The sequence below is a fragment of the Diospyros lotus genome, chromosome 13 (genome assembly GCF_014633365.1).
Source record: "Diospyros lotus cultivar Yz01 chromosome 13, ASM1463336v1, whole genome shotgun sequence".
Lineage (NCBI taxonomy): Eukaryota > Viridiplantae > Streptophyta > Magnoliopsida > Ericales > Ebenaceae > Diospyros > Diospyros lotus.
In genome coordinates this window covers 7,171,765-7,315,943 of record NC_068350.1, presented here as the reverse complement: position 1 = coordinate 7,315,943, position 144,179 = coordinate 7,171,765, and the positions used below count along the sequence as shown (strand labels likewise).

Genomic DNA, 144,179 nt, shown 5'->3' with positions numbered 1-144,179 from the left:
AGACAATTTTTAAAATTGTTGGTCTCACATATTCTTGCGAACAATATATCTTCCTCAATTTTTGAATCTTCCATGGAAACTCCATTTTTGTCTCTCTAAATTATTTGTACCTCACAAATGGATGATCTCTTCAAATATTTTTTCAATGCTTTCCAACAATGCTTTAGACTCCAATCACAACGATCAATGAGTCTATTTCGTACCCTATCAATACTTATTGTCGCTCATTTGAATTCATTTCTATTTTCACCAACTCGATCCATTGATTAATCAACCATTCAAAATTGTAAAAATAATAAGTTGGCGGGTTGAAGTAGAGATCTTTTTTTTTTAAAGTTTAATTTAGATGCAAATAGAGTTTTGTAGACTATAAGGTCAATAATGAGTTGAGAGCTTAGGGACAACTTTCACGATTGATTATTATTTATGTTGAAAAAAACAAGGGTAGAGGTGGGGTGGGAAGAGAAAGGGATAGGGTGGTAAAATATTTTACACGTGACGTAATTGGTATTGAACACTTCTCTATTTTACTTATTTGATTCTTTTTAGACATTGAATATTTTATTGTCAATAACCATCATTGATATTTTAAAATTATCTAAAATCTCGTTTGCTAACACACCTCTCTCCATCCTTTTCCTTTGGCAATTGAATTAATTTTTCTGGACATTAGTAATTGGATATGGGAGGATCTTTTCATTTTGCTTTAGTCGAGGCAGTTATAAAGTTGTTCGAATTGGGTTATCATGGGTTGCATGAATTGAAAAGTACTTCTTTCTTGTCGCAATTCTGTAAACATTCACAATCTTCATGTTTGTGCATTGGGAAAATCACCCAGATATTCATTCATGCTATCCATATGTCTGCAGTCAGTTTACCTCTGTAGGTTAAGTTGACGTACCTTTTACTTTCTGGACAAGAATTTTGCTTGGGCTAGGGAGATCAGTTTTTTGCTCTTTGTTTTTTTGTGAGAGATCAAGGTCAACATTGGTATGCTGCTTCTGTTGCCGTTGCCGTTGCCGCTGCCGCTGCCATTGCCTTCGCCTGTTGGCGGTCTTATCTTACCTCGGGGGCAGATAATGATGGATTGGATATCTGCCAAGTGGCTTTGCTGATTTCAGCTGCGAACGACTTCAAAACCCAAATGAACGCGATGAGGACTTTTGACTGTGAGCGAATTGACTGGGGCTCGCATTTGAACCGAATATTTTTAATTTTAAAATAAGACATGCGGTTCCCTGCTTAAATGTGTGCTGTTGCTTAAATGTGTGCTGTTGTCAAGGTTGAAGCTAACTTTGACGGCGTTGCAGTAGTTGCAGCTCTCTTAATGGGGTCCTAGTTTAAGACCAACTTATAAAAATAAATTAAAAATAATTATAATATTAAAAAAAAACTATTTTGTATTCAAAAATTTTATGATTATAATTTAATATTTATAATTAGTAGATCTAAGATATAAATTTTTAAGTTTTTGAATCTCAAGTTTATGAAAATTATAAAATGATATATATAATATATAAATTGTTAAACGGATTACGCGTGTCGTGTCGTATAACAGTTTAATAAGTATGTCCGTGTTAGGGTTGAGGGTTTTGATACAATTAGTTAATTGTGTCGTGTTCGTGTTTGTCATAATCGTGTTATACGTGTGTCTTGACGCAATACGATTAAAGGTGTGCAATCGGTTATAACCGAATCGAACCGACCAAAAAATACTAACCGAATCGAACCGAATCGCATGTAATAACCGAACTGAACCGAACCGACCGATTAATTCTAACTAATCGAACTAACCGAAATCTAAACTAAATTAACCGAACCGATAACCGAGTGTACAAAATCAGTATAGAAACAAACCGATTTGCAAAAATGAAATACAAACCTCATTGAAAATTAAATCAATTTGTGTAAAATCAGTATAGAACAACATCCATTGATACAAAAAAATGCAAAATTATTTAGAGATTGAGATATCACGAATCAATTTGTGCAAAAGAAGGAAATACAAACGAAAAACCCATAATGCAAACGAAGAAATATCAAGAAACAAACCTCATTGAAAGTCAAAACAATTGAAAAATTAAAACCCTAACCTAACGTTAATACTAACCTCTATCTGATGGCTGATCATGTTAGTATGGGTTGATCATCCAAGCACAAGAAAAGGAAGAAACAAGGAGACGAAGGAGATAGCGATCGGCGAAGGGAAAGGCGTTGGTCTGGGTTCGACGAAGGGGACGACGATTGGCAAAGGGAAAGGCTGGGGCCGGCTGACTGCTGACGGCAAAAGGAAAGGTATCGAAGGTGGAGGCGACAAAGAAGGGTCTCTCTCTCTATCGGTCTTGGTCTCTCTTGGAGTCTCGCATCCATCTCGGTCCAGCCTTCTAGTTCCCAGGTGAGCGAGTCTCTACCTCGGGTGTTGCGGCGTCGACCTCGGCATCGGAGGGGGCGATGGTCCGGCCGTGCCAAAGCAACGAAGAAGATGGAAGGGAGAGAGCAGAGTGAATGGAAGGGTCAGTTCTTCCGCCTTCTAATCGGGTCTTCTCTCATCTCCTCTGAGTCTCTGTGTGTCACTTGGGGTTGGGGATATTTTCATTTGCTTTTATTGTAAACCCAAAATTGTGTCGTTTTTGGAAGTTCGGTTCGGTTCTGATTATTTCAAATAAAAAATCGAACCGAACACCGAAAATCGAACTTTTCAAAAAATTTAACCGAACCGAAATTTTGAAAAAAAATAACCGAACCAAACTGACCGAACTTGTCGGTTCGGTTCGGTTATTTCGGTTTAACCGAAGTTGTGCTCACCTCTAAACACGATTATGACCTGCCAACCCATTTTGCCACCCCTAGTTATAGCAGTGTATTTTGAGGGTCATTAAAGATTTTAGATAGAAGTTATAACTCAAACTGTAATTAGTGATAAGTTTGGGGTTTAAACTGTAAATATTTTAAAATTGTCATTGGGGTATCCGCCCACTATTATAAATAGAGGGTAATGAGGTAGATTCTCTCATTTTATTGTACCAAGCGGACATTCATTTAGAGAGAGAGGATGGTATTCAAGACAACTTTATAATCTTAGAGAATGAGTGTTGGTTGTATTTGGGAATAAGAGAAATTACTCAAGCTGTGTACTGATCATTCTTGGAAATAAAGAAGATTGCTTTTGGTGGGTGTTTGAAGGTTGGATGTAGGTTTGCCAAAGGCATTCTGAACCAGGATATTTCTTGCGCCTACTGTTTGGTTTGTGGCTTGATCATTTCTGTTTCTGTTGTCCATTTTTTATGTTCTTATATTTACACTGCATCCGAGAGTTTTGGAGAAGGTTTATGAAATGGTTTTCTCACCTAAGGGTATAATCTAAGAGTCCTAAGATTAATAATTTGGTATCAGAGCCTCCCCTAGGATAAGGACTGCTTTCTTGCAAGGTTTCTTTATATTTCTTGTTGATTTAATCTACTTACTGTTTACGGTCATGGCTGCAACAAGATATGATGTAGAAAAATTCACTGGCTATAATGATTTTGGCCTTTAGAGGATTAAAATGAAAGCTTTACTAGGGAACTTAGGATTGAAATCAACCTTAGAAGAGGAAGAAAGATTACCTTACCTGAAACCCTCTCGGCAGAACAGAAACAAGAAAAGTTAAAACAGAGGGGAGTAAATAGATGAGAATGCCTATAATACGTTGATTCTTAGCCTTGGTGATAAGGTTTTAAGAGAAGTATCCAAGATGACCACCGCCTTATCCCTATGGAATAGGTTAGAGACTCTATACCTAACCAAGACCCTTTCTACTCGGTTGTTCTTGAAAACCCGCTTCTTCTCATTTAGAATGGGAGAAGGTCAAAAATTGCATGGCCATATTGATAATTTTATAAAGTTGTGTTTGGACTTAGAGAACATAAATATTAAGTATGATGATGAGGCAAGGCCCTTGTCCTCTTACACTCTTTGCCTAAGACTTATGAGACCTTTGTTGACATACTAAAGCATGGTAGGGAAAATCTTTCATTAGATGATGTAATTGGAGCTTTAAACTCCAAGGAATTGCAACAAAAGGTAGAGGTCAAGAGTTCTCTAGGAGATGCCCTAGAAGCTGGATCTAGGCCGAAAAAGGGGGATCAAAGAAATAGGGGTAGGGGAAGATCTAAGTCTAGAAATAGTAGGAGATCTATTAGGTGTTTCTTGTGTCATGAAAATGGTCATAGTAAGAGAGAATTTCCCAAACAAGAAAAAGGAATTTCAAGAAAAATCTAGCCCCGAATGTTCTAACACCATGAGTGAATTCAGCTATGATAGCTCAGGAGTTCTATAGTTTTTTCTTTCTAGGCATGCAATAAAAGTAACACAGGGCCTAGGTTTAGAATGTTCCTATCATAGGTAATATGTATTTTCATATAGAGTCATGGTAGAGGGGTGGAATAGGTTTTGTCTAGGCAACAATTAAGGTCAAGGGAATTGGAGATGGGAGAAAATGATGCATGGTAGATGATTAGTGGTTAATTTTGTAAAAATTTTGTTATAATTATACCCTTCTTTTGATCTTAAATATGGTTTAAATTAGATATTAATATATATTTTATGGTTATATGTAAATTTAAATTGAAAGATGAATGAAATGAAGTTCTAAAGTAAATAATAATAATATATAAAATTATATATAATACATATATATCATTATATGCATGCATGTAATATATATATAATATAATCTAATATATATATGTGCCATGTGTAATACATATATATAATATATAATTTATTAATAACATTAAATTATTTTTATTTTTTTTAGGCATGAAGAATTCAAGCCCATGAAGACTTAAAGTCCATGAAGAATTCAAGTCCATGAAGAAATCAAAGCCATGGAGAAATCAAGTCTATGAAGAAATCAAACCCATGAAAAATTAAAGTCCATGAAGAATTCAAGCCCATGAAGAATTAAGGCCCAATTTGAGCAACCCATGGAAAATATTATTTGGAGAAGGCCCAAGGATTATTTTTAATCCTAATGAAGATTAAAAACCAATTTATAGAAATCTATTTTTATTTTTTATGTGAGAGCTTTATTAGGTGTGTTTTTTAGCTAAAATCCATTTAACTATTAGGTGGATATTATAGCTAAAATCCATTTAACTTTATGAGTGCTTTATTAGGTATGTATTTTAGCTAAAATCTATTTAATATTAGGTGTGTATTATAGCTAAAATCCATTTAACTTTAAGTGTGTGAGTGCCCATTAGATATAATTATGTCTAATTGAATAATTGAAATTGTGTGGTTTGTATTGCATCTTGTGGCCTATAAATAGCTCACTTGATTGCATTTGTAAGTGTGATTATTATTCTTGAATAAAAGTTTAGTTGTTTCCTTATAATTCTCTCTTTGAGAATTGTTCTTGTTCTTTCTCATTTTCTTTAGTACTTTCTCTTATAATGTTACTTTTTTTTCTTTTTTCTTTTAAATTCTTATGTCATTTATTATTACTTTATTATTCACCGCCTAAATGGCCGGTTAGTTTGTGCCTTTAAATTTCTGTAATTTTAATTCTTGTCATTTAATTATTCACCGCCTAAATGGCCGGTTAGTTTATGCCTTTAAATTTCTGTAATTTTAATTCTTGTCATTTAATTATCTACCGCCTAAATGGCCGGTTAGTTTATGCTTTTAAATTTCTTGTCATTTAAATTCTGTTATTTAAATTACGTCATTTAAATTTCTGTCAATTAACTTTCAAATAAAAATGAGTAGTTAAATCTAATCTTGGGTTAAGGCAAGGACAGTGTCCAATGCCAATGATTCCCAAAGAAAGCTGCGCTTTAAGTAAGTAACATTAATTTAAATTTCAGTATGAGTGTGTATTAATTATTAAAAAATCACTAGGTTTGGATTGGAGCGTAAGCCTAACTTAGAGCTTTCATGCCATGTATGAGAGTTACTAGAACTGGAAACACTATCATACCCAAACCCGGATGATTAATTTAGTTGTTTTGTATATTAATTGTAATTGGATTTATGGTAGTTGCTTAAATTAGAATCCCGCATATCATGTATGGGGATTGCTTAACCTAGAACTATCATCATCTCTAATTGCATTTAATAACAAACCCTCATATCTGAAATTAAATTAATGTTGCTAATCTTATATGCTAAAATTTGGGAATCAACGGGTTGGTACTGAAATTGTCTTAACTCAAGCACTATCCAAATTCATATTTTTACGTTTAATGTTTATTTCAATTTTTGCCTTACTTTATTTTCTAGTATCTGTTGTCTAAAAACAAAACCATAAAAAATCTTGTTGTCAATTTGTCCAAATGCGTGTGTGTGTGTGTGACATTCTTTTTCTTTTGCCATAAATAAATCTCTCAGTGGACGACCTGGATTCATCCAGAAAATATAAATTTAAATTTGGACTACAACTGCACTCGTACACTGGCGAGTATAAACCTCTCACTAAAATAAAAAAAATATAAAAGTTTTATTATGATTTGTTTTTATTGTGTTTTAATTGCAGGGTGAGAGTGCAGTCAGTAGAGCTATTCCAGATTATTAGAAGTTGTAAATTATGTCCCTGTTTTAATAGAAAGTCTAATGCCCTTAGGAATAATTAGATAGTGAGAATTGGAGTCCTGAGAGTTGCTAGGATCTCGTAGAGAGATGGAAGCAACCCTCAAGAATAGAGATTATGTAGTGCATGCTTGCAGGTTCTGTGGATAAGCTGCAGCTACTAAGGATAGCCCATGATAAGTTAGGTTAGCATTTCTTGAGAATGACTCACAATGGTGAGTAAGGACTAGGAAAGGTATCTAAGGCTAGGGATATTAGGGGAGGGAAAAATGTGCAGGTGTATAGGAATAATGGCCATGTAGTTTTGACTAGGTCTCCAAATGTAGAAGTCTCCAAAATCAATAAATCCCATTAGAAATTAGTTTCTCGAATGTTTTGGGAACCTATCTAGGCCTTGTCTTATGGTGAAGCTAGGTAAGGTGAACTTAGTGGAGATGGTGTGTCTCTAAGAAATTCCCAAACATATATGAGCTTGCTGGAATTGAATTTAAGATTGCTAGAAATTGCTTCTAGTGTGAAAGGTTAAGTGTTGTGGAGTTTTGTAATAGGTATGCCTAGGTCTTACGAAAGTTAGGGTTCTTACCTATGAGGTAAAACTTTAATAAGAGGACATGGAATTAGTTGATTCCAATGCCCAAGGAAGGAATTTGGAATGCTGGCCAGCAAGGAGAATCCTTTGGGATGTTTGAAACTAACTTATGAACTAAGGTATAACAATAAGGAAATCTGGATTTTTTTTTTTTTTTTGGGATCATATTAATTATGTAAGCTTGGGCTGGATTGTGAGAGGGAGGAAGCTAGTGTTTAAGATAGTTTTGGCTCTTGCAATAAGGGTCCATGTGAACAGTAAGGGGAAATGATGTGTGCAAGTGTGTCCTTATATGGTGTAACCATTATTGATCAAAAGTCCAGATTAAGCAAGGAAAGAGAAAGAGAATTATTTTGTAGGAAATGAGCAAGGGAATAGAAGGTTTAGAGTTCGGATCAAATAGGTGTCTCGAACAGTTAATTATTCATAAGGGATCTAAGGGAAAAGTGATCTTATAGAGTAGCCCAAGGGAATATAGGCAAAAGGATTTCCTAGGTAAGATATAAGATTGTGATAGTCTAAGGGGTAAATTGAGTGCATGAGGTAGCTGTGTTAATTTCAATGGTATGTTTAGGAAATGTAAGGCAACTTCATTGATAGTTATCCAATGGGAATCTCAAGGTGTAGCTAAGGTGATAGTTCAGTGTTTGAGATTGTTGGAAGGAGGAAAAGCTGGAAAGATAAGGCATAGAGGTTGGAATAGGAATAAAACAGCTCATGGCAACCTAAGAGTACCCAAATCTTAAGCATACCTTTGTTAAGTTGGAAATAAAAGAGAGTTAAGAAAAAAGGTCGAGCAGTCCTTTGGGTTTTGAAACAAACATAAGAAGGGAAGATAGTGATAAAGCCTAAAAGACCGATTTTGCGAAGTTAGGAATACAGTCTAACAATGTTAAGGCCAATCTGGGTATGGTGAACTATTGATGTAATGCTGTGTAAAAGTTTGGACACTTTGCGATTAATGAGTAATAAATATCATGTATGGATTTGGTTTATGGTGGAGTTTGCCTAGCTAGAAATTATGTATTTAGGGTGTATATGTTGCATTTTGTATGCAACAGGAACCCTAAAATACAGTCTAGGTAGGAGGAGTTGAAACAACTAATAGGCAGTCCATTTGGCTTAGTCTTTAGTCCCACCATGGAGTATTATCAATCATATTGATGTTAGGAAAATTTATTTATTAGGAAATCCCTTGAGGAGGATAATATTTAATGAGAGTTGCAAGTATAGTTATTGCAGCTAAAATTTATCCAAAATGTGGTCTATTGTTATGTTTTCAATATTAATTTGATATTCTTAATATTTGTTTTGTGTTTGAGTAATTAGGTGCAGTAGAAAGATCCTATGAGAAGAGGTCAAGTTCATATATTGGAAGGCCAAGGTTTTGATAGATGAAGGTCAAGTTCTTATGAGATTTGTTAAAATGTTGTCTAGAGTATAGGTTAATAAGATCAGTTATAGCAGTGTATTTTGAGAATCATTGAAGATTTTAGATAAAAGTTGTAACACAAACTATAATTAGTGATAAGTTGGGAGTTTAAACTATAAATATTTTAAAATCTTAATTGGAGTATCCATTCACTATTATAAATATGGGTCATGCTATTTGTACAGAACAAATCTTACAGAAAAATTTACAGGGCAACCAAAATATCTATTTTGCCCTTGTAATTAATAACCCAAATGACCCAAATGCAGCATCTCTCTCTCCCTCTGTCTCTCTCTGGCTCTCCTTCTCACACCGTCGGCTCCAGCGGCAGAGGGAGCGACGAGGCGAGGTGAGGCGGCAGCGGCGAGGCGGCCGAGGCGACGCGATGAGGCGGCAGAGGCGACGGGGCGAGGCGGCGGAGGTTGCAGCGGCGAGGCGAGGCAAGGCGCTGGTGAGGCGAGGCGGCGGCGAGACCAGGCGGAGGCGAAGAACGGCCGCATGTGAGGTTGCAGTGGCGAGGGAAAGAGGGAGAGAGATAGGAGAGAGGGAGGAGGGGATGAACTCAAAATATCGCGATATTTTGATGTCAAAATATTGCGATATTTCACGATATATCATCCCTGTACATTTTCTGTAACCAAGTTTTTGTACAAATAGCATTTTCCTATAAATATAGGGCAATGGGGTAGATTCTCTCATTCTATTGTATCGAGCGAACATTTATTTAGAGAGAGAGGCTGGTGTTCAAGACAACTTTATAATATTGGAGAATGAGTGTTGGTTGTACTTGGGAATAGGAGAAATTACTCAAGCTGTGTACTGATCATTCTTGGTAATAAAAAAGATTGCTCTTAGTGAATGTTTGAAGGCTGGATATAGTTTTGCCAAAGGCATTCCGAAGCAAAATATATCTTGCGCTTATTATTTGATTCGTGACTAGATCATTTCTGTTTCTGTTGTTTATTTTTTGTATTTTTATATTTACACTCTATCTAAGAGTGTTAAAGAGGTTTTATAAGAAGATTTTCTCGTCTAAGAATATAATCTAAGAGTCCTTGGGTTAATAAAGAGGACCACTAGGCTGGGGAAAATGGGGAAAATAGGAGACTGTATTGAAGCCGGCAAGGAAGAATACCGGGCGGTGTGGTGCTCCTTTTTATCTAGTCGTCTAGACAAATACAATCATGGTGCACCACCGAAGAGACGTAAACTACGAGTTCATATTAAAATAACACAAATTCACCACCCTTGCTTTGCTTTTAATCCTCGCCAGCCCAACAATTCGTTCTCCTTTGTCATCCTCCGAGTCAGTTGGGCAGATTGCAGTGGATCTTATCCCAACTCCCATGGGGGTAGCTCTGGAATAAGGCAGCCATTGCCCATTGGCCTTTATACTCTTTATTCATTCATTCATTTATTTATCTATCTATTTTCTGATCATTTCCCAACTAAAAAAAGTAGCGGCTGGATTGCAGCTTTTCGAATCTGGGTCTTTGACATTTTGGTTTCTATAAATAATTTTTGCTATTTTTTGAAATAATTTTGAAGTCGTCTTGTAATAGTTTAATTTTTTCTTTTTATAAATTATAGCACTTTTCAAAACAATAAATAAGAATCTTTAAGCTGTTTAAGCAAGCCTCAAGCTTGGCTCTAAAATTTAAGAAAAAAGATTATACTATTTGTACACACAGGACTATAATAAGAATTACACACACGCTAAAATAACGAAAGTATCGATATTTTCTTTGCAAATTTACTTTGCTCACCCAACAACCCATGGTTGCGTCCTCTTTTTTCTCTCCCCTCGTCCGATTGTTGGCTCCAACAAATGCCCCTCGTTGCCTTGCTCTTGGTGCTAATCGTCATTGAGGATGCAACGACGATCGCACACGAGAAGAGAGGCGAAGGCGGTGACAAACGTTTGTTGAAGGCGGCTATGGAAAGGGAATGAGAGAGTAGAGAGGAGGCGGTCATGTGATAGCTGGGATAAAGGAGAGAAGAGGCAACTATGGGATTGCTGGGTGAAGAGAGAGAGAAAAACAAGGAAGGGGCTTTTGTAAATTAAGCGAGGATATTTTTGTCAATTGAGCTATTTTCTGTAGTCTAAGATATAGCCCATTGAGTACAAATAACATTTTCGCAAGAAAAACGCTACTTGTACATAGAGGGTTACAACTTTGGCTACACACGCGCACAAATAACCAAAATATCTCTTGTCAAATTAATTATAAATTTACTTCTCTTCCCCTCGGCCATCTCCTCTCTCTTCCCTTTCCATGGTTGTTTCTAAAAACTGTCTATCGTCGCAAGGCGGCGAGGTTGCAGCAGTGAGAGGTGGCAAGGTGATAGCGATGAGATTGCAGAGATGAGAAGATGCGAGGAGATTGAGATGAAGAACGATGATGGGTGGTCAGTTACACTGACGAGGGAAGGGGGGGGAAAGGCGGTGAACAAAAATTGCAATTTATCATAATATTTTAATATCAAAATATAGCCATATATCACATGTACATTCAACGGTCAAACTTTCTCCTCTACAAATGGAATGTCCCCTTAAACATTGTCCTACACTACTGCATCACTCCATTCCATCCCTCGCATCCCCAGCTCTGTTTTTTCACTTTGATTGCCCAACTCTTCATTTCCACTTGTTAACACAAGAACACACACATACCGCTTAATTTGATTCCACCAAATTTAGCCAAAAAGTTCAGTTTCTAGGATTGAATTCCAAAACCTTCCAGAGCGAAAATGGTTGCTTCTTCATCTTCGAAAACAGATGCAGCAAACTACGACCGAGCAAGTGAACTGAAGGCTTTCGACGACACCAGAGCCGGCGTTAAAGGCCTTGTTGACGCCGGAGTCGCCGCTGTCCCTCCGATATTCATTCAGCCACCAGATGATCATCATGACAAAACCCCATCAAAACCCACCGAAAGCCCGTTCATTTTTCCAGTCGTCGACCTTCATGGAGGCGACGGAGATCCAGTCAAGCGCAGGGAGGTGGTGGAGCAAATCCGGGAAGCGTCCGAAACATGGGGCTTCTTCCAACTGATCAACCATGGCGTCCCTGAGGCTGTGTTGGAGGAGATGATGAATGGAGTCCACAGATTCTATGAGCAAGACACCGAGGTGAAGAAGCAGTGGTACACAAGGGATTTAACAAAACCTTTTGTGTATAACACCAACTTTGATTTGTATAGCGCGCCGACGGCTAACTGGAGGGACACTTTCTACTGTCCCATGGCTCCCCAGTGTCCAGATCCAAAGGACCTGCCTGATATCTGCAGGTTTGTTATAGAGAGTTTCTTGATCCTTAATCTACTTGTTATATTCATTGGATAATAATTATTGATCAGCGAATGATAGCTTAAGTGACATGAGAGTTCATATGCTGGAGAAAAAATCTTAAGTTTTAAGTCCAGTGATCAGACTCGTGATCCGCCTCACGACCCTTTTGCTTGATTAGTTGCCTACAATGAGGTTTATCTCAGTTTGGCTTCGTGATAAGCATAAACTAATAGGTGGACTGAGGGACTGGGGCTGCTCATTTTGCACACACGCGTGCTGTGAAATCTAGACTCACCCTTGATTACTAAAAGGGAAAATAATATTTGCACAGAACCTTTAGGTGCTATATATAATAGAGAAATGCTGTTTGTACAGAATAAAGGAAAATTCTATCGCGAACTCGAAAAATTACTCTTCATAACCCACGTCCCATCAAAATCTCTAATAATTTTAAAATACCTATTTTATCCCCCCCACAACCACAGCCAACCCTCTTCTCCGATCACCTCTCATCGCCGACTATCATCTCGCATCTCTCTTTCCCTTCTACATCATATACACACAAACACACACATATATATATATATACACACACACAGCAACCCAGCACACACACACACACACATATATATATATACACACACTCATACACACTTATATATATATATACACACTCACACACACAAAAGCATGGCCGCGGCCATGGCAGTTGCGGCCATGAAAACCTCCGCACCTCGCGGTGCGGAGGTTTTTAGCAACTCCCGCACCGCGAGGTGCGAGGATTTCAGTAATCTCCGCACCTCGCGGTGCGGGAGTTTTAGCAACCCCCGCACCTCGAGGTGCAGGGATTTCAGAAATTCCCGCATCTCGCGGTGCGGGAGTTTCAACAACCCCCGCACCGCGAGGTGCGGGGATTGTTGAAATCCCTGACTGCCAGCAGTTGGGAAAGCCAAGTTTCCCCGACTGCCAGCAGTCGGGAAGACTTTTTATATTTTTATAATTTTATTTTAATTAAAAATTTTATTATAATAAAATAATACAAATAAATAATTTTTAAATTTCTGGATTTTAAGTAATTATAATTTAACTAATTTTAAATTTTAAATCATGGTGTTGAATTTTTAATACTTAAAAGAATTTAAAATTAATTAATTTATCTTATTAAATTACTTAAAGATACACATATCTAAAAATTTTATCATCATTTAAAATATATTTTTTTTATAATTACATATATTTAAAAAGAATATATTTTAAATGATGATAGGATTTTTAAATTTATCTTATTGAATTAGGTAAAGATATATATATTTAAAAAAAATTATTTTAAATGATGATAGGATTTTTAGATATGCATATTTTTAAGTAATTCAATAAAATAAATTTTAAATTTTTTTAAGTATTAAAAATTCAACACTTAATTACAATGATTTAAAATTTAAAATTAGTTAATTTATAATTACTTAAAATACAGATATTTAGAATTTATTTATTTATATTATTTTTTATTTTATTTTATTATAATAAAATAAATTTAATTAAAATAAAATAAAACAAATTTAATTAAAATAAAACAAATTTAATCAAGCCTTCCCAGCAGTCGGGGAAGGCTTGATTCCCTGCACCGCCAGGTGCGGAGATTTTAGAAATCTCCGCACCTCACGGTGTGGGGGTTGCTGAAACCCCCGCATCGCGAGGTGCGGGGATTTCAAAAACTTCCGCACCTCGCGGTGCGGGGATTATAGAAACCCCTGCACCACGAGGTGCGGGGGTTTCCATGGCCGCGGCTACCATGGTCGCGGCCATGGAACTTGTATATATATATATATAAGTGTGTGTATATATATTTATATAGGTGTGTGAGTGTATTGGTGTGTGAGTGTATATGTGTGTGTGCGCTGGGTTGCATGGTCGCGGCTGCCATGGCCGCGGCCATGCTATGTGTATATATATATGTATAAGTATGCGTGAGTGCGTATTTATATATTTAGGTGATGGCTGAGGATGAGAGGTGATCGGAGAAGAGAGTTTGTTGTGGGTTGTGGGGGTAAAAGAGGTATATTAAAATTATTGAAAATTTTGATGGGACGTGGGTTTTGAAGAGCAAATTTTCGGGTTCTGAATAAAATTTCCCCAGAATAAATTGTACAGAAACTTTACAGAATGAGGCGAAATGACCAATTTGGCCCTCTAATTAATGACCCAATGAACACTGTTGGCCTTTGTCTCTCTCACTCTTCTTCTCCCTCTTGCAGACGAGTGTCGGCTCCATCCGCCCGCCCAACTGTACAGCTCTCTCTGTCTCTCTTTCACTCTCCCTCTCGCAGACGGTGTCGGACCCAGCCACCGCCATCTCTCTTTCAGTGTCGCGCTCACGACCGCCGGCCCACCCACCAGAGACGACTGGTGACGCAATCGACTCTCTCTCTTCCTCTCACAGACACCATCGCTCTTCTCTCACAACCGTCGGCCCCACCATCTACTGAAAAATATAACTTGGCCTCTTACCAGTAAGAAGGGAGATAACAGTGCTCTTCAGCACAATTTCCAGCACCTAAAGACAGTCAGCATCCAGAACAAAAATAACTGTAAATCCAATTGCCTACAGAGAACTAAAGAACTCAACAGAACTAAAAATTGTAAATGATTCCCTGTCATGCCTCAGGTCTACCTTCTTATCAAGACAGGCAACATAAAAAATTAAATGGTTCATGAGGTGATGTAACGGTAATAACAGCCAGATGAAGAGATCATCTTCTGGAGCTTTGCCACTTATCAAAGCACCAGACCTTTTCCTTAATATGATTTTAGCATTGTAGGAAGCTCGATATCAACAATATACCAGAAGACACAAAATAAATCCAAGCTCCAGTCAATCGCTTTCTGTGTTGCCAATGGAGAATGGTGGCTTTGCCGATGGTCGGTTGATTTGGGTGGTTTGGGAAGAAGGGTTTCGCCAGTGTTCCCTCTCTCTTCTCCCTCTTTTCATTTAATTCAATTTATCAGCAATTTATCGCGATAAATTGTTTCAATTTATATCTTACGTACTGTCAAAATATCATGATATATTAGTTCTGTACAACTCCCTGTAAAACTTCTTCTGTACGAATAGCAGGACTCATATATAATATCCTAGTTTACGTACGTTGCAGAGAAATTCTGAAGGAGTACCCGGAGCAAGTAATGAAGCTAGGGAGATATTTGTTCAAGCTATTATCAGAGGCTCTTGGGCTCAAGCCAGACAAATTGATAGACATGGGGTGTGCTGAGGGGCTTAGTGTTTTATGCCACTACTACCCAGCTTGCCCGCAGCCAGAGCTAACCCTAGGCACCAGCAAGCATGCTGACAATGACTTCCTCACAGTGCTTCTGCAGGATCACATTGGAGGCCTCCAAGTTCTTCATCAGAACCAGTGGATTGATGTTCCTCCCACCCCTGGAGCTCTTGTGGTCAATATAGGAGATCTTCTGCAGGCAAGTTTTTGATTTACGTACTCTCTTTAATTTGCTTCAGGCAGAGTCATGGTCACTGACCAAGTAAATATATATGCTCTTGTCGCAAGACAATCATCCAAAGTACAGGGAATCCACTGTCAAAGAGTACACGCTTCACTTATTTGCCGGAGGCCTTCACGGCACCTTTGTCCTCACTCACTTAAAGCTCTGAACTTCGGGGCTTCTCCTGAGGCAGCCATTAGAACCCTGCATTATATTAGAAGCTAAATTCAAATAGTGGATTCAGTCTCTGCACCAAAAACTGATCATTCAAATGGAATAGAAGTTTTGTCTTGCGAGTTACATTCATATTTCATAGAATGACATTAACTGGGTTTTGTGTTGGGGCTTTCAGCTGATATCAAATGACAAGTTTATAAGCGTTGAGCACAGAGTATTGGCAAACAAAGTTGGTCCACGAGTTTCAGTGGCATGCTTCTTCAGCACAGACTTTCTGCCATACACGAAGCTTTATGGGCCCATCAAAGAGCTGCTATCAGAAGACAATCCTCCAAAGTACAAGGAAACTACTGTGAGAGATTACGTACTTAACTTCTGTGCCAAAGGCCTTGATGGGACCTCTGCCCTCTCTCATTTAAGGCTCTGAACCACTTGCCATCTGATGATCGAAACCTCCAATTGCCCTTAAACTAAAACAAGTAACGCATTTGATCGTGGATTAACTAATTGCTCTTAATCAATTGCGTGGGCGATTGATGATGACTACATATAAAGATGGTATCTGATACACGTTACATCCTATGTAAACATGAATAAAGACTCAATTCCCTTCACCTATATGTAGCACTTGCTTCAATAGACTAAATAAAGAGTACCTCTCAAAAGTTTAGCTTGGCAGTTATTGGTGGTTTAGTTTTTGGGGAAGATATACTTTTAAATTAAAAAAATATATTTTAATGATACAAATATGTTCTAATTATTATGCTGTATATGGTATTCATTTGAATTTGATCATGAATATGCACCTCGAACCCAAATCATCTGGGGCTGAGAGAAAAAAAAATATGTGAGGGTGTTTTGGTTATTTTTAATAATTAAGTAAGGTTAACTAATGGTAAGAGAAAATTGTAACATAATATTAAATTTTAGGAGTACTTAATATATTTTTCCAAATATCAAAAGTAGTTCTTGTCATTATCCTAAACATTAAGGTAACGTTTGTTAAAATGAGCAAAATAAGGGAATATCAAGATGAGTTTTGAATATTTTTTAAATTAAGATATAAAATGGTCAAAATAAGGTTGTTAAATATTTTAAAATTTATATGTTAAGAATTCATTGAATATTATAATTTTTTTCATATGTTTGTTAAATGCATATGATAAGTACCAAAATAAGGAATTTTTATTAAAATATCTCTATTACTAAATTCATTTAAAGTTGTATGATAACATTAATAACAATTTTATGATTAAAATAGTGTTTTATGATTAATGTGAATTGTCAAAAAATAAAATTAAAAATAATATTTTATTTTCTAAATCCATATTCAAAAATAGATTCTAAAAGGACTCACCAAGTAGAAATGATTATTGGTGGAATAACAATAATTCCACATAGATAATTAAAAAGTATCAAAATATATTTTTATAATAGATAATAAAATATAAAAATGAATAAAATAATTTAAAAATCTGTGAAAGAAATTTGTATTAGATAATAAAATTTTAGATAAATTTGTATTAGATAAATTTAGATTTTAAAAATCAATGAAAGTAATAATTTCATTTAAATTTAAAAAATTGTCAAAACATATGATAATTTAAAAATATATTAAATGACATTAATTATAAGACTTAAATAAATAAGTTATTTTAAAACTAACTTTATTGTAAAAATAAGACTTAATAAATTTAAATCTTAAAAATATATTGAATGACATTAATTATCCTATGAGAGGTATATAGGTAATTTAGCCTTATATGTAAAATATCAAATAAATTTATCTAGAGAGGGGTCGGATAAATTTATTTGTAAAAAGTAAGTAAGAAGTCACGTAAGGGTATTTTTGAAAAATGTTAGATAAATTTAATATACACGTTGAAAATAACAAACACCTGAAATATTTCTTATATCTGAAATTTTTTACCTCATATCTTAATTAACAAATACTACCTAAGGGTATTGTGTGTAATTTTCCCTTAATCTAAATTGAATAGAGATTTGGGATAATTTAAACTTAAATTAATTTAATTAAAGTTGTTTCTAGGTATGGGTTGTAATTTTAAAAAAAGCTCATGGACTAATTTTGTGAAAAATAAAGTTCAAGAAGTGTTTGAGCTAAGACCCCAAATTTAAGAGGATGTGCAGTTAATTTATTCAACACTATAAGTAACAAAGGGGATGTCGTCCCTAATTCAAAAAAAAATAAAAAAAAACATATTTAGTAAAATATAAATTAAAAAAAAATCTCCAAACAAAAATTACAAAATTTAAGAAATATACAACGAATATATCCTAAAACAAGGCCCATCACCTTTCGACCTATGATATACAAAAACGTCTTAAGGGCATTGTTTCAAAATTTTCAAAATGTTTCTATTTTTGAAACGTCAAACGTTTTCAAACCGTTTCTATAATTTTAAAAATGTTTTAAGGGCATTTTGTAATATTAGAAATTTTTCAAATTTTATTTAAATGCATTATAGAATTTATGTTTATTTTTAAATTAAATAATTAGTTTTTAAAAAAAATTATATTAAAATTTATATTTCTTAAAAATGCCCCTATATTTTTTATTTTTGCATTTTTTTTTATATTTTCGTTTCTCACTTTTTTTTAAAAAATATCATTTCTCTACTCTCATTTCATTTTGTATCTATTTTTTTTTTTAGTTTCCATACAAGCTAGTTCTTTTAGTGTTGGCCTTTTCGCGTAACTGATTGGAGGTTAGGTATAAATGCAAAAGCCCAAAAAGAAAATGGGGAAAGAAAAAGAAAATGGGATGAGAATTGGGCCAAGAAATAAACTTTTGGGCCCGAGCTTTGTGTTGCCATAGTCCAATATGTAATAAAGCGTCCCGCCCATGCCATGATAACTAGGCCTGATTAATTAATTAAGCACTAATTATTTTAATTTAACAAAATAAAAATGAAAATAATGTACATGATGTACCATGGTATATTATTTCTATTATTTTACATTTATTTTATTCATATGTTTTGTTCAAGAAAATGAACTTATGTTTGAGGATAAGTTTCAAGTCCAAAAAAAGGATCTCATAGTCCATTGAAAGATTTAGGTAAAAGACGTAAATGATAGATTAAAACGGTAAACTCACGAGGGTTTTCAATTCGTGAGAGACTCATAAGGAACTTTAGTCTACAAATGACTTCATCTTGAGAGATTTACGAGAGATTCATGGGGGACTTTTAACTCGTGAGTGATCTCATGCCAAGAGGCTAATGTTGTGATTGAGTGATCTCACTAAGAAGTCTCTCTTGGTGCCTTCGAGAGATCTTATCGAGAATTTATGAGTCACTCAGCAACTGCCATTCGAAACTCTCTGATATTTTGAGGCCAAAATGCCCGTCAAATGATGCAATCCTTTAATTATTCTTTTTTCTATAAATAAGAGAGCCACATTCTTTATTTAGGTATGCTCACAAATATGTTGAAAGTATAATTTTACTTCATGCACGAAAGTGATTTATGTATCGAAGACTCTGTAGGTTATTTCACCCGTGCCTCAATTGATTTTTTTCTTTACAGTTTTTTCATAGACTCTAAGAGATATATTCTCATACAAAATAATTTATTATTGTATATTGACAATAACAATATATAATGTACTTAATATAATATACACTTTAGTAATTAATATATAACATACGTTGCCTTATATATTTTATTATATATCATCTGTCTGTATAACTTGGGTCATATTATAAAATCATTATGAAAATTTGTAATGAAATCATAAATTATAATCAAAACATAAAAATGGTGAAAATCGTTTTAAAAATTATTTTAATAATCTAAAAATCATACAAAAATTGTAAAATATTTTAATTCATGGATCACTCATACAAAAAACTTTAAGATAATTATTAATTAAATATCATAATTAATATATTAGACCTAATGTATGACGTACTTAAAGTTTGATGTAACGCGAATTATCTTTTGTAGAGATAAAAAATGGTGACGTCAGGGGAAGTGTTTGAATGATGAAAGTGAGTTCAATAAATTTTATTTTTTATATTTTAAATAGATATATAAAATCAAGGATAATGCTACACGAACGGAATAGTAAACAGAAAGTTAGACAACTCTAACAAAATTACATATCTACCCCTTAAGGCAAAAGACAAGTTCACCCTGACCTCTGACTCTCACTTTCACTCTCTCCCTCTATCAAAACCGCCATCTCTCAAACCAATCCAGTCTTATCTCTCCCCCACTCTCTCTCTATCAAAGCCCACTCTTATCTCTCCCTCTCAAACCCGGTTGCAGCGTCCGCCCCCCACACAGTCGCTCGCACCGCCGTCACCGTCACCCCTGCCACCGCTGCTCGCACTGCCGTCGCCCGCCATCTCCCCCACCAAAACCGCTCGTCGTCGGCCCCCCACTCGCATAGCCGTCTCCTTCGCCAACACCGCGAACACCTCCCACCGTCGTCATTACCTCTATCACCGGCCACTGATCACTGTCGTCCCCCACACACCGTCGCTCCGACAGCCATCGCCGGCCCTCCGCCCCTACACAGTCGCCTGCCCCACCCCCTCCGTCGCCCACAGAAACCCTCCACCCCCACCCACCGCCCCCTTTGCATACATTTATATATTTTTTATATATTTATATCTTTTTATTTTTCTGCTTTAATTTTTCTATTTTTATATGTGTTGGTGAAAATTTGGTTGTGAATGTGGAAAATTAAGAAGAGATGATGATTTTAGTTTTTGTAATTCTGAAAATGAAAAATTTGTTATTTGAGTGTAATTTTTTTAAAATTTATGTAATTAATTTAATATTAGGAAATTTATGTAATATAACTAATTTTATTTTATGAAATATATTTAAAAAAATTAGATTTGTCATATTTCAATCCCGAACTAGATTGAATCCTCACAATCAATTAGGTTTAAAAAACTGCTACAATGATTGTGCAAATGATCCCTTAAATATAGTCAGCTCATACATGGCACTGAGAGTCAATTTGTTGAAGCCTCCAAGTGACCAACACAAGAGCTTTCATCTAAAAACCAAATTACAGGTGAAATTACGAGTAAGCGAGATCAAGAACTCAAGTTGAAGCCTCCTGAATTTCAATTTTTCTTTTTATTAAGTTTTGATATATAATTTTCATTATAGTGATTTTGATTAAATATTGTTAAATCTAACCTTAAACTGTTACGCTTAAACTTTTAATCAAATTTTGATAATTTTTTTAAATATATTACATAATATAAAATTAATTATTTTACATAAATTTTATAATATAAAATTAATTACATAAATTTTAATTTTTAGAAAACTAAATTTACAAACAAATAATAAATTTTTAATTTTCAGAATTATAAAAAATAAAATAATTACAAACAAAATAATATTTAACATTTTCATCTTGCTCGTCAAAGTCTTCAATCATATTCTTGTTCCGACTACCACATTCGCTACCAGATAAATTTCATTTTTTGACAATATCATATAAATTTAATATTCTGTAAACCCAAACCAGAAACTCCTAACACAATCCAAAAATCAACCAAGTAAAAAGAAAAAAAAAATACAAATCTATGTAAATGTATATGCGTCCCGCCAGGGGGCGACCCGGTGAGGGCGAACAGCAGCAGCGGGTGGCCATCCGAGCAGCGATGAGGGGCCGGCAGTGTGATAGGTGCAGGCGGTTGCTCGCGGCGGAGGGAGGGGCGATGACGGGTGGGGGCGCGGCGGTCCGAGCGGCGCTGTGGGGGGGGGGGATGGCAGTTCGAGTGGCGCTGTGGGGGGGATGGCGGTCCGAGCGACGCTGTAGGGGGGGCGACGGCGGTCTGCGGCCGGTGGTGGGGGTGACCTGGTGAGGGCGAGGCGCTGCGACCGGCAAAGGCAGGGGCAACAGCGGACGGTGCTCGCGGCCGGGGGGGGGGGCTAAGGCGGATGCTGCAACCCGCGAGGGTGGGTTTGAAAGAAAGAATGGGGGAAAGATACAGCGATTTTGAGAGAGAGAGAGGGGGGGTTGAGAAAGGGTGGTTTTGAGAGAAAGAGTGAGAGATTTGAGAGAGGGTGGTTTTATTCTTCGGTGGGTTTGAAAATGGGCGGGCCAAAAATTAATTCAAAAATATTTGGGTGGGTATTTTAAAACATGTCAATCTCTCGCAATATTTTTGTGTTAAAATATCGCGAGAAGTTAGAGTTGTCTAACTTTCTGTTTACTATTCCGTTCGTGTAGCATTATCCTAAAATCAATTATACAGTCCACGGTATGAAAGTGAGTTCAATAAATTTTATTTTTTATATTTTAAATAGATATATAAAATCAATTATACAGTCCATATAGAACTGTTATTTTATCGGTGTGTATCTCTACCAATGATAACATTATTTCGAAGTTTGTCATATCTTTGGACTGGTAGATGATAGTATCTGTCTCTCATCAGCGAGAAGACAATGGTGGCCACAAGCAACGGCCAAGAAGCAGTTCAGCCAAAAACTGGTAGGAGAAGCGGGCTCAAGGCTTTCGAGGATTCGAGAACCGGCGTGAAGGGCCTCGTCGACGCCGGAATCACAAAAATCCCGCGTATATTTCTCCACGACATTGCCCTTCTTCCTCACAAATCCGCCTCTGGCGAATCCCGCTTCACTGTTCCGATCATTGACTTCGAACCCATTAACTCAGGAAAAGAACGGCGCCGTGAAATTGTGGAGAAAGTGAGAGACGCCTGCGAAAACTGGGGATTCTTCCAGGTGATTAACCATGGGCATACTGCATACATTTGACCGTATGAAATAGGTCTGAAAAAGGTGAAGATGACTAACCTCGTTGTCACCGCTTTGCTTTGTTGGGAGTCTCTCTCGTTGGACAACAGAACAGAGTCTGACAACTGCTTGAATATCTGAAGGGGAACATCGATAATCGATTCCCAGATGACCATTTGCATCATCTACCATCGTAAATGGCTTCACTGTTCGCTCGAATCTCCTGCACGCTGATCATCGATTCCTCAGTGTTTCAAATAAGGGCAAAAATAAAAAATCACCCCGCGGTTTTAAAGAAATTGCAAGGGACACTCTTGCACAATTAAAAATTATGTTTTTACTATTGAAAATTTAGTATGGAGGTTCTTGTTATTAAAAGGGGAAATTCTATTGACAGCCATATTTTTACTCTTCACAGCCAGCGGCGCATCAAATTTTACACTAATTTTAAAATTTATATTTTACCCCTTCCACATCCCACAGTCACTTTCTTCTTCGACCGTCAGTCTTCGTCTCGTCTTTTTCTCTCTCCCACACGCACACAGACACATACATATATAATTTTATACACACATATTATTGGATACACAAACACACACACACATATATATATATATACACACAAACAGATGTTGCTGGGTCGAAATTGTTTTTAATTTTTTTAATTTCTAAAAAATTTAAAAAAAATTAATGTTTTTAATAAAAAATTTAGCCTCTCTAATTTTATTTTTTTAAATCATCATATTGAATTTTTAATACTTAAAAAATTTTTAAATTAATTAATTTATCTTATTAAATTACTTAAAGATATATATATCTAAAAATTCTACCATCATTTAAAATTATTTTTTTTAAATATATGTATCTTTATCTAATTCAATAAGATAAATTAATTAATTTTAATTTTTTTAAGTATAAAAAATTCAACACCTAAGACGAATTTTAGAGAGGTTAAATTTTTTATACTTAAAAAAATTTAATTAATTTATCTTATTGAATTAGGTAAAGATACATATATTTTAAATGATGATAAGATTTTTAGATATGTATATCTAAGTAATTCAATAAGATAAATGACCTAATTTTAAATCTTTTTAAGTATTAAAAATTCAACACTTAATTACAATAATTTAAAATTAGTTAAATTATAATTATTTAAAATACAGATATTTAAAATTTATTTATTTATATTATTTTTTAATTTTATTTTATTATAATAAAAAATTTAATAAAAATAAAAAATAAAAAAGGCCCTCGATTCCTGCCATGGCTGCGGCCATGACAGCCGCGACTATGGTTTTCGTGTGTGTGGGGGGGGGGAGAGAGAGTGTGTGTGTATATGGGGGTGGGGGTCGACCGCCATGGCCGACCTAGTAGCTGGGTTGGCCATGGTGGCCGCATGTGTGTGTGTATATATATATGTATGTGTTTGTGTGTGTGTGTGAGAGAGAGTGCGTGTGTGGGGGATGGGGGGTCGGCCTCCATGATCGACCTAGCAACATGTGTGTGTATATATATATATATATGTGTGTGTGTGTTTGTGTACCCATCAACATGTGTGTGTATAAAATTATATATCTATGTGTTTGTGGGGGGGGGGGGGGAGAGAGAGGGGGGCGAGGCGGAGGTTGGCGGTCGGAGAAGAAAGTGACTATAGGAGGGGTAAAATAGAAATTTTTAAATTGGTGTAGAATTTGATGCGCTGCGGGCTGTGAAGAGTAAAAATACGGATTGCCAATAGAATTTCCCTATTAAAAATTTGTCTGTTTTGAAATTGACAATCGAATGTACCAAAATACCCTTATAGGATTTACATGAATAACTAAAACAAACAAATAATTAGAACAAACAAAAGTAATGAAATAAAAAAAGAAAAATTGAATAATAAATTTTTACCTGCTTGAAAATGTTACCGTGAATTTTTTTCATTCTGAATTTGCATATGTACCAATATTTGAATGTTATGTATATATTTTTTTTGAATTTTTATGTATACTTATGCAAGCTAATATGGGGTTTATTATAATTGAAAGTGATTTTTTTAGGTAAATTATATGATATATCTCTGATAAATTCTGAATGTATTAATTTGATTGTGTTAATTAAATATGTAAAGAACCTGGCTCTTGATGATTATTAGATCGGGTTGATATGTATAAAGTATTTGCCAAATTGTCTTAAAAAGATGATAAAGTAGTGGTTGTGACATATATGTAATTTTTGAGAATTTTTAATGAGCATGGAAAATGTGATTTCAAAATTGTGAAAGTTGACATAGAATGGATACTTATTTAAGTTGAAAAACTCGTTTGTCAACTAGATACTATTTTTTTTTCTAATTTTTGCAAGTATATATATGAGTTTACAAAATTGTGACGTCGGAATGTTGATTTTGCATAAGATGTCTATATATGTGATTGCTATGGATACGGGAAAAAATAAGATATGTTGGTTCGATTTTTTAATTGTTTCAAAAATTAGTTACCAAAGATTTCACTCAGAGTGTGTATGTATGTTGATTTTAGTGTTGACAATTTTCAACTATATAAAAGTAGAGTTTTTATTTTAGGTCTAAATACTTGTATTTCTTCATAAAATATTTGCTTTACTACATTTGTTATTAATATATGATTGCATGTAAATCTATTTCTTCCTAACCTGATTTTACATGTATACTAAATTTAATTCCCCTTTATCAAAATGTTTTTATACAATTAAAAAGTTGCTAACTTGATTTCTTTTTTGTTTCTGGTTTTTTCATTCTAAATTTGCATATGTACTTGATTTCTTAATTCCTCTTTACTGTTCATATACACATGATCAGATATTTTCAGAAAAAGATAATTTTGCCATCACGTTATTACACTTACAATCTGTTTGATTGGACATATTTTTCATGAAAATTTTTTATTTTTCATCCAAATTCCATATTTTGAGGTGTTTGATTGACCAACATTTCTATGAAATTTTTCAAGTTGTGGTCACGTGATGCTCTCTATTCACATTTTTGCTGAACAAGAATTTCCCAGGTGGAGAGAGAGTTCATTTTCTAGACAATTATATTCTCACTCTTGACCGCCCTTTCATCTTCAAGATTTGGAAGCAGATCTGCAGCGAGAAAATGGCAGTGAGAGTGGATGAGAGACAACCACGGACTGAGCGAGAGAGAGGACGAGAGAACGAGAGGCAGCGATGGAGTGAACGAGAGAAAAAGTGACGATGAGTGACTAAGGAGTGAACAACGATGGCAACGACGACTCCTTCATCCTCTTTATTTGATTTATTTTTTAAATATGTGTATATTCGATTATTTTATGTAATTAATTATTGATTTGTGTATTTATTGATTATTTACATGTGTGTATGTGATTATTTTCATGAAAAATAATGACAATCAAATATCGAAAGTTGAAAAAATATAATAATTTCTAGATAGAAAATTAAGTCGATCAAATATTTTCAATTGACAATTTTCTTAAAATTTAATTCCAGACAATTTAATTGCTCAAAAATTATTTTCTTTCTATGTAAATTCTATGTTTACATTTAAACGCTAACAATCTTTTGATAAGGTGAAAAATATAAATTTTTTATAATGTAAGGGTGTCCTTGCAATTTCTTAAAACTCAGGAATGATTTTTTATTTTTGCCCTTTTACTAATGAAGTGGGACGGAGGGAGAAATCGAATCATATTCTTCCTATCTGGGAATGGGATGCCTTTTAATTTTAAAAGGAGAGGCGTCCGACGGTTGCTTGCGACTTAGAAGATGTTTTCTAAATTAAATAATTAATTTATTTCTTTAATTTTTAGATTATAATTAAATTATCATATATTATGGTATTTTTGTTGTTTCAAAAGTTTTACTTCAAATCATTAAACAAAAATCTCTGAACTTGTTATTTACTTTACAAACAATTAAAATTAATACTTTATGATTAAATAAAAAATTTAAATCATACCAAATTTAATTTTATTTAAAATTTGGACAGACGGTTGGTTTAACAATTTATTAAGAGTTAAAATCCAAATTAAACCATTTTAGACAATTTTAAACCACTTTAGACAATTTTTAAAATTGTCGGTTTCACCTATTCTTGCAAACAATATATCTTCCTCAGTTTTTGAATCTTCTATGGAAACTCCATTTTGTCTCTCTAAATTATTTGTACCTCACAAATGGATGATCTCAACAATGCTTTAGACTCCAACCACAATGATGACCAATGAGTCTATTTCATACCCTATATCAGTACTTATTGTTGCTCATTTGAATTCATTTCTCTTTTCACCAACTCCATTGATCAATCCATCATTCAAAATTGCAAAAATAAGAAGTTGAAGTTGGGTTGAAGTAGAGATCTTTTTTAAGTTTAATTTAGATGCAAATAGAGTTTTGTAGACTATGAGGTCAATAATGAGTTGAGAGTTTTATTGAAAATATATTCATATATAATTTAAGAAAGTATATTTTTATATATTTTGGTCCTAACTTAAAAGTTGAATTGGACCGGATTGAAAAAACTCAGTTCGGTATTTGGTTCGAAAAAATTAAAGAATCGAACTTAGATCTAGTTTTGATTTTGGATCGAAAATCAAATAAATTATTATATATATATTAATAATATATAAATGTAAATACATGTTTTAAATACAACAATTTATATTTCAAGTTTGGTACGTCACAATCTAGGGCCGGTCCAAATCCGTTTGTCTATGGTTAGACTAAATTTAATTTACATCAAATAATAAAATAATAATAACCATTTAAGTATCATTTTTAAATTAAATAAGATAAGATTGTATTAAAATGAGGTTAAAATATTTTTCAGAATAAAATATGAATGATCAAAATAAATTTAAAAAATATTTAAATTTTTTTATCAAATTATTTATTAAATTTTATATAATATACTAGAAAACATATACGTTATTTTTTTATTTATAAGGTTCAAGAGATAATTATTTAGAAGAAAACAAGATAAGCATATATTAAAAATATCATATAAGAAATCATGTGAATTCCTAAACTCAAGTCAAGTCTCGTCGCTGGTAGTGCCAGATGATCTCCTTTAGCAGCAGTAAGTCTTGGGAGATCTAATTTTTCTGTTTTATTTTAATGCTTTTGTTGTCTAGGGGGGGGGAGATCCTAAACTCAAGTCAAGTCTCGTCGCTGGTAGTGCCAGATGATCTCCTTTAGCAGCAGCAGTAAGTCTTGGGAGATCTAATTTTTCTGTTTTATTTTAATGCTTTTGTTGTCTAGCAAACTGTGTGCTTTCATTGTCTCGACTACTGCAAGGCAAGTGTTTGATGGAATGCGTGAAAGAATCTTCCGACCGTATACTGTTCTTTCTTTTCAAGAACAAAAGAAAAAAGACCCCATTTCATTTGGTTAAAATTGGACATTAGTAAATTGGAAATAGAAGGATCTTTTCATTTTGCTTTAGTCGAGGCAGTTATAAAATTGTTGGAATTGGGTTATCATGGGTTGCATGGCTTGAAAAGTACTTCTTTCTTGTCGCAATTCTGTAAACATTCACAATCTTCATGTTTGTGCATTGGGAAAATGACCCAGATATATGTCTGAAGTCAATTTACTTTTGTAGTTTAAGTTGACGTACCTTTTACTTTCTGGACAAGAATTTTACTTGGCTTAGGGAGATAGTGGTTTAATTTTAGTTCAGTTCAAGTTTAATTTTGTTCTTACCTAAGTTTTTTGCTTTTTATTTTTTTTGTGAGAGATCAAGGTCAACATTGGTATGCCGTTGCCGTTGTTGGCGGTCTTATCTTACCTCGGGGGCAGATAATGATGGATTGGATATCTGCCAAGTGGCTTTGCTGATTTCAATTGCTAAACTGGGACGTCTTGAAAACCCAAATGAACAGGATAAGGACTTTTGACTGTGAGCCAATTGATTTGGGCTCGCATTTGAACCGAATATTTTTAATTTTAAAATAAGATATGCGGTTCCCTGCTTAAATGTGTGTTGTTGTCAAGGTTGAAGCAAACTTTGACGGCCATGCAGTAGCTGTAGCTCTCTTAATGGGGTCCTAGTTTAAGTACCTCTTTGGAGAGGGAGAATTGCTTAATGGGGTCCTAATTTAAGTACCTCTTTGGAGAGGGAGAATTGCTTGCTAGACCCCATGCGAGGACCACTAAAATAACAAAACAACAGTTTTTATCCAATTATATGAGGTGGGTTATATGAATTTTAGATTTTTATATATTTTTATTTTTTTTCATATTTTTATTTAAACTCATATATTTTATATCAAATTTTAATATTTTTTCTAAAATCTTCTTGCGTCTGTCTCTACTTTTTTTTTTGACTAATTATTCTATTTCATCAACTCTTCTCACAAGAGCATCTCTTGGTCTCCTTCTCATATAGCTAAATTATCTTAGTCTAGTCTCTCTCATATTCTCATCGATTGACACTAATCATAGTTTATTACAAATAACCTCATTTTTAATTTTATCTTTTCTTATAAGGCCGCACATTCATTTTGGCATCCTCATTTCCACTGCACTCGTCTTTTGCTCATTCTGATATTTGACTGCCCAACATTCTGAGCCATACAACAAAACTGATTTTTTAACTATCCTATAGAATTTTTCTTTCAGTTTTAATGGAATTTTACCATTACATAACACCCTTAATGTATTTCTCCATTTTAGCCAACATGCCTTAATTCTATCCGTGACATTCTCGTGAATTTCTCCATCTTTTTGAATCACTGATCTCAAATATAGAAAATGGTATTTTCTTTGTAAGATTTGATCTTCCAATTTTATTATAACATCCTCGATTTTTGCATTCTTACTAAATTTACATTCCATATATTTTGTTTTCCTTTTACTTAATTTAAAACCCTTAAATTCTAAATTATTTTTCCACAACTCAAGCTTAGTGTTCACTCTTTCTTTTGTTTCATCCACCAACACTATGTCATCTGCAAATAACATATACCATGACACATCTGTTTGAATGTGTTTAGTGAGTTCATCAATTACTAAACCAAATAAGTATGGACTTAGTGCAAAACCTTGATGTAATCCCATTGTAATTTTAAATGATTCAGTATCCACTCCGCATGTTCTGACCTTTGTCTCTGCACCGTGATACATGTCCTTAAGGGCTTGCATATAGGCTATTTGGACTCATTTCTTCACTAAAATATTCCATAATACTTTTCTAAATCTATAAATACCATATGCAGATCCTTCTGATGATCCCGATACTTTTCTATTAGGGGCCTCAGTAGGTATATAGCTTTCATTGTTGACCTACCAAACATGAAACCAAACTGATTTTCGAGACATCTGTTTCTTTTCTGAGACTCTGTTTTATTACTCTCTCCCAAACTTTCATGGTATGACTCATTAACTTAATTCTTGTGTAATTTTCATAGTTTTGAACATCTATTTTATTCTTGTGTATAAAGACCAAAGTACTATTGCTCTATTCATCTAGTATCTTTTTTTATTTAAGGATAGCGTTAAATAATTTTGTTAACTAGGAGATACCATCTTTTCTCATGCATTTTCATATTTCTATTGGTATATTATCTGGTCTCACCGCCTTATGATTTTTCATCTTTTTTAATGCTTGCCTGATTTCATTTAAATTTATCCGTCGATAAAATGAATAGCTCACGTTCCCTTCGGAGTTACTAAGATGTCTCAATCTAACTCTTGTGTCCCCATCATCATTGAATAATTTTGTGAAATATTCCTTCTATCTCTTCTTAATTGCTCCCTCATTCACTAATACATTTTGATTTTCATCTTTTATGCATTTCACTTGGTTTAATCTCTTGTTTTTCTTTCTCTTGCTTTACCTAATTTATATATATATATATATATATATATTTTGTAGCATCCCAAAAATTTGGAGACAAGTAAAAATAATTAATTTGGGTGTTTGAGGATATTTTAGAATATTTGGAGATTTTTAAGAAAATATTTATTTATGATATTTTGAAGAAATAGGAAATTAAGGTGATTAATTAAATTAATTGGAAGTATTTATGAAATAATAAAATAAAATATAGTAAAAATAATAATAATAATAATAATAATAATAATAATAATAATAATAATGATAATAAAAATAATAAAAGAGTTAATCAAATGAAATGAAATTAATTAATTAACATATATATATATATATATTTGTATGTGTATGCGTATGCGTGATTGCTTCCAAAGCCATTCTTTTTTGTGGCTTTTAGGTCACTCAATTTTTCTCTAATAATTGGAGTCTTGGGTAGCAAGTTTAAGCCGTTAAAAGGCTCATAAATTAAGGCAATCTGGGAGAAAAGCACGAAGAAAGAAATTGGAGAGAAGAATTGGGGAGAAAGAGGAGGCGCGCGCGGCAACCAGAAATGGAAAGAAAAATGAGAAAAATTAGAAATTTTTTTGGGATATTCAGCATTTAAAGTGATCAGGTAAGTGGGTAACATTAGTATAAATATTATATGTTTAAATTATGTATTTTTCACGATTAAATTATGTGTATTATGTCGTAGATTTAATTAATTTGAGCCGTAATATTGTTATCTCCTATAAAACATTTTACTTCGTATCGGGAGCACAAAAGAGGCAAGAATCGACCAAATAAAGACAAGCTCTTAACCCTCTCCTCGCGTTATTTATTTCCTGTGAAAGTCTTCGAGATTTTTTGTACTCTAAACCCTCCATCACCTTGACTCGGTTCCACGCATTAATAACTTAAATCTGCGTGGCCATTACCTTATGTCTTATATGTTAATAATGGGTTTATTAGTGATTAAATAAGCTACATAAATGATTATTTGCTATCATTTCTTATGTTCGTTACGGAGTTTCGTATCGCTCCGCTTTCCTTGGGAATGATGGCGAACTCGTTGGGGTTAGGTTCTTAGAGAAATTGATTATGGTCAGAATTAGGAGAATGTGTTAAAGAGTCTATTATGTATGTTGAGATGGTCTTCTGTGAATGAGAAGGAGTGAGAATGGTATCATGATATTATGTGGTTATGCACATGAAGAGTTATGGAGAAATATTGTGTAATGTTAAGTTTATAAGATATAAAGTTAATTGTGTCAGTAAGTGTGTCTAAGGGTATGGGTACAAAATCACTGACTGTCAACCGTGGGTCGCAGCAGTTGATAGCTGGATGTATAGGCGTCAATCATCGATTGTTACGATAAGCGCTAGACAGCCAGAAGAGCTAGTACTCCGAATTCCCGCCTTGGTTTGTGCATGTCATGTTGTGTATGCTACATGGGGTTGGGTTGCATTCACTTGGGGACATGCTTTGTGTGTGATGGGATGTGTGAGCATTTGCATGACCCGGTTGGTTTAAGAGCCAACTTGGGTACCCTAAATAAGCATATGCATTTAGAGCATGCCGCATGTGTGTATTCCTATGTGGGCGTAGCAGGGCCTGATGCTTGGTTTATGGGGGTCTTATCATCACGTTCATACTACAAAAGTCGTTGCATTTCTTATTTGTTACACTGCATGGTGAGAATATGCGATTTTAAATGTTGAGTATGAGTGGTGGATGTGGCCATGGTAAGACCGGGGGTTAGAGTCCCATGGCGGCGTGGTCCACAACAAGAGCGGGGGTTAGACTCCCACGGCAACAACAAGATCGGGGGTTAGAGTCCCACGGCAACAAAAGGATAAGACGATAATGACAGGGAAATTGACGTGAAAGGGAAATGGAATAGTAGCCTATGGAAGGCTACCAACAGGTATGTATGTGGGACTTGGGTGCCAATGTGTGTCCCAAGGACCGTTTATGTGAAGTTTATTATATGTTTATGCATATGAAGATAAGGAAGATATTGGGCATGGCATGAAGTGACGTTGCATTAGCATGAATTGCATGGGGTGTCATGGGAAGAGTCAAATCTTAAACCTATAGCCTTCATTTCATGAGCTTGCTGAGTCTCGTGACTCATTTTTGCTTTACATCATTCCAGGTAAGAGAAACGCCTGAAAGATCAGGTATGTTCAGCGGGGTTTGGGTCCATGCCGTCATGTCATGGTAGCAAGTGCAGAGCTCTCTCGAAACTAGATCTTGAGTGTCGTTCTACTGCTGTTAAGGTTAATGTTTACGTTTTTTTTTTAGATTGTCGTATGTTATGTAAGCCCAGGTGGGCTCAAGAGATGAATGATTTTGTAAAGATGTTTATGAGATGTTATAATAAAAAGAGATTATGATTTTAATAAGGGTTGTGTGTGAGTTATAGATGCGTCATTGTTTGATATCATTTAAATAATGACCCTCTCACGGATCCTCTATCTACGGAAGAGGCTCCGGGAGGCGGGCCATTACATATTTTTCCTTTTTTTATATCAAGTCGTTTATATAGATTCTCATGTACTTTTAACTTTACTTCACTAACAGCTCTTTTTGCTGTCTTTTTCTCTTCTTTATAATTTTTTAGGTTTTCTGCATTGTTGCACTGATATACAACCTTATAGCAAGTTTTCTTATTTCTAATTTTCAATTGTACCTTTTTATTCCACCACCAAGACTTCTTAAGATTTGGGGCTCTACCATTTGTCTCTCCAAGGACTACATTTGTCGTGCTTATAAGGACAGTAGTCATTTCCCTCTACATTTGGTTTGCATGTGCTTCTCCATTCCATTCCCTTCTAACTCTTTAATTTTTCTTTGAAGATTAGTTGTTTTTCCCCTTTTAAATCCCACCACCTAATTCTTGGATTTTGTTTTATGTGATTTTTTATCTTCCAATTTCTTATTTGGACGTTAAGTATCAAAAATCTATGCTGAGTAGTCAAACACTCCTCCGGTATCACCTTACAATCCTTACAACATAACCGATCCTCTTATCTCATGAGAAAGTAATCTATTTGGGTGCTTGATGTGACATTTATATGTGATTAAGTGTTCGTCCCCTTTTTTTAACCTAGTATTAGTTATGATGAGCCCATATGTCATACCAAAATCTATAATAGACTTACTTTTATTATTAATTTCTCTGAATCCATACCCTTAATATACCTCTTTATAGCTGTTTCTGTCTGTACCCACGCTACCATTTAAGTCACCTCCTATAATCACTTTCTCTCCTCTTGGTATCATTTATATGAGTCCCTTTATATCCTTCTAGAATTTTGTTTTTATCCTCTCACCTAACCCCGCTTGTGGTGTATATGTACTAAAGATATTCATAATCATTATTCCTAAATCAACTTTTACCGTAATAATCCTATCACCTATTCTCTTTACATCTATTAAGCTTTTATCCATAATAATCATCATTTCATTTTTCACTCAATCATTTCTTATGTACCATATTTTATATCCAGTTTTTGATAAAATTTTTATTTTTTTCCTACCCATCTCATCTCTTGGAAGCACATAATATTAATCTTTCTTTCAATTATCATATCTACCACTTCCATAGTTTTGTCTGTTAATGTTTCTATATTTCATAACCTAATAGCTTTGCATCGACGTTCAAATGTAGTGATAAATGAGCGAGAGTCCTCATATTTGCTTGGACGAATATGAGTAAAAAAACTAGTCTAAAATAAAAAATAAAATTAAAACAAAAAATAAAATCAAATTGAAAGTGAAAGCGAAATCCAAAATCAATCATGGTGGACCACATAAGAGATGTAAACTATGAGTTCATTAAATAACACAAATTCACCACCCCTGCTTAATTTGCTTGTAATCCTGGCCAGCCAAACAATGATCATTCTCCTTTGTCGTCCTCTGAGTCAAGTTGCGCAGATTGCAGTGGATCTTATCCCAACTCCCATGGTGGTAGCTCTGGAATGTGGCAGCCATTGCCCATTGGCCTTTATACTCTTTATTCATTTATTTATTTACCTATATATCTATTTTCTGATCATTTCCCAACTAAAAAAAGTAGCGGCTGGATTGCAGCTTTTGGAATGTGGGTCTTTGACATTTTGGTTTCTATAAATAATTTTTGCTATTTCTTAAAATAATTTTGGAGTAGTCTTGTAATATAGTTTAATTTTTTCTTTTTATAAATTATAGTACTTTTCAAAATAATAAATAAATAAACAAATAAGAATCTTTAAGTTGTTTAAGCAAGCCTCAAGGTTGGCTCTAAAATTTAAGAAAAAAAAATTATGCTATTTATACATAAGATTATAGAAAGGGATACGCTCACGTTAAAATAACAAAAATACCTCTCTTTTCTCTACAAATTTATTTCCATTCACCCAACAACCCATGACTGCCTCATCTCCGTTATCTTCCCTCTTCCGATTGTTGGCTCCAGCAAATGTCCCTCGTTGCCTCGTCTCTTGCGCGCTAATTGTCATTGAGGATGTAGCGACGATCACACATGAGAGGAGAGGCGAATGCGACGACAGATGTTTGCTGGAGACGGCCATAGGATAGCTGAGATAGAAAAGAGAGGAGAGAGAAAATAGAAGAAGAACAAGGTAGGGGCTTTTATAAATTGAGCGGAGGTATTTTTGTCATTTGAGCTATTTTCTATAGTTCAAAATATAGTCCAAGAAGTATAAATAACATTTTCTCAAGAAAAATGTTACTTGTACATAGAGGGCTACAACTTCGACTACATACACACACGCACAAATAACCAAAATATCCCTCGCCAAATTGCAAAGTTACTCTTCTCCTTGATCGCCTCCTCCCTCCTCTCTTTCCATGGTCGCCTCTAACAATTGCATGTCGCCATCAAGCAGCGAGGTTGTAGCAATGAGAGGTGACAAGGCAACAGCGACGAGGCTGCAGTGGCGAGAGAAGCTAGGTGGTTGAGACGAAGAACAACGACGAGTGATTGGTTGCAGTGGTAAGGAAAGAGGGAGAGAGAAAGAAGAAAGTGAGAAGGGGGTGAATAAAAATTACAATATATCATGATATTTTAATATTAAAATATTACGATATATCACTGCATTCACATGTCAAACTCTCCCCTCTACAAATAGCATGTCCCTTAAACATTGTCCTACACTACTGCATCATTCCATTCCATCCCTCGTATCCCCAGCTCTGGTTTTTCACTTTGATTGCCCAACTCTTCATTTCCACTTGTTAACACAAGAACATACACATACCGCTTTGTTTCCACAAAAATTTAGCCAAAAAATTCAGTTTCTAGGATTGAATTCCAAAACCTTCCAGAGCGAAAATGGTTGCTTCTTCATCTTCGAAAACAGATGCGGCAAACTACGACCGAGCAAGTGAACTGAAGGCTTTCGACGACACCAGAGCCGGCGTTAAAGGCCTTGTTGACGCCGGAGTCGCCGCCGTCCCTCGGATATTCATTCAGCCACCAGATGATCATCATGACAAAACCCCATCAAAACCCACCGAAAGCCCGTTCATTTTTCCAGTCGTCGACCTTCATGGAGGCGACGGAGATCCAGTCAAGCGCAGGGAGGTGGTGGAGCAAATCCGGGAAGCGTCCGAAACATGGGGCTTCTTCCAATTGATCAAACATGGCGTCCCTGAGGCTGTGTTGGACGAGATGATGAATGGAGTCCGCAGATTCTATGAGCAAGACAGCGAGGCGAAGAAGCAGTGGTACACAAGGGATTTAACAAACCCTTTTGTGTATAACACCAACTTTGATCTGTATAACGCGCCGACGGCTAACTGGAGGGACACTTTCTACTGTCCCATGGCTCCCCAGTGTCCAGATCCAAAGGACCTGCCTGATGTCTGCAGGTTTGTTATTGAGAGTTTCTTGATCCTTACTCTACTTGTTATATTCATTGGATAATAATTATTGATCAGCGAATGATAGCTTAAGTGACATGAGAGTTCATATGCTGGAGAAAAAATCTTAAGTTTTAAGTCCAGTGATCAGACTCTCGTGATCCGCCTCACAACCCTTGTGCTTGATTAGTTGCCGACGATGAAGTTTATCTCAGTTTGGCTTCGTGATAAGCATAAACTAATAGGTGGACTGAGGGACTGGGGATGCTCATTTTGCACACACGTGTGCTGTGAAATCTAGACTCACCCTTGATTACTAAAAGGGAAAATAATATTTACACAGTATCTTTAGGTGCTATATATAATATCCTAGTTTACGTACGTTGCAGAGAAATTCTAATGGAGTACTCGGAGCAAGTAATGAAGCTAGGGAGATATTTGTTCAAGCTATTATCAGAGGCTCTTGGGCTCAAGCCAGACCAACTGATAGACATGGGGTGTGCTGAGGGGCTTAGTGTTTTATGCCACTACTACCCAGCTTGCCCACAGCCAGAGCTAACCCTAGGCACCAGCAAGCACGCTGACAATGACTTCCTCACAGTGCTTCTGCAGGATCACATTGGAGGCCTCCAAGTTCTTCATCAGAACCAGTGGATTGATGTTCCTCCCACTCCTGGAGCTCTTGTGGTCAATATAGGAGATCTTCTGCAGGCAAGTCTTTGATTTACGTACTCTCTTTAATTTGCTTCAGTCAGAGTCATGGTCACTGACCAAGTAAATATGCTCTTGTCGCAAGACAATCATCCAAAGTACAGGGAAACCACTGTCAAAGAGTACAGGCTTCACTTATTTGCCAGAGGCCTTGACGGCACCTTTGTCCTCACTCACTTAAAGCTCTGAACTTCAGGGCTTCTCCTGAGGCAGCCATTAGAAGCCTGCATTATATTAGAAGCTAAATTCAAATAGTGGATTCAGTCTCTGCACCAAAAACTGATCATTCAAATGGAATAGAAGTTTTGTCTTGCGAGTTACATTCATATTTCATAGAATGACATTAACTGGGTTTTATGTTGGGGCTTTCAGCTGATATCAAATGACAAGTTTATAAGCGTTGAGCACAGAGTATTGGCAAACAAAGTTGGTCCAAGAGTTTCAGTGGCATGCTTCTTCAGCACAGCCTCGCTGTCATACACGAAGCTTTATGGGCCCATCAAAGAGCTGCTATCAGAAGACAATCCTCCAAAGTACAAGGAAACTACTGTGAGAGATTACATACTTAACTTCCGTTCCAAAGGCCTTGATGGGACCTCTGCCCTCTCTCATTTAAGGCTCTGAACCACTTGCCATCTGATGATCAAAACCTCCAATTGCTCTTAAACTGAAACAAGTAAAGGCATTTGATCGTGGATTAACTAATTGCTCTTAATCAATTGCGTGGGCGATTGATGATGACTACATATAAAGATGGTATCTGATACACGTTACATCCTATGTAAACATGAATAAAGACTCAATTCCCTTCACCTATATGTAGCACTTGCTTCAATAGACTAAATAAAGAGTACCTTTCAAAAGTTTAGCTTGGCAGTAATTAGTGGTTTAGTTTTTGTGGAAGATATATTTTTAAATTAAAAAATATATTTTAATGATACAAATAAATTCTAATTATTATGCTGTATGATTTGTGTGTATATACGATATTCATTTGAATTTAATCATGAACCAAACGCACTTTGAACCGAAATCATCTTGGGATAGCGAGAAAAAAAAAATGTAAGGGCGTTTTGGTTATTTTTAATATTTAAGTAAGGTTAACTAATGGTAAAAGAAAATCGTAACAAAGTATTAAATTTTAGGAGTACTTAATATATTTTTCTAAATGTCAAAAGTAGTTCTTGTCATTATCCTAAACATTAATTAAGGTAACTTTTGTTAAAATGAGCAAGATAATGGAATATCAAAATGAGTTTTGAATGATTTTTAGACCAAGATATGAAATAGTCAAGATAAGATTGTGAAACATTTTAGAATTTATATGTTCAATTTTTTGGAATCCATTGAGAATTATATATATTTTTTCATACATTTGTTGAATGCATATGATAAGCACCAAGATAATAGATTTTTACTAAAATATCTCTATTACCAAATTTATTCAAAATTATATGATAATATCAACAACAAATTTATGATTAAAATAATATTTTATGATTAATGTGAATTGTCAAAAAATAAAATAAAAAATAGTGTTTTATTTTTTAAATTCATATTCAAAAATAAATTTTAAAAGACTCAACAAGTAGAAATAATTATTAGTGGAATAAAAATAATTCCACATAGATAATTAAAAATTATCAAAATATATTTTTATAATAGATAATAAAATTGAATAAAATAATTTAAAAAATTGGTGAAAGAAATTTGTATTATATAATAAAATATATATATATATATAAAGAGAGAAATTTAGATTTTAAAAATCAATGAAATGAATAATTTCATTTAAATTTAAAAAATTGTCAAAACATATGATAATTTAAAAATATATTAAATGACATTAATTATAAGACTTAAATAAATAATTTATTTTAAAACTAAATTTATTGTAAAAATAAAACTTAATAAATTTAAAATTTTAAAAATGTATTAAATAACATTAATTATCCTACAAGGGATATATGAGTAATTTAGCCTTATATGTTAAATATCAGATAAATTTATCTAGAAATTGTTCAAATAAATTTATCTGTAAAAAGTAAAATAAGATAAATTTAACAAACGCGTTGAAAATAACAAATATCTGAAATGTTTCTCATATTTGATATTTTTCACCTCATATCTTAATTAACAAATACTACTTAAGGATATTGTGTGTAATTTTTCCTTAATCTAAATTTAATAGAGATTTGGGATAATTTAAACTTAATTAATTTATTTAAAGTCGTTTTTAGGTATGGGTTGTCTTGGTAATTTAAAAAAAGTTCATGAACTAATTTTGTGAAAAATAAACTTCAAGAAGTGTTTGAGCTAAGACTTCAAATTTCAAAGGATGTGCAATTATTTTATTTAACACTACAAGTAACAAAGGGGATGTCGTCCCTAATTAAAAAAAAAATTAGAAAACATATTTAGTAAAATATAAAGTAAAAAAAAAAATCTCCAAACCAAAAATGCAAAATTTAAGAAATATACAATGAATATATCCTAAAACAAAAAGCCCATTATCTTTTGGCCTATGATGCACAAAAACATCTCGAAAGCATTGTTTCAAAAATTTCAAAATGTTTATATTTCTGAAACGCCAAACATTCCCAAGTCATTTCTGTAATTTTGAAAATATTTCAAGGGCATTTTGTAATATTAGAAATTTTTATTTTTTTTCAAATTTATTTAAATACATTATAAAATTTATGTTTATTTTTAAATTAAATAATTAGTTTTTATAATTTTTTATATTAAAAATTATATTTTTAAAAATACCCCTATATTTTTTATTTACGCATTTTTTCCATATTTTTGTTTCACTTTTTAAAAAAATATCATTTCTCTACTCTCATTTCATTTTGTATCTATTTTTTTTTTTTAGTTTCCATACAAGCTAGTTCTTTTAGTGTTGGCCTTTTCGCGTAACTGATTGGAGGTTAGGTATAAATGCAAAAGCCCATAAAGTAAATAGGGAAAGAAAAAGAAAATGGGATAAGAATTGGGCCAAGAAATAAACTTTTGGGCCCGGGCTTTGTGTTGCCATAGTCCCATATGTAATAAAGCGTCCCGCCCATGCCATGATAACTAGGCCTGATTAAGTTAATTAAGCAACAAAATGAAAATGAAAATAATGTACACGATATATCATGGTATATTATTCCTATTATTTTACATTTATTTTATTCATGTGTTCTATTAAAAAAAAATAAGCCTATGCTCGAGGAGAAGTCTTTAAGTCTAAGGAAAGGATCTCATAGTCCATCGAAAAATCTACGTGAAAGATCTAAATGACAGACTAAAGCGGTAAACTTGCGACGATTTTCAATCACAAGGAACTTTACTCTACAAAATTTATGAGAGATTCACGGGGGACTTTTAACTCGTGAGTAATCTCATCCCAAGAGACTGATGTTGTGATTGAGTGATCTCATTAAGAAGCCTCTCTTGGTGTCTTTGAAAGACCTTACGAGAATTCATGAGTCACTTGACAATTGCCATTAGAAACTCTTCAATATTTTTGCCTATAAATCTAAAAGAGAGGCCAAAATGCCTGTCAAATGATGCAGTCCTTCAATTATTCTATTTTTTATAAATAAGAGTCACCCTCTTTATTTAGATATGCTCACAAATCTGCTGAAAATATAATTTCACTTCATGCATAAAAGTGAACAGACTAAAGCGGTAAAGTCGCGAGGGTTTTCAATCAAATGAACTTTACTCTACAAAATTTATGAGAGATTCGTGGGGGCTTTTAACTCGTGAGTGATCTCATCCCAAGAGACTGATGTTGTGATTGAGTGATCTTATTAAGAAGTATCTCTTAGTGCCTTCGAAAGACCTTATCGGGAATTCATGAGTCACATGACAATTGTCATTAGAAACTCTCCAATATTTTTGCTTATAAATCTAAAAAAGAGGTCAAAATGCCCGTCAAATGATGTAGTCCTTCAATTACTCTCTTCTCTATAAATAAGAGTCACCCTCTTTATTTAGATATACTCACAAATCTGCTAAAACTATAATTTTATTTTATACACAAAAGTGATTTAAGTATCAGAGAGTCCATAAGTTACTTCACCAGTGCCTCAATTGATTTCTTTCTTTATAGCTCTTCCATAGGCTCTAAGAGATATTTTTTCATATAAAATAATTTATTATTATATATTTACAATAACAATATATAATGTACTTAATATAATATATATACACTTCAGTAATTAATATATAACATACGTTGCCTTATATATTTTATTATATATCATCTGTCTGTATAACTTGGGTCATATTATAAAATCATTATGAAAATTTGTAATGAAATCATAAATTATAATAAAAACATAAAAATGGTGAAAATTGTTTTAAAAATTATTTTAATAATCTAAAAATTATAAAAAATTGTAAAATATTTTAATTAATGGATCAACCATATAAAAAAATTTAAGATAATTATTAATTAAATATCATAATTAATATATTAGACCTAATGTTTGACTTACTTAAAGTTTGAAGTAATGCTATATATCTTTAGTAAAGATAAACAATGGTGATATGGAAGGAAGTGTTTGTCTCCGAACGAGTTTAATAAATTTTATTTTTTATATTTTAAATAAATATATAATATCAATTATACAATATTATGTTAGGAAAATTCTATTCACAACCACGTTTTTATTCTTCGCAGTCATAATTAAAATAAATTTAATAATTACTCTTCACAGCATCTATTATTACTTTTTGCAGCCATTTACATTCCAAAATTACCCTTCATACATCGCATGTGTCCCCTTCTCTACAGCCACTCACCGCCGTCCCCTTCTCTATAGCCGTCGCTTCTCTACTTTGCGTCTGGTCTGCAACATCTCACCAAGTAGTTTACAGGTAATTTTTACATTACATTTTGCTATTGGAAGGTTTTAACTTAGAGGCCGAAAGCGGAGAGTGCACCTCCAACAAGGGGGTTCGAAGGGCAAAGACGGTGGCCGCCTGGGTTCGAAGACGGTGGCAGTGGCCCAGAGACAACATCTCCTCTGAACCCAAGGTTCGATGGCACTGGTTTTGGAAGTGGCCCGCGCCTCCGAAACCTGGAGTTCGGAGGCGCAGGCCGTTTTCGAAACCCAAGTTTCGAAAGCAGCCTGCGCCTCCGAACTCCAGGTTTCGGAGGCGCTAGAAGGAATGGTATGTCTGAGATACTGAAATTTTATTCTATGTTTGCAAATGAAAAATTAAACAAAAGAAGCAAAACATAAAAATAAAAAAGAAAGATGGCTGCATGTAAATTTAAGCTCTAGACCCAGTTTAAAAGGTACAAGTATACTACTGGTTAAGATGTATAAATATATATATTTTATTCTTAAACAAATATTTTATTCCGAAACCCAGGTTTCGGAAGTGGCCTGCACCTCCGAACTCCAGATTTCAGAGACGCCGGAAGGAATGCCATGTCTATAATAAATATAGAGGATACTGAAATTTTATTCTACGTTTGCAAATGAAAAATTAAACAAAAGAAGCAAAACATAAAAATAAAAAAGAAAGATGGCTACATGTAAATACAATATTTAAGCTCCAAACCCAGCTTAAAAGGTAGAAGTATACTACTGGTTAAGATGTATAATTATATTTTATTCTTAAACAAATATTTTTGTCTTCAAATACTTTTATTAGTTATTGATAAATACATTATGTTTAAAAATATTTTATCATCTAATAAAATTATTTTAAATTTAAAAATAAGATACAGTAAAATGACATTATTTAAAAATAATACACTTACTACATTTGTATGTTATTTGGACATGGAATTTTTACACTCCATTTGTATTCTGAGTTTTAATGTTTTGCACATTAAAACTATTATAATCTTGATTCAATAAATATATAATATATTAAAATGGAACGTACAAACTCCATGTAGAAGTGCCATTTTCATAAATACATTTATCTAAGTAAAGGTAATGCTAGTAATTGTTTTAAGAGTAATGGTTAAGAGCACAAATATATTTATTTTCATATAGTGTGAATTTATTATATCACGTGTTTAGTCTTAAACATATTTTATTTGTTAATTTTATTATAATATTGTCATGACCCAAATTTCAATAAGTTTGTGACTACCATTAATTTCAAGTTATATAATAATCAAAAAACATTCACGACAAAGAGATGTGTAACAAAAATCAAATAAGTATAATTTCCATATCATATGATTGGTAAAGCGTCCCAAATCCGAGAATTCGAGAAAAATGATGATTCCCAAATGCCAGGGTTCGAGAATAATCATTTTTTCCGAATCTAAGAATTCAAGAAGCACCACCTTTCCCGAACCTCAGCATTCAAGAAAGATGGCCTTTCCCGAATCCCACGATTCGGGAAATGCCACATTTTCCGAATCTTTGGATTTGGGAATGCGGGTGTTTCCATAATGCCAAACTTTGAGGTAAGAAAAACTTCTCCAAGTATGAGATTCGGGAAGCCCAGAGATATTCTCTCAATCCCACCACACTAATAATACGTACACTAATAATATTTTTAGATTTACTTATGCTTATTTTTTTATATAGTTGTTATGTTCTTCATCAAACTCTTCGGGGTTTGTAGTCAACATTTGAGTGTAGTAATTCATCACTAACTTCGATCATAAAATGGTTGAGTCGCTAATATTTTTTTAGAGAAAATGGATAAGTATGAGTGTAAGTGTGAAATAAGAGGAATGAGAGATGTTAGGAAAAAATAGTTTCTCGAATAAGTAATTGTAAAGGTGGATGAAAAGAAATTACAGACTTTTGCAGACGAAAAATAGTGGGATGTCAGGTGGGTGATTGAGTATTAAAGATGTATGGTGAAATTGAATTTTTATTTAAGAATATTTGAGATATATTAAAAAGTGGCTGCAAGAGTAAAGTCGTGCCTTCGAATAGAATTTGTCATTATGTCACGGCTGTGTATCTTTACCAGAGATAATAATAACATTATTTCAAAGTCTGTCATATCTTTGGACTTGTTAGATGATAGTATCTTCCTGTCCTCAGCGAGAAGACAATGGTGGCCACAAGCAACGGCCAAGAAGCAGTTCAGCCAAAAACTGATAGGAGAAGCGGGCTCAAGGCTTTCGACGATTCGAGAACCGGCGTGAAGGGCCTCGTCGACGCCGGAATCACAAAAATCCCGCGTATATTTCTCCACGACAATGCCCTTCTTCCTCACAAATCCGCCTCTGGCGAATCCCGCTTCACTGTTCCGATCATTGACTTCGAACCCATTAACTCAGGAAAAGAACGGCGCCGTGAAATTGTGGAGAAAGTGAGAGACGCCTGCGAAAACTGGGGATTCTTCCAGGTAATTAACCATGGAGTTCCGGCGAGCGTTTTGGGGGAGATGATTGAAGGGGACCGTAGATTCCACGAGCAGGACGCTGAGGTGAATAAGCAATTCTATTCGCGTGATGTTACAAGGAGGTTTATATACAATAGCAACTTTGATCTGTTCCAAGCGCCGGCGGCTAACTGGAGGGATACCGTTTATTGTGTTATGGCTCCTCAGCCTCCTCACCCGGAAGAGCTTCCTGCGGTTTGCAGGTAAATGATCGGTTTTTAGCAAGATTCTGTTTTTTGATAATTACTAGACGATCGATGCTATTACTTACAAGATCCGTCTCTGGTCTCTGGGCTTCTTGCAGAATTTTTACAAAAAATTGTAAAAATTCAAGCATCATGCACAATTTTAGTTAGCTGCAGCATTTCCTGCCCCACCCCAATAAAAAGTTGACCTTTCACAGATACGGCGATCTCCACCATTTCTGACCATTTATCATTGTGCATTCATTTGGTTAAGCAAACAATTGAATTTTCCTAATTGGAGATCAATCCCATTTGCCCCACAAAAATGGCCTGTGTTCTGGACTTTGTGGGTCAACAAATACGCTTCAGATAAGGCCAAAATTTCCATATACGGAAGTGTTTTTGAAGCTGCATTTGTAATTGGTTTTCGTCAAATGTTCAACACTTGCAGAGACATACTGAAAGAGTACTCGGATTACATTTGGAAATTTGGGCTCACTCTGTTAGAGCTGCTTTCGGAGGCCCTGGGGCTCAACTCTAATCACCTCAAGGACATGGACTGTGGTGAGGGGATGTTTGTTGTTGGCCATTACTACCCAGCTTGCCCAGAACCAGACCTGACTCTTGGCACCAGCAACCACACAGACCCTGGCTTCTTCACTGTGCTTTTGCAAGACCAGATGGGTGGCCTCCAAATCCTTCATCAGGATCAATGGGTTGATGTTCCCCCTTTGCCTGGCGCTCTTGTCGTTAACGTTGCAGATTTACTTCAGGCAAGCCTACTTCATCTCCATCTTAGTATTTCTATCAATTATAATGAAGTACAGTCTAATGGTGCCCTTAGGCACAAAACTCTCCATAAAACTAGGTCAGCAGGGTAAGGGAGGGTCAGGTCACGCTCAGCCTGTTACCATGATTTACTTTATGGGAAGAAAGCTTTTCTCTTAATCCTGAACATTCTATTGCATGAACATCATCTTTTAGTTATATTTACTCGTTTATGTTGATAACTTCTTTGTTTCTCATGCAGTTAATCACAAATGACAAGTTCAAGAGTGTCAACCACAGAGTTCTAGCCAAAAATGCAGGTCCAAGAATGTCAGTAGCAAGCTCTTTCAGAACACATTTCCGAGAAGGGGTTACCCCAAGAGTTTATGGGCCAATCAAAGAGCTGCTTTCAGAAGATAATCCTCCAATTTACAGAGAAACCAGCATTAAGGAATACCTCTCGCATTATTACAAGAAAGGGCTCGATGGAACCTCCTCTCTCTCACCTTTCATGCTCTGCAACCAGAATTAGGTTTAGTTTGGCTAGGCATTTTTTTAAGAGCCGAAAAGTTGGGTAATGTTTAAGTTGTAGTAGTGTTTAAGCTGGATAGTGTTTAAACTGATAATATATTTGGATAAATATGTTTTTAAACTATTATTGTAAAGTTATATGTTTGTTTTGTAAAAGTTGATAAGCTCTTAAAATTTGATAAAAAGATTAAAATAGACATAATATTAAATAATGTAAATAAAATTTAGAAAATAGAATGTTTTTTAAAAAAAATTAAACTGATGCCCAAGTGTTAAAATACTTACAATTATATTTAATAAATTATAAAAAAAATTAAAAATATATAATTTTTAAACTTTATGTATAAATTTATATTTAATTTATAAAAAACTTCAATATATATGAAAGTAGGAGACGGCGATGGCAACTTGCGGCGTTGGAGGCGATGGCGGCGATGGCAACTTGTGGCGTTGGAGGCGATGGCGGCTTTGGGCGACAATGGTGACGTTTGGCAACAATGGCAGCGTTGGGCAGTGATGTGAGTCGCAGTGCAGCAATGAAGGGTTTTTTGGGCGACGAAGGCAACGATAGGCGGTGATTGGCGACAACGACGATTGTGGGAGGAAATTCAGCGATGGCAATAATGAAGGAGGCACAGATGCTGCAAGAGAAGAGGGTTTCGTTGAAGAAGAAGAGAAAGGTAAAATTGTCATTTCATTGGTCAACTCTAAAATCTGTTAGAAGCTTTTTCGCAAAAGCTATTGCCCAGAGCTTTCCTTAAACGCTAATACATTAGTGTTTAAGCTATGCAGCTTTGAAGTTGTTAGTAAATCCAACATGCAAGAAAATAGGCCTGCTAGCTTAAACGCTATATTAATAACTTATGAGCTGTAAAACCGCATTGCCAAACAGAGCCTTAATTTGCTTCCTGTTTGACTAATGCAAAGTCCTTGTGGCTACTACCATTGAAGTGTTGTGATTGAACATATAATTTGCTCGAACATGTCATTAATCTTTTCCAGGACAGGATTATTCTGTTACTTCTAATATCCTACAAAACTGAGTAGCTACATGAAACTTGGTTTTCGAAATATTCTTTTTATTTATGTTAACTGATTTAATCACTTGTAATAATTTTAAATATTGGGTTGATGGGAAGGTTTGAATTCAATATTTTATCTGCTATGTTGAATCTTTAATTATCATCTAATATAAAACTTTAAATTGTTAGGTTGAGAGTTAATTTTATTTTTACTGTCATGTGATCAAAGAGATGGTTGAACGAGAAAGATGTTAAATCAGGAACAAAACCGAGCGACACTCCACAATTCAATTAATAAAAGACTCTCTCTTTCTCTCAGTAAAGGTGCCCGTGATGGCCTTCACCATCGGACCTACGCCGGACTACGACCGATTCAAAGGCCTAAAAGCCTTCGACAAAACAAAGGCCGGCGTCAAAGGCCTCGTGGACGCCGGCATTGAGAAGATCCCGATAATATTCGTCCGACCCGCCGACAAACTCGCCCGCGATTACCCAATTTCCGACGCCCACCTCATGATTCCGGTCATAGACCTTGGGTTGCCCACTCCTCGGCGATCCACAGTCGTCCAGGCTGTCCGGCGGGCTTCGGAGACGCTGGGATTCTTCCAGGCGGTGAACCACGGCATGCCCACCAGCGTGCTGGTGAAGATGCTCATGGCAGCTCGTGGTAGCCACAAGGAATACCTCTCGCATTATGTTTGTAAGGTTCGTTTGGCCATGCGGTTTGATCGATTATAAGTTATCCATTTAACTTATAAATTATCAAATTTATTTTATTATGTATTTGGATGATTTAAAGAGTCTAAAAACTAAATAACTTAAAAGCTCTAATATTAGCTTTTGAAGAAAGCTATCCAGCTCTAGCTTCTTAAAAACACTATCTTAACTTATTTGAGTTAATCAAGTAAATAATGATTTTACCCTCATAACTTTAAATTATTTCCAACCAAACCTGTAATATCCCGAGAGTCCAATGTCAGGTTTAAGAATAGACTTTTAGAAAACCTAATAAATATATCGAGGATAATAAGGAAGTAAACAATATCAACTGGATATCTTTTGGACTGAATGTGAATAAAGAACTCTTGAATTAAGGGTGCTTAAACTAGAGTAGCTCAAGAATTAGTGACCCCTCAAAAGTTTGCGTAGGCTAATCAGGATAAGTTGATCTAGTTTTTTCTATCGCTCGATGCAAAATGTTACAGGTGGAATCAGAGCTGACTCTTAGAGAAAGCGATCTGATCAAGGTAGGAAGTGGCGCCAGGGTGCGAGGGCTTGAACAAGGAGCTGCTCCTGGCAAGCTTCTAAGATGGTAGCCCCCAAATGAGAGAAGATATGAGACCAGTTGTAAGATTACATGACGAGGACGTCATGTGCTCAAAATAGTAGAATGTAATATCCCAAGAGTCCAAGGTCAGGTCCAAGAATGAACTCTAGAGAAGCTAGTATATATATTGAGGATAATAAGGAAGGAAACTACACTAACTTGATACCTTTTGGACTGAATATGAATAAAGACTTCCCAGATTAAGCATGCTTGAGCTAAGGTAGCTCAAGAATGGGTGACCCTTAGGAAGTTCGCGTAAATCAATTAGGGTAAGTTGATTTGATCTTTCTTATCGCTTGATGCAGAATGTTACAAAATCACATCTTCATTCTTTGCATCAACTCATCTCCAATCGCAAAACCCTCTCTGACCGTCCCCATTACCCCATCCCATCACCTTCGATGTCGCCCCAGCCATCGCACCATCCCGTCACCGTTGGCATCTCCCCAACCCGTTACCATCGGCGTTGCCCCAGCCATTGCCCCAACCAGTCATTGTCGATGTTCGGATCTCACCATTATTCCAGCCTCAGTCATTTACATCTCGTCGTCACTATCACCTTAGCCCCTCATCATCACCATTTCTGTATTGTGTATATATATATATATATTAATTTGTAAAACATTTGAAGAAAAAAATAAAAGATATAATATATATTATATTATATTAATATATTTTTTAATAATTATGTATAATTTATTAATATCTAATAATAAAATTTTATATTATTTAACAATCAATAACAATTCTATTTTTTTTTTTTTATTATATTCTGATAACTTATCAATTATTTCAAATTAAATACATAACTATTAACTATTAATTTACATATTTTGTCAAATATATTATCAGGCTATTCAACTTAAAAATTAAAAAAAAAAAAAAAAAAAAAAAAAAAAAAAACTAGCCAAACTAAAGAGATTCCCGTTTTCCAATACTCAAAAGAGAATCGTATTTGTACGCAAAAGGATATGCAAGAGGCTGTTTTCATGATTCGAACCAGTGAAGCTAGAAAATGCCTTAGTTTATTGAACTACTGTGGGCTTGATGTATTACAGTGTGTCATTGAAACGCAGAGATGTAACAATGGAGTATTCAAAGCAAATAAAGAGATTAGTGTCAAGTTTGTTTGAATTACTATCTGAAGCACTTGGGCTCAGAGCTGACTGCCTTACCAGCTTGGATTGTGCAAAGGGCCATGCAATCCTGTCTCACTATTACCCAGCATGCCCAGAACCTGAACTCGCCATGGGCACAAGCAAACACTGCGATCCTGATTTTCTGACCATCTTACTTCAAGATGACATTGGTGGACTCCAAATCCTCCATGAAAACCGGTGGACCAGTGTTCCTCCTGTTCCCGGCGGTTTGGTTGTAAACATCGGGGATCTCTTACAGGTAATTTGATTTGCTCTATGGTGCTATTTCTGATGCTATTTTGATGCCTTTTTCATCTCGTATTTGCAGCTTATGTCTAATGACAAGTTCATGAGCGTTGAGCACAGGGTACCGGCAAACCATGTAGGACCGAGAGTTTCTGTGGCATGTTTCTTCACCCCACATCTTTACCCATCGACAAGGATGTATGGCCCCATCAAGGACTTGTTGTCCGAAGATAATCCGTCCATATATAGGGAAACATCGGTGAAGGATTTCATTTCATATTATGATTCAAAAGGGCTTGATGGGAACTCTGCTCTGACCTATTTCAAGTTGTCAAGGTCAGATTAAAATTACTATGGTTTCAAGTCTAGTTTAGGCCTTCAAGTAACGTTGTGTAAATGCAATGTATATTGTGTATCAGTCGAGAATGTACACTTCAATCCTATTATTATTTGGATTAACAAGTGGACCGTTTCAGTTCAATTCAGATTTGTGCAGATTCTGTAGTTATTTGTTCTTATAGTCTTGAATTAAGTCACAAATGGAAGGTTTCGTTTGCTCACAGAGAGGAACTTGGCATTAAACAGAGATCATAATTGTTTCAGGATTAACATGCAAGGCAAAGCATTGAGTGCAAAGAAATGAAGACACTCACTCTCACAGCTTGAGATGTTCGCGTGATGAGGTTCCAAGCTCTTCGGCATAGTAGCGAGTCAGGAAATCTTTGATGGTGGTTCCTCCTCTGTAGATTGGGGGATTGTCTTTCGATAGCAATTCTTTGATTGGTCGTAAATTCTTGCCCCATCGCTCCGGCGCTTAAAGACCATACATTATATCCCTCCAGCTAGCAGCCTTGGATGAATACATGTCATGGTTGCTGTTGGAGAAGAACCTCTTCCCCATATCCCGGGAAAAGAACCGCTTCTTCACCCCGACATCTTGCTCGTGAAACCGGCGAGCCCCGTCAATCATTCCGTCCAGAACTCTCACCAGAATTCCGTGATTTACCACCTGGAAGAATCCTGAGCTCTCGCAAGCGTCTCTGATCTTACCGACGATCTCGTCGCGCTCGGCTTTGCCTTGGTTGATGGTTTCCATGTCTATCGTTGGAACGCCGATGTCGGTACTGGCTTTGTGAGGGGAATAGTCACTGCTGGATCTTCAAGTTCGCTCTTGTCAAAGATGAAAATGCCGAGGACTCTGGTGATTCCGATGTCGACAAGCCCCTTCACACCGGCAATTGAGTCGTTGAACGCTTTCTGAGCAGTTCTCCGATCGTAGCCATTGTCGCTGGCTTCCACTTTCTCCCACAGCTCACTCATATATAAATCTTATGAAAGTATATAAATATAGAGAATAGCTGTTAAAACGGCAACGTTTTGACTATCATCTTCTCTTCCTCCAGCCATCCATTCCAACCACAACCCTCTTCCTCTCTTCTCTTCTTTGTTTGTTCGTTCTAGCCAAAGCCCGTTTCCTTTTCTCTTTGCTGGCTTCCGCCTTCAATGGCCTTTGACGTTCTGCCCTTCGACCTTTGTTACCCACCTCCGTCGAGCTCCGTCGAGCTGGTTCGAGCTTGTTTGTTTAGAATTTTATTAAATTTAGGCTCAAACTTGTTTACTTAAAATTTTGTTGAGCTTAATCTCAGACTTGAACTGAACTAGTTTATATTAAATGATCTTTAAGTGAACTTCAAATGAGCATTTCACCAACTTTAAATTTAAAGCTCATTCACCATTTTAAACTTTAAAACGAGAGTATCCTTTTCTGGCTTTGCTAATCAATGGAATGAGGTAACTTTTTTGTTACTGTTGTTTAGAGAACACATGAAGAGGAGGGAGGTCTAGTAGTTGACAATGTAAGGTTTGTCTTCTAGAGATCAAGATGTATAATATGTTCAAAAGATTTATTAGATAACAAGTAATATGCTTTTCCCTCAATTTCTGATGGGGGCCAAATGCTCAAAATGCAGGCATTTCTTTTTTCATTGCAAACATTCTTCAAAGGAATCAATCACTCCTCCATTCTAAGTCCTTACTTTATCTAACTTCACCTGAAAATGCTTATTTCTAACTGCTCCCAAGCCCAAATAGAGGAGAGTTGCTTTAGTTTGCCATTATTAGCGTAAAACTCGTTGGATCAAACAACATGAAACCTGTTGGTTTGATGAAATGAAGAAGCTTGCAGCCTCCCTGTTGTTGGAGAGGAGAGTGAAATATATAGGATTTTCCAATTGAAGATATAAGATGGAAAAGAGGATCTTAGCTTAGTTTAATTAAGATTGTATACCCTGTGCTAGACTTGTTTAGGAACCTTATTATAATACATAGTGTGAGAAAAATGGGATGATATCTTATCGCTTTTGTTATTAAGAGGTTGGGAGAAAAAATATGCACTAGTGGAGATCTGAAGTCAAACAACAAGCACTGGAGAACTAAAGTTGCACTTTGGCTTCTCACTTTCATCTTCCACAACGTCAAGTTCCAAATTGAATACAGATAGACCATTATGCTTTCAGGTTTTGTCAATTTTGAATGATGTGATTTGCCCTATGTCAAAATGTGTATATACAAGTGAAGGGCCATCAGTTAGCACTGCTGGCTAAACACGCTATCACCTTTCCAGTTCATTGGACGGTAGAGCTGTGGGGGAATGCCCCTAACTTATCTTAGATGTTATGCTGATCTTGTATCTCGTCTCGAGTCATAAGAACTTTGTTAGGTGGGCTTCATCTATTTGCGGTTGTATTATATTATTTGAACTCCCTAAAGTTTTTTTTTTGAATTTTGAATTTTACAACTGAAATACTTTCTTAAGTATGATTATCATAAATCCCCTTCTGATTTGTTTTAAAAATTATTATAACCCTTGTTTTATTTTCTTTCTTAGCTAATGCGGCTACTTGTAATGATCAAGTAAATAAGACATAGCGTCCTCAGGGTAGAGCTCGGTTGGTAAAGGACAAATAAGTGATATGTCAGTATCATTTCAGTGAGTCATAAGTTTGAACTCTGGCCTTTTTGAAGTATATCTCGTGATTTACCTCTTTCATCGAAAAATCAATAATATGAGTACTGGGACCTCACAAGGAAGAGCAATCTCAAGTAAATAAGACATAGCAAGTGAACTAATCACAGAACAATAATGCAGAGAGTGGCCCGCATGGGCAGCTCAGCTGGTCACAGTTGGGGTACAAAGTGCCTCCAAAGTAAAGTTTGGGATAAGGATCAAGGATCAAGGATCGAGTCTCGCCAGCGACAGTGTGTGAGCAATCTCTCAAAATGAAGAGAGCTCCTTATCCGCAGTGAACACTGATCTAACCATTGTTGAGCTGGGTGTGGGGATGCCTGAGTGAGCCATTCACCTTTTGGGACAATAATGCATAGAGTGGTTGAGAGCCTCTCGCACCTACATTCGCTCTACAAGATCCAATCGATCTTGCGTTCCACTATGCAATGCCAGATTAGTTGACTGATGGGCAAAATGCATCTCCTGTTACTACATCCAGTCGTCGACTGATGGTCGGCTGTTGGACACCAATGTTCTCTGATCCTTTGACTGTTCTGACTGACCGTCAACTGGTGAGTACAGACTTGTCCCAACCCATTTCTACTCATTTTATACTTCATGAAATACATGGACTTACCTTTTTTAACATGTTTGTCGTTTATCAAAACTGTTCTTAGGAGTATGCAAGCACAACGCATGTAAGTCGTCTCAACAATTGGTACATAAGCATTTGAGCATTGGATACTTGAGAACAATTGACTGTAATAGTCAAATAATTGGTGAACGAATACTTGGGGATTTTGTGGGGAATGCATGTCTGCCTTTGTGTGAGGCCATGGATTTTAGTGATGACCTAATGTGGTAGTACCAAACCAAGCATCCCAGGAAGATTAGCATCCTGAAAAAAATTAAACATTAAACACTTGTGGATTTCAATTTCCCCTCCTCTTTCTTATTAGGTTGATGCGGTTTATCTTCTAAAGATCAAGTAATATAATGGGTTCAAATAGTTTATTAGATCACAAGTACCATACTTTTCCTTCTTTCCCCCAGATTTTGTGGGGAGCCCAATGCTCAAGAGCAGACATTTTATTTGTTTTCTTCTTGATCTATCTATTTATTTTCTATCCTCGAAAACATTCCAAAGGATCAATGACTCTTTCATTCTAAATCCTTCATTTTATTTAACTTGACTTGTGTGGATGGATTTTCATCTCCAATTCGTCTCCCAGCTCACTTACAAGAGAGTTAAGTTAGGTAACTGATAGCTAACATAAAACTCATCAGATCAAACAACATAAAATCTTTTCATTTAATAAAAGAAAGAGACATGAAGATGCAGCCTCCCTATTGTGGGAGACAAGGAGAATCAGATAAGACTTTTCAATTGAAGATATAGGATAAAAGAGGAGCTTATCTTTGTTTAATTAAGATTGTATACCTTATCCCTGTCCTAAACTTGTTCAGTGAACCTTATATTGTAATACAAGTGTTATAAAAATGGGGTGATATCACCTTAGTTTTTAAAGGGTTGTGAGAAAAAACATGGACTAGTGGAGATCTGAAGTCACCTTATAAGCACTAGAGAAACTAAAGTTGCACTTCCTCTTCTCACTTTCATCTTCCACAACATCAGGTTCCAAATTAAATACACAGATAGACCATTATGCTTTCAGGTTTTGTTAATGGTCTATGCTTCAGCCTATTAATGGGCTATTAAACTAAGCTTTAGCTTTTGTTAACTACTTGTTAATGAGATTATATCTACAACTTGGCCTTTGTTTAGTTCTGACGCTTATTTTGTCAAATTAGTTATGTTTGTTAATTATAGCGTGAGCAAGTTGGCCTAGGTTCTTTGATTACCATGGTTGATGACAACAATGTTAATGTATTTGGCTTTGTTAAAGTGCATGGAAGTTGTTTGTTTGTGACTAGAAGTTTAGGAATTTAAGTTATGAATGTTGGGTGTGTAAACTAAAGTCTCATTGTCGGGTATACATGTGGAGGATCAAGAACATATAAGTGTGGATAATATCTCTATTGGTATGAGATCTTTTGAGTAAAATCTAAAAACAAATTTATGAGAGTTTAGGTTCAAAGTGGACAATACCATATTAATGTGGAGATTTGAGAGATTCATTGTCTTAACAATAAAAACATGTTATTTGAATACAAAACAATTCTCGAGTAATCCATGTAAAGTGGGGAGTTTATTGCGTTAGAAATGACCTTAAGTTAAGTTAGTTATTATGCATTTCTAAGTTGAAACTTTTATTATTTGTCTCTTTTAAATTTGTGTTAAATGTTAAGGTAAATTACATGAAATCTACGTAAAAATAATCCACATCGAGTGGTGTTTAAATGAGATTTATCTTAAGTTACATTTAAATGGAGGTGTTATTTAGATAATATCATTTGAAGTAACATTATTTGAAATTTAAATGCTTGAATAATCATTACATATGAGAATTTTAAATTCAATCATTCTAGTAATTGTAAAAACAAAATATGAAAGAAATAAAAATAAAATTATATAGTGCGTGCTTAAATATTTTTCACACACATAGACCTATACACATATATATAAATATGCAAACCTACATATATGTGTACATGCAAACTATAAATATTGCGTTTGTATAGCATGTTAGATAAATTTTTTATAGAATTCATAAAACTCACGTATAAATCCGGCGATTAAGAAAAAATAATATCTCTCAAATTCATAATTGTTGATAAAAACTTGATCGAACAATAAGCACACTTGCACAAGCCACAAGTCAAAAAGCTTCCTTTTCTTCTCTTCTATCATGCCAAAATCACTTCTCAATGAATAGAAAGCTATGTGATAGATTGAATTGAGAGAGAATCAAACCTAACCTTCCATTTATAATGTCAATAGAATTTTACTCATTATAGAACTCTATTGGACCTAGATTTATTTCACAAATCAAGACAAGATGGTTTGTATCCATAAAGGTGCACCAATCCCAATATATTAATTATGATCACATATAATTTATTGGGTCTCCAAGCAATATTAAGTTAAAATTTAATTAATTTTTTTAAAATAAAATCCAATTAATATTACGCACATTATAAAAATTCTAACATAGCACCGGTACACCTATACTTTATATGCGTATATGCACATGTATGAATGGGTATGTGTAAGTATTAAAATTTGGTATTTTGAAATTACAAAATCCTAACTCCATTTTTTTTTTTGTTTGTCTAGAATTTCCAGGATGCGTTTGGCCGTCAACTTTAGGTAATGTAATTCGTCACATGTCAAGTATGCTCTACACTTTCCAGTTCATTGGACGGCTGAGCTGTGGGGGGAATGTTTTTGCTCTTTAATTCAACAGTATGTAATATTATAATTTAATCACATGTTATCGTTTATTTAAGTTACAAAACTAACTACACCACCACCTCCGTGATTAAAGATAAACTCTATTTTAATTTATCAAAAATCAGTGATCGTACAGCAGGGGAAGGGTCCAAACTCCAAGGCCTTGGCCCTTGGGCAATAAAGACAAAAGGCAAGGAGGAAGCAAGTCATCGGAAAGTACATGGGACAGCCATTTGTTCCCCCATTTTGGACCACGTGTCTCTTTGTTTTTCTTCTTTTTCTTCGTCGCAGTGATAGATTATTAGTGGCGTGGCGTGGCGTGGCGTGGTATCATCGGAACTGGCGTTGTCCGCATCCTCCTCGACCTCGTAGTCGTGCGTGGAAAGGATTTCCATTTGATTAATCACAATCAATCTTAGTATTAATCTTTCAGAAACGTCGTTAGCCGCAGGTATTGCCGCCCAATGGGACAAGTGCCCAGCCCACGCAAAGTGTCCAAATTTTTCTGCTTCTCACTGACTAATTCCTTGCCCTTTTCTTTTGTTTTGTCTTGTGTCTACCTTGCTGCCTAGATGCTTCCAACATGTAATGTATCTCGTAGATAGAACCCATCTTGGCTGAGTGCTTTGTTGTAGGGTACTACGTTAATTTTGGGGTTTTAAATGGAAAGGGTCCAAACTCACCTAAGCTACTTGTTAAGAAAGGAGAATACTATTGGTACATAGAGGGGGTTACACTTTAAGTTACATACATGTATAAATAACTAAAATATCATTTATTCAATTATAAATTTACTCTCTCTCCTTTTAGTCGCCTCTTTTCTCTTCTCTCACCCCTTTTCATGGTCGCCTCCAACAACTGTCTGTTGCCGCCTTCGACTCATCACCTCGTCTTTCATGCGCTGACCGCCAAGCATCCTTCTCGCCATGGAAAGAGATGATACAGTGACAGTCGACGCGCAAGAGATGAGACAGCGAGAGAAATGAGGTGATAGGCAATTAAGACAACCATGAAAAATGGAGAAAGAAGAGAGAATAAGTGGCCAAGAGAAGGGAGAGTAAATTTACAATGAATAAAGAGTATTTTAATCATTTACACGTGTATGTAGCCATCTACGTACAAGTAACATGGTCTAATAACAAAAAAAGATCATCATATCTAAATTAAAATTAGATCAGATTTCACTCGACCAATTAAGTGAGGTGACATTTCTCTTTTATCTATCATCTTTTTGTTAAAAAAGTTATTATTCATGAGAACGTACGGGAGAGAATGAAAGTTTTTTAAAAATACTATAATTCGTCTTGATATATTCAATCAATCTCATACTCTACTACAATCTAGTTGAGAGCCATTTCTGTATAAACTCATAAATCACATATTTATATAATATGTGAGTACTCATACGTTAGTAAAGTTAATAATCAATTCGATAGTTCCTCGACTTTAAACTTTTAAAGTCTTGTCTTTTTTATTTAATCCTTTGAAGAGTACAAGCAAGGCTATTTTAAATTATTCTATGTATAAAACTTTAGCTAAATATAAAAAAATATCAAATAAATCGAGAATCAATCAAGTTTATTGGTGAGATTTGGACGGTTGAGATGTAATAAATCGAGAATCAATCAAGTTTTTTGTCTGTCATTAATTAGTTATAAGTTATCAATTAGTCTAGATGTGTTATATATTTGTTTTTATAGTAAATTATTTTATATAAAATTATTTACCAAAAAAGATAATTTTGATAAATTTAAATTAAATAACTTCATAAGAGTAAGTAATAACCCCACAATGTGGTAGCTAGCTAAAATGGTGTCTTCGATGCTTCAAATAATTTTCTCCTCAGCTCTGGCATTGTGCAACAAGAAGTTGGTGGTAAAAACTGTTGGGCTGGGGAGAGAGAGAATCAATCTATTTGGCTATGCCACGGGAACAGCGTTAACAAATGGTAAAAAAACAGTGGCCGCGCACGGGAGTTAAGAGGGCGTGAAGGGCAAGCGGAGTGACAGGTATCAGCTGCGGCAGCTCATTGGGGGAGGGTCCCGGTCTCTATAAGGCGCATGAGCTGTCTAGTCACCCTCAAACTCAATGGCGACCCCCACCTCTCATACTCTCCCTCCATCGTCCACGGTATAAAAGGGTCCTTTTCCACTCCCCCCGCCACTCTCCCACGCGCCCCCACCACAACACATCGTATTATTCTGTAATTTAATTTAACAATTTTTAATTTTTAAATTAACAAATTATATAACTAAGATCTTCAGACCTCAATTTTTTTTATATAATTGAGGTTCTATCTTCACCCGGATAACCTTGAGAATGGATAGAATTTTTCCAATTTGCCCGCCAGGTAAATATGAATACGATCACAAGTTATACACACATAAAACATGACATTCAATTCACACTTTCATAAAGAACAAATGTCATCACAAGAATTTGATCTCTGATATTTTTTATAAAACTTCACATATTTATTGCTAAATTATGCCCGTGGAGACTTGAGATCTCAAATTTTGATTCGAGATATAAACACAGATGTACAAATGATCGGTACTAAAATATGTTAGTCGATTAAATTGAACTGAGTAAAACTAAATTGAATCAATTGATTAATCTGAAAAATTGAGATAATTAATAATTGAAAAAATTAAGTTCAAATCGTATAAATTGAACCGATTAAATTAAAAAAATATAAAAAAATTTTTTTTTGAAAAGAATCAAAATAATCAATAAAAAAATATATAAAATTGAGAAAAATAATATCATTTAATAAACATTAAAATAATATTATTTTAAAATTTAATTAATTCAATTATTTTAATCAAAAAAATTAAATAAAAAATAAAAAATTAAAAAATCAAATTCAACCGATTCAATCCAATTACTTGAGATAAAGTGAAGATTTGCTTTTCACTGCGTGCAGATACCAGATTTGATGTTAAACTTGGTGGTGGTGGTGGTGTTGTTATAACAGTGGAAGAAATGGCACTTCAAGTTGGGGGGGGGGGAGGAGTATGAGTAGGAATCGCATGTGGAGGAGGTGAGGCTCCGTCGCTTAGGCGGCTCTGTCCACCACCCGACAATTTGTTCATTTCAAACTAGTGCTTGTCCATTATTGTACCTTTACACAACCTCAATAAAACTATCTTTAAAGTTGTACCAACCAAACAAATTCTCATTTATAATAATAATAATACTATATAACATAATTTTGTCATTTCACGTTTCTAAACAATATATATATATAGACATATATAATAAATTCTTAAATTTTAGTATGTGATGATATTAGGTAATATTATAATAAAACATGCACGCGACATGTAATAATATCACGAGATCATTAGTTCAATTTGAGTTTCATTTATATATCATCAATCTTAGTAATAATAAGAATTCCTTAAATTGGAGAGAGTTAATAAGTTTTTAAAACTTATACGGTCAAATAATTATTATTAAAATATAATATTTTTTTGCCAAAGCAATTTAATAGTTTATTAATAAATAAACTCTCAAAATTTATAAACCTTGGAAGAGTTATGATTCAAACCAAGCCAAATGAGTTCTTAGATGATAGGTTGGATTTTCCACCCTTTAATATTTGGATGATCTTGTAATACATGGTCTATGATCTCAAATAAAAGAAATTAACGATACCACTAATAAAGATTTAATAAATTATGCGAGGTAGGAGAGAATAAGAGTTCGATTTTTTTTTGTTTTTTTCACATCAGGTTAGTTCGGTTAACTTTTTTCAAAAATTCAATTTTTTGTTTTAAGTTTGATTTTTTTTATTAGAAGAATCGATCTAACCAAATCAAACGAATTTTAAAATGATATTATTTTGATATTTATAAAACGATATTATTTTCTTTGGTTTTGTGTGTTTTTTATTAGTCATTTTAGTTTTTTTTTTTATTTTTTAATATTTTTTGATTTAGTCAATTCAATTCGATTTATAAGTATTGAGTTTGATGTTTTCAATTATTGCTTAATTCGATTTTTTGAATGAATCGATTAATAAATTTTTTAATTTAAATCTTACTCTTTGAACCAATAATTAAATCGACTATTTATATAGGTCTAATGCTAGGCCTGATAAAAGATAATATTTTTTGTATTTTTATGGTCTCTAGTTAATAAAAAAAACCCTTGAGGCAAGGCTTTTGGGGGGGGGGGGGAGGGGGGCAGAAATAAGAGACTTCAAAATAATATAATAATTTTAGAAGAAGGGAAGAGGAGGAGGGGAACGAGAAGGGAGAAGAAGAAGTGGAAGCCGAAATTGGTTCATTCTATTGTATTATATTATTATTATTATTATTATTATTATTATTATTATTATACGGCCCCTACCTTTTTGTCGTCATCTCCAGTCTCCATCACTACTAAAGCACACACGCCTCTCTCTTTGTTTCCTCCGGCGTTGCACAACAAACACTCCAATTTCATTCTCTCTCTCAACCGTTTCCTGTTTCTCTCTCTCTCTCTCTGTATGTATCCACGCCTCGGAAAACGACAGCCGGCCATGATTCGCCTTTCGTCGGCATCTCCATCCACCGGCGCCGATAAAATGCAGCTCGTAATTCTACTCTGAGCTCTCTCTCTCTCTCTCTCTCTCTCTCTCTGTATATGTATATGTATATATGTTTATACACATTGATGTTTCTCCTCCTTGTGTCTCTATGGCGGTTTAACGAAATCAAGGCTTCGATTCTTTCTCTATAGTTTCGCGCTACTGATTTTTCTTCTTCTTCATTTACTGTTGTCTGTGGTTCTCGTGTTTTGATTGTAGGTTAAGTTTTAAAGCTCTGGAGAGTTCATTTTCGGATATATAGATATATTTTAGGCGAACGACTGTGACGAATTTGAGTACCGATAACGATGTTGGACCTCAATCTCTGTGCCGTTCCGGCCGATTCCGTCTCCGATCTCATTGAGGAGAAGTTTGTGGAGCTCTCTGGCGGGCAAATGGATGATTCCGGGACCTCCAATTCCTCTATCGTCAATGTGGAAAGCTCGAGCGTCGCGGGAGACGAAGAATCGTGCTCCACTCACGGCAGTGCACTCGCTTACAGCTTTGGTATATTGAAAACCGGTGAGTGCGAGGAAGACACTGGAAGTAGGTCGGGTTTCGTAACGAGGCAGCTTTTTCCGGCGAGTGGCGGAGAGTGGTTGGATCTTTCGTTTAAGGCGGACGGTCCCAGTGGTCCAACGGAGGAGAGGGGGTCGGTGCACCAGCAACGCCACAAGGTGAAGAAGAGCAGGAGGGGGCCGCAGTCTCGGAGCTCACAGTATCGGGGAGTTACGTTTTACCGGAGAACTGGTCGATGGGAATCACATATCTGGTTAGCATATCATCGTGTTTCCGTTCCATGATTATGCTTTCACTTTTGAATAGGAATTTTGATTTGTATAATTTGTTCTTACTTTTCACTGATTTTTATTTGTTTTAACGACTTCTATTTGACTTCTATTTGCTTGTATTTCTCATCCTATAAATTTTTGATCTGATGATTTTGATGGACAAAATCCTCATTTCGTTACGAGTTTTCATACGGTTTGTTATGTTTCTTTCAAAAATGTTGAAGTGATGGGGTCGGAGTTATTGTGATGCAGTGTTTTACTTTGTTTTGAACAGGGACTGCGGGAAACAAGTTTATTTGGGTAAGGAGCTTGATCTCTATATTCGTGTGGATTTCATTTTATACCCTATTAGAAGCCTCCTATGGCTTGTGCTTTGTTACTAATCGTGCATTTCTGTTCAAACATGTTTTTGATTATGTAGGGGGATTTGACACTGCACATGCTGCAGCTAGGTAATAACGTTAACGTGTCAGAACTTTGATCAATTTTATCATTTGAAGTCATTGTTGATTATATATCAAAGGAGATTATCTTTTTTGAATATCGTTTTCTCATCTCAGGGCATACGACCGAGCTGCTATTAAGTTCCGTGGACCAGATGCAGACATCAATTTCAACATCAGTGATTATGCTGAAGATCTTAAGCAGGTAGTTCTGGTGGATAAGCACAACTTGTGGTAGAAATAGTTTTGTTTCTATGAGGAAATTCATATGTACATGGCTTTCTTTAAATGCATTCTTATGCAGATGAAGAACTTGACAAAGGAAGAATTTGTGCATATACTTCGTCGGCAAAGTACCGGATTCTCTAGGGGAAGTTCAAAATACAGGGGAGTTACACTGCACAAATGTGGAAGATGGGAAGCTAGAATGGGACAGTTTCTTGGCAAGAAGTGAGATAAAACCGTGCTGAAACTATATATTTTTTTGTTCTTTTTCATATCCGACTTTCCAGACAATCCTAAGTGCCTTCTCCAATTTTATTAGCAAAGAATCTTGGTGAGCTGTGAACAAAAGTCTTCACTTTGTTAGTTTCATCGCTTGCCTGCAGGTACATCTATCTTGGGCTATTTGACAGTGAGATAGAAGCTGCAAGGTCCTAATAATCATAAATTCACATTTCCTTGCTCTATATGTCAAAAAAGGATTCATTCTGTGACATTCTATTTTTCTTATATAAAGTTCTTGTTCTGTGCTTATTAGGGCATATGACAAGGCTGCAATAAAATGCAATGGAAGGGAAGCTGTCACCAACTTTGACCCAAGCATATATGAAGAGGAATTGAGTTCTGAAGCTGAAAATGGAGGTACGAAATTGTTAAAAGCATTTAGTGCATTTAATCATTTTGGAAGCTCCCTTCATTTTTGTGTTGCATGTCTTTAGCCATCCTTATTTTTACAATAAAGAGACAATGACTCCTGTAAATGTTTTTGTGCAGGAACTGCCCATAATCTAGATCTGAATTTGGGTATTGCTCCCCCTTATTTTGTTGATGGCCAGAAGGAGACTGTGAGCAGCAGTTTCAATTACCATTGCAACTTAAATGACATGTCTGATGGTAGAATGGTAATTGAAATACACATCAAGATCTAATCCTTTCCATTAGTTTTTGAGATAGATCATTAGAAATCTATCATTGTGTAACAGTAATTTCTTAGGTTTTAGATATGCTTCCTTGACTGGTTGTCTTGTCCTCTTTCAGGCTCACAACTCTACTTTTGCAACTCAATTACCACATGGCCAAATAATAGTGTCGCAGCACCCTCCTCCCTGGAGTGGTGTAGGTTTCAATTACTTTCCCACGTATGAGGTAAACCTGATAGCCACTTGCTCCCTTACAGGGCCTGTAACTTGGTTGAATCCCATAATCAAGTTTGCACATCAATTATGATTTCAGTCTGTAAAAAGAATATTTGCCTAATGTAGTTTAATTGTGAAATGTAATTTTTCTATGGGAGAGCTGCTTGCTAGGAAAAGGGTTTATTGTGTTAAATTCTTGGTATACCCCTTGACCATTTCCTTATTTTGGTGGTCCCTCCACCTGATTTAAAAGGGTAAAACATAATTTTATGTGTAGACTTTAACTAATTCACAAATTGTGTTCTTATTTTTGCTTTTATATTTCAAAACTTATTTAATACTGTATTGTTCTTGCATCCTCACCTAACCCATGCAAAGGAGGGAGCCCTAAGTTAGTTAAGAATGCATTCAAAAATGATTTTCCCTTGACTCTTGCAAACCAGGGTGCCTTGTACATTGAGGATTCCCTATTAAACTTTCATCAATCAAATAAATGTTACATGTATGCTTAACAAGTATACATGTATATGTCGTGCTTGTTCCTCATTTAGGCATGTTTTTGCATTGAAGACATTTCAGTATGTTTTTCTTGATTTTCTATTTCCATTTAGATGTTTTTAGATTTTAATGGAGTCAAATGTAAAATTGGCATTTCAACAGCCATTTTCACTTCCAAAATTATAGGCACAATAACAAGTAGCCCTTTGGAGATAAAACATCCAAATGCAAAATTAATTATGAGCATAATCACTTGCATCAAAATCAGTGCTTCAGTATTCACTTTACATAAGCTGAGCGAATTTCTCTGTACTTATGCTTAAGGCCAGTTCCACATCTCTCTTTTTACTGCATGATTGTTTGATGAGATACTCAGAAGATGCAGTTTTGATTTTGACTCTTTAGTTGGTTTTGGTTGGGTAGCTGCTCCCCCTAGTGGGATTAAGTCTCTGATTGTTATTGTTGTGGTTGGAAATTATTCTCTCTTCTGCCTCACTCTTAACTTAGTGAATTAATATGGCCACTCTGTTACTGTTTGTTGTGATGTTTATTTACAAGTGGCGAACTTCTGGGTCCAAATTGTCGAACATGACCATAATTTTTTCTGTAACAGGGAAGAGCAATAGAGAAGAGCATGGAACTTGATTCTTCGCAAAGCTGGGCATGGCAAATTCAAGGCCCTTTTGCTGGAGGTGCCCCGGTGCCACTCTTCTCTACTGCAGCATCATCAGGATTCGCTACTTCAACTGTCGCTGCTTCATTAGCTGCCGTTCATCCGCCTCCCTTTCCAAACACATCAGTCTCCCACCTCGGCTACCCTCCATCAACTGCCAACCCACCCAACGTATCTCAGTACTACTGCAGGAGCTGAAATCACTTGCAGGTAGAACAAAACATGAATACAATTTGGAAGCTTCTTGTATAGGCAGAAAGGTACCTGAAAAAAAGGAAGCCAAACTGGATTGCTACTGAATTTTGATTATCTAGTGCATATACTGCATTAGGTGCTAGCATTGATCATCTGCCACCAAACTCTGCTACTTTTGCTTATCTTTTGTGATAAATTGGTTCTTGAATGCGTACTAGCTCCGCCATGCCCGTGTGAATATGCTGTCAATGTGCCTTTATATTCATCGTTCGGGGTCACTTGTTTAGTCTAAGCTGACCTTAATTCTGTCCGGCAAGGTAGGTTTCACTGGCATAAAGCAGTTGCCCCGTTTTTTTTTTTTCTTTTCCTTTTAGCACAGAAGCCATGTGGGAAAAACCAGCAGCTATTTGAACATTATTTGTATGGAGAGTTGTGTAAGAAGATGTACGCTCACCGCAAGAGCCAATCTTGAAAACAACCATACCGGACCGAGGAGGAGGCTGTTATAAGTAGCCACCTCGAAATGACATCTTTAATTAATTGTCCAACGAAATCCCCAAAAGTAGAGCAGGAACCATTCTACATGCATCTTGAGATGGGAAGCGCGTCTTGCTTTACTCCATCTAAGTTGCTGTGGGTTCATAATAACAATAAATCTCCGGCAAAGTTTACCATACCTTGAGCCTAAATTTTATATAACCATCCCCAAAAGTAAGTAAGAGCACCATATTTGCACATAAAAATCACTACAATAAGATAATTCCATTGTTACTCTGGATGCATGTATTAATTACTTGTCAAGAATTCAATGTTCGATTTTGATGCATTCTTACGTTCTTTGTTGGTTTGCTTCCTTTGTTTTGTTTTGATGGGATAGAATGAAATTGAATTAAATATCTAAGAATAGAGAGGGGTAAAGAAACACGATGAAAGGAAACCCTTGGATATGATATAGGAAGGGGAAGTTCATGTATTTATGCGTGGAGACATCTAAAAGACATAAGAAACCAGGGTCAGCCGTAAATAAAAGCCCTGTTTGTTAATGAGTTTGATTGATGCTGTGGAGCAGAGAGAGAGAGAGGGGGAAGAGTGTACGGGTTTTGCACAGTGGGTCATAAGTCCAACTCTTATGAAAAAGGGGGATGGCGTTGGAATTTGGAGTTGGACATTCCCCTGCCTCTAGCACAGCAGCAGCAGCAGCAGCAGGAGGCATTAAACTCGTTGCCTGCCTTTCTTCCTCCCTTCCTGGTGGGTTGGGTGTGACCCTGCACAGACAAGGCAGTCAATAATGGTAGCAGGGATGAGAGTCAGAGAGTCCAATGAAACGTCCACTCTCATGGATGGCACCATTTCGTTCCGTCCTTGATCTCGCTAGCCCCACCACTGTGTCTGTCTCAAACCGGTACCACTATGTCTCCAGTTTTTAAAGGGTTCTACGAGTTGTATGGAAATTTTGGTTGCCGCTAAGCCGGGAGTAGGGGCGGCAAATTAGTTGATGATGCTATGATTAATAAAACGTGAAAATTAATCTCGTGAGAAAGGGAACTTGTCTATCTATAAGGCAAGTTTGGATGTAACTGTTGTGTGTGTGTGTGAGTGAGTGTATATGTGTCGAATGTGTGTATGTAAGTTGTCCCACTCACTCTTTGGTGAAGAAGAATTATGTAAGCATAAATGACTCAAATTATATAGTTGAGCTTGGGCTCTACGACATTCAAATTTTTTGAACGAGCGAACCCACACTCACATGCACGCGTTGCCGCCGTCCTCCGTCCAGTCATTCAGATCAGATAAAAAAAATAATATATTTTTTGTTAAAAAATTAGTTAATAATATTTTTTATTTTTCTTTTTATCCAAACATTCTTTTCAATTTTCCTCCACGTGTTTCTCTCTAACATGTCGTAGTTTTTCTGTAGCTTTCAGGGCTTGTCTGCTAGGCTATTTGCCTCCATGTTAGGTCGAGTTCAACTATATATAACTAAACTCTGTCCCTATGTCAATACAAGAAAATTCCAAGAGTTCCTTTCTCGTCTAAATTGGATAGTCTTTGTGTTTTTTCACTCATTCCAGAGAGCAAAATACCATTACAATTCTATTAGCTTTGGCTATTCTTGGTTACTGTTTTGCCGGAAAGATCGTTTCATCCTATTAATACTATTGTTGTAGTTTACTTGTAGTCAGTGTAGGACAATTTTGTCTTCAGGACAATGCTATAGCACGACTCAATCTAAGTCGTATCTCTGTATTTCTCTACTCGTTGCAACAATACCATCTTCATCGGCCATTGCTGCTTGTTTTTGCTATACCAATTTATAAATATTGTTGTAATATCCCAATAGTAACAAATTCTTATCGAAGGTCAAGGGGTGGGATGGTCTCCCGTCATTCCCCAACCCGATTGTATTTAATTTAATTTAATATTTTTTATTATTTAAGAAAATAAAACTGAAAAAAATACCAATACTGATGGCCACCTCTCTCTCTCTCTCTGTATTTTTTAATATTTGATCCCATAAAATCAGATAAAAAGGGGTGGATAAATAAAATAAAATAAATAGATTATTATATTTTATGTGCTTATTCAATTTGTGTATGAACAGATGTACGCACTGTAAATTTGTAATATCTATTGCACTCCACTCCACTCCACTCTGATGGTTAACACAAATTGATACTGTTCATAGATTTGTAAAATCTTCTCACCCCATGTGTGTGGGACTCTCATATGTATATTATCCTTATCCTTATCTTCTTCTTCTTCTTCTTATTAATAATATTTATTTTAATATTAAAATAAAAGCACCATTAGATTAGATAGCAGTTGATCTATTGGCAACTCTTCAAGACAAATTGACTGACTCATCCAATAAGTCACGAAGTTGACAATACTAACCCCCTCTCTTGATTTCTCCTCCTCATCCTTAAATGTACATTTTAATTTACTTAATAATATGAGTACTAACAACAATAAAATGGACTTAAAAACAAAATTGCCCTACAGACACAAGAATGGGAATTCAATAGACTCTCCAAACTCAACTTGAGTTGAGATTTATTAATTTTAGATAAATTCTAATCATTAGTATTTAATATTTATTATATTATACTAATTAAAATATGACATCTAAGTCGCTAGCTTCATCGGTGGAACTACGTATACGCGTTTTTATTATTGTAGAAAATTGAAAACTAAAAATGACTTGAAAACAGTAAAGAGGACACAACCTTAATTTTCCTATTTTTGTCTTCCGCTTTCATTTTCCTATAATCTAAGTCACATGATGCATTATTGTAGTTTTTATTTTTATATATTAAAAAATATAATAATAATTTGAGATATTTTGAATGAGTTAATTTCTATTATTTGAATACCATATACTATTTTATTAATATATGAATACTTTTTTGTTTAATTTTTATTTATAATTTAAATAATTTATAACAAAATTTTATATTACTTTCATCATAAATTTGTATTAACATTATTGTATAAATGACATTAATTGCAGTATAATTACACTTTTAAATCGATTAATCCATATGTGATAAATTTTATTTTTTAAAAAATTTTATATCATAATTTTAATCAATATATATTTATTTTATTTTATTTTATAAAAATAGATTCCAATTCAACCTAGTTTCCATCAATAAATCATAAATCTGTACTCTTTTCTATTTAATACCTCCGCCTAGCTCTTAGAACTCCACAACTAGTTAATACATGTATCTTTGTTAAATTCACGTAGATGTTAAGAGATGTCAAGTGGGCCGGCCCACTCATAGGCCCAATAAAATTAAAATTTATAATTTTAGATAAATATTAGTATAATTTAGCATAAATATATTGTTTTAATGTATTATTTTTAATTTTGAATGGTACTTTTGTAAATTATCGTTTGTCAATATTTTGAGATAATAAAAATAATTTGAAGTGTTATTTAACACAAGAAATTGTATTGTATAATATTGTGTATTTTTAATTGTAACATCCCAAAAATTTACAGATAAGTAATAATTATTAATTCTAGTATTTGAGTATATTTTGTAGTGTTTGGAGAAAATATTTAATTATGTGATTTTGAGGAAAATAGGGAATTAAAGATAATTAATTAGATTACTTAGGAATGGTTAATCATTATTATTTATCTTATCGGTGGTGATTATTGAATATTTGTGGGTTAAAAGGAAATATGAATTTATTTGGGTGTTTGGAGATTTAAGAAAATGTTTATTTATGTTATTTTGTGGAAATAATTATTTATTGGGAAGTATTTAGGAAAAGATTAAAATAAAGTAATCTGGGAGAATTTCTGAAATGTTTGGGGTACAAGTGTAATAAGGGAAATAAGAGTTTGGGGTGTATGTGGAGGTTTTTGAAAGTTGTAGGTTTAAGTATAAATTTCCAGAAGTGGCTGAGAGTCACTTTAAAATTAATTAAGTGTGTTTATATGTTGAATGAAGCGGCCGGCCCAGTGGTCGCATTCGCGGGGGTGCTAGCGTGAGACATGGGACTGAGCCAAGGGGCGCGCACGGTTGAAGGAGAAGAAGGAAATATTTTTGGGCAGTAAGGGGGGCCAAAACGGCGCCGTTTTGGGGCGCCAGTGCCACCCAATGCGCGGCCATGAGGCTGCTCTCCCACGCTTCTATTTTGCACGAATTTTTAGGCCAATTTCGTCATGTATTTTGGCCGATTTTTTCTTGTGCATTTAGTGGTGTAATTGGCTGCTATTTATGCTTCAAATTGAAGCTAAATTGGATGAAGTAAAAGGCAAAACATAGAGTAGACTAGAAAGGAAATAGGTGTGAAGCAACGAGGAAAAGGAAGAAAATAGAGAAGAAATTCAGGAAAATTATTTTTCTCCGTGCAATTGAAAATCTGAAGGGTGAGGTAGGTTAGTTAGCTTGTCTTAAATATTTTCTACCGATTAAATCACATTTTAAGGCTGTATTTTAGTTTATTTTAGTGATAATATTATTTCGCAGTGCGTGGGCATTTAAGGCCAAAAATTTATAAAATAAGGCAAGCTCTTTTTATTTTTTATTTTTTAGTGACCTCGTATACCTGTAATAGCTTCAACTTTAGACCGATTTAATCAGATTATTGGGGATTCGCGTATAGGCTTTGTATTAGTGTTTAGTATAATTAGTAAAAAAAATTGTTAATTTGTGCAGCGGCAAAACAATGAGGTGCTTATCTGCTATAAAAAGGCAAGCTCGTAACTCTCTCCTCATGTTCATTATTTTCTGTGAAAGTCTCCGTGATTTCTCGTATTTTATTTGCTCTCTCACTGAGACTCGGTTCCACGCATTAATAATAATAATCCGCATAGTAACCACCCTATGACTTATATTTTATTAATGAGTTTATTGTTAATGAAATGAGCTAAGTAATGTCATCTTGGTGTCTTTCATTTCAATTGTCACGGAGCTTCGTATTGCTCCGCTTTCCTCGGGAATGATGCCGAACTCGTTGGGGTTAGGTTCTTAGAAAATGGATGTGGTCAAGATGATGGGGTTATATTAATAATTTAATATGAATATGGAGATGGTTTCCTAGGTATGAGAAGAGATGAGAATGCGAATGACACAATGGTATATATGTTGTCATAAATAAAGTGTGCAAAATGATAAGTATGATGTATAAAAGTTTAGTGTTGCCTATATGGGTGTCTAAGGGTATGGGGTACAAAGCCACTAACTGTCGATCGTGGGTCGTGGCAATTGATGGCCAGATGTATAGGTGTCAGTCATCGGCTGTTATGATAAGCGCTAGACGGGCCAAAAAAGTTGGTATTACCAGATTCTCGCATTGACTTGTGCATATCATGATGTGTGTGCTGCATAGGGCTTGGGTTGCATTCACTTGGGGACATGCTTTGTGTGTGATGAGAAGTGTGAGTATCTGCATGACCTGGTTGGTCTAAGAGCTAACCTGGGTTCTTTAGGTGAGTCAGTGCATTTAAAGGCATATCATATGTGTGAATTCTTATGTGGGCGTAGCATGGCCTGATGCTTGGTTTATGAGGACCTTATCATCACGTTTATGCTGCAAAAGCCATTGCATTTTCTAATTGTTGTACTGCATGGTAAGAATGTGCGGTTTTAAGTAATGAGTATGGGTGGCGGCGTGGCTCACGATAAGACCTTGGAAGTGAGACCCACGACAGCGTGGCCCACGGTAAAACCTTGAGAGTGAGATTCACGGCTGCGTGACCCACGATAAGATCTTGGGGTGAGACCCACGACAACAGATTATGTTAATAGTGATATGCGTGACCCACGATAAGATCTTGGGGTGAGACCCACGACAACAGATTATGTTAATAGTGATAGGAATGGACGTGTAAAGGAAATGGTATGGTATCCTACAAGAGACTGATTTCACGTTTGTATGTGGAACTTGGGTGCTAATGTGTGTTTGATATGGGCCCCAATGACCATTTATGTAAAGTTTATTATATGTTTATACATCTGAAAATAAGGCAGATATTGGGCATGGCATGACATAACGTTGCATTAACATGAATTGCATGGAGTGTTATGGGAAGAGTTTTGTCTGTACCTTATAACCTTTCTTTCTAGAGCTTGCTGAGTCTCACAACTCACGTTTGCTTTCCATCATTTTAGGTAAGAATTTCCTGAGATCTCAAGTGCGTCCGGCAGAGTTGAGTCTCGATCATCAAATCAGGATACCAAGTACAGAGTTCTCCTGAGACTAGGTCCTAGGTGTGTTAGAGTAATGTTTTATTTGTTGAGATGAGTGTATAATATGAAGCCAGATGGGCTCATGTTGTGAGTGATTATGTAAGGATTATTACTTAATGTTTTATAATAAAGATTTATGGTTTCTAAAAAGGTTGGGGATGAGTTTTAGTTTATGTTATTGTTCGATAATACTTAAATAATGACTCTCTCACAGATTCTTTATACGAGGTAGGGGCTCCGGGAGGCAGGCCGTTACATTAATAAAATGGTAAAAAAAAAAAATTCAAAATGAAAAAAGATTATTATTAAAAAAATAATTTGTATTTTTTTCAAAATCAATGCAAGATAGTGGACTAGCTCAAAATGACCCGACCCGACCCGGATGCGTTGGCCCAAGAAATCACGTGGAGTATTATCGTACTACATGTCACTAGACATGTGAATCTCCAGGCAAATGAGCAGTACAAGTGGGTCCATTTCCCTCTGGGTTAGGCCCATTTCCCAATCACTCCCTCACTGTTGGGACACCTAATTACTCCCCGCTAAATGTCACGTTTTTGCAATATAAGATTCATCCTAAAGCAAAATTAGAGGACAGTGTGGGCCCCACTCTCCTTGTGTGCCCGCATCCGACAGATTACTGTCCTTTACTCATCTCCTACAAAACACTATCGTGCGCATAGAATAATAATGATATTTATATCAGAAATTTTGGCTGCGATTTTTTTATTTTTATTTTTGAATTTATTTTTAATTTTATATTTTCGTAGTCTATTTTTAAAAAATTAAAAATATGTTCTCTTTGTTATTTTGAAAAATTATTTCTCAAAATAAAAAATTAGAAAATGTGTTCTTTTTGAAATTTTGAAAATATTTTTTTAATAATATTTTATTCAATAAATGATAAATATTTAATATTAATATATTATTAAAAATATATATATATTTTAAAGTTAATGAATTTTGTAATATTTTTTTTCATTATAATAATAAGATACGAATAAATAAATAAATAAATCTGTTTTAAATTTAGAGTTTATTTTGAACGAAAACACTCAAAATAACTTTTTGATATTTTGAGTTTTTTATATTTTTTTTATTTTCAAAAATATAATTTTAAAAATAGTAAAGAGAACGCATTTTTATTATTTTAGAAAATTAAAAACTAAAAATAACTTGAAAACAATAACGAGAACGCAAACTTATATTTTTTGTACACCTATAAAATTAGCGACAATTTTTAATCAATCATCAATTAATTTTTTACAATTGTCTATACTTTTAGGTAGTATTTATTAATTAAGATATAGATTAAAAAATATAAGATATGAAAAGTATTACAAATTTTTATCATTTTTAATGTGTTTATTAAATCTATTTGACGATCATTAAAAAATAAGTCATGCGACTTCTTATTTGACATTTTCTAGATATGCCCCTCCATATAAATATATCTTGAATCTCATAGATAAAAAATAATAATAATAATACATATATTCTTCAGTGTATTCTAAAAAAATTAACTAATAATTTTTAAAAAAATATTAAAATATTTTTCAACCTTATCTTGACAATTCCATATCTTAGTTTGAAAAACATTCCAACTTTATTTTAATATAACCTTATCTTACTCATTTTAATAAACGTTACCTTATAGTATAAAAGTGCACAACAAAAATGTTTGTGATTTTTGAAAAATTGATTGATAATTTTGAAAATAAGTGTTTATTATTTACTAGGAGTGCCAAATAGGTTATAAATTTCACGTGCAAATAAAAATTGAACTTTAATTGAGTCTCACATAGGTTATAAATTTTTAATGGATAGTATGATACTTTTATTTAATTTGTTATAATTATAAATCATGCACTGTTTAATGTTAAAATATAACTTTAATGAGTTGGTGTCCAATGATTGAATTGAAAGATGACATGGCAAAAATATCTTCATGAGACTCAATTGTTTTATTATTCAATTTTTGTGTGTATTATTATTATTTTATCTTTATTAATAATATACCTTAATGCTAGATTTAAATAACGTTTAAATGAATATTTTGATGTGTTCTTGTATTTAATAAATGATAATTTATTTTTATTCATGACTATCTAATTTTGTATAAATGAGTTCACACGTTTCTTGTTAAAAATTTTATTCTTAAGTTATTGAGAATATGATAATATTTTTTTTAATTAAAGAAATATTAAAATATTTCTAGTTTAAAGTTTTTTTAAACAAGAATTTTAATCATACGAGCATAGAGTAGCACATAAGTTTACTGATTTGATTAGTATAAGATATTAATGATAATAAATGATAAGTTATATGCCACAAAATATAAGATATGAATAATAAACATGTGAATGGAGACTCATTCAATTATGAGGTAGAATTGTTCATTGAATGATCTTTTTTTTTTTTTTTTGGTTAATGCACAATCACAAACATTTCCGTTGTTCGATTCCACGATTTCAGCAAGAGAGGTAAATCGGGAAACCCAGCATGTAGGTTTCGACCCCTATCACAATCGCAAACGTGAGGGTGGTAAACATTTTTTATTTTTCAGAATCACTTATTACCTATTAAACTATCTCCTGATTAGAGTTCGAATACAGAACCTGGGGCCCAAAAAACAACACCCTAACGATTCTTCTTTTGCCAATTAATCTACGCCCGGGGGCATTGAATGATCTTTCTAGTTTGTCCTCTTGGCGACTTCTTTTTCTGATTCATTATGTTATTTTTTTCCTAATTGCTCAAGGTCTCGAGTTGTGATTTTTGAAACCAAAAATAGCAACAAGTCTGTACATCTCTCATAGCTGAATCCAAAAATAGCAACAGGTCTTGAACATCTCTCAGCTTTTAGCTAGCACATAAAAGGAGCTCCAAATAATTTTGAAAGCTACTTCGGTGTAAATCATCTTAAAAATGGTCGGTTTAATTATCAAATTGACTTAAAATCACTAACTAATTAAACTGAACCGAATCAATTGATTAACTCGAATAACTGAAGTAATTGATAATTAAAAAAATTAAACCCAAATCGTATAAGTTGAATCAAAACGAATCGGTTAAACTGAAAAAATGTAAAAAATCAAAATAATTGATTGAAAACTAAAAAAAATGATATGATTTTATAAATATCAAAACAACATCGTTTTAAAGCTCAGCAAGTTTGGTTCTTCAAACCAAAAAATTGAATTGAAAATTAAAAATCGAACTTTTGAAAAAAATTAATCATCCAGAACAAACAAGTTCGACCGGCTCGATTCAATTAATTTGGATAAACCAAACATTTAAATGGATAACCATACCAACTAAGCCCTTTACATGAAGAAAATGTCAAATTGTGAAGTTTTTCTTATTTTATATTTTAATTTTTTAAATAGATAATCTTACTAAATTATTCACTTTTACATTTAAATGGATGTTGCATGTTACTTAAAACACCCATATTTCATATAATCTTATGTATAATTTTACTACCGACATGAATACATCCGCATCACGTCCCAACAATTTTGATATTCAAAATAATTTTTGTTACTTTATCTTATCATTTTATATATTTAAAAAAAACAATATGTACTATAGAGTAGAGGGAAGTTAATAAATGAAAGTAAATAAACAAGTTCCTGGGGTTAGCCAAATGGTAAAGAAGAGACTTGTAAAGATGCAGTCATGTTAAAAGTTGCTAGCGTAAGATCGATTCATGAGAAAAACTATTTTTTTGGAGATGGTCCTTAATAAGTGTTAGTGGACGTAGCCTCAAACCCTGACCACTTAGGCATATTCCTTGATTTACCTCTCTCGTGATGATCTAAGGGCGGGTTCGGCAGGGACACGAGTGATGGCGCATGATTAAAATAAATAATAAATAAATAAGTTAGAGGTTATTATTAAAAGAATTAAAAATTTAATATAGAAAATTAATAATTAACGGAAAGCGAAGAAGCTGGTACCCATTCAATCGCCGAAGTCCCGTCAAGCTCAAGTGCGTATACGATTAGTTGTAAAGGCCTCAAAATCCACTCGCTCCTGTTTCTCACATATCCAAACTCGCCCGCCACATCACAAACTCCTCTCTCTCTCTCTCTCTCTCTCTCTATTTGGTCTATGCCAGCACCACCAACACCTCCGCCGCTGCCACCGCCATGAATTCGAGCTCCTCCAACCCTCCGGCTCAGTCCATGGCGAATTCAACGCTAACCGATGGCTCAGGCAAGAAGGTTCGAAAGCCTTACACTATTACCAAGTCCAGAGAGAGTTGGACCGAAGAAGAGCACGACAAGTTCCTTGAAGCTCTTCAACTGTTAAGTTCTATATTTCTTCAATTTTGAACCTTCATCTTCCTTTGTTTCTTGATTGATTCTCTCATAATTCTGCACACACAGAGGACTCCTGTTTGGCTACGCTTTCTGTTTCTGTTTCCGTTATTTTCGGGAATCGAAATGATGGGGAACAGTCCTCCTAGTGTTTTTATTTTGTGCCGAAAATAACTTTTTCCTATTGGTTTTCAGAAAAATTCTCAAAGCATGAAATTCACTCTTCCTCTTTTTTGGTACTTCGGGATATATATAATTATAAACAACTAAAAGTTTGAGAACACCATGCAGTTTATGAAGTCCTTAGCATATTCAGAGAATTTAGCAGGCAATCTGTTGAAATAGATCTCGCCAAAATTCACACACACGCGATTTCCTCACACAGCTGAACACAACCCTTCACTACTTAACTCAGAACCGAAACCAGAAAGATACAAGAACACAACATCAAACCACAAACACTCACACAACAACAAAAGGATTTATCCTGGTTCGGAACTCTTGGAAGAGATCCTACATCCAGACTGTTATGACCTTGCTTTCACTATCTTGAAAAACGGAATACAAGATTACACATGCTGTTCGCACACTCTCAGCCCAATTACCAGACCAAGAACTAATCAGAGATTACAAAGAAAAACCCTTTACTCTCACCCATACACAGCACATACTCTTCAAACGAGATAGACCGCAAAAACCTTAAGTTCTAAGAGACCCTCACGCCCTTCTATTTATAGAACATAGAGGGCGAGAATTACAAGATAGAAAATAACCGCCTACTGCTATTACAAGACTGCCCCTGATTTACATGCTTCTAGAAGATTTATTCTAACTACTTCTAACTAACACTATACTACTGAACCCTAGACTAATCCTTAAGCAAATATTTCAACACAATCTGAATATATTTCTTAAAAATGTAGTGGTTCTAAAGAATTTGCTCGAATGAGAGCAAAGGTGCTCGTTTCTTTAGGTCAAATGTAAGCGCAAAGAGAATTTTGAAAGGTCATCGATCATATGTTAGTTCCTGCTCTCAAAAAAGTCGATATGCTAGGAATTTAGCCTAAATTTTGAAGCACTTTCTTTATATTGCAGTGCTTTCCTAGAAGTTTCTTGAAAGCCGCTCCCGGGAGCAGTTTGCCCAATAAGTTTCCTGTACTGTTTTGCGTTATATAGAAATTCAAGAACAAAAATTAAAATTTTTATAAAGTTGAAAGTAGATCTGAACGATTTGACAACCTTAGTGGTTCCATAGTTGCTTGTGCTTGGAAGGGAGATCTAGTGGTTTTAGTTTTGACTTCTGAGGACTCCCTAATTAGAATTGTTGGACAACAGCTTTATGTTTTTTTTTTTTTTTGGAGGGGGTGGGTGTTCAAGTAATCCAGATTGCTTTTTATCTAAGTGTGAATTTTATTTGGTCGTTAGGAATTAGATTAAAAGTCACTTTTGAAGGCTTTGCAGTTTTGAATCAGAAACGGTTGATTGGCAATTTACCAAGCCTCCTATAATATCATTAGGACTATAATTACTTTGATTTTGACTTGTGTCTATTAGTTCTGTCTGGATTGGGCTTTCCACAGATATTAATCATATTATCTCCACTTTCTTGAGTACCTTGTGTGTCGGTCACTGCTGTTATAAGTCAACATGGTGACGGAGCTGGTATGGTATTGAAATTAACCTCAACTTCACATGGTTTCTGTTCTGTAGTTATTTGAAACATTGTTACATGAATGAGTTTGGAACTTGGTACAAAGAATTTGTGTTCTGAATCTTGGTTTCCTTTGTGGCATCTTTCCTGGATTATTCAGGTTTGACCGTGACTGGAAGAAAATTGAAGATTTTGTTGGTTCAAAGACAGTTATTCAGGTGATTGTACAATATTTTATGCTGTCTTACTAATTGCTTATGGAGTTAGTTCCAGATATATTTATAGATTATCAACTGGATGAAAAAATTGGACACAATTATCGGAATACTAATGAGGTTAATGAAATTGTTTTGGGATCTCTTCTTTCTTGTTTATTTTTATTTTTATTTCCATGTTATTTTTCTGAGGAGGGGGAAGTAATTGGTAAACTCAATATAACAGCAAGTAGGAAGTTACGAATTAGCTTTTTCACCCACCAGCATTGCTTCTTCTTTTGTTTGTTTTCCTGTTTGTTAGCACTGTATTTATTATACCCTTAAGAATATAATATGTCCTTGAAATAAATTTATAAAATCCAACTGATATCCTTCTTTGATGTCATTCTGTAAAACATATCAGGTGAGAGCTATTTAGTTGTTTCTTTTGGGAAAAGTTCCTGACTCTCCTGAGCAATTAGCATAAAGCACTCAAGGGTTATATTTGCCTTGCTGCATCTTGCTCCTACTCCTAGTATTGCTTGTTGTTATGTAGTGGTATCTGGTTGTGGTTGGCAAACAAAACAGAAAAAAAGTTTGTTACTCGTTTTTGTTTTCATAAATTTTGAGGAACTTTTGAAAATTTTGAAAACAAGGAAAATGGGTTTTCACATTTTTGTTTTTATTTTCATTTCTTCCCCTCTCACACTTCTCTCTGTCGGTGACTCAATGTCACCTACGCATCACTGGAGTGGCAGCGGCAGCCATCAGCAGTTGTTGGGCACCCCATTTGCTGGTGACTGGGAACTTGGAGTTGGTTATGGCAGTGACCAGCAATGAGGAAGCTTGCTGTGTGGGAGAAGACTTCTCAACGATGCTTGCCTATGTCAGGGACTACCATGGGAGTCAGCAACTCCAAGATCACATCTGGGAGTTGCTGGTGACTGAGAGAAGACTGTAGAAGTCACTTGTGACTCTGGCATATCTTCCAGTTGCAAGCAATGTTAGGGATGAGTTAGGATATAAAGAAAATAAAAAAATAAAATTCAACACTGTAAATGAACTCAAAGTTGTGGTGCAATATGTTAAGTTTTCATTTTTTTTTAAATGGAAAGGAGAACAAATGCAAAGGAAAACTGAATACAAAAAAACTAAAAAAGAGAACTGAAAACTAAAAATAAAAATTTGAGTCTGTCAAACAGGCCCCTAGATAGTAAGGTCATTACATTATTTGAAACAATAGAAGATACATTTTCAATGTTCCTCACATGACTAGATGCTTTCTAGCAATAAAGTTTTATTCCAAGTGTTGGCATGGCAAAATGATTTCAAAAACTTTTGCAAACTTCGAATACCTAAAATCTTCTTTATCTTAGTAGAGATCTTTCTAGATTTTTTCTATTTTATGTGGTCAATCAAATTTATTGTTTGTCCCCTCATGTTTTACCCTCTAGTGTAGTCTTGAACAACCACTTATTCCTTTTGTTTTTTAACATCTCTTGTTAAATCATTTTGTCTTAGATTAGTTAAAAGTCTCGAGAGGATAGTGGTCAGGGATGCATTCAATATTTCAAGGGTTAGTTAGTTTTCTGTTAGGTTGGTTATTATTGTAACGGTTTGTTAGTTTGTTATCTTATAATGTTCGCCCCTTGTGTATTATAAATAGGGGGTCGGGGGGTCTCATTTGAGACACAATTGTTGTTCTATCTTGAGCGAGAAAGAGATCGAGTATGTGCTTTGTGTGTGAGAGAAAAGTAGTTGCTTTGTAATCTCAAGATTCTGTATAGCCTGTGTGTATAGGGCTGTGAGAGATCCGAGAGCAGTGCATGTAATCATCTCTTGTGTTTTCAAGATAGTGGAAAAAGGCCAAATACAGTCTGGACGTAGGTTCTTCATTAGAAGAACTGAATCAGGATAAAATCCCAGTTTCTTGTGTGTGTGTTTGTTCTGTTCTTATTTGTTTTCTATATTCTGTTTTTCTCTTTCGTGTGTGGAGAGTTTCCTACTGTTCGTGAGAGTTGAGAGATTGATTGTGTGGGGTGAAAGACTCGGATTACATCTCTCTCTCTCTCTCTCTCTCATTTTCTTGTTGCAATTCAAATATCTTAACAATGTTCATCATGCAATTCATCTATATCTGTCCTTTATTGGAACCTGGGGAACACAGGTTCAAACCATATAACAGCTTCTCCACAAGTGGGAGGCTTTTTGTTACCTCTCTCTCTCAATAAATTTTTGATACTTTTCCTTATTGAACTATTCATACTCAGATCCGGAGTCATGCTCAAAAATACTTTCTGAAGGTCCAAAAGAATGGCACAATTGCACATGTACCTCCACCTCGCCCTAAGCGCAAAGCTGCTCATCCTTACCCACAAAAGGCCCCAAAAAATGGTTTGGCATGACAATAATGGATATGCATTTCTGATATTTTTAATTTAGATATGGATCATTTTGACATGCAATTTTCTTTTTAAATTGGCAGTTTTAGCACCGCTGCAAGCTTCCATGGCTTATCCTTCTTCATTAACTTCCCTTCCTCCTGGATATTCTCCATGGGATGACACTTCCATGCTCTTAAATACTGCATCTGGTGGAATGATGCTGTCAGAAGATGAACACAATCTTCATGGACTTGAAGGCATGCGCAAGTGTTTTTGTGTTATCTCTAATGTATTTGTAAATGTTATAGCATTCCTTAGTTAAGGGAACTTTCTTGTGCTTATTATGGCATGCAACGTTACTGATTCAGCTGATATTGGATCAAAGGGGGTAGGAAGTATTACTAACGGCAGCACTGTTGGCATTGGAAGCTCTAGTAGAACACGGCCAAGTTCTGAGTTACTGGTGCAAGGAAAACAAGGTTCTTTGTTTCATGGTAATCTTTTTGTTGCATCTTTCTTCTACGTTTGTGGTTGGTTTAAATTAGTCAGCAAGCTAAGTAAAGCCTAATGACTAAGTGGCACCACTTCATAATGTTTTTCGTGGTTAATCACCTTCAATCTTACTTGGCCTATTTTAACATCATTATAGTGCAATGGATGTCACAGAGCAGATTTGGTTCAGTTGAGCATTTTTTAGGTCTTGTTTATGATTTTCATTGGATGTCAAGATGCTTATGACATCTTGATCTGTGTCTGGAAACCATTGGAATCCACAATATGTCATCTAATACATAACATATTGCTTTGCTTCTTGGATTGAACCATGCATTCCGCAAGATGTCATTTAAAACTTCATGCTTATGGGGTTCATACCACTATTCAGATATGGAATTCATTCATGATATTTGCCCTGTTTAGAGTTTTTGAAGTGTATAAATATGTAGTAAGGGTATTATTGTAAATAGGATACTTGGTATACTCTTGTATAGTAATTTCTTTTATATATACCTAGTTTGTACTTTTTAGAGAATAACACATTATTTTATTCCCCTAGATGGTATCAGAGCCAAACCCTAACCCTAACAACTTGTGAGTTATTGTGGCTGAAACAATTAGTTGAGGAGTTAGAAGTCATTAGGGTCAAGTCTATGTAGTTGACGTGTGACAATCAGATTGCTATCCACATTGCTTCTAATCCTGTATTCCATGAGAGACTCAAACATAGAGATTGATTGCCATTTTATTTGAGAAAAGGTGCTTTTGGGGATGTTACAACATTTATGGAATGATCAATTGGCTGATTTACTCACTCACTTAGAGGTCCTCATGTGAGTGGCATTTGTACCAAGTTGGGCATGTTTAATATATATGCTCTAACTTGAGGGGGAGTGTTGAAGTGTATAAGTATATAGTAAGGGTATTATTATAATTAGGGTACTTACCATACTCTTATATATATACCTAGTCTTTACTTTTTAGAGAATAACACATTATTTTATTCCTCTACAAGAATATATGTTTTAGCTGCCTTATATCTTATTTACAAATTCATGTCCTAGGGTTTGATTGTACAGGAAACTGTTCCTGTTGAGAGTGTTTTTTGTAATGTCCATGATATTAATTCTGTTTTGAGAATATAAAGAAAGCTGCCTTACATTTAAGGTTCATGTCCTAAGTTTCTCTAATTCAGTAAACAATTGGTGAAAAAGGCTGGTTGGACGTATTTCTCTTTGGGTTTGCTGTAGCAGTTTGATCTGTAAGCTTTTCTCTGATTTTGTGCCATTAACTGCCTAGCAAAAATTTCAGTCAAGCTGACGTCAACCTTAGAAGGTTGTGATGCAATTATGTTGCTCATTTGTAAGGCAATATAAATTCTCCCCCCTCATAACCACAGACCACGGACTTGAGTGTGGGTGCATGTTTAGGTGCTAGACTTTTGGAGAATATTCCATTATTTTGAAGTCTCTGAAGGCATATTCCATCTGTTCCATGTTCTACTGAAGCAAGTATTATTTTGAAGTCTCTGTAAGGCATGCTTGATCTGTTCTATGTTTCATTTAAGCAAAGGGTCGACAAGACATGGAGAGTATTTTGTTCTACTATGTGAAACTGACAAATACATGCAACCTATTAATCTTCACGTCCGTGTGTTCTTCAATTGAAAAAAAATAAAAAATACAGGTATACCAGATTTTGCAGAACTCTACAGCTTTATTGGGAGCGTCTTCGATCCAGATACTGAAGGTCACATGCAGAAACTAAAGGAGATGGATCCTATTAACTTGGAAACTGTAAGATATTTCAAAATTTGTCTGTTCCCTTTGTTTTCCATTTCAAGTAGATGATGCCTCTTAGTTATGTAATATGTGTTTGATATATTATTTGTTACCAAGGACGGCAAGCCTTGGTAGCAATGGTAAGGTTGCTCCTTTATGAATGGAAGGCCATGGATTCGAGTTGTGGAAAAAGCCTCTTTGCAAAACAAAGGTAAGGCTACCTACAAAAACAACTCTCCCCTGACTCTCATAAAGTGCAGAGCCTTGTGCACTGGAAAGCCCTTTTACCAAGGTAAGGAGTAATTTGTAATGGCATTTGTTTCGGATTGGCTGTTGGTTCACAACTAGCCTATATGTGTTTAGGAACATAATTAATTTTGGGGGGGGGGGGGGGGGGGGGGGGTTGGCAGTGTTGCTTGAGATGCTGAAGTGCATTTTTGGGTAGTTTGTAGTTTTCCCCCTTGTCAAATGAGACCAGTGATCTGGTAAGATGAGGTTTTTTGGAAACAAACTAAAAGGAAGTTTTGAAACTGGTGTTATTTCAAGTTGATGCTTTGAGGATGAGGTGGTATCATTCAAAGGGAACAAGTATTTATCACTTTGAGCTTGGGCGGTTTAAGCAGATGAAGACAGCATATCATCTTGACATGGTTTGACATTTTTAAGTATAATGAAGACTAATGGCTTCCGTATATGATGTTGACTTTCTTTATGGTGAAGATATCAATGGGAGAGGTGCAAAGCCAAAGAGAATGTGTAAGTTGAAGGTTGTAGAGAAGGCATAGGAAATAATTTATTCAAATTGCACTGTGAATCGGGCAATTTCTTGAATGTTTGATTTGTTTTCCTCTCTCAAGGAGCAGGTTGCTTAATATGTTGAATGGTCATGTTGTTAAAGATATTGCGTGGCAAATATTTTCTAGTTTAAAAAAGAATCTCTGCTAGTTGCTTTAAGGCTTTTGGAATCAAATCAGTGATCGATATCATTTCTGCACAAGTTAACAGAAGTTGAAAACTCCAAGACGGCATAACTTGTAGTTGTAGGAGTTTCATTCCAAGGGGAAATTAACCAATGAAGATTTAAGCGCTGATTTTTGATACCTTGGGATGGTTATCATAATTGCCAATGACAGCTACATTTACATTATACTGAATATTATGGGCCTATTAATGAGGTTTCGTTGTGTGTTGGACTCTTGTTGCTTGCCTTCATAGATGAGCATGCTTACTGCTTCAATCTTCAGTATGAAATCCATACATTCTTGTCTGCTGATAAATATCTCTTGTATTCATAAGGTTGATTGTGAAGTTTCTATTGCTGTCACTCTGAACATCTTGTTGATGTCCTCCATTCTATTGGAAATTATTGATTGGCTAGTGATTTGTTTCCCCTGTTTTATTGGATGTGTAGGTCTTGTTGCTTATGAGAAACCTCACAATCAACTTGTCTAGTCCTGATTTTGAGCCAATTGTAAGTTTTCTTCTTCTTCCGTGCTATGATAGATGATTCTTTACTAGATTTTTCTGGACAATACCTTATGGTATTTTTCTTCATTGACCTTAGAAAGTTCTAGCTTGGTGTAAACATGTAATTTTTCTTATGTTACTTGAATTTAAAATTTTTTCTGGGTGCCTCAATTTACAAAGCAGTAACAACTTGACTGTAATTTACATATTATCATTTTGCTACATTGGCCATTAGTAAGTCACGAAAAGGAAATAAAATCTTAGTCCAACAAAGAACATGAATTCCTGTGAACAGATCAGGTCTTGTTCTCTTATTATACAGCTATAAAAGCATTATGAAAGCAAAAAAGAGGCAGCCTGTACATTGCATACTTTCCTTTAGTTCTTGATTGCTTTTCATTCTGGCTTGCCTTCTGCGTTTCCCTTAATGTTTAATGTAAACCTTATTTAGAAGAGTATGTCGGACTGTTTTCTTGTCTACTAAAAGCTACTGGATTGAATTCTTGTTTACATCTGATAGCTCAATATTTTATGACTTGAGAGTTCAATATAGTATGATTTTCATTTTAGCATAGATTGGTCAGTGTTCTTTCATAGCTTTCAATTTTGTGGTCAAACAAACTATAGTTGCATGGATAACATGATACACAGTACGCCCATACATTTAAATGAGGAGAAATAAGGATGGCAGGTTGGGCTGCTGGGAAATGGAGAGAAAAATATTCGACCACCATCAAAAACCATAATCCCACTAAGGAACTCTATATATATATATATATATAGAGAGAGAGAGAGAGAGAGAGGCACTGCTGCTTCTTTTCTGGTGGAATTATGTATATTTCTAACAGTAGACTGTCATTTTGGTTGGCAAAATCCAAATTACGGTCATTTAAAAGTATATAACATACAAATGTTGGCTTGTATGGCTGATACAAGACAAAAAATGTCACATTCTGTCAACATTTTAACTTTTGTGTGGAGGCTGACGATTGGGATACAAGCATCTGTTTATGGCAGGTAGTTTGGCGAGTGCCTACTCATGAAAACCTCATGTGATTCACCCAAAATTTAGTTGTGAAAACTGGATTCTAGGCTAGGCATTTTTAGATTTTCTATGCCATTTTGTTTCTTTTAATCACAAATTTGGTAGTGGGATTAAGACTTGTGATTGTTGTTGTAATTAAAAATTTGGTACCATGGCACTGAACTTGTGGCTTGAAACCATGATTTCATTAAGGGAGGATGGACATTCTGAATGCATTCATTGTATTTTTCATTAATTTCTTACAAAAAATAAGATTATGAAAATAACAAAACCCCCTGTCCCATACCACAAGAGCAAGATGAACTCTGTGATTTGGAACAGTGAGTCACCAAACACGTTAGGTTTTGGATAATTATCTTCCAAACTCCCTTTGTTTTTTTTTTTTTTTTTTTTTTTTTTTTTGGGGGGGGGGGGGGGGGGGGGAAGACATGTATGGACTGGTTATGGTGAAAAACTCCGCAAAATTGGCTATTAAATCCTTTCATTAAAGGATTGACCAATTATAAAGTCAAAATTGGAATTTATACTATACGACAAATTTTCTTTTGGAAGAATTTTCTTTTGGAAGAACTCTAAGGAAAGCCCTCAAAATCAAAATTCCCAAATTTCTGTTACATTGCCAAATGTGGGGATCACAATCTCCCATGAATACATAAACAAAGATATTGCCATAAAATGAATCAGTAGTAGGTCGAAAAGGGGCTGAAGGGAAGAGTTGGGTTTGGAGAGGGGTGGTGGTGCGTTGTTAGGGAAGGGTTGCGTGGTTGGGCTGGTAATAAGGAAAGAGGGGGGAAAATAACTGTGGTGGTTGTCCACAGTAGTGGGAGTGGCTGGCAGGGGTGGGTAATTAAGAAAATAATGCAAAACGGGGGATAGGTAGCAGGTTAGGCTGATACAAATGGTGATTTAGTAAGGGAGAGAAAGGGAGGGGGAGTCATGCTGGAAAAAAGTGGTGGTACATTTCAGGTGAAATCATGTGTATTTTCTACATTGGACTTTTATTGTATTTGCAAAATCTAAGCGATGCTCACTTGAATGAGTCTCATTCTAATATTTGCTTGTATGGCTTAGATGAGAGTTATGAGACACACAACATGTGGCATTCACCCTTAGAATTTAACCATTGTGTGGAGACTGACATTGTGGGAAGAGGTAAAAACCTGTTTTAGGAGGGGCAGTTCTTTCTGTTGCCAATACACAATCCTTATCTATATCAATTGTGACCAATTGTGCCAATACACTGTAGGTCCTGCCATTTTAGGAGATTGTCTATACCAATTGTGACCATATCTATATAATCTGGAAGCATCAAAGCTCTTGTTATGTGGTAACCACATGGATTAATTTCCAATGTTTCTGCTTTGTAGTATAAGCAGATAAAATTAAATGGTCCAACTCTAAACTCATCTTATGTACTAGATTTTATTAGCAGAACCCATTAATTTAATGCCACCCCTTCCTAAGGTAAAGAAAAACAAAATCCAGAATTTTGAAATGGTGGATGCTCTTGAAGTTCCAAGTGGCCACCGCGACTCTTTCATATTGTTCTAGTGAAGGTGGCATTTTGCATTTGGAATTTTCCCTCTCTATGTCAGAGAAAACATGTCCATGAAAGTTTTGCATGCTTCTTTCCAAACACAAGGCAATAGGAATGCCTGCAAGCCACATAAAAAATTTATAGTTCTCTGAGAGCAACTCCAATGGAGCACCAAATCCAGCACCAACGCCAATTTGGTGTTAAATTGCTCTCCAACAAATACACCATTTTGGTGTTGGGCACAACTTTCAATCTCCAAATTTGGTGTTGAGTGAATAGTATAACACCCAAATTTGGTGTTATACTATTCACCAACACCAAATTTTATTTTTTATTTTATTTTATTTTTTATTTTCAATTTTACCCCTCTTTGTATAACTTCAAAACAACTTATTTCCTTTATATCCTTTATCACTTTTATTATATTTGTATATTTTGATTAATAATTAGAAATATAAATTTAATTGTTATAAAAAAATATATATCAATGGAAATATTTTATTAAGATCTCTAAAATGAGTATAATATTGAATATATTTTAAAATATTTAATATATTTTATAAATACCATGTTAATATAAAATGAACTAAGTTTGTTTATGTATATGAAAATTTTTTATTTCAATAATTACTTGATAGAAAGAAAATATTCTTAATGCAAAAACTCAATAATATAATAAAAAGTAATAACATTTCTATTAACTTAAATTAAAAATACATGATGAAAATAGAAAACAAGTTTAAAATAAAAAAAATTATGGCTTAAAAATAAAATGTTTTCTATTCTTAATTCTAAACTACCATTTAAAAATTCGGAAGGTCATCCCCATTTTCTCCATAACCACCAAAATACTGGACAAAAATAGTTTGAAAAAAGTTAGGTGAAAATATAATTAAAAAATTAGTAAGAAAATTAATTAGAATAACATATTTTGTAAAAAATTTAAAAAAATTATTAGAGTAATTTTTAATTTTTTTATAAAATATGACTAATTATTTTTAATAATATTATGCTAAGTTAAATAAATTAATTAATATTTATTAAATATTTATTTATAAAATATTCTTTAAAGATTCTCTTTGCACCAATTTGGTGCCAGCACTTTGGAGACAACACCAATTTGGTGTTAAAGAATTTGGTATAAAACACTGGTGGACACCAAATTGGCGCTGGATTTGGTGTCCAATGTTGGAGATGCTGTGAACATGCTGGACTCTTTCTCCATCTCAAACTTGGAAGTTGACCTGGTGTGTTCTGAGTCTCCTGACTTTTCACCTGGTGCTTTTACTCAAAAACTGGTTAAAAATGATCTTGTGGTCAATGTCTATTATCCATATTGGCGTATAATGAGGCCCTCATTGGGCCTACAGACTGAAGACCTATTCTCCAATTATTGTTGCAGAAAGTAGATTGCCTAAACTGCGTTTTCTTGTACTGTATATGCAAGCAATCTTCTATGAAATGCTTATACCATTAGTCAAATAGTTTCTTATCTTGGGTGGCCATTTTATAAAAACTTGTATGAAATGCAATCTTACAGATGATAAAAAAATGTGAAAAATAAAAAAGAAAAGCTGTTTGTGATCATTTATAACTCTGGGGAAAGAAAATAAAATAAAGATCAAATTTCGGGCGCAGCTATTTTGCTTTGACAACAAAACCGCAATCATGCAAAGGTACCAGAGAGAGAGCCAAAAACAAACAACTTTTCCTTCCCTCCTCTCCTGTCGTTCATTCTCATCCTGCCTACCTGAGGCTGCTGTGCATTTGTATCTGACCATAAAACATGGACATAACAAGCCTTTATCCCACTTTGTGAGGTCGGCTACACGAATTCAAGTATGTTAGTTATTTCTATGGCCTTATTTTCTGTAAGGCCTTTATAATTTATTCATATTGTACCTAAGTGTATTTCAGTAAGTCCTTCTTGATCTCCCTCTACATCTTTTGCTAGATACATTTGCTCTCTTCACGGGAACCACTATTACTTCTTGTATGGCCAAAGTCACCAAACCATCTTCACTGGTGTTTTATGCACATATTTATCTCCAATACATACAAGTAGCCAAACAACTTGCAGGAGTACTTTAGTATTGTTCTGACTAGAGGACTTCATCATGCTATTCCATTTTTCTACTATGCATTCTTAATGGACATCAAACCTGTTAAATAAATTCTTCAGCTTTGACTTGTAGATGGTTTCATTGGCTGGTGCAGAGGGAGGTCCTTTCTTCGTATGATGTCAATACCAAAACTGTAGGAATTGCTACAGCCAATGTTACGATGAACCAGAACAACGAGCTCTCATGTTAAAACTATGAGCAGGCCTTATATGTTGCCGTGTAGTATGTATTTCTCTTTATTATTCTTTGTCGAGAAAGAAAAAGAATTGGTCAGCAAATACATATTACGATCTCTAGGTTGACGTCCGATTGGAATGTTTCTTCAGCAGCATTATTATAGATGGGAAGTACAATAGCTCTGGAGCGACCATGCTCTGAAAGTACGAGGATATAGAACTGCTGCTGCAGTAACAGGGCAGAATTGCCGGAGTGAGTACAGAGGAAACATCCTGCAATTTTGAAACCCTTTTAAGTACATATTCTAATATTCTGTGTCTTTTTAGTAGATCTGTATGTATTTGTAGGGTCTGTTTGAGGCAAAATATGATGAAAACAATAATGCCATTCTCATTTTTGCTGTGCATGATTTGCCATGGCAGTGTAGCTCTGATAATTCAGCGGTCCCTATGATAATGTAAAATTGCTTCTTGACCTCCAAGAGAGGGCTTGATCATTGTTTGCAAGATCTTTGGCTCTTTGCCCTTCTTTCTGCTTGTTTTCATTGATTATAAAGGCATGAAGGGCATAAAGGATGAATGTAAGTTTAGATTTAAGATCGGGTTATTATCAAATTCAAATTAATTCATAAATATCTTTAGTAAAGATACTAGAGAATGAAGACTAAAAAAAAATCTCCTAATTAAATTTTTTATTGGACAAAATTGGTATTAAATATTATACGATTTTAATTTTATATATCTTAATTCTTGTCTCAAACTTCACTTTGGAGGCACTTATATTTTAATTCTTCTCACAGCTCGTGGGAGAGAAAGTATTTTAGACTCTCAAGATATTATAAATATATTTATTTTTATTACAAATACATAATAACATGTGATTAATTTTAAGATACAATAATATAATATCCTAAAAATACAAAAGATTTATTTCTTTCTTTCTTTCTTTTTTTGCATGGACAGGTCTCTTCTCTCTTTTTAGGTTGCATTATAAGATTAAAACCAAATTAATTAATTTTATTATAAAAAAAATTATATGTCTTATAGCAAACAAATCAAATCACATTGGCCCAAATTACATAAGATTCAAAACCAATTTATCTAGTTTAGATTTAAATGCAAATTACCTACATTTACAATGTTAGTAACGAAACTAGTTGCTACGCCCAAAAATAAAATCTCATGGACCTTAAAAATTATCTTTAAACGGCATAAAGTCTCATTGCAAATTGTAAAACCACGAGGGTCTATTTTTAGGTTAAATGTAATTTAACTTAAAAATAAGTAATTAAATCTATTTTATATTTTTATTTTGGCTAAAATGTCAAATAAATTATTACACTTTGGTGAGACACCAAATTTACTGCTATACTTTCAAACCGAGGGCTATATGAACCCTTATACTAAATGTCATATCTTAATGCCATAAACAAGGGTTTTAATTTCATTAATGACATTAACTCCCAACTAAATTATAATTCAAAAATTAAACTCAAAATTAAATTCCAAACACACTAAACAGTGGATGAGTGTTCGTGATTGCAATTTAGGTTTTTTGCATTTTGAGGCATTGATGGTTGTGTGGGGTTTCTCAAATTTGGATTTCGGGTTCAATTTGGGCATTTGGGACTATATAGGATTTTTTGAATATTTGAGGTTAGATTAGGCCATTTGCAATTATTCTTTGAATCTCAACCATGAACAAGATAAATTTGCTTGTAATTGAGAATAATAAAATTAAAATGTTATTAGTGATGTTAAAATGATATCTACCATAATGATCAACAGTTCGTCTAAAAATATAATAATTTATTTAATATTTTTAAAAATAAAATAAACAATTTGACTCTGGATTTTTAAATATAATAATGTTTTTAAAACATTTCTTAAAATGCAATAATTAAATGGATGCAGACCAAATTACACTTACACATATTTGGCACTCATCCTTTATTTCCAAAACAATGAAAATGAAAAAAGAAATTGAGACAAAACCGGGACAATTAATCCAACTACTCTTGTCAGATAAGCCGTTAGGCCACTACATTTGCGTGAACTTTCCCTCAACAAACGAGACAATAATGGAGCGCCAATGATCTGATCGTTAAAGCATGCGAAATCAACCTCCCCGGCAAGCGCATGAACCTTCTCGATCGCTGCCTATATATATGTATTTATATTATATATTCGCTTCCAAGTGTGAAGCAGAGTTTTAGTTAGTTAGTTACAAGAGGAAGTTATTATTTTTATATTGATTGATCAGTTTTCAGTTCCATTCTCTTCTTCCTCTTAATTTCTTTCTGCTAGCTAATTCTATTATCTTCACACGAAGTTCTCTCTCCGATCGAGCTGAATTCTTTCTGGCCTGCTGTGTTCCGTTCACGCCACATCGATCTCTGCCTTTAGAAAGGTAAACTCGTCGAAGCTTCCGTGTTATTTTTGGATTTTGTTGCCTTCTTGATGTTAGGATATATAAATGTGTGTGTGTGTGTGTGTGCATTCTGTGACTCTGACTGAGTTGATTAAATCTGGAGTGGGTGATTAAGTTGTTTGTGGCGTTTCCGCTAGATTTTTGAAGTGTATTCTGGATTTTGAGATCGATTAACCGATCGGTCGTGGATACCGTCGATCGTGCTAGTCGATGACGATAGGATTAATTGGTCAATCGATCGAGAGATCGGTAGGTATAGTTGTATTCAATATTAACTAAGTATAGGTTTTCAATTCGGAATTCAGTAGCATGCAATAGAAGACAAATTCAAAGCACAGTGAAAAAAAATCAGCGCCAGATATCGAGTAATATTAGCTTTTTGGTATTCTGAGTATTTGATCTTATATCCTCTCGGCGCTTTCAGTTTGTTGTGGTTCTATCAGCGGTATTGAAATGCTGTCTAGCACTGTAGAGCTTGCTTGCACCCATGCCATTTGATTCTTTGCGACGACGACATTCCTATCACTGTAATTAACCTCTATATCCTTGAGATTCATTATGATTTCACGCTTGTTATTTTTAAGGGATTTTTCTTATACTACCAATTGGTTGAATATGTGAACGTATTTCTGAATTATTATGAATACGCGGAGAAGATTAGTACCATCATTAAGGCAGCGAACGTGAGCGTGGAGCCCTACAGGCCGAGCTTCTTTGCTGAACTTGTTGAGGAGTGTTGAAGAACTCATCTTCAGCATTCGTTGGGGTGGTGGAGCTGCTGTTGTTGCCGCAGCTGGCACCGACGCGACCGCAACCCCTGTTGCTCCTGCTGCGGAGGAGAGGGTATGGTTCTGTGTAATTCTTTTCTGTGTTTATCAAACAGAAAGGAATAGAAACCTCAAACATATAAACCGGTTATCATATAGCTTTTGTTTTTGCACGAAAAAAGCCATATTAGATTCACAGGAAACAACTTCTTACTGAATAATCATGTTTCGAAACATATTAGAACCAGATAATGCTTGGTTTGATAAAACGTGATATTATATATGCTATTAATTAATCTTTTGACTCCATAGATGACCTTGGATATGAATGTCTTTGCAGGAAGAACTCAAGGAAAGGAAGACACTGATGATGACATCGGGTTATCCTTGTTGGATGATTGGAAGCTACCTTTTTCCCTTTTCAATACACCAGGTATGATATCCAATTCTCGAGGATATCTATCCCGAGAGTTTTACTATTAAATAATTGAATTTTTAACTAACTGATTATTTTTATTTTGTTCGTTTAAAAATTAATATTTTTGAGGATTTATAGTTTTATTCAGGCAAAAATCCACTTAGAAGGTTGGTAGTTTTTTTTTTTATATACAAAATTGCAAGTTAATGAATTATTCATTATTGTGGAATTATGCATGTAGACATTGAAAGCATATCACATTAAAATTTCTATATCGTATCTCTCTTAAATTTCGATGTGTAATTTTGTATATAATTAATTCCAACAAGTAATGTCATAACAATCCTAACATATATGTGTATTGTCCACGGGCACAATCTAACATATTTATGAGTAACTAGTTAATGCTTAAATAAAGAACATGTTTATATTTTTAATGTCAATCTAATAAGGTAGATGTTACAAACAAACAGAGATAGCAAAATCTCCAAACACACACACACCGTCAAAATCCCACAGATGAACTCACACGAACTGAAAGATAAACGCAAAGCAATATTGACAGTATTTAAAATATAAACAAGAAACAGGAGGCACGAGATTTTATAGTGGTTCACCCCAAAATAGGGTTACGTCCACTTGAGCTCCGGTGAGAAGAGCTCACTCCACTAAATAGATTCAATCTGATTACAGCGTAAAAACGATAACAAACAACCCTGATTTTCTACACTATAAGCCACGAAATCACTTACAAATTAGGAGCTTACCTTATACAAAAACAAAATCAGGAACGCTTAAAGAAGACGATCTATACAACATTTACAGAGAGAGAACGAGAGAGAGCAAGAAGAAAAAACCCTAGAAAAGTGACCGACTCCTTGCAAACCCCCTCAATCAATTTCGTCTTTAATGCCCCCAGAAAACGACAATCTCGAGGCGTGATATAAATGAAATGAATGGCTCGTATTGCCTCAGGAAAAGCAGCACCAAAGGTCTGGATCAAGTCGTGCAAAAGAGACAGCAGCAGACAAAACGACAAAAGACCACAAGTTATGAGCATTGGGCTGGCCCAAGGTGGCTGCTTCTTGTGGCCCTCCAGTGGGCGCCCAAAGGGGCAACCCAGGTTGCCACAAGAAACCCCCCAGCCATGGGCCTCATTTTATGTTTCATAATATAACAAACTCCACCTTGAAACATCAAATGACTAAGTAATCAGATATGAAAATATAAGAAAGCATGCTACAATTCTCACCTTCACAACTCTTGATGACCAGAAATTAGCCATCATTGATATGCAACAATTTTAAGCAATGCTTAAATTTAGTTGCAGTTAATACTTTGGTTCCCATGTCAGCTGGATTGTTGGCTGAAGATACTTTCTGAATTCCCACAGTTCCGTTGGCTATCATTTCTCTTACATAATGATACTTCACATCCACATGTTTGGTCCGATCATGATACACTAGATTTTTGGACAAGTGGATGGCACTTTGGCTATCCGAGAAAACCATCACTTTGCTTTGAAGCAAGTGAATTTCCTTTAGTATGCCTTGAAGCCATATGGCTTCCTTAAAGGCATCTGTTACAGCCACATACTCTGCCTCTGTTGAGGACAGAGCTACAAGAGGCTGTAACTGAGACTTCCAGCTTATACAATTTCCACCCAAAGTAAAAAAGTAAGCAGTGGTGGATTTTCTGGAGTCTCTATCTCCAGCAAAATCAGAGTCCACATAACCAACAAGATCAAGAGTATCAAATCTTTTCTTAAAATTTAAACCAATGCATGCAATACCATTTATGTACCTAAGCAAATGTTTTAAGGCATCCCAATGTGCTTTACCAGGGTTAGACATATATCAACTGAGTAATGAAATTGAATATGCAAGGTCTGGCCTAGTGCTTATCATTGAGTACATAATTGTTCCAATTACATTTGCATAAGGGACATTTTCCATTTCTATTATTTCAGAGTTGGATGTGGGACATTGTAATTTTGATAAAATAAAATGTCCTGCCAATGGAACTATGACAGTTTTATAGTTTCCCATTCCAAATTTATGAACAGCTTTTACCAAGTAATCATGCTGATGTATCTTAAGGCTATTATTGCTTCTATTTCTCTCAATCTTCATTCCTAGTATTTTCTTAGCATAACCTAAGTCTTTCATGTCAAAAACTGAATTTAACATCGATTTTAACTCATTAATCTTTGACTTAGATTTGCTAATAAGAAGGATATCATCTACATAAAGCAGTAGATAAACAGGAATATCTGTGAGCATAAAATAGAAGCAATTGTCATATTGACTTCTAATAAACCCAACCCCTAGAACAAAATTATCAAATTTTTTGTACCATTGTCTTGGGGCCTGTTTTAAGCCATACAAGGATTTTTTTCAGCAAACAAACATGATCAGGTTTTTTAGACACCACATAACCATTTGGCTGAACCATGTAAATGTGTTCATCAAGGTCTCCATGTAAAAATGCAGTTTTAACATCCAATTGTTCAAGTTCTAAATCATATTGAACTACTACTGCAAGCATCATGCGAATTATCTTAAATTTGACCACAGGAGAAAAAATTTCAGTGTAATCTACCCCTTCCCTTTGTGTGAACCCCTTAGCTACTAGTCTTGCTTTATATCTAATAGGGTCATCAAGAGATATACCTTCCTTTAATTTGAACAGCCACTTACATTGGATCAGTTTCTGATTTTCTGGACGAGGGACAAGTACCCAAGTTTCATTTGCCATCAGAGAGGCCATTTCCTCATCCATGGCTTGTTGCCATTTTTTACTTTCCTTTGAGCTGACAGCCTCCTCATAAGAGGATGGCTCACTGCTCCTCATCTCAACACCTGCCACTAGGGCACAAAACACCAAATCTGAGAAAGCATACCTTGAAGGTGGTCTTATAGACCTCCTGCTTCTATCTCGGGCAAGTTGGTAGTTTTCCAGATTATGTTGAGGGGTGTCATATTGCTCCACCTCAATTTCTGTTTCATCATTTTGTTCCTCATGATCAGATTCATGATCAAAGGTCTGGTCTAAGTTTGATGTGGGTAAAGGGTCTCCTTCAGATTGAAGGTCTGGTATAGCTGGAGCATTAGGAGGATTGTTATCTATAACTTGATGCTCCACCTCTATTTGGGTATCTCCTAAACTGGTGAAATTATCTGTGTCATCAGTTTTAGATAATTTGCAAGGGAAGACTGATTCATTAAATATAACATCTCGGCTGATGATAATTTTTACACCCTTAGATTGTCTTTCCCATAGCCTATATCCCTTAGTTCCTTCCTGATACCCAACAAAAATACATTTAGTGGATCTAGGTTCCAGCTTTCCTTCTGACTGATGAGCATAGGCTTCACAGCTAAAAGTTCTTAAGTAGTTTAAGTTTAATTTCCTTCCAATCCACTTTTCTTCATGGCACTTTAAATTAAGGGCTGTGGAGGGACTTCTATTTACTAGGTGTGAAGCTGTTGCTAAGGCCTCTCCCCAAAAGGATTTAGGCAAACCAGATGTGAACAAAAGGCACCTCACTTTTTCAAGGAGGGTTCGGTTCATTCTTTCAACCACCCCATTTTGTTGGGGTGTATTCCTAACAGTCTTATGCCTGTTTATTCCTTGGGAGTTACAAAAATCATCAAACTCTTTATTACAGAATTCTAAACCGTTGTCTGTTCTAAGAGTTTTAATTCTCCTATCAGCTTGGTTTTCTATTAAGATCTTCCAGGTTTTAAATTTCTCTAATGTTTGATCTTTTGTTTTTAATAGAAAAACCCACACCTTCCTAGTATAATCATCAATGATAGAAAGGAAGTACCTGTTGCCACCATGGGTGGGGACCTGGGAGGGTCCCCGAAGATTTGCATGTAAGTACTCAAGGCATGCCTTCGCCAGGTGAGTTCCCTTATGGAAACTCATCCTGTGTTGCTTGCCAAGCACACATGGTTCACAGAAACCGAGGGTCTCAGCAGACACTGGACCAAGGTATCCTTGGTTTGACAGTGCCTGCAAACCTCTCAGGCTCATATGGCCAAGTCTCAAGTGCCACAGTTCAGTCTTATCAGTGTTAACATAGCATGCAGAATTTGATATAACAGAGGAATGAAAACAGCCATTTAAAACATATAAACCATTTTTCTTTAAGCCAGTTAAGATTAATTCATCTCCTTTAAAAACATTCAAGGAACCATTTTCAGCTTTGTATGAGAATCTTAACTCATCAAGTGTACCAAGTGAGATTAAATTTCTTTTAAGGTCAGGGACATATCTTACATCAGTAAGAGTTCTAATTTTGTTGTCATGTAACTTAAGAGTTATGTCACCTCTACCCTAAACATTACAAGAATGGTTGTTTCCCATATACACTATTCCATTTTCTCTGTTATTAAAATTGTGAAACCAGTCAATATTAGGACACATATGGAAAGAACAGCCAGAGTCCATAATCCATTCATTTGTAACCGAGCTTGAGGAAACATTAAGCACCTCAGCCAAACAATTAGAACTACTAGCTACTACTGTTACATTACCCCCTTGCTTTTGTTTTTTCAAGTAGTCATAACAATATTTCTTTATATGACCTTCTTTCCCACAGTGGTAACATTTCCACTTTTGTTTTTGTTTTCCCTTCTTTTCCTTCTTTTTTCCCTTATACCCTGACCCATTATGTTGTTCAGTATTCACAGTATAATTTCTTTTATCTGTATTTCCTTTAACAAACAAATTGTTGCCAGATTTCTTAGATGTACTAAGTTCTAGTTCTCTAGCCTTAATACCAGATATAACAAGTTCCATATTAGGTACTATACCAGTGTAACGTAAAGCATGTTTCACTACATCATAATCATCAGGTAGGGAATTTAACAAAATCATTGCCTCACTAGTATCTCCCAAAGCCTGATCAGTACCTCTCAATAACAAGGTGAGTCTAATAAATTCATCTATGTTTTCATCCATAGACTTAGATGTATTCATCTTAAAGTTAACCAACATGCCTTTTAAATAAACCAAATTTGGAGCAGACATTACAGAATATAAAGATTCTAATCTATTCCAAATTTCAAGAGGTAGAGATATACCATCAACCTTACGAATTACTGAATCACCGAGATGGAGGAAAATCAGATTAAAAGCCTCTTCTCTGATTTCATCAGTTCGAGCTAGCTGTTCAGCTGACCAATTTTTGTCATCTGACTCAAGTGCTATAAGCACTTTGTGATGAGAGAGAAGTACCCTCATCTTCTTTTTCCAACTACCGAAATCCCACTTTCCATCGAATGTACCGATTTCAAATCGGGTTGTTGTCATTTTCGTAATACACGAAAATTTCACAAAACAAAAACCCTAGTTTACTGATTGAGACCTGTACAGCAAACTCACGCTGATAGGCTCTCTTCAGAAAACCCTAGAGTTCTTAAAAAAACAACACCGACACAGTAAGGACGGGAAACCCTAGATTTTCGAAAAAACAGAGTCGGTCGAGATTTTGACCCTAAAACGTTGGATACGATAAACCAGAAGGCTCTGATACCACTGTTACAAACAAACAGAGATAGCAAAATCTCCAAACACACGCACACACCGTCAAAATCCCACAGATGAACTCACATGAACTGAAAAAAGAAATTATGGTACATGAAACAGTGTGTCAAAATCCCCTTCACACACTGTTTCATGTACGTGGAAAATATAAATTATGGTACACGATAATTAACTAGACAAGAAGCACAATGCATGATACCCATAAAAAGTCACCTCTACAGAAGGGTGAAATTCTCACACTATGACTACCATGACTCGAACCTGCATCCTTGATTACAATCTGCTACTCGGGTACCAACCATGCTATGCCTGTGGGACAAGTTCTTCCCTTCTCTTCTTTGAAAAAAAAAAAAAATAATGATTGTGACTTTCAAAGTAGAAAATAACTTGATTTTAAATATATTTTCTTATCTCTTAAACTCTAAATTTAATTTCATATTTGACATAAATGAACTCATTTTTTATTTTTTTTATTTTCTTTTCAAATCAGCGTCATGACCGCTCGATGGCATAACATAATTTATATGTAGATGAAAAAAGAAGCTTTAATGATTCTCATGAATTGTTGGCTGATCGGGGCACCACAAGGGAAATGCTTACAGCAACTCCTGTGATTGAGAAAACTTTATATGTAGATTCTGTACACAAGATGTTTTCTCCAAAGTCAAGTTTATCATCTTCAGATCGGAAAGGGTCATCCAACTCAGTGAATAGCCATTTTGAGATTATTGCAAAAGTTAATGGGTCAGAAGAAATTCCCTCAGTAAATATAGTCTGTCAGGGGAAAGAAATTCCCTGGAAAAATCAGATGAGGAAGGCATGAAAGAAGATATCTGCCAGGAGTTGATTACCTCTCCAAATTTAAAATTGTCCAGCAGTGGGAAAGAAAATCTATTGCTAATATCCAAAATATGTCAGGGGGAGCATTGTTCTGCAACCTCTTTATTGATTCTCTTTTGTTAATGACAAAAATGGAGAGAAAAAGTTCAAAAATAAAAGAAGGTTAATATTTGTAGGGGGAGCTTCTCAATTATTCGGGGGAGCCTCTCTATATGTTTAAAGAATAGTTCTTACAATAATAAATGTTTTGTCATCATCAAATAGGCTCATAAATAAAAAAGGGGGAGATTGTTGAGAAATTTGGTGTTTTGATTTAATGAGAAATAAAATTAGTAAATTTGGATAAAGATGATAACTAAAATAATTATAAAAGATATGTAAAGCATTTTAAATAAAGTCAAGTTTTAATGAGTAATTCACTCAAGTCAAAAGTTTTTTTTTATTGAGTAATGAGTTCAAAATAATCGAGTATCTCATTGATCAAATAGGTTTAAGTGATTTTTTATACAGCATTTACAGAGAGAGAACGGGAGAGAATAAGAAGAAAAAACCCTAGAAAAGTGACCGACTCCCTGCAACCCCCTCAATCAATTTCGTCTTCAATGCCCCCAGAAAACGGCAATCTCGAGGCGTGATATAAATGAAATGAATGGCTCGGATTGCCTCAGGAAAAGCAGCGCCAAAGGTCTGGATCAAGTCGTGCAAAAGAGACAGCAGCAGACAAAACAACAAAAGACCACAAGTTATGAGCATTGGGCTGGCCCAAGGTGGCTGCTTCTTGTGGCCCTCCAGTGGGCGCCCAAAGAGGCAGCCCAGGTTGCCACAAGAAACCCCCCAACCATGGGCCTCATTTTATGTTTCATAATATAACAGTAGAAATTATTAAAATGATTAAGATAAAATTGTATTAAGATAATGTTAAAATAATTTTCAAACTAAGATATGAAATGGTCAAGATAAAGTTGGGAAGCATTTCGAGATTTTTATCAAACTGTTTGTTAAATTTTTTGAAATGCATTGAAAAAGATATGTATTATTTTTTTTATTTGTAAAGTTCAAGATAAATTTATCTGAAGAGGAGAGAGATAAATTTATCTAAAAAATTCAAAATAAAAAGTCACATAATTTTTTTTCAAGAATTATCAGATAAATTTAATAAATATAATAAAGAACACTTTTATCTGTAGTACTTTTTATATCTTAATTTTTTAGTCTATATCTTAGTTAACAAACACTATATAAGAAAATATATTTCCTTACTATTATACTTGTTCTTTCTTAATAAATTATGTGCTAGTAACTTGCAGACTATATAAAGGTGACATAGTAATGATTTAATGATTATTACTGTGCTTTGTGAAGTTATTAATGTGGTTAATTAGCATCTGTTGACAAGGTTCTTGTTCTGATGATTTAATATTCAAAAATTGCAAGCAGTAGGCTAGACCTGAATCTATACTTCGTTCGGGAGAAAATTGATTCTCCTCCAAAAGGTTACAGCCCTAATGCCAAAAATGGTTGACGGAGGTTTTAACAAGATTACCACCCTAATGGCAAAAATGTTTTTTTTACCTGCAATTGTTTGCATGTTTACCAATACTATTATATTTCTGTAATATTATTTTTAATTTTGAATTTTGTAATTAATTTTTGTAAACACTATGTTTCCGAATATTATTTTGTATGTTTCCGAATATTATTTTGTGATCTTGTGATTAGTTTCCGAATCTCTTTTTCTATAATATTGTGTTCCATTTGTTAGGCATACAAATACTATGTTATGTCTTCTAAATTGTTTATTGATTAGGGATACAAATACTATGTTTCAGTTTCTGTATATGTTTACCAATACTTTTGGATTTCTATTAGGTCTCCCACCTTGTTTATTTGTCATGATATAGATGGATAAAAGAAAGAGATGGATGAACAATGTTTTCAATACGAGGCGACCTTCTGCTAAGCAAGATGACTACACACATTACAATTTATAGAGCTGGTAAAAAAAAAGATTCAGAAGAAAAATAGGCTAGGATCATTTATAAATAAGGAGGGGTGGAAAAATTTGATGAAGAGTTTTAATGAATTAATAAGAAAATATTATGACAACAAACAATTGAAAAATCACTGGGATTCTATGAAGAAGGAATTGACACTTTCTAAGCAAATGATGAGAGGAGAGTCAGGTTTGGGGTGGGTGGAACGAAACAAAGAAAACTATTGTGGCAGATGATGATTGGTGGGAACAAAAAATTAAGTTATTTTCATTTATCCTCCTTATGACGATTTTTTGATATCTTATAAACTAATTGATATAATAAATGACAATCAATTTGCATTTGTGGGTTTACAGAAAAATGAAAATTTTTGAAAATTCAAAAACAAAGACTTGTCCATCATATGATTTCACTATGATGGCTTATTATCTGATATTGCAGCAATTGGGAAAAAAACACGAGTCCCATGTAAATATAGAGCTCTCACTCAACTTTCGAGTACTAATGATGCAAATGACAACACTCAGCACATAAATGATCTTGGAAAGCCATTTGCTAAGGAAAATAGTCCCAATGATGCCACAACTAGTGACGATTTGTTTCCAAAGTCAAGCTGGCAACAAGGAAGAACATTGGCTCCTAAAAGGGCTAAAAAGGCAAGGATGTCGAGTGCCGCCATGTTGAGGATAAATATTGAAAAATTAATTCAACTATATTTCAAGAGCACAAATATTTCACTCTGTTGCAAGACCAAAGACATAAAGCATTTCAAAATATATGAGTGTATTGCAGCGTCTTTCCATTCAAGTTGGGAGTAGATTGTGGAATTTTGCTTGCACCCTTTTTACCAAGCCCCTTAATCGGACTGTTTTCATAAATCAACCAGATGATGAGACTCGTTTGTCCTGGTTGGACTACCTCCATCAGAGGGATGAGGAACATCGGCCCTTACTATGAAGATTTTTCTTTAATATGTTTGAATTAATTTTGTTTATGTTTGAATAATATGGAGACTATTGTTCAAAGTTTAGGATTATTTTCTTCAACTTGTTGCTTATGGTGTTTTATATTTGAATACACTTTGATTTGTTAATATTTTATAGACTTGACTTATTTATTGTATTTGGAATGTTGTTGCCTTTCTTAATTTTCCAAATGCATAAGTGAATGTTTGTGGAATTGAGTTGACTTGTTAAGATAAGCTAGTATTAATATTAATAAAGCTCCATGCTTTACTTATAGAGTAATAGAGCATTGGAAGAATGACTACGATGAATCAAATGATGGGAAGGTTAATGCATAAGCATATGCCTAATCAATGTTCTTATTCATGCAAATTGTAGGGGCTAATCTAATTTATTACGGAACCATATCATACATCTTAACGGACAAGTCATATATTTATTCAAAAAATATTACATGATAACGAAACTCGGTGTTACCAAGATTTTTGCATGATAAAATCAATTTTTTTGGATTTAACAAAAAAATATGGTTTCACCCTTACACGAGGGATATATGTGCCTGAATCAATAGGAATCTTTTTGATAATTTGTGCACATGGGGTTGGAAATCGATTGATACAAGAAATGTTCAATTATTCCACTGAGACAATTACCCGGCAATTTCACAGGGTTTCGGTTGTTAATAAGTTAGCTGGTGATATTATTAAACCCCATTACAATGAAAGGGTAAGATATCACAAGGCAAATAACTCTAAGTATTTGTCATTCTTGAAGACACTTATTAATATCTTCTATTAACTTCTTATTATTCTTAATTTAATCTTGATTTAAAATTTGAACATCTTATATTATATTGAAATGATTGATGGTACTCATATAAAGACTAGGCTGCCACGAGGTCAAGAAGTACCCTTTATAGGATGCAAAGGATATCCGATCCGAAATATCCTTGTAATTGTGGACTTTAACATGTCTTTTACATTTGCATGGATCGGGTGGGAGGGATCAACTCATGATACCAGAATATTTGGTGAGACAATTCGCAGGCTAGGTTTGAATTTTTCTTATCCAATAAGACGAAAATATTGTCTAGTAGATACAGTGTACTCTCATATGACTGGATACATGAGGCCATACAAGGGTAAGAATATAAAATACCACCTTGAAGATTTTCGACATACAAGAACATCACGCTTAGGTGCACCAAAAGAACATAAATAGTTATTTAATTACTTACATTCTTAGTGCAGAATAATCGTTGAACACACTTTTTGATTATGAAAGGCTAAATTTAGCATTTTGGAATATATGTCTGCATACAGTTTTGATACCCAACGAGACATAATTTTGGGTACAATGGTCATCCATAACTATATTAGAAAGAAAATGGTACAAGATAATTCATTTACTACAGCTAAAAACGAAAATTATATTTTTTATGCACATTATGTCACACCATCTGACAATCAATTTGACGATGAAATGGATCATAGTGATAATTATTGGATAATAGTGTGGGATGCTATAGCCCTAGATATTGAATAATTACAATAATTGTATGTAAATTTTTTTATTTTTTTCTGCTAACCCTTTTTGCATATGTATAGGAAAATTGTACTTCAATTCAAATATTGTGTCTTATCTAATCTTGTAATTTTTTAACATTTATCAAATTTATGGATGAAACAAATATAAATTTCTAAAATAATTTATTTAAATATTAATACTTTATATATATTGATAAAATATAAAAATAAATAATTTTATATAATATCTCAATAGATATATTTAATATTTTTATGAATTAAACCTAAATTTAAATATAAAGTATTATATTAATATATTTTTTAATAATTATGTATAATTTATCAACATATAATTGTAAGTGTTTTATCAATTGGACATCAATTTATAATTTTTAATAAAAATTAATTTTTATATTAATTTTATTTATATTATTTAGTAACGTGCCTATTTTAGTTTTTTTTTGTTAAAACACATTTATCCAAACATATTATTAATTTAAATGCTATTCAAATTTTTATATTTACATAACTTAAAAGTTGTTAAAAAAAAGGTAAGCCAAATAACCTCTAAGCTAAGTCTACTATGATGTGCCAAATTTATAGTGTTAATATTTAAGTTTAAATTAGATTATGAGTCTCTTTTTTACAAGAAATAAGTTATGAAAATTCTAAAATATTTATTTCTCATCTTTTTTTCTCTAAATTTAAAAGTAATATTTTTAGAAAATTAAAAAGGATAAAACAGAAAATGTACTTTTATTCATATATTCATTTTAAATTAAATATATAAAATAAAAAATTTAAATAGTAAATCATTCTAATGGTTATTTTTTGAGCAAATAATTTTTAAAGATATTACTTCTCAAATCTGTATTGCGCCTTCAAAGCCAACAAGTGGAACATCCTCCACGTGGGCCTGGCTTGAGCCCATACTTCTTTTGGTCTTAGTCGCTCCCACCCTTGAAAGATTATGACTCTTTTTAGGTAATATTTACTTTTAGAAAATTATTGCAATTTTAAATATATATATATATTTTTACATAAATTAAAATTTTAAAAATATGTTTAAAATAGTTTTTCAATTGGACAATAAAAAAATATTTTTTTAAAAAAACTTACTAAATTTTAAAATACATCATAAATATGTTCTTTAATCTTAATTTTTACTTATTTTATAGAAAAAATATGCTTTTTAATTTAACCTTATTTTCAATTTTGTCAATAACATTTTTTTTATTTTCTTTTATTTTTTTCTAAATTCACAACCACCCTCGTACCTTCATTTCCTTCATTTTTAGATTTTGCAACCAATCCTTAATCCATTGTCTATTTCCCATATTTACAACCACTTTGATTCACAGAATTCGATATATTGAAAGTGACCTGTCATCTCTTTTGAAGTTGTCATTGTTGTCATTCAGAGTTCTTCCTTTCACCTTATGCAAAAGGTGTACTCTCTCGACCCCTTCACACACTGTTTCTTGTACGTGAAAAATATAAATTATGGTACACGATAATTAACTAGACAAGAAGTACAATGCATGATACCCATAAAAAGTCACCTCTACAGAAGGGTGAAATTCTCACACTATGACTACCATGACTCGAACCTGCATCCTTGATTACAATCTGCTACTCGGGTACCAACCATGCTATGCCTGTGGGACAAGTTCTTCCCTTCTCTTCTTTGAAAAAAAAAAAAAATAATGATTGTGACTTTCAAAGTAGAAAATAACTTGATTTTAAATATATTTTCTTATCTCTTAAACTCTAAATTTAATTTCATATTTGACATAAATGAACTCATTTTTTATTTTTTTTATTTTCTTTTCAAATCAGCGTCATGACCGCTCGATGGCATAACAAGTTTAATCATGTATTTTGTATACCAAAGTTAATTTCAAGTTATTTTGTTATGAACAATGATGTATAATTTCATTAGGTGATCCAATTGGGTGGAATCTAAAAAGACCTCTGCCTTTTGATAATATGTAGAACTACCTAAAAAATTAAAAATTATTATCTATTTATCATAGTAGTTTTGAATTATTAGATATCAATTGTTATTTAATATCAAAAAACAAAATAAATAATTAAAAAAGAATTAAAGAAATATTAAATTTTGAATCTTTACTTTAGGCGACTGATAATAGATTGGGTGGTATTTTAACTAGGTGTTTGTTCTCTCTATCTCTAATAATTGTATTGAAGTTTTCAATAAATCAAATAATTATAATTTTTTATTTAAATAAAAAATCAAATTCCATTTAATTCCACATTTTCTCCAAGGCCCTCTTATTAAGCTACTCATTTACTTATAAACTCTTTTACATCTTATCATGTTACACATAATTAAATATTAAGATGAATCTACCTCAGGAGTATAGTCTAGTGATTCTGATGATCTCATTTGGAGCTTACTCTGTCATGGATAGAGTATTGCTCTAGAATCAAAACCAAGGGCTACCAGATTCATTGATTTAACTATTTCACCGTATTCTAGATTCAGTAGATGAGGTTACTTGTGATGGGGCATTACTAAAAAATAAAAAAAAAGATGAACCTAAATTTAAAAAAAAAAAACTTGAATTGAGCATTTTAAGTGAATTTGACTGATTTAATTAACTCATTTTTTATAATTCAAAATTTTAATTAGTCCATATTCATAAAAATTCTGTCATGAGTTAGTTTGGATATTATTTATAATAGAAAAACCTCCATCTATAAATATGAGATAAATCTTAGGTTTATGGGATCCCATAATATATTTTAGATATCTTAAAGAAACAATAAATGTTAAATTGGGACGTAAGTCTGCCATAATACATTTTATAGTAATGCTATTCGACCAGAAGTAGTGCCCGAAGAAGTGCCACCTAGAAGAGAATTACAATTTCACCCCTTGTCCAATTGACAGAAATACCCCTATTCAAATTTGAGTCCTTCCCTCGCTCCGATGCTCAATCTCTCACTCCCTTCTATCTTCTCTCTCAGTTGCTTTCTTTCTGTGTTCGTGTGTTCTCTCTTGTTCGACCCTAGCCATCGCGAAGTCTCTCACTGTTCTCACTACCTTCTCTAATACTTGCTCTCTCTTGTTCTCTCTAGATTGACCTCCCCCATCACTCAAAACGAAACCGGCCGTAGTGCGACCCGTCTTCTCAGATCGAAGAAGGGTCATCGTCTTTCGCCCATACGACTTCATCTCCGGCCCTTTCTCGGCTCCATTGGCTCCGATCTACAAGAAGGGAGGTAAGTCTTTTAGACATTTTAGTCATGAGCACACATCCATCCTATATACGTATATACGCATTTTCTAGCTTTGGCCGAGACTTTAATGTTACATCTAGGGAGATTGTGCCGTTGGATCTTGCTGGTTTTGGGGTATGTTGGTCGATGGGCCTTTGGGTGTCTGGTGGTTGCCTATGATTGCCGGAAACCACCGGCCACGGTGGTTGGTGGCGATTGGCAGTCCGCATTTGGGTTGCGACGTCTTTGTATCTAATGTGTTAGATATTGTTTCTATTGTGTTAGACCACATTTTGTGTCTAAAAGACTTTAGTCATCAAATACAAAGATTATTCAAATGTGATGGGTTGCGAATTCATCTTTAGCACATATCAGATACAAATATGACTAAAATGAGCAAGGTTGCGACTTTAGCACACATCAGATACAAAGATGACTAAAATGTGTGTTAATGACTAAAATGTCTTTAGCACACATGAATAATCTAACATTGTTTCTATTGTTGGTCTCCATTTTTTCTATTTCTCTGTATATATTCATATACCATATTATACTTCTAATAAAGTATTGATTTTCTATAATTTTTTTAATTTGATTGTAGGCAATCAATTTTAATTTAGGAGACGAAGGAAAGCCCCAATGAGTAGCATAGGTATGTATGAGAAAATTAGTGATTTAAAACAAGAAAAAAAAAATGTTTATGCAAATTATATAGGTAACATTATATTCTCTTATGCGTGTGCCTTGTTTGATCTAGTGAGTCATAGTGTGCTTCCGAAATTAGCCGAAGATAATGAGGAAAATTGCCAAGATAATGAAGGTCCTCCGTTAAATGACGAAGTAGCAGGAGAATACAATGATCTTGTCACTAAGGTTGGAATGAAATTCAATGATGAGAATGAAATTTATGAATTTTACAAACAATGTGCTTACCATGTGGGTTTTCCAATAAAAAAAGGAATTCAAAGAAGAGTGAGGATGGGGTCGTAAGATATGTGACTTATGCATGTAGTCGAAAGGGCAAAAGAACTAGTTGAGTTAGCACTTCTCTGAAGCCTCAACCAACAATTCGAATAGGGTGTAAAGCTAAGATCACAGCCATATTAGTTGTTTTAGGAACATGGCAAATAAGCACCATCCATCTTGAGCATAACCATGAAACAAGTCCAAGCAAATCTAGGTTGTATAAATGTAATAGACAGTTGAACGATCAGGTGAAGCGACAACTTCAAGTTAATGATATAGCTGGAATCTCGCTACAGAAAAGTTATAACTCAGCTGTTGTTGAGGCTGGTGGGTATGAGAATCTGACATTTATGGAAAAAGATTGTAGAAATTACATTGATAAGGTGAGAAAGTTAAGACTTGGGGAAGGAGATGCTGCTGTTATTCAAGCGTATTTTTCTAAAATGCAAGCCCTTTGTTCGGGTTTCTACTTTAGTGTCGACTTGGATGAAGAGTGTCAATTGAGGAATGTATTTTGGGCGGATAATAGATGTAGAAAAGCGTATAAGGAATTTGGCGATATTGTGACATTCGACACCACATACCTGACCAATAGGTACGACATGCCATTTGCTCCATTTGTTGGTGTAAATCACCACGGCCAATCAACACTGTTTGGATGTGGTCTCCTTTCAAACGAGGGCACTAGGACTTTTGTGTGGCTGTTTAGTACATGGCTTCAGTGTATGGAGGATCAGGCTCCCACTGGAATAATCATTGATCAGGATAAGGCTATGTAAAACGCAATTGAGATAGTTTTCCCTAACACGAAACACAGGTGGTGTTTGTGGCATATACTAAAGAAGTTTGCCTGAAAAGTTTGGGAACCATAGTTACAAGGCTTCAATTCTTTCGGCTGTACATGATGTTGTGTACGAATCACATAGTCTTGAAGTATTCGAACAAGGTTGGAGTTTAATGATTGAGAAATATGCACTACATGACAACGATTGGTTGTCTGGACTATACACACAAAGAGCCCGTTGGGTGCCATGTTTCTTGAAAACTAGTTTTTGGGCAGGGATGTCAACAACCCAGCGGAGAAAGAGCATGAATGCATTTTTCGATGGTTATGTACACTCAAAAACTTCATTGAAGCAATTTGTTGAACAATATGAGTGTGCATTGAGGTCTAAAGTTGAAAAGGAGTTTCAGGCAGACGTTAAGTCATTTTCTCAAATGGTCTCGTCTCATCGAGGTATCCCATGGAGAAATAATTTCAAGAAGTGTACACAATCTCAAAATTCAAGGAGTTTCAGAATGAGTTCACAGGGAAGATGTATTGCGAGGTTGTGTCTATCGAGGAGGGGTCGCTTGGTACGAGGTACAAGGTGCGCGAAGATATCATATTTGACGAAAGATTCAAGGAGAGAAAATTTTCAATTGATATTGACAAAGAGAAATGCAATTTTATTTGTAGTTGTCATATGTTTGAGTTTAGGGGAATAATATGTAGATATATGGTCACGGTATTGATTCGAGATGGTATCAGATCACTTCCTGACAAGTATATTTTAAGGTGATGGAGGAAAGATGTCAGTAGATCCTACACGAGAATAAAGATTAATTACAACGGTTGGATTAGTACGCCTAGTCAGTTAAGATACGATAAGCTGTGCAGTATGTTTGCAAATATTGCAAACTTGGTTGTAGATGATGAAGATAGTACCCAGGAAACTATGGAGTGGATGGAATCTCAATTAACTGCATTGAGGAAATCTAATATGAAGCCTAGTTGTGGTAGTAATATACATGTTGAAGATAGTGTGCAAGAACAATTTCCTGATTCTGGAGAGGCAGCTACAGCTTCAAGCGTGCAAATTTTGGATCCAATATGCTCGCAAACAAAGGGAGCCCCTAGGAAGCTTCGCAAGAAGGGTCCATTGGAAACGAGTTCCAAGAAAGCGAAGAATGTGCCATTAGAAAGGAGTTCCAAAAAAGCGAAGGTATGCTTTAATCTTTTGTTTAATTATCTGATAATGTAGTGTTCAAATTCTCAATTATAATGGTTGTTACTTTCGTTTGATATTTAGGTGGGATCCTCGAAGGTAAACGAAGGCAATGCCCTGATGCAAAACATTGTTCAAGACAATCAAATATTTAGTGAAGGATTTACACAAGGACAATATCACGATTTGACATCGTTCTCATGCTTAGAATTAATGGTAAGTACTTGGATGATATTTGGGTAATAATCTAAGTTGTCATTTTTTAAATTTTTGGACTTTCATTTAGGTTATATTTGGGTAATAATCTAAGATCTTTGGCTATTCATTCTTCCATGCCTTAGACGGTGAGAAAGATGTACATACACGTACATAAAGGTGATGGATACTGATACAAACATATCTTCAAATATCACTGATATGAAAATACTAACAACAAACACAATCGTTAATTTAGGTACTATAACTAAATTACAAGTACATAATTACATCAAAACAAAATACCTAAATCTACTTCCATCATTTTTCATCACCCATAAACTGAATAAAAAACAATCCAATCCTAACACTATCATACATTTAACAAACCTTCTGTCTTTTGTTTTATACTCTTAAAGTTTCATTTTCAATTTTATATTTTCTTGTACAATACTGCTAAGCTCTATTTGAAGCTTCAATAACTTTTCTTTTTTTCTTAAAACTTTTTTTTCAAAAATCTTGACTTGTTCTTCTAAAGCTTTCCCCTTATCGAACAATACTCCACATAATATTTTCTCATGCGCTGTGCATTCATCATCGATCTATTGAAACCATCTGCAATCATCATCATGTCCATCAAATCATCCAACAATTAATTTCATTCATATTAACGACTTATACATTTATAAGAGAATAAATTACCTTCCAAAATCGACATCTCAAAAATTTTCTTCCAGGATTACTCTTAGTCCATGATGTGTAGCACTTTACAGATACACCTTGTTTACACATAATTGTCTGATGCGAACTACATGAGTTAATTGAAGCTTCTTCCATTTCCAAAATGGAAGCCATAAATCCTGAGATAGTAAATTTCTTAAACAAAACAAATCAAGTTTATCAAATAGAGCCATAACAAATAAAGTTTATATTCTTAAACAAAACAATATGCTCGGATCAAATAGAGCACCAAACAATGGTTAAATTGAAAACAATAAATTAAAGAACCATAACAAATAGCAGTCACACTCAAACTTCTCAATACAAAATAATAAATTCTAATCAAACAATGGTTAATCAAATAGAGCACCAAATTGTCTTCTCTTTTTTTTAATTATTATTACTAAAGGAACAAACCTAACTAATTATACAATTTCAGTTAGAACATGGGTCAATTGAAAACTAAGACATGGATCATACAATTTCAACACTTCCATTCCTGGATTCCTCACCCAGTGACCCAAAAGATATTGCTAGAGAATAAATAATCAGAATAAATAATTCAACACTTCCATTCATAGATCCAAGATGCTAAAAAAGATGATACATAAATCACAAAAATAAATGAATCACAAAGATGCCGAGTATCCAAAATAAATCACAAAGATTATGTATGCCGAGTATCCAAAATAAATCACAAAGATGCTCCATAAATCACAGTTAAACTTTTGAAAACCCAAATTGCGCGTATATACATATATATCATGGATGTATGTCGGAAATCATTACTGATAAAACTAAAAGACTTACTTTCGTGTAGATCTGGGCCACTTATACCGTGAAAATATGCTCGGATCGAAGATCAAACGATTAGATCAAAGATCAGAGTGCTTGAGATACAACGAAAGATGTTGCAATGGAGGAGACGAGGAAGCTGTTTCAATGCAGAGGGAGGGAGAGGGTCGTTTCAGTGCGGGCGAGAGAGAAAGAAGCAATGGCCGGTGGACAGAGAGAGACCAACGGCCAACAAGGAGAGGGTCGTTTCAACTCGAGCTCGAGAGAGATGGAAGACGCGGTCGACAAGGAGAGAAAGACCTACGGCCAACAAGGAGAGAGACATCGATGGTCAGTAAGAAAAGGAGAGGGAGGGAGGCAGGGAGAAGGAGACCGAGGGCTTGGCAAGGAGAGGGGAAAGGAGAGGGAGGGGTCGTTCTGAGAAAGAAAGAGGAAAAGGTTGAAGAAGGCCAAAAATTTTGAAATACATTACTCTTCGAGCACCACTTCTAGCCGAATAGCATTACTCTTCTCAAATTATATTGCACAGCTCAAAAGACTTGAATAGTTTATCTGACAAAAATGTTTTCCAAGACTGTTTTAAGTAAGCAAAATGACATATTTGTTCATGCATTGAAGATGATAATGTTTCCGTTAACGAACTGTTCAACGACCCACCACCAGCGGACAGATCAAACTCAACGTAGTACATCCCATCTCCACTCAAAATACTCTGCCTTCTCGAACATATCCCCCCCGAAACCAGTACCAAAACCCCATCTTATCACCCTTCTCCGCCATACACACGCCTCTCTCCCCCAAAAATCCCTCTCCTTCCCCACATGGCCCGGCCATGACCACCGCCGTCAAGCTCCCACCACCACCACCTCCGCCACCTTCAAACCGACGACTTCACCTCCCCCAGACCCTCACTCTCCACTGGGCTTCTTCTCCCCCTCCAAAGTACCCCCACTTTCCCACTCAAGCCACTTCCGACCACCACTCCAATTCCCTCGCAACAACCACCAAAACAAACCCACCTCCCGGTTTCCATGATGCCACGCTCCTAGCGCTGCTCCGGCAGAGGAAAACGGACGAGGCCTGGCTGATATACTCGCAGAGTTCGAGTCTTCCCAGCCCCACTTGCCTCAGCCGACTGGTCTGTCAATTGTCGTACCAGAACACGCGCCAGGGCCTGGAGCGCGCGCAATCCATCGTCCGGCGCCTCCGCCATGAGCGGCAGCTCCACCGCCTCGACGCCAACTCGCTTGGCCTCCTCGCGGTGGCCGCCGCCAAGGCCGGCCACACGCCATACGCCGCCTCCGTTATTAAGTCCATGCTCAAGTCCGGTTACCTGCCCCACGTCAAGGCGTGGAGCGCCGTCGTCAGCCGCCTCGCCGCCGCCGGCGACGACGGCCCCTCCGAGGCGGTTAATCTGTTTGCCTCCGTTGTCCGTAGAATTCGTAGGTTTGCGGACCCGAAAGTAGTGGCGGATTCCGCTCCTGACACGGCTGCTTACAATGCGGTGCTCAATGCTTGCGCCAATATTGGGGATACAAAACAGTTCCTCCAACTGTTCGACGAAATGCCTGAGTGGGGTTGTGAGCCTGATGTTTTAACCTACAATGTGATGCTTAAGTTGTGTGCTAGAGTTGAGAGGAAAGACCTACTTGTTTTTGTATTAGAGAGAATTCTGGAGGAGAAAATTCCTTTGTGTATGACCACATTCCATTCGCTTGTCGCCGCTTATGTTGGCTTTGGTGATCTAGAAACGGCAGAGAATATGGTGCAGGCAATGAGGGTGGGTCGGCAGGACCTTTGTCGAATTCTAAGAGACTTCGATTTGGAAACCCCAACTCGGGATAAGAGTGGTGTACTTGAGAAACTGCTTCCCAATTCTGTTAATCCAAGCGATTATGAACCCCCATTGTTGCCTAAGATATACGCCCCCGACTCTAGAATTTACACGACTCTAATGAAGGGTTATATGAAAGAAGGGCGTGTTAGTGACACGGTGAGAATGCTAGAGGCAATGCGGCATCAAGAAGATAGTGCCAGCCGCCCCGACCATGTTAGTTACACAACAGTTGTGTCCGCGCTGGTGAAGGTGGGATCGATGGATCGGGCTCGGCAGGTGCTAGCCGAGATGACTAGAATTGGTGTTCGTGCTAATAGGATTACTTACAATATCCTTCTCAAAGGGTATTGCCACCAGCTGCAGATAGAGAAGGCGAAAGACTTGATTCGAGAGATGGTTGATGATGCTGGGATTGAGCCTGATGTTGTTTCCTATAATACTTTGATTGATGGATGTATACTGGTTGATGACAGCGCCGGGGCTCTTAACTACTTCAATGAAATGCGAGCAAGAGGAATTGCTCCTACCAAGATCAGTTACACTACTTTAATGAAAGCGTTTGCTTTGTCAGGCCAACCAAAGCTAGCTAACAAGGTCTTCGATGAGATGCTCCAGGACCCCAGAGTGAAGGTCGATTTGGTTGCTTGGAATATGTTGGTTGAAGGGTATTGTAGGCTCGGTTTGATTGAAGAAGCCAAGAAAATAGTTGAGAGGATGAAAGAAAACGGATTCTACCCTAATGTCGCTACGTATGGAAGCCTTGCAAACGGGATTGCAGTTGCTAGAAAGCCTGGAGAAGCACTACTGCTTTGGAATGAAATAAAGGAGAGGTGTGGCGACAAAAAAGGAGGTGATGTCGCTAATTCCTCTTCGGCTGTTATACCATTGACACCCGATGAAGGTCTCTTGGATACTCTGGCTGATATTTGTGTGAGGGCTGCTTTCTTCCGGAAAGCTCTGGAGATTGTAGCTTGCATGGAGGAGAATGGAATACCACCAAATAAGACCAAGTATACAAGAATCTATGTGGAGATGCATTCCAGGATGTTCACAAGTAAGCACGCATCAAAAGCCCGGCAAGATCGAAGGGTTGAGAGGAAGAGAGCTGCAGAGGCATTCAAGTTCTGGCTGGGATTGCCTAATTCTTACTATGGGAGTGAGTGGCGGCTTGAGCCTGTAGATGGAGATGGAGATGGAGATGAATATGCTTCTGATTCTTCATAACCATATTGCATTACAATCTTGTTGAAAATGCAATTCAAGTGACAATAGTTTTTGGTGCATTTGAGTAAGTTGATCAATCTTGTAAAACTTGATTTTTGCATCCACTCTATGTGTCATTTACCTCTGTAACATATGAAATTGATTCCTTGGCTGGCCCATGACTATATATATATATACACATGTGATTTCACTTTCTATTTGGTATCAGTTTCTGGGTGCAATGTCTTTGGCTGTTTGATAAGAGGTATAATTCAGTAATCTCCATGACCCTACGGCTATTAAGGTACAGAGTTTTTCCAAAAACTACCTTTGAGTAAGCAAAGTTACAAAATTCTATTGTCATGACCATTATCTTCGGGATGCCCATTATCACAACTGAATCACTTTTGGGAGTTAGTAGTGACACTTAGCCTGAACCAAGTTTACTCGTGTGTGCACGTTCAGAGCATAGATCGAACGATCGAATAAATAATATGTCAGTGTCAATTTGGTAGGTTGCGAGTTTGATTCTTGTCCTGTACAAGAGTCAAAGATCCAACTTGTAATTTATCTCTCCTAACGTAATCAATGACATAAATACTAAAGATCGCGCAAGAACAATCATCCTAAATTTACTCGTGTGCTAATAGGAACCATATTAGCATATTGCTCTGTTTCTTAGATTGAACCACGCATTCCCCAAGATGTCATTTAAAAGATCATGATTATGGGGTTCTTACCACTATTCAGATATGGAATTCATTCATGATATTTATCCCGTTTTAGAGTATATATTTTAAAGCTGCCTCATATCTTATTTCAAAGTTCATGTCCTACAGGAAACCGTTAGCGTGGGAGTGTTTTCGCATTATGTGCCTGATATTAATTCCGTTTTTAGAATATAATGAGAGCTGCCTTACATTTAAGGTTCGTGTCCTAAGTTTCTCTAATACAGTAAACTATTGTTGAAAAATGCTGGTTGGACGTATTTCTCTTCGGGTCATTTTGTCCCATTAACTGCCCCAGCAAAAATTTCAGTCAAGCTGACAACCAAGGTTGTGAAGCAATTATGTTGCACAGAGTCTTAAAAGTTTTATTGGTTTCCTCAAAAAAGTTTTATTAATTTATTAAAAAAAAATATTTATGAACTTAGTATAGAAATAATATTATCGTAACTCATAAATTATTTATATTAAATAATTATATAATTATAAAAATTTGTAAAAAATTGATCTGTCACTCATGTCGGACAACATATCAATTGTCCGCCCATGACGTAGGCAACCAAGAGAGGGGTAGGTGTGACACCCAATGCCCCTTTCTAGCCTCCTGACACGAGCAACAAATTGAGACTAGACGTTTGTATAATAAGAGAACGTTTGGTATGTAAGAAGTTTTTAAATTTTCGAGATTCATGATTTTTAATAATATTTTTAGGAATATTTGATTTTCAAGATTTATATAATTCTATATTTGGTTAAATTTAAACATTATTGGAGAATGTTGAATATTTTATTTTTTGGGAATGTTACATTCTTATGTTTAGTTTAAATTCAACATTTTTAGAAATTTATATTTTTTTTAAAAATTATCCTTATTTGTTTTTTTGTTTATAAATGATAAATTCATTCCAATATATAAAATATATTGCGACTCACAACCTTTTAAGAAACCAAAAAATATCATTTTTTTTACACGTTATGTATATATGATATAATTGTGAAAGGGTTACGGGTTCTAAGAGGGTAAAAGGTGTTTTAGACTTTTTATTTATTAAAAATTTCTTAAATTTAAAATTTCCAATTCCTTCCATAGAAATTTTTTTTGTGAAAAAGTTGATTAAAATAAATCTTAAAATAATTATTTTTTAGATTTTTTTTTAAATTATACTAAATAATACTAGAGGGTAGATTTTCAATCTAACATTTTTAAAAATTTAAAAATTTCATGCCACTAAAAGTTAAACTCTCATCATGAGATAAGAAAAAAAAAAAAGTCAAATTCTTATCACATATATTGAAAGTAATGATGGTAACTAAATGATCTAAGTAAATTTATTTATATGTAATATATAAAATATACGAGTAAATCCTCTTCCATTGCGGAAATCTTATTTAAAGCAACGAAAATATTATTTAGATATTTATAAGTGATATTTTTATATTAATATATTATATTATTTAAATAATATAAAAATATTACATTAAAAATTATTTTTAAGTGTCTAGATATTATCCTTTCCAATACAACGACCCTCAAAATATGGATCAATTTTGGATGCTTGCTGGTTACAAGACTCCAATCTTTAGTTCAAAAGATTGTTTCCTTATGATTTTTTATTTTTCAATTAATCTATATCATATGAATATGTAATCTATTATATTATGTGTATATAAAGAAATTATTAAATAATTTTTACAAATAAAAAATATAAACATAAAATATTTTCACAAAATTGTCATGTAATCTATAATATTTTCACCACCCACTTTGGTGCAGGGGCGGAGCCACCTGAGGCCAAGTGGGGGCAGTTGCCCCCACTGAGCCAGATTTTTGTTTTAATTTTTTTTTTTATAATAATTTACTATTAAAAATAAAAAAAAATAAGTATTAAAGAAAGTAAGTATATAATGGTAATCATCACAATAGTTTTTATAATTTTCTCATAATTTTTTTTTCTAATAATGATACAAATCAAACTAAATATTAAAGAAAATTATGAAGTAAAGAAAACAAATACAGAGAAAATATATATTGAAGAAAATGAACAAATTAACAAAGTAAATTAATGTTGCACAACTTTCTATAGATCTCGAGCAAAGAACTATAATAATGGATTATAATATTAATTTTCAAAATCAAATTAGAAGAGTCTACTTGTAAAGAGATCTCTGTTAGTTTCGAAATCAAGACAATTCATTCCAATTTAGTTCAATGAATTTGGTAATTGGTTGGAATATAGTATAAGCAAAAATGTCGTATTTTATTTATATTGTTATCTTTTTAAAACAAATAATGGAGAATAAGGAGATGGTGATTTTTTTATGAAAAAATGGTTCAATAATTTTTTTTTTTTTAAAAGATAGACTTTAAGTTCATGTTGGAGATGCTAATAATGCACACAATTAAGTTTGAAATAACTGTAAAACCTTAATGAATCAAGAACAAAATATTGAAATAGTTTTTTTTGGGCAATTAGAACATACATTATGTGATTATTGAATTTGTCTAAATACATCAATTGGTTATATTCGACTTCTTCTGTGACAAGAACTACTCTTTCTTGGTCATGATGAGTCTAAAAATTCAAATAAATAATATAATTTTCTTGAATAATTGCAATTTCTAGTATGCAAAGCTGTAAAGAATAATTGTAAAAAAAAAAAAATTAATATTATCATTATTATCTTATTTTTAAAATTATATTTTTGTATTTAAGTTTGCCCCACTGAACCAAAATCTTAGCTCTGCCCGTGTTTGGTGGTGCATGTGTTAAACACCTAAAATCTCATGCTTGACTTTGCTCGATAATATTGTTGTTATTCATTTCATATAATTCTAATATAGTATTTAATTATTATTAATTAAATTTAAAAAATAAAAATAACTAATGAAACGTTGTCTAAAAAATAATGACGGAATCAATATCTTGAATTAGGAATAGAAGTCTCAAGTGGGTATACTATTTTTTTTTATATTACTTAATTATTATCTATTTTTATTTTAAAAAAGTAAAAATTAAAAAATATAATAATTTATATGTATGTATAATATCAAAGAAACAAAAATAATTTTTAAAGTTGTAACGTATAAGACATCCACTATTAAAAGTCGATTTCAAATCAACTCACACACTATCACCATCGGTTTTCCCTAGCCATTAAACAAGATGTGTGGATCACATGTCACTAGAGGACATGTAGATCTAGTAGTACAGATGGGCCCATTCCCTCCCCCCCCCCGGTTTAGGCCTATTGCCCACCACAATCCACCAAGTCCTATGGATGCCAGCCAGTTTCATTTTCTCCATCCATCCAGTGGCTGGAAAACTACCCTTAAGACATTAACTTTATTATGTTGTGTTAAGAAGCAATGGTGGTGACAATTTGACGACGCTATAGCCCGCCGTCAATTGGGTGGGTGGGTGCCTCTCGCACTCGATTTTTAAGTTTTACATTTAATTTAATAGATTTTGTATTGCTTAAATATTTATTTATATTTTTCAAAAAATAATATATCTGAACAAGTGGGAGGTTATTATTAAAAGAATTAAAAATTTAATATAGAAAATTGATAATTAACGGAAAGCGAAGAAGCTGGTACCGATTAAATCGCCAAAGTTTTTTCGTCAAGTTCAAGTACGTTTCGGTTAGTTGTAAGGCCTCAAAATCCACTCGCTCCCATTTCTCACAAATCTAAACTCGCCCGCCACATCACAAACTCCTCTCTCTCTCTCTCTCTCTCTCTCTCTCTCTCTGTATTTGGTCTATGCCGGCACCGCCAACACCTCCGCCGCTGCCACCGCCATGAATTCGAGCTCCTCCAACCCTCCTGCTCAGTCCATGGCCAACTCAACGTCGACCGATGGCTCAGGCAAGAAGGTTCGAAAGCCTTACACTATTACCAAGTCCAGAGAGAGTTGGACCGAAGAAGAGCACGACAAGTTCCTTGAAGCTCTTCAACTGTTAAGTTCTATATTTCTTCAATTTTGAACCTTCATCTTCCTTTGTTTCTTGATTGATTCTCGCATAATTCTGCACACACGGAGGACTCCTGTTTGGTTACGCTTTCTGTTTCCGCTTCCGTTATTTTCGGGAGTCGAAATGATGGGGAACAGTCCTCCTAGTGTTTTTATTTTGTGCCGAAAATAACTTTTTCCTATTGGTTTTCAGAAAAATTGTCAAGTATGAAATTCACTCTTCCTCTTTTTTGGTGCTCCGGGATATATAATTATAAACAACTAAAAGTTTGAGAACAATCTGAATATATTTCTTAAAAATGCGGTGGTTCTAGAGAATTTGCTCGAATGAAAGCAAAGGTGCTCGTTTCTTTAGGTCAAATGTAAGCGCAAAGAGAATTTTGAGAGGTCATCGATCACATGTTGGTTCTTGCTCTCAAAAAAGTCGATATGCTAGGAATTTAGCCTAAATTTTGAAACACTTTCTTCATATTGCAGTGTTTTTCCAAAAGCCCCTCCCGGGAGCAGTTTGTCCAATAAGTTTCCCGTACTGTTTTGCGTTATATAGAAATCCAAGAACAAAAATTAAAATTTTTATAAAGCTGAAAGTAGATCTGAACGATTTGACAACCTTAGTGGTTCCATAGTTGCTTGTGCTTGGAAGGGAGATGTAGTGGTTTTAGTCAAGGTTGCACGGAAACGGCTGCAGTTGCACGGAAACGGCTTGCAGCGGTTTCCCTGTTTTCGAAACGTTTCGAAAACGTTTTTCGTTCCTGTTGCAGACACTATTTATACTTAATTTTTTAGAAAAATATCCATTTTCGCGTTTTCATTTTGTATCAAAAATATTTCTATTTTCATTTCCGTGTAACGTAAGTTTTAGTTTTGACTTCTGAGGACTCGACTCCCTAATTAGAATGGTTGGACACCAGCTTTATTTATTTATTTATTTATTTTTTGGGGGTTTGGGGGGGGGGGGGGGGGGGGGGGGTGTTCAAGTAATCCAGATTGCTTTTTATCTAAGCGTGAATTTTATTTGGTCATTAGGAATTGGATAAAAAGTCACTTTTGAAGGTGTTGCAGTTTCGAATCAGAAACGGTTGATTGGCAATTTACCAAGGCTCCTATAATATCATTTATAATTACTTTTTGAGACTTGTGTCTATTGGTTCTGTCTGGATTGGACTTTCCACAGCTATTATCTCCACTTTCTTGAGTACCTTGTGTATCGGTCACTGCTATTATAAGTCAACATGGTGACGGAGCTGATATGGTATTGAAATTAACGTCAACTTCACATGGTTTCTGTTCTGCAGTTATTAGAAACATTGCTACATGAATGAGTCTGAAACTTGGTAGAAGGAATATGTATTCTGAAACTTGGTTTCCTTTCTGACATCTTTCCTGGATTATTCAGGTTTGACCGTGACTGGAAGAAAATTGAAGATTTTGTTGGTTCAAAGACAGTTATTCAGGTGATTGTACATTGTACAATATTTTATGCTGTCTTACTAATTGCTTACGGAGTTAGTTCCATAGATATTTATGGATTATCAACTGGATGAAAAAATTGTTTGGACACATTTATCGGAATACTAATGAAGTTAATGAAATTGTTTTGGGATCTCTTCTTTCTTGTTTATTTTTATTTTTATTTCCATGTTATTTTTCTGAGGAGGGGGAGATAATTGGTAAACTCAATATAACAGCAAGTAGGAAGTTACAAGTTAGCATTTTCACCCCCCAGCATTGCTTCTTCTTTTGTTTGTTTTCCTGTTTGTTAGCACTGTATTTATTATACCTTTAAGAATATAATATGTCCTTGAAATAAACCATAAAAGCCAACAGATATCCTTCTTTGATGTCATTCTGTAAAACATATCAGGTGAGAGTTATTTAGTTGTTTCTTTTGGGAAAAAGTTCCTGAGCGATTATCATAAAGCACTCAAGTTGTTATATTTGCCTTCCTGCATCTTGCTCCTCTCCTAGTATTGCTTGTAGTTATGTAGTGGTATCTGGCTGTGGTTGGCAAATGAATAGTATGCTTTCTTTTTGAGTTTCTGTTTACACTATTTTGACATTGAAAACAGAAAAAAAGAGTTTGGTTACTCATTTTTGTTTTCATAAATTTTGAGTACTTTTGAAAACAAGGAAAATGGGTTTTCACATTTTTGTTTTTTTTCATTTCTTCCCCTCTCACACTTCTCTCTGTTGGCGACTCGGTGTCACCTAAACAATACTGGAGTGGCAGCGGCAGCCATCAGCATTTGTCGGGCACCCCATTTGCTGGTGACTGGCGACTTGGAGTTGGTTATGGCAATGACCAGCAATGACGAAGCTTGCTGTGTGGGAGAAGACTTCTCAACGATGCTTTCCTATGTCAGGGACTCCCATAGGAGTCAGCAACTCCAAGATCAGATCTGGGAGTTGCTGGTGACTGAGAGAAGACTGGAGAAGTCACTGCTGACTCTGGCATCTCTTCCAGTTGCAAGCAATGTTAGGGATAAATTAGGATATAAAGAAAATAAAAAATAAAAAATAAAATTTAACACTGTAAATGAACTCCCAAGTTGTTGTGCAATATGTTAACTGTTCATATTTTTAAATGAAAAGGAAAATTGAATACAAAAAATTGAAAAAGAGAACTGAAAACTATAAATAAAAAATTGAAAGTTCTGTCAAACAGGCCTCTAGATAGTAAGGTCACTACTCTATTTGAAACAATAGAAGATACATTTTCAATGTTCCTTACATGACTAGATGCTTTCTAGCAATAAAGTTTTATTCCAAGTATCAGCATGTCAAAATGATTTCAAAAGCTTTTGCAAACTTTGAATACCTAAGACTTCTTTATCTTTAGTAGAGATCTTTCTAGATTTTTTCTACTTTTATGTGGTCAATCAAATTTATTTTTCTTCCCCCCTGTTTTACTCTCCAGTGTAGTCTTGAAAAACCACTTATTCTTTTTCTTGCTTAACATCTCTCTCTCTCACTCTCATTTTCTTGCTGCAATTAATATATCTTAACAATGTTAATCAATCTGTCCTTTATTGGAACCTGGGGAACACGGGTTCAAACCATATAACAGCTTCTTCACAAGTCGGAGGCCATTTGCTACCGTTCTCTATCTCTCGCTCTCAATTGGTTCTTTTGATATGTTTCTTTATTGAACTATTTCATACACAGATTCGGAGTCATGCTCAAAAGTACTTTCTGAAGGTCCAAAAGAATGGCACAACTGCACATGTACCTCCACCTCGCCCCAAGCGCAAAGCTACTCATCCTTACCCACAAAAGGCACCAAAAAATGGTATGGCATGGCGATAATGGATATGAATTTCTGATGTTTTTAATTTAGACATGGATCATCTTGACATGCAATTTTCTTTTTAAATTGGCAGTTTTAGCACCGCTGCAAGCTTCCATGGCATATCCTTCTTCATTAACTTCCCTTCCTCCTGGATATTCTCCATGGGATGACACTTCCATGCTCATAAATACTGCATCTGGCGGAATGATGCCGTCACAAGATGAACATAATCTTCATGGACTTGAAGGCACGCGCAAGTCTTTTCTTGTGTTGTCTGTAATGTATTTGTAAATGTTATAGCATTCCTTAGTTAAGGGAACTTTCTCGTGCTTATTATGGCATACAACATTACTGATTCAGCTGATATTGGATCAAAGGGGATAGGAAGGATTACTAACAGCAGTGCTGTTGGCATTGGAAGCTCAAGTAGAACACTGCCAAGTTCTGAGTTACCGGCACAAGGAGAACAAAATTCTTTGCTTCACGGTAATCTTCTTGCTGCTTCTTTTTTCCTAATTTTGTGGTTGGTTTAAATTAATCAGCAAGCTAAGTAAAGCCTAATGACTAATTGGCACCACTTAAATCATAATTGGCCTATTTTAATCATTATAGTGCATTGGATTTTGATGTCACAGGGAAGATCTGGTTCAGTTAAGCATTTTTTAGGTTTTTCTTATGATTTCCATTTGTCAAAAATCCCTAGTCTTCTTGATCTGTGTCTGGAAACCATTGGAATCCACAATACGCCATCTAATACATAACGTATTGGTCTACTTCTTAGATTGACCATGCATTCCCGAGGTGTCATTTAAAAGATCATGCTTATTGTGTTCATACCACTATTCAGATATAGAATTCATTCATGATGTTTGTCCTGTTTAGATTATATGTTTTAAAGCTGCCTTATATCTTATTTCAAAGTTCATGTCCTAAGGTTTCATAGTACAGGAAACTGTTAGTGTTGAGTGTTTTGCATTATGTGCATGATATTAATTCTGTTTTGAGAATATAATGAAAGCTGCCTTACATTTAAGATTTGTGTCCTAAGTTTCTTTAATACAGTAAACTATTGGTGAAAAATTCTGGTTGGACGTATTTCTCTTTGGGTTTGTTGCTGCAGTTTGATCTGTAAGCTTTTCTCTGATTTTCTCCCATTAACTGCCTAGCAAAAATTTCAGTCAAGCTAACAACTGCCTTAAAAGGTTGTGAAGCAATTATGTGCTCATTTGTAAGGCAATATGAATTCTCCCCCTTCATAACCTACATGCACTTGAGTGTGGGTGCATGTTTAGGTGCCAGAATTTTTGAGAATATTCCTTTATTTTGAAGTCTCTGAAGGCATATTCCATTTGCTCCATATTCTATTGAAGCAAGTATTATTTTGAAGTCTCTGTAAGGCATGCTTGATCTGTTCTATGTTTTATTTAAGCAAAGGGTCTACAAGACATGGAGAGTATTTTGTTCTACTATGTGAAACTGAAAAATACATGCAACCTATCAATCTTCACGTCCATGTGTTCTTCAATTGGAAAAAAAATACAGGTATACCAGATTTTGCAGAAGTCTACAGCTTTATTGGGAGCGTCTTCGATCCAGATACTGAAGGTCACATGCAGAAACTAAAGGAGATGGATCCTATTAACTTTGAAACTGTAAGATATTTGAAAATTTGCCTGTTCTCATTGTTCGCCATTTCAAGCAGATGATGTCTGTAAGTTATGTGATCTGTGTTCTGTTAAAACTGGGAGCACTGGAAACACTGATTTTGGGCCAAATTTCAACACACACACTTCTTGGTTCACTTCACAAACAGAAAGTAAGATAGAAACAGAATTGAAATAGAGACAGAACATGCAAACCACAAGAACACCAGCAATTATCCTGGTTCAGATCACAAATGTGATCCTACATCCAGCCTTCAGTCAGAGAGCAATCCACTAAGATTCTTGATGAAATCAGTACAGGACTTTGACACTTGCACAAGCCCTTCCCTCTTGATACACGAGAACTCTCACTATGAGATTACAAGTCTATCTTCTCTAGCTTTCTCTCACAATACAGCCTCGCGCACAACAACGAAATGATCAATCATATGGTATCCGGCAGTCTACCCCCACGCCCCTTATTTATAGACATAAGGGCCATGAGTTACAAGGGATTTTAAAAAAAAGGGACAATTCCCTATCTACCCCTTACTAATTAAACATACAATTAGACTATATTTCCTAATTGCCACTGCCGCATATAATCCTCAATAGGAAGTCCGAGTCCTTCTAATCTTTCCAGCCACTCAATGCTAAACTTGAATTTCAATATATTATTTATTACTGAGGACAATGAGCCTTGGTAGCAATGGTAAAGTTGCTCCTTTGTGAATGGAAGGTCACGTGTTTACATTGTGGAAACAGCCTATTTGCATAAAAAGGTAAGGCTACCTACAAAAACAACCCTCCCCTGACCTGATAAAGCGCCTTGTACACTGGGAAAGCCCTTTTACCAAGGCAAGGAGCAATTCATCATGGCATTTGCTTCATAATAATAATAATAATAATAATAATAATAATAATAATAATAATAATAATTATTATTATTATTATTATTATTATTATTATTATTATTTTATTTTTATTTTTTTATTTTTTTGGGGGGGGAGGGGCGGGGGCGTGCAGGGTTGTTTGAGATGCTGAAGTGCTGTTTTTGGTTGTTTGTAGTTTATCCCCTTGTCAAATGAGACAAGTGGTCTGATTAGATGAGGATTTTTGGCATTAAACTAAACAGCAGTTTAGAAAATGGTGTTGATAAAATGGTTATTCCAAGTTGATACTTTGAGCATGAGGTTGTATCATTCAAGGGAACAGGGATTTATCACTTTCAGCTTTGGGCAGTAAAAGCAGATGAAGACAGCATATCATATTGACATGGTTTGACATTTTGAAGTATAATGAAGACTAATGTTTTCTGTATATGGTGTTGACTTTCTTTATGGTGAAGATATCACTAGGAGAGGTGCAAGGCCAAAGAGAATGTGTAAGTTGGAGGTTGTAGAGAAGGCATAGGAATGAATAATTTATCCAAACTCCACTGAGAATTGGGTGATTTCTTGAATGGTAGATTTGTTTTCCTCTCTTGAAGAGCAGGCCACTTCATATGTTGAATGGTCATGTTGTTAGAGATATTGCATGGAAATATTTTCTAGTTGCCTTAAGGCTTTTGGAATTAAATGGGTGAGGAATATCACTTATGCACAAGTTGCCTGAGTTAACAGAAATTGAAATCTCCGAGACAGCTAACTTGTAGTTGTAGGAGTTTCATTCCAAGGGGAAATTAACCAATGAAGATTTAAAAAGCATTTCAAACATATTATGGTGTCATTACATGATCTCTGGTCCCTGTGGAGGGTGGTTGTAGCATCTCTTGAAGGATATTTATGCGGGATACTCCACAAAATCCCAGCTTTAGCTCTTAGGTTTTCTTATGAAGATTGACTTAATGTCTAGAGCTTAGGCAGAAAATTAACTGCTGACTTTTAATACCTTGGCACGGTTATCATAATTACCAATGACAACTAGATTTACATTATACTGAATATTGTGGACCTATTAATGAGGGTTTGATGTGTGCATGCACTCTTGCTGGTTGCCTTTATAGAAGCGCGTGCTTACTGCTTCAATCTTCAGTCGTATATTCTTGTCTACTGATAAATCCTCTTGTATTTGTAAGCTGGATTGCGATGTTTCTGTTGGTTCTGTCACTGGGAACATCTTGTCAATGTCCTCCATTCTATTGGAAATTATTGATTGGCTAGTGATTTTTTTCCCCTGTTTTCTTGAATGTGTAGGTCTTGTTGCTTATGAGAAACCTCACAATCAACTTGTCTAGTCCTGATTTTGAGCCAATTGTAAGTTCTCTTCTTCTTCCGTGCTATGATAGATGAGTAATTACTAGAATTTTCTGGACAATACCTTATGGGATTTTTGTTATTCACCCTAGAAAGTTCTAGCTTGGTGTAAACATGTAATTTTGCTTATGTAGTTGAATGTAAATTTTCTGTGTGCCTCGATTTACAAAGCAGTGACAACTTGACTGTAATTTACATATTATCATTCTGCTACATTGGTCATTTGTAAGTCAGGAAAAGGAAATAAAATCTTAGTCCAAGAACATGAATTCCTGTGAACAGATCAGGTCTTGTTATCTTATTATGCAGCTATAAAAGCATTATGAAAGCAAAAAAGAGGCTGCCTGTACATTGCATACTTTCCTCTAGTTCTTGATTGCTTTTCATGTTGGCGTGACTTCTGCTTTTGCCTGAATGTTTATTGAAAACCTTGTTTAGAAGAGTATGTTGGACTGTTTTCTTGTCTACTAAAAGCTACTTGATTGAATTTCTGTTTACATCTCATAACTCAATATTCCAGGACTTGAGAGAGTTCAATATGGTATTATTTTCATTTTAGCATGGATTGGTCAGTGTTCTTTCATGGCTTTCGATTTGTGGTCAAAGAAACTATAGTTGCATGGATTAACATGATACAGAGTACGCCCATAAGTTTAAATGAAGGTATTCTTAAGATACTATAACACCCATGCATAAGTCCTTTGTTCAACAGATTATATTTAATGTTGACAGCACAGGGATATTAAGACATCCTCCAATATTCCCCTATTTGGAAATGATAGAAATATTTTGATCTCAACGACTGTTCTATGATTGGATTTTTTGTCAAACAAGTCTAGTATCAGATTCAGATGCATAATTCTGATATGACAAATTATTTTCTCATGCATCTGGAAAGCATGGTTCTTGGTGCAACCAAGTAGTTCTTCCTGTGCATCTGAAATTGTGATTAACATAGGTAATGTAGGTAGTAGTCACTTTCATGGAATTTGTGAGTGCTTGTCTGGGGCTTTGCAAATATAAATTTAACTGTATCTGCTTTATTTCTTGGTTGAAGTTACATTTTAACTTTTTTATATGACTAAATAATTACAACAGAGTTGTCTTTCCCTCTCATTTGTCTTGTTTATGTATCACCAGGGGAACCTTGATAAAACTAGGTAACTGATTTAAAACGTCTCTAATGTGGAACGCTTAACACTAAGAAAACAATGTCACATATACATCACTACCGGTGTTTCTATATGAAGCATGTTTGTAGGTTGTGATTATCAATCAGTTGCTTATAATCAGGTGTATCAGGTGGTTTTTATTTTGGAAATAAGGAGGTGTACCAACATTAATAGTTGTAAAGAAGCAGCAATAGTATGCTTAAATCTAAGGGCTAAATTTCACCTACACTTTATGTTTCTGGTATTGGCACCTAGACCACTACCTTTCTGAGTTTTGAAAATAGGGACTTACCCCTGCCGGCAGCTGGGCCTCCAACATTAATGCTTGATCAAAAGTTTTGTTACATGACTGGATTAACCAGATTGATTCTATTATGCCCTATTTGTGGACCTTGCTTCTCTTATGATTTTTGCTACTTCGTTTAGTCCAGTGATTGATATCTTAGAGTCTTAAGTCTGTAAGCCATACCCTATGAGGTCCCTGATTTTGTGGAAGGGGAATTAAATATAAATAAAAACAAATTCAGTTCCATTTTTCTTTAGGTGTTCCCATAAAAGCCCTCAAAATACCCAATGTTTCTCCTGCATGGTGTCAATTGTGGGATCACTATCTCCACTGCTATTTGTGTTGAAGCACATAAGCAAACAATCTTCCATAAAATGAACCAATAGATGACTGGTACATGTCCAGGAAAGGGTTGGGTGGGATGGTAATTGCTGGTGGGTGACCAGGTTGGCAATCAAGATAGATGAGTAAAACGGTGGTGACATACCACAGTAATGGGGGATGACTGGGTGGGGTGGGGTGGTTTACTTACTGTTCTCCAGGCAGTTCTTGCTGTTGCCAAAATACAAACCTTAAGGGGGTTTACTTACTGTTATAGCTAATGCACCTTGATTAATAGGTCCCTGCAAATTGGAGGAGCTCAGTTCACTTGTTGGCATGTGGGAATATGCCGATTAGGTGATAAACCACATAGTGACACCTCAAAAATATTTTATGCACGTGAACAAGAAAAATTGGTGATATGCACTATACACTATACCCACAATGACTAACGAGGTGATGATCGCCAACAATCTCGATATAACAAGTAAACCCATAGATAGGAATTGGCAAAAACAGCGATGACCGATTTTCCCATAAATCACGTACTTCTGCAACCCCATTTGGTCCAAAATAGAATACGTCATTAGTTTATTGACAGAAAGTGAGTCCCTATCAAGGTTGCATAGATACAGACATGGCGACACAAACACAACACGACAAAGACGCAGGAAATGGCAAAAATTAAAAAACTAGGAGACAACAATATATATATTTATATATACACATTATGTTATTATTATTCCTATATAATTGTAAAAAAGTGATTCATAAATTCAAATTCCACAATTATACAAATAATTAAAATAGTTACAAAAGAGTTCATCATTAAATCCACACTATAATATAAAATACAAACTATTTTTAGAAATTGCCCCAACTTTTTGTAATTTTTTTTTAAAAAAAAGCCACATTGTGTCCATAAGTGTCCAACATAGGCCTGACCATGGTTTGGTTCGAACCGTAAACCGAACTGAAACTGTTCTTCTAAAAATCGAACTAAAATCATCTTTTCAGTTTTGGTTCAAAAATCGAAACCGGAACCGGAACTAGAACTGGAACTGGTTCAAACTATTAAAAATAAATTAAATAAATATAAAATATATAATACAATACATAATAACTAGTACTTCTGAAAAGAATTCCGATTAAGGTAAGGGGGTTACAAATTCAAATTGTAAGTGAACTACGTGTTGCTTGATTTCTTTAAACCCCAAAAGGATACGTAGCCAACTTGATTTATATAAATTAAGTCCAAACCTTTTTTTTTTTCATTTTATTAAATTGGTTCAAACCAGAACTGGAACCATTGGGAACCGGAACTGAACTGTCAGGGAACTGAAACCGGAACCATTAGATGGTTCGGTTCCAGCTCCACTAGAAAGTGGAACTGGAATCGTAGGTTTCAAAACCGTGGTTTGGCCTAGTCCAACACGCCTGTTTAGAGTGTCGGACACGTGTCTGTAATTTTCTTCTTCTTTTTGAATTTTTTAATAAAATTGGGCGTCAAACACTCCCGAAGCTGTGTCAGCGCCATGTTCGTGTTTGACATAGCACGGACAAGGACATGGCCCCTTTTCCAACATGTTTGTGCTACTTAGGTCCCTACGGTGGAGGTCGTTTGTCTAGTCCACCAATTTGAAGATTACTTGAGTTTGTCGAACACTATAGGCACAAAGAATGGGGACAAATGGATGTCGAAGCACCTTGGAAAGATGAGCATGTGGAATCAAAACCCGAGGAAGATTTAGACGAAAAAGACCTAATGGAAAACAAAGAGGCCTATTCTGAAGTCAGTGATTGTATTTATATTAGTGATTACTAGGATAATTTTTTTAATGAGGCTAACTTTTATGATTTATGAGTTGGTTAGTTTAGTCAAGGAACTTTGAAATGTCATTGCACTATTATTCTGGAAATTAAATAAAATACCTTTTTGTTGCTTGCACGAGTCAATTATTCCTAAATATGATCACTATAAATATAGATGGTTAGGGTCTAAAGAGAACTCACTATAGTTAACCCTAACAATACAAAAATTGGATGGAGAACTTATTAGGATATATGCAAGGGCTTTAAATCACAAATTTGAGGCCCGACATGGTAGAATGCTACCAACAACAAAGCCCTCTAGTGTTTCAAGGAAGGGTCGACGCTAACCCTAGGGAAACGAATTATGGTTGTAAGAGATTGAACGACTACTCGATCATATCGGGTGTAATGACAGGGAGAAAATAAATTGTGCTATGTTTATGCTAAGGGACGAGGCAAGTCAATGGTGGAGGATGATTCATAGAAAAGCTTGGAGGCCATATCACTCACCCTAGGGACCGAGGCCAATGCACAATTTGATTGCATTGACCCTTACTTGGGAAACGTTTAAGGAATTGTTCAGTGCCAAGTACTTTTTCTAAATAAGATTAAGAAAATATATTTCTCTATTTCTTACAATAATACAATGATTTCCCTATTCTCTTTATAGAGGAAGAGAATAATACAAAAGGAAAATAACAAAAAAGGAAATAGGAATATACATAGAATCTAAGACATACAAAGAATATTTTATATTCAATAAATACTTCTATTTCTACACCCCCCTCAAGCTAGCTTGAAGATATCTTCCATCGCAAGTTTGCTCACAAGTTTCTCAAACTGAGTTCTATGTACTCCTTTTGTAAGAATGTCAGCCACTTGGTCAACTGTTGGAATGTAAGGTATACAAATTACTCCATTATCAATTTTTTCCTTAATAAAGTGTTTATCCACCTCTATATGTTTTGTCCTGTCATGGAGAACTGGATTATGAGCAATAGAGATTGTAGCTTTATTATCACAGTAAACTTTAGTTGGAAGGGAAGTGGAGACCCTCAAGTCTGATAGAAGCCTCTTTATCCACATGACCTCACAAATACCATGGGCAACTGCGCGGAATTCAACTTCAGCACTGCTTCTGGCCACCACATTTTGTTTCTTACTCCTCCAAGTAACAAGATTGCCTCCCACAAAAGTGCAGTAACCTGATGTAGATCTTCGGTCAGTTATACTGCCTGCCCAGTCCGCATCTGTATAAGCCTCTACATGAAGATGTCCACGTTTTCTAAAAAGTAGACCTTTCCCAGGGGTTCCCTTTAGGTACCGCAGAATTCTGTAGGTAACTTCAAAATGTTGTGAACCAGGTGAGTGCATAAATTGACTTACAACACTTACAGCAAATGCTATGTTTGGTCGAGTATGGGATAAATAGATAAGTCTACCCACAAGTCTTTGGTATTTCTCCCTTTCTACCACATTCTTGGCCTCGGCAAGTTGACATTTTAAGTTGGGTTCAATGGGAGTTTCAGCAACCTTACAAGCAACCTTACACCCAAGCATTCCTGTTTCATTGAGTAAATCCAGAATATACTTACGTTGGTTGACAAAGATCCCCTCCTTAGATCTTGCAAATTCCATCCCAAGAAAGTACTTTAGAGGACCCAAGTCCTTGATCTCGAACTCATGAGCTAATCTCCTCTTAAGCTCTTCAATCTCTCCCTTGTTATCACCAGTTATTATTATATCATCCACATAGACAATTAAGATTGCTTTCTTACTGTCGTTGGCATGCTTGAAGAATAGTTTGTGGTCTGCTTGGCTCTGAATGTAACCATAGCTTTTTACCACCTTTCCAAATCTTTCAAACTACGCTCTCGGAGACTGTTTTAGACCATACAATGATTTTTTTAAACTACATACATTGTTTGTATCGAGGCTCTTTTCAAACCCTGGTGGAAGATCCATAAACACTTCTTCTTCTAAATCACAATTTAGAAAGGCATTCTTAACATCAAATTGGTGGAGTGGCCAATCAAGATTCACTGCAAGGGAGAGGAGAACTCAAATGGAGTTTATTTTAGCTACTGGAGCAAATGTTTCTTGATAGTCGATGCCGTATGTTTGGGTGAAACCCTTAGCAACCAACCTTGCTTTGTATCTTTCAATGCTCCCATCTGCCTTACATTTTATAGTAAATACCCACTTACAACCTATTGTTGTCTTACCTTCTGGTTTGTTCACAATCTCCCAAGTTCCATTCTTTCTAAGAGTACTCATTTCCTCCTGGACTGCTAACTTCCAATCTGGGTCACCAAGGGCATCCTGAATTGTTCTTGGGACATGTAGGTTAGAAATATTTGAAAGAAAGGCCTTGTGATGATTGGACAATTTTTGGTATGACAGGTATTTAGCAATTGGGTGTTTGGTACAAGATCTCACTCATTTCCTAGTAGCAATAGGAACGTCAAGATCAGACAAATCAAATGAAGAATAATCTAGAGGAGTGAGTTTAGAGTTACTATGAGAAGAAGAAGAACTATCGGAAACCCCATCACTCGAAGATGTCGATTGTTCAATTGTTAGAGGAATATTCGAATTGATAGTATTCTTCAGGGTTTGTCTTCTAGTATAAAACTGAAGCTCCGATTTTGGAATATTTTGATCCATTTGTGGTAATTCTCCCCCTGGTTCCAATCCCATCATGCTAGGCACCTATGAACCAGACACACCCTGTTTCATAATATTTGGAACATTTATATCCTTGAGTTGTTTATCAGAGTGGGGGGGAGCACCAATCATGTTAGGACGAGAAATATAGAGTTTTAAGTAATTATCCTCCTCAACATTAGAATTCAAAAAATTATCTTCTTTCTCAATATGCTCCCCCTGAAGATGATTTTTGGGAAAGTAGGGTTGAGTATCGAGGAAAGACACATCCATACTAATATAAGTTTTTTTGGTAACAGGATTAAAGCATTTGTACCCTTTTTTATTTGGTGCATAGCCCAGAAAGACACATTTTTAAGCTGTGGGATCCAATTTGGAACGAAATATTTAAGGAACATAAACAAAGCAAATGCATCCAAAAACTTTTAAGGGTAACTCAGAATATATACGACAGAGAGGGAAGAGTTATGTTAAAGAGTGTAAGGGGGTTTGAAACTATAGAACACGAGTGGGCATACAATTGATGAGATAGGAAGCTGTTAAAATTGCATCACCCTAGAGGTATTTAGGGACATTCATAGAAAACATGATGGCCCTGGCAACCTCGAGTAGATGTCGATTTTTCCGTTCAGCAATACCATTTTGTTGGGGAGTTTCACGGCAAGTGGATTGATGTAAAATTCCTTTTTCTTTTAAAAAACCCCCCAAAGATTCATTAAAATATTCAGTGCCATTATCAGATCGAAGAATACAGATTTTTTGTGTTAAATTGAGCTTCAATCAGATGGAAAAAATCCTTGAAAGTTCTAGGCACATCAGATTTCTTTACAAGTAAGTAAACCCAACAAACTCGAGTATGATCATTAATAAAAGTAACAAACCACTTTTTGCCAGACAAAGTGGAGACCTTAGAAGGGCCCCAAACATCACTATGTATTAAATAGAATGGTTTTGAAGGACAATAGGGTTTTGAAAGAAATTTAACATGATGATCTTTGGATAAATGACAACTCTCGCATTGAAACATAGAAGGATCCACTCCTTTAAACAATGTAGGAAATAAATGTTTCAAGTAAGGAAAACTAGAATGGCCTAGCCTAAGATGTCATTGTATTATTTGATTAGAGACAGAAGTAGAACTAATACCACTCAGCCCGTGAGCTTTTTTATTACGCAAGACATCCCTATCCAAATAGTAGAGCCCGTTTATTTCTCTAGCACTGCCAATCGTCTTCCTCGAGTTCTGGGCCTGAAAAATGCAATAGGAATCAAAAAAGATAACACGACAGTTAGAATCTTTGGAGAGTTTACTAATAGAAAGAAGATTGCAGACAAGTTTAGGAACATGGAGTACTGATTGAAAATCAATATTGTCAGAAAGTTTAATGAGACCTTTACCTGCAATAGGTGAAAGACTATCATCGGCTATTCTTATTTTTTCACTATCAGAACAAGGAATATACGAGTTGAACAGATGCGATAAACCAGTCATATGATCAGATGCTCTTGAATCAATGATCCATGGAACAGACTGAAAAGAGCTAGATAGGGCAAAAGAGTTTCTACCTGAATAGGCCAAAGAACAATTGGGTGTACTAGGTGACAGATTAGGCTTTAGCAGTCACAGAAGTTGATCAAGTTGCTCTTTGTTGAATGGTCCTGCATCAGCTTCATGAGCAGTAGGTTGGGATCGCTTCGATCTAGACTTCCAATTGGCTGGCTTGTCATGAAGCACCCAGCAGATCTCCCGAATATGGCGTGGTTTATTGCAATGATCACACCAAACACGAGGTTTTTATTCCGCCTTTCGTTGACTCGCAATATGCCGCCCACCAACATTAGCATCAGCAATCACGAGCGCCATATTTTCAGATAGCCCACTTTCTCCACTCTTTTTCTTGCCCAACATAACCAGTCTTCGGCTTTCTTCACGCCGAACTTCAGATAAGGCTTCACTAAGAGACGGGAGTAGGTTTCTACCGATGATCCTCCCTCGGACTTCATCATACTCAACATTGAGGCCAGCGAGAAACTTAAATACCCGGTTAGCCTCGACCATTTTCTGATAATATTTGCAATCTTCTGTGTTTTTCCACTCATATGTATTGAAGAGATCCAAGTCCTGCCAAATGCGCTTTAAAGAATTAAAATATATGGTGACAGTATCACTACTTTATCGAATCTCACCAAGTTTCAAGTTGAGCTCGTAGATTTGGGATTGATTCCCCAAATCGGAATACATGGCAGTGACTTCATCCCACAGTTTTTTTGCTATAGAGAAGCACATATAGTTCGAACTTATCTCTTCCTCCATGGAGTTAACAAGCCACGTCATCACCATTGAATTCTCGGCATCCCAAATGTCATACAATGGGTCTTTACTGTCTGGAGCTAATGTGGCGCCAGTTAAATAGCCAATCTTTCCCCGACCTCGAATGTACATACGAATAGATTGCGACCAACGTAGGAAATCGGTACCATTGAGACGAATGGTCGTAATCTGTATCGGATGTGAGTCGGAGGAGTTTCGGGGAACGCGAAACTAGTCTTGAGAAGACTGCGATTGCTGGGTCGGAGTGATTGAAGATGCAGAGTCAGTCATGATGGTTAAATAAACGGATCAGGGCAGCAGAGGCAAGGACCCACTAGCAGTTGGATCTGGATCTGGATTTGTATAGATCTGGACACCCTAGCAAGAGACCCACAGATCTGGATATTTGGATTTGGGTACTCAGTTGCCCAATCTGAACAATAAAGGTCCAGCACAAACGGCACGAACAAAGCACGAATGAAACAGCAAGAACGAAGGAGGTGGCTCTGGTGTGTGATGCAGAGCCGACCTTCGCGATAGCAACAGGTGCGATCGTCCGATGCGTGATGGAGAAGCAGCACGACCGACGGGTAGGGGCGACTCTAGAAAGCGATGCAACGCCGACCTTCGCAACCAAGGACCGCGACAGGTGCGACTGATGAAAGTCGACCTTCGCGAGAGGCTAGGGGATCGCGACCGTTCCAGATGTGGGAACCCTACTGGAGAACAACGATGCCTGAAGATGCAGTAGCGGTCGAGATGGCCGAATCTCAGAGGCAACGGCCGATGTAAGGGCGGCAACAACCGGAGGATGGCCAGTGAAGGACGGAGGCGCTTTTAGGGTATAGCAGAGGAAATGAGGAAATTAGGGTTTCACAGTTGAATGGTTGTGATTTAATCCTAATTTTAGCTCTGATACCATCTAAACAAGATTGAGAAAATATATTTCTCTATTTCTTATAATAATACAATGATTTCCCTATTCTCTTTATAGAGGAAAAGAATAATACAAAAGGAAAATAATAAAAAAGGAAATAGGAATATACATAGAATCTAAGATATACAAAGAATATTTTATATTTAAGAAATACTTCTATTTCTACACTTTTCAATAGCTAACAAGAAAGATATGGAAAATAAAAGAATGAAAAAAAATAATTAAATCACTAATTATCGTGAAATCATCCACGACAATTCCTCAAAGTTTGTTGTGATTGAGCAGAAATTGAAAATTCTCTAGTGACAAATTGACCCAAGATGTGTGGGAGTGTGGAAGATGAAATGGGAACTTTACGCTACAAAAAAGGGTCGATTTCTCTGGGTTTTGAGGCATATTCGAGATCTACCAATTGAGAGGGAGAGTTTTGGAGCGTATGGGGTGACTGGAGAAGTGTTTTTCAATGAGCACAGTGGTAGAACAATGGCAGGTTTTGGGGAGTTTTGGAAGCACTGACAATTGAAAAAGAGAAGGTGGTAGTCGGTGACAGTTTGGGAGGCTCTAACAAGAGGACTTGTAGCCAAATAGGTGACTATTGGCAGGCAAAAGTTTCATGGGCAGTGAAAGGACTGCTTGGAGAAGAAGGGAATGTGTAGTTCATTTTCCAAAAAGTTGGAACTTTGCAATTGGTGATCCTTTTACCCAAACTTTAGGGACTATTACACTTAGACTCGATATTTTCTGAAATTTTTGCATTTTACCCCCTATTTTTGATGAAATTTCATGAGCAACCTGCAATTTATTTATTATTGCAAATATGCTCATTTAATTTGCATAAAATTCACTTTGGATATGAAATGCGTGTTTTCCCTAAATTTTGAAATATTACTAGAGAACCTGTGACATGTATGCATTTAATGCCTACGTGGCTTGGCGGATAACGAGGGAGATGCATTTAATGCTCATTAGGCCCATAGACTGAAGACTTATTCTCCACTTATTTTTGCAGAAAGTAGATTGTCTATAACTAAACAGCATGATCTTGTAGTGTATGTGCAAGGAATGGTTTATCAAATCCTTATACTGAAATAGTTTCTTCTCTTGGTTGGCCATTTAATGAAGACTTGTATGAAATGCAATCATAGAGACCATAAAAATGTTAAAAATAAAAAAGAAAAGCTGTTTATGATCTCTTATAACTCTGGGAAAGAGAATAAAATAAAGATTAAATTTTTAGTTGCAGCTATTTTGCTTTGACAACAAAATCCCAATCATGCATAGATCTAAGAGCTAATAATGATCAACTTTTCCTTCCCTCCTCCCTTGTCATTCATTCTCATCCTGCCAACCTGAGGCTATCGGTGCATTTGTATCTGACCATAAAACACCAACATAACAAGCTTTTATCTCACTTTCTGGGGTTGGCTACACGAATTCACGATCACCAATTATTTCTATGGCCTTATTTTCTATAAGGCCTTTATAATTTATTCATATTATACCTAAGTGTATTTCACCAAGTTCTTCCCTCCACATCTTTTCCTAGATACATCTGCTATCTTCATTGGAACCTATATTTCTTGTTGTATGGCCAAAGTCACCAAACCGTCTTCACTCGTGTTTTATGCATATATTTATCTCCAATACATACAAACAGGCAAACAACTTGCCATGAGTACTTTAGTGTTGTTCTGACTAGAGGACTTCAGTATGCTACTCCATTTTTTTACTTTGCATTCTTAATGTCCATCAAACCTGTTAAATAAGTTCCTCAGCTTTGACATGTAGATGGTTTCATTGGCTGGTGCAGAGGAATGTCATGTCTTCATATGATGTCAATACCAAAGCTATTGCTACAGCCAATGTTACGACGAACCAGAACAACGAGCTCTCGTGTTAAAACTATGAGCAGGCCTTATACGTTGCCGTGTAGTATGTATTTCTCTTTATTATTCTTTGTCAAGTATATTTTACATAATTCCTGCACCTCTCAAAGAAAGAAAAAGAATTGGTCAGCAAATACGTATTAGGACCTCTAGGTTGACATGGGATTGGAATGTTTCTTCAGCAGCATTATTATTGATGGGAAGTACAATAGCTCTGGAGCGACCATGCTCTGAAAGTACGAGGATATAGAACTGCTGCTGCAGTAACAGGGCAGAATTGCCGGAGTGAGTACAAAAGAAACATCCTGCAATTTTGAAACCCTTTTTAAGTACATATTCTAATATTCTGTGTCTTTTTAGTAGATCTGTATGTATTTGTAGGGTCTGTTTGAGGCAAAATATGATGAAAACAATAATGCCATTCTCATTTTTGCTGTGCATGATTTGCCATGGCAGTGTAGCTCTGATAATTCAGCGGTCCCTATGATAATGTAAAATTGCTTCTTGACCTCCAAGAGAGGGCTTGATCATTGTTTGCAAGATCTTTGGCTCTTTGCTCTTCTTGCTGCTTGTTTTCATTGATTATAAAGGCATGAAGGATGAGTTTTAATACTTGTTTGGATGATTGGAGATCTCGAGTCTCGGTAGATCCTGCTTAGAAAATCTTATATTTAACATTCATGCGTGACTGTTAACATTTTTTTTTCTCTCTAAATTTTAGTGGTAATATGATATGTGAAATATCAATATGTTAGGGTAAAAATATGGTTAATAAAAATAAAAACTCAAATTAATTTTTTAGAAAAATTATTTCTTTTATTTTTTTGTAAATTGAATATTTGATGGTTTGATTAGCATTGAGAATAAGAATGAGAGGTAGTAGTGTTCATTGATCTAGGTAGGCTCAAGAATCAAACTTAAATCACCTTTGTTTTATTTTTTTTTTATTTTGATTAAGGTTAGTTTGATTCTAGATTCAAGACTAAATTCAATTAAATTTGATTTGATTTTAAAATATATTTTATAATATTTTATAATATATAATATAAATGCATAATATTTTACCTTTCAGCCATTTGGTAGTGGGCCAACTCCTAAATCGCATAATGCAATATGGCAAAAAAATATATATCATTAAATATTTTGTCTACAGGGTTTATATTTTTAATATTCATTACAACGTTATAAGTATGTTGTTTTAATTATTATTTTTAAAAATTTCATGTAATTAAAATTTGATATTATTATATTCAAAATAGAATCTAGAATTAAATTGAACCGGATTAATTCGATTTTTATTAAGTTAGTTTTATTTTAGATAATAATTAATTCAAATCTAATTCTAATTTTATGAACTCAATTAATATCATTTGGATTTAGATTTGGGTTTCTAATTTTATAAATCACAATTTCTTTGCACGGCTAATGGGATAAAATAAATTTTTCTTTAAGTTCCATTATTATATCTGTATGACTAAAAAAGTAAACTTAATTTAATTTGATATAATTTTCAATTCAGAGTTTAATTTTAATATTAATATTAGTACATTTGTTTTAATTGAACGAAATCAATTAACTAATTGTAAAATAGAACCCCTAACTTTTGAAATTATTTCAATTACATATAAATTTTTAATTTTAATTTTTTGATATTAGATCAAATTTTTAAATTTATTTCAAATTTTTACTGTTAGTTGTCTTTCACTAAAATAGTTGATTAAAATTGTAACAATCTTAAATATAAATTAAAAATCTATATTTAATATTAAAAAATCAAAAATTAATATATATATATATATATATTATAATTAAAGATGCATATTAAGTGCATACGCTCACCACTCTCTCTCTCTCTCTCTCTCTCTCTCTCTGTGAAATCGCAACGGAGGGGACGGTTTCCAGACACCGCCACCGCTGACCATCTCCGACACTTCACCGTTCTCCGATCAACCCGAGGCCTTCGTCTGCGGGATCAGCGACGATCTTCCTCCTCTCCGTTTCTCCGCTCAGCCCGACAACTCCATCTCCGGGACTGCCGACGATCTCCCTTCTCCCCGTTCCTCTCTCAGCCCAACGCCACCATCTCCGGCATCGCTGACCATCTTCCTCTTCTCCGTTCTTCGCCCAGCCCGACGCCGGCCACCTCACTGCTCTGCCCCTTCTCCCTGGATCTGAACGCTCCCTCATTTGCTCGGTATATCTACGCTCTCAAACCTTTTTTTGTTCTTCTAAGATTTGTTCTGCATGATTTTTGTTTTTTTCTTTTATTAGGGTTTGAGTTATGACAATTATTTTTAAGCTAAAATAACAGTTGATTTTACTTGTTCTTTTGCCTCTAGTGAGTGTCAGAGACTTACATGGATTTTTGTAGCAAAACTGTAATGAATTAGATGGGTGGAATTTGTACTTAGGTGAATCCATATTTTGACTTTGGTGAAGCTTAAAAAATACAGTATGGGCTTTGTTGTTTAATGATCATTACAGAATTAAAAATCAAGAGGATGATAATATATGCTAGCACTACATTTCAATGGAGATAGATGATAATGGGTTATAAGCAAAGCAGAAAATACGGGCACACCACTACTAATTGGAAAAGGGGGAAGACAGAGTTTTGGGTTAAATCAAATGGATAACCCCACACCAAATGTGTTGGGCATGTGGTTTTGTGGGTAAATTTCAGTGATATACTGACAAAAGAACCCAAAAATTACAGAATATATTTTTGGCCAAAAAAAAAAGCCAAAACAAAACATATTTTTAGCAAAAAAACAAAACATGAATATTGTATAGGATTTTGATATTCGTATAGAACAGAATATCAAATAGAATATCATGTATTTTGATATTCATTGTAAATGCATATTTACAAGGAATATGTTGAAGTTACAGATTTGCATTTAGATTTGCACTCAAAGCTTATTCTCAGCATTTTTACTCAAGTTGTGTGTGTTTTTGCACACACCCCCCCCCCCCCTCCCTTTTTTTTTTTCATTCAGCAATTTGCTTTAAATAATGACATCCAAGAAGAGAAGTGGGAAATTGGTGTGGGCAGTTTAGATGGGGTACAATATTTTGACTATTGATAATAAGTACTTAGTAGTTTCTAGTTAATTTGTCCTACTCTTTGCTGCATATATTTTCTTAATTATAGGCATTCAAATATTCTTTTTTGTTTTACTTCACACAAATGACTATATATGACTAGTAATTCTTATTGTATTCTATAACAGAATTCTTGAAAAATGTCTGTTGATATTAGTCATTCTACTACTGATACTGGTGCTGATGAAGATGTTGAGTTAGGAGAGGAGACGACTGAAGTTGTTCCTAAATGAAGAAAATCAACATCAAAAGTGTGGAATGATTTTGATAAACATAAAGGGCCTAGTGGAGAGGATTTAGCTAGGTGCAATCATTGTGAGAAGGTGTTTCCTTCGAGTAGGGTTAAAGAACTGTTCCCACCAATATCAGTTTTAGTCAATCCACAACATCTACCACCAACTAAATGTTTTTAACAAATGACTTGTCCCTTTACTACTACCCGAAGAAAACACCGTGATCTTCTTGGATTTAGCTAGGTGCAATCAAGACTTGTCCCTTTACTAATACCCCTTTGCTCATTGAACAAGGCACCCTCAGCTGAGTCTTGAGCCTAGGTGTGCCTCAGGCATGCTTTTGACAACTATGCTGTAAGAGTTTTCAAGTTTTCATATTCTTGGTTTTTGTTCTAATGTTAGGGTTGGTTTTGATTGGTGAAGTTATAGACCTTAATATGATTTTTTTTGTTTTCTAATTTTTGGCTCCCATTCATTCTATTTGGGGAGTGTCAAAGAAGTTCTTATCCTTAGATGGCATTGTTTGGTCCCTACAATTAGGTATAATCTTCAAGATTGAGAGAGTTAGTGTGACATTACTATTATTATTTTTTGGCTTTCTTCACAATCAGTCAATATCTAGATATGGAGAGGACAAGTGAGTTTTGTGTCCATCAAGGAATGGCGAATTCTCTATTTATTCATTTCACTAGGCTCTGTGTGTTCAAGGTGAGGGATTTCCTTGGTGAGCAATGTGGAGATTTAAGGGATGCTCGATTCCCATTTTGATTCTAGTACCTTGAAAATAAGTGGGCAGATTGTGGTCGGTTTGGTGCTTCATTATGGTAGGGAGTGGTGTATCAATTAACCTCTTGCCTCTTCTCATCCCAGTTTTGTTAAATTTATGGTTGGTGGGTGATTCTGGATTTAATGTTGAACCTATTATGGTAATATAGTCTTGTAATTTCTTGGAGTTAGAGGACAGTCTGGCATGTCATTCCTTGTTGTGTGATGTATAGATTATTGTCAGGCCTTACCAAATTTGAGGCTTAGACATGCAAGCACCATGTAGAACATAACAAGGACATGCCATGGATGTCTAAATGGTAGCATGGACCTAGAGTTATCTAAAGAATTCCAAGTAGCTCTTGGATACTCTAGGTCATTTCTTGTATGTTGTATGTAGAAATATCTAAACATTTGTAGGGAGAATTCTTGAACCTTTGTAAAAATTTTTGGATCAAAATGATCATAATTGTCAGTTGAGGATGTAGAAGCTTATAAATTCCTCCACTGTCCACCATTTGTAACCAATCAAGCAATTATCTAAAAGCATTCAAGGAAAACAAGTAAGAGCTTTCAACTAAGTACCATATTCTCTTGTGCCTCTCTTAAGCTTTGCAAATTGCTTTCTTTCCATTTTGTTGTTCTTTGATGCAACACTTGGGGCTTAGCCTTACTTAGCTACAAAGGAGTGGGGCTTGGTTTGGTTCTAGATAAGTGCTGCATGACTCACTTGAGGGGAAAGCCAGGTTGTGATACTATGGTGCCAAGAATAATAGAGCACTTGGAAGTGTAGACTGAGGGCACTTCATTCATTGGTTGAAGAAAACATTCCTCTTTCCATCTTTTTGTAGTGGGGGGGAGCATTATTTGTTTTCTCTTTAATCTTTTGTGCAATTTCTAAATGACCTTTATGATGTTGTAGATAATACAGGCTATTTCGCTTGTATTGTTTTGTATTTCCTTATTCAGTGTCCACCTCTTTATGGAAGTGTCTTTTTGTGATGATACTACTTATCAGAGAAGAAAAACACTTAGTGGCTCTATTTCATGTTTTGATAATTTCATCTTACTTGGTCAATGGTAAATTATCTGAAATGATGATGTAATTATTAGTTTCTTCATCTGGAGCGAAGGCACATTTGATAGGAAATGTGCCTTTACTATGACCAGCATTGTTTCTGGGGATGATTTTGTTATTTTTCAATCAATATCTTTTGGTTGCATAACCTTCTTCTCTGCTTTTCAATGCTGTTTTAGGTGTTCCTGAAAGGGTGCCAAGATGCTACAAAGCGTTCCTCATCAAATTGTACAATCACCAGCTAGGCTAGGCCTACCAAACCCAAATTCACCTTCTCTACAGAACCCTACCCCTCCTAAATTCTCTTCCCAACTCTCACAATCTCATGCCCCCAGTCAACAACCTAATTTGATACCTGCTACAACCACCTCCTCAACTCTTCTACCTTTACTTCCACCTCTCTCTAGGGCTCAATCCCTTCTCCTTCAAATGGCCTCCCTTGCATCTCGACTTTTTGAAGTCTCACCCAATCGGTCTCATTGGCTCAGTGCCTTCCGTGGTTCCCTTCCTACCTTTCTATCTTCGCAGAACAAATCCTCAATGACTGTTCCTCCAGAATCATCTCCTTCCTCCACAAAAGAGATACTATCACTTTTTACGTCCCTTCAGACTCAACTCTTTGAAGCTGTTGCAGAACTTCAGGAAATTCTTGATCTTCAAGATGCTAAGCAGAAAGTTGCTCGTGAAATCCGGTCAAAAGATGCTGCAATGCTTTCCTTTGCTAATAAACTTAAAGAAGCTGAAAGGGTTCTTGACATTCTCGTTGACGATTATTCTGATTATCACCGCCCCAAAAGATCAAAAGTGGAGAACAATATGGATGATTCTTGTAACACAACTATTGCTAGTCAGCTGAATTTGTCTGACATTTTATCATATGCCCACAGGATAAGCTACACAACCTTTGCACCGCCAGAATTTGGTGCTGGGCAGGCTCCATTGCGAGGGGCACTTCCGCCCGCCCCTCAGGAGGAGCAACTGCGTGCTTCTCAATTGTATGCCTTTGCCAACCTAGATGTTGGTCTACCTAAATCAGTAGAAAGCATGGAGAAAACAGTTGAGCCATTCATGGAAATTCCACCTGTTCAGCCGGCGGAACCCAATCCGCTTGGTGATCTAACTGCAATTCAGGGTCTGATTCCTCCAACTATTGTGGTTCCATCTGGATGGAAGCCTGGAATGCCTGTGGAACTGCCCAGTGATCTGCCAATTGTTCCGCCACCTGGGTGGAAGCCTGGAGATCCCGTCCCATTGCCTCCACTTGATGCTCTCCCTGTGCCTGCGGGCAGAGTCGAGGGGCAACCACCCCGACCTGTTCCTGCTCAAGGATTGCCAAAAGCACCCGAGCCAATCCAAGTTCGGCATGTTCAGCTTGATATCGATGATGATAGTAGTGATTATAGTAGTGATACTGGAAGTTCTGATGATGAAGATTAAACAGATGGTCGGGTCTATTTCAATGGTTTGTGATCTCCCTCAAGTACCCGCAGATAGACTACTGATTTTGAAGTTGGAAGTGGACCTGTTCTAGGACTAAAATTTGTGAATAAATGAGCTTTTTTCAACCTTTTTCTTTTTAATCTTTTCTAATACCCTGTAATCGGAATCAAATTGATGTAGAGTTAAACTTGGTGTTCTTCAAGTTCTCTGGTTTAGTGCACAAGCTGTAATATTTGCCTTTGGAACTCAAGCCAAGCCCTTTGCTTTGCATGTTTTGATTGGTCAACTTAGGAGATCACATGATTCAACGTATGTAGGACGAGATATCGTGCAGTGTTTAAAAAAGCGTGCTTTAAGCGAGAAGAGCAAAGAGAAGCAAGCTTGGGGCCTTTTGGACGTGAAGCTTTGCAACTTGAGCCGACAGCAATTAAAGCGTGCTTAATCGTGCCTTTACCTAATCTTTGAAGTGTTAGAAATCACGCTCAAAAACTGTGCTGTTCTTCTCTGTCTTTTCTCTGCCCTCATCTCTTCTCTCTTTTCATCTTTTCCTTTGTTGTTTCTCTCGCGTATTTAACCCTTCCAGTCGAGATTTTAGACCAATTTACCAAGTATCTCTCTCTCTCTCTCTCTCTCTCTATATATATATATATATATAAGAGGTATATATAAGTTATATATTTAATTATTTCTCTTCTTTAATCTCTTCAGTTTGTTTATCTTTTTCTATCTTTATAAATGTTATTGATAA

At 35.1% G+C, this 144,179-nt stretch overlaps 8 protein-coding genes and 1 pseudogene across 33 annotated transcripts; 8 read left to right on the top strand and 1 right to left on the bottom strand.

The window, feature by feature from the left end:
* Window positions 1–11,147: 11,147 nt before the first annotated feature.
* Window positions 11,148–37,398, top strand: LOC127789192 (1-aminocyclopropane-1-carboxylate oxidase homolog 1-like). 2 transcript variants are annotated; one of them, XM_052318010.1, is made up of 4 exons: window positions 11,148–11,884; window positions 15,038–15,359; window positions 15,736–15,959; window positions 37,315–37,398. In XM_052318010.1, exons 1-4 carry the CDS (start codon window positions 11,346–11,348, stop codon window positions 37,340–37,342), a joined length of 1,113 nt encoding a protein of 370 aa, XP_052173970.1. In that variant the 5' UTR covers window positions 11,148–11,345; the 3' UTR covers window positions 37,343–37,398. The 2 variants fall into 2 exon arrangements, with proteins under 2 accessions (XP_052173970.1, XP_052173969.1); XM_052318009.1 differs by lacking the exon at window positions 37,315–37,398 and having other exon boundaries at window positions 15,736–16,253.
* LOC127789193 (1-aminocyclopropane-1-carboxylate oxidase homolog 1-like) lies at window positions 35,347–37,357 on the top strand. The gene is made up of 3 exons (XM_052318011.1): window positions 35,347–36,016; window positions 36,397–36,718; window positions 37,091–37,357. The coding sequence occupies exons 1-3, from the start codon at window positions 35,478–35,480 to the stop codon at window positions 37,340–37,342; spliced, it is 1,113 nt and encodes a 370-aa protein (XP_052173971.1). The 5' UTR covers window positions 35,347–35,477; the 3' UTR covers window positions 37,343–37,357.
* Window positions 37,399–43,681: 6,283 nt separating the features above from the next.
* LOC127789191 (1-aminocyclopropane-1-carboxylate oxidase homolog 1-like) lies at window positions 43,682–45,646 on the top strand. Its single transcript, XM_052318007.1, has 3 exons — window positions 43,682–44,286; window positions 44,720–45,041; window positions 45,299–45,646. The coding sequence occupies exons 1-3, from the start codon at window positions 43,751–43,753 to the stop codon at window positions 45,566–45,568; spliced, it is 1,128 nt and encodes a 375-aa protein (XP_052173967.1). The 5' UTR covers window positions 43,682–43,750; the 3' UTR covers window positions 45,569–45,646.
* A 1,262-nt stretch (window positions 45,647–46,908) lies between these two features.
* Window positions 46,909–50,034, top strand: LOC127788813 (1-aminocyclopropane-1-carboxylate oxidase homolog 1-like). Its single transcript, XM_052317443.1, has 5 exons — window positions 46,909–47,294; window positions 47,795–47,901; window positions 48,975–49,314; window positions 49,384–49,637; window positions 49,905–50,034. Exons 1-5 carry the CDS (start codon window positions 46,923–46,925, stop codon window positions 49,942–49,944), a joined length of 1,113 nt encoding a protein of 370 aa, XP_052173403.1. The 5' UTR covers window positions 46,909–46,922; the 3' UTR covers window positions 49,945–50,034.
* LOC127788812 (1-aminocyclopropane-1-carboxylate oxidase homolog 1-like) lies at window positions 49,799–50,621 on the bottom strand (annotated as a pseudogene).
* A 9,452-nt stretch (window positions 50,622–60,073) lies between these two features.
* On the top strand, window positions 60,074–64,418 carry LOC127789221 (APETALA2-like protein 3). Its single transcript, XM_052318046.1, has 11 exons — window positions 60,074–60,245; window positions 60,459–61,011; window positions 61,305–61,330; window positions 61,452–61,482; window positions 61,591–61,678; window positions 61,778–61,923; window positions 62,082–62,126; window positions 62,234–62,337; window positions 62,470–62,597; window positions 62,734–62,841; window positions 63,943–64,418. The coding sequence occupies exons 2-11, from the start codon at window positions 60,548–60,550 to the stop codon at window positions 64,198–64,200; spliced, it is 1,398 nt and encodes a 465-aa protein (XP_052174006.1). The 5' UTR covers window positions 60,074–60,245; window positions 60,459–60,547; the 3' UTR covers window positions 64,201–64,418.
* A 10,519-nt stretch (window positions 64,419–74,937) lies between these two features.
* On the top strand, window positions 74,938–137,350 carry LOC127789360 (protein REVEILLE 8-like). Of its 25 annotated transcripts, none has more exons than XM_052318350.1 (9): window positions 74,938–75,219; window positions 77,044–77,101; window positions 79,348–79,471; window positions 79,563–79,718; window positions 79,830–79,955; window positions 81,643–81,752; window positions 83,149–83,208; window positions 136,735–136,856; window positions 136,996–137,350. In XM_052318350.1, the coding sequence occupies exons 1-8, from the start codon at window positions 75,062–75,064 to the stop codon at window positions 136,822–136,824; spliced, it is 882 nt and encodes a 293-aa protein (XP_052174310.1). In that variant the 5' UTR covers window positions 74,938–75,061; the 3' UTR covers window positions 136,825–136,856; window positions 136,996–137,350. The 25 variants fall into 25 exon arrangements, 20 of the variants coding, with proteins under 20 accessions (XP_052174310.1, XP_052174300.1, XP_052174299.1 ...); XM_052318340.1 differs by lacking the exons at window positions 136,735–136,856; window positions 136,996–137,350 and adding exons at window positions 88,004–88,131; window positions 88,239–88,592; XM_052318339.1 differs by lacking the exons at window positions 136,735–136,856; window positions 136,996–137,350 and adding exons at window positions 88,004–88,131; window positions 88,236–88,592.
* On the top strand, window positions 111,149–113,748 carry LOC127789359 (pentatricopeptide repeat-containing protein At3g09650, chloroplastic). Its single transcript, XM_052318335.1, has one exon. It carries the CDS (start codon window positions 111,325–111,327, stop codon window positions 113,551–113,553), a length of 2,229 nt encoding a protein of 742 aa, XP_052174295.1. The 5' UTR covers window positions 111,149–111,324; the 3' UTR covers window positions 113,554–113,748.
* Window positions 137,351–138,659: 1,309 nt separating the features above from the next.
* LOC127789281 (mediator of RNA polymerase II transcription subunit 4) lies at window positions 138,660–143,681 on the top strand. Its single transcript, XM_052318149.1, has 2 exons — window positions 138,660–139,004; window positions 142,171–143,681. Exon 2 carries the CDS (start codon window positions 142,193–142,195, stop codon window positions 143,426–143,428), a length of 1,236 nt encoding a protein of 411 aa, XP_052174109.1. The 5' UTR covers window positions 138,660–139,004; window positions 142,171–142,192; the 3' UTR covers window positions 143,429–143,681.
* The last annotated feature ends 498 nt before the right edge of the window (window positions 143,682–144,179 follow it).

Excerpts from the sequence above, each read along its gene's own strand:
- LOC127789221 (XM_052318046.1), top strand. The coding sequence starts at position 60,548 with ATGTTGGACCTCAATCTCTGTGCCGTTCCGGCCGATTCCGTCTCCGAT. Across the intron at positions 61,483-61,590 it reads ACTGCACATGCTGCAGCTAG|GGCATACGACCGAGCTGCTA; the intron begins GTAATAACGTTA and ends TTCTCATCTCAG. Across the intron at positions 62,338-62,469 it reads TTCTGAAGCTGAAAATGGAG|GAACTGCCCATAATCTAGAT; the intron begins GTACGAAATTGT and ends GTTTTTGTGCAG.
- LOC127788813 (XM_052317443.1), top strand. The coding sequence starts at position 46,923 with ATGGCCTTCACCATCGGACCTACGCCGGACTACGACCGATTCAAAGGC. Across the intron at positions 47,295-47,794 it reads TCTCGCATTATGTTTGTAAG|GTGGAATCAGAGCTGACTCT; the intron begins GTTCGTTTGGCC and ends AAAATGTTACAG. Across the intron at positions 49,638-49,904 it reads ACCTATTTCAAGTTGTCAAG|GATTAACATGCAAGGCAAAG; the intron begins GTCAGATTAAAA and ends TAATTGTTTCAG.
- LOC127789191 (XM_052318007.1), top strand. The coding sequence starts at position 43,751 with ATGGTGGCCACAAGCAACGGCCAAGAAGCAGTTCAGCCAAAAACTGAT. Across the intron at positions 44,287-44,719 it reads GAGCTTCCTGCGGTTTGCAG|AGACATACTGAAAGAGTACT; the intron begins GTAAATGATCGG and ends CAACACTTGCAG. Across the intron at positions 45,042-45,298 it reads ACGTTGCAGATTTACTTCAG|TTAATCACAAATGACAAGTT; the intron begins GCAAGCCTACTT and ends TTTCTCATGCAG.
- LOC127789360 (XM_052318340.1), top strand. The coding sequence starts at position 75,062 with ATGAATTCGAGCTCCTCCAACCCTCCGGCTCAGTCCATGGCGAATTCA. Across the intron at positions 77,102-79,347 it reads GTTCAAAGACAGTTATTCAG|ATCCGGAGTCATGCTCAAAA; the intron begins GTGATTGTACAA and ends ATTCATACTCAG. Across the intron at positions 81,753-83,148 it reads ATCCTATTAACTTGGAAACT|GTCTTGTTGCTTATGAGAAA; the intron begins GTAAGATATTTC and ends TTGGATGTGTAG.
- LOC127789193 (XM_052318011.1), top strand. The coding sequence starts at position 35,478 with ATGGTTGCTTCTTCATCTTCGAAAACAGATGCGGCAAACTACGACCGA. Across the intron at positions 36,017-36,396 it reads GACCTGCCTGATGTCTGCAG|AGAAATTCTAATGGAGTACT; the intron begins GTTTGTTATTGA and ends CGTACGTTGCAG. Across the intron at positions 36,719-37,090 it reads ATATAGGAGATCTTCTGCAG|CTGATATCAAATGACAAGTT; the intron begins GCAAGTCTTTGA and ends TGGGGCTTTCAG.
- LOC127789192 (XM_052318010.1), top strand. The coding sequence starts at position 11,346 with ATGGTTGCTTCTTCATCTTCGAAAACAGATGCAGCAAACTACGACCGA. Across the intron at positions 15,360-15,735 it reads ATATAGGAGATCTTCTGCAG|CTGATATCAAATGACAAGTT; the intron begins GCAAGTTTTTGA and ends TGGGGCTTTCAG. Across the intron at positions 15,960-37,314 it reads GCCAAAGGCCTTGATGGGAC|CTCTGCCCTCTCTCATTTAA; the intron begins CTCTGCCCTCTC and ends CCTTGATGGGAC.
- LOC127789359 (XM_052318335.1), top strand. The coding sequence starts at position 111,325 with ATGACCACCGCCGTCAAGCTCCCACCACCACCACCTCCGCCACCTTCA.
- LOC127789281 (XM_052318149.1), top strand. The coding sequence starts at position 142,193 with ATGCTACAAAGCGTTCCTCATCAAATTGTACAATCACCAGCTAGGCTA.